General features: G+C 45.2%; 2 gene segments (V, D, J or C); both read left to right on the top strand.

Moving 5' to 3' along the window:
• Positions 1-46,314: 46,314 nt before the first annotated feature.
• LOC110544160 (Ig gamma-1 chain C region secreted form-like) lies at positions 46,315-131,954 on the top strand. The segment is given in 5 exon segments: positions 46,315-46,375; positions 130,309-130,602; positions 130,969-131,001; positions 131,112-131,432; positions 131,527-131,954. Coding segments are annotated over 5 exon segments (990 nt in total).
• On the top strand, positions 47,172-58,638 carry LOC110566775 (Ig mu chain C region-like). The segment is given in 7 exon segments: positions 47,172-47,321; positions 54,601-54,915; positions 55,023-55,361; positions 55,656-55,973; positions 56,059-56,388; positions 58,138-58,253; positions 58,365-58,638. Coding segments are annotated over 7 exon segments (1,470 nt in total).
• Positions 131,955-144,179: the final 12,225 nt, after the last annotated feature.

Raw genomic sequence — 144,179 nt, 5'->3', positions numbered from 1 at the left:
GTTCTGTTGGTCTTCTTATGGATCTCAGGTCCACTCCGGGTCCTGAGCAAGGTAACCCAGAACAAGAAAGACACATATGGTATACTATAAGGGTATATTAGCCATATAATACAGATCCCCAAAATACACTCCACAGACCTAAAGAAACTAAATAACAAGGAGGACCTAGGGAGGATGCTTGATTCTCTTTCAGAAAGGCAAATGAAATAAATATTGGAAGCATTTGAAGAAAAGAAACAGAATGGGAGCCTGCCATAAATGTCCTCTGAACAATTCCACCAATCAGGGGATAAAAACAGATGCTAAGACTCACAGCCAAACTTTGTGCAGAGCACAGAGAGCCATAGGAAAGACTGGGGGAATAGAAGGATCCAGAGTAGACAGGATCTCCATGAGAATACCAACAGAGACAACAAATCTGGGCTCATGGAGGCCTGCCATGACTGATGCACAAACCAAGCACCTTGCATTGAGCACTCATTTTATTTTGTGTATTAATTACAGTTTATTCACTTTGTATCCCAGCTGTAGCCCCTTTCGCCCTCCCCTCCCATTTTCCCTCCTTCATCTACTCTCATGCTCCTCTCCAAGTGCATGGATAAGGGAGGTCCTCCTCCACTTTCTCTGACCCTAGCTAATCCACACTGGCTGCATTGTCCTCCTCTGTGGCCTGGCAAGGCTGCTCCCCCATCCAGGGGAGGTGGCCATGGAGCTAGCCACTGAGTTCATGTCAGAGACAGTTCCCGTTCCCCTTACTAGGGTACCCACTTGGATACTAAACTGCCATGGGATACATCTGAGCAGGGGTTCTAGGTTATATATCCATAAATGGTCCTTGGTTGGAGTATCAGTCTCAGAAAAGATCCCTGTGCCCATATATTTTGGTTCTGCTGCTATCCTTGTGGAGCACCTGTCCTCTCCAGGTCTTATTATCCTTTCTTTCCTAAGATTCCCTGCACTCTGCCCAAAGTTTGTTTATGAGTCTCATTGTCTGCTCATTTTAAAACTCTAGTTTATTTGAGGTGTTCAGGCCCTCACCTCCCTTTGAACCGCACAACCCTACATAGGAGAGAGGGTGGGGAGAGAGGATCCTTTAATTCTCCTGGCTGTTTAGGATCCAGGGGTTCTTCTAGACCTCTGTAAAAATCTCAGTCAACAGCAGACACAGCCAGCAGTCTCATCCAAACAGCTCATGAAGCTTTTCTCTCTTTCTGTGTCTTAACTCTCCAAACTTCTACACGCAACACACCAACATGGAACACCACCTTCCATTTCTCAGCTCTCAATTTGTATTCAGAGTGGAGCCCTAGACTACAGCCCTCTTTGTGTTGAATATGAAAGGCCATTACCAGATGGCAAAAGCCCCCACATGAGACAAACAGGTATGGGCAAATAATGGCTGAACTAAAGTCACACACTTGGGATTAAAACAAAAACATATTTACATAACATAACTGAGTTTAGCAGGAACCAAAACTTCCATTACAGAGCTCCCTGCGACCTTCTCCCCAGTATCTTCAGCATCCTCTTCGGGAACCCTGGCCCTCACTCCTTACTCCACTATGCACTCTCACTATCTTCTCTGCCATAGAAACTCAGCTAAGGGAACTGTGGGCATGGCACATCTGGACCATGTGGGGTCAGCTGTGTCACTGTGAAGCTACAGTGTGCTTCTCACTAGAGCACAAATAACAGCAGGTCCTGTGTCTTGGCTGAACTCACCTGCACAGCCCATGAACCATCTCATCACTTCTTTAGGTCTGAGTCAGCACTGGCCACATGACAAGCACCTACCTCAGATTAAATCTCTACTAGATACAGGAGAGATAGAATCTGCCACTGGCAAATACAGACAGAAAGCAGATATGGAAAGAGCAGTGTGAAGAACATCCACCATCACAGCATGGCAGGAGGACCACTGGAACAGGATCCTGTGTGGGTCTCTCTCCCTATGGAGTACTTCCACAGTAGTACAATCAGTTCCAGTTTCCCTGAATGACCCTGATCCCTCAACTACAGTGGCTAGCCAGGCAGGATGTGTGGGAGCCTACCCTTGGCCTGAGGTCTCAGCTCTGAGTCTAGATGGCCCCAATGGAGTCAGGATTGAACCCCCAGGCTCTCCCCTACCAATACTGTTAGGGCCTCTATGACAGCGCCCATGGCAGGTTCAGGCAGCTGGCCTCTGTGGTGGCCCCACTCAACATGTATAACCATTCATGGACCGAGAGCCATCTGCACTGTTGTGAGAAACTTTCAGATCTCAGGAGAGGAAACCGCAGTGTTGAAGGAGACCCACTACAAGTCAAACAGTCCCCAGGGGACACTGAGCCCTGCAAAAGTTGAAGGGACCACAGGCAAAAACGTTTCTGCTGGAGTCTGTACCATGGTGAGTTTGGGGTACTGGGTCCCACAGTGACAATCAGTGGGACAGAAACATAGCCAGGCCAATTCAAGAAGACAGAGGAGGCTATCCGGATAAGCAGATACCTCCTGATGGGCTCAATGTCTCACTCTCCATTCTAAGAGGACAGAAGCAAGTCAAGTAGGGACACAAGCCAGCATTAGAAACACACAGAGACACACAAAAGCACATGCACACCATAAATGTCACACTCAGAAAGGGACCCTGCCAGCCTTGCCAACTCAAACCAACCCACCCAGAGTGGAAGGCTGAGGACTGCTAGTGTTAATGTTACCCCCAGGGGGCCTTGTTATGAAGGAGCCTGGAAGGAGTCACACAGTGGAGGGGAATTTGCACAAGCCTGAGGCACTGTGGTTATAATGACTATAGTTATACCCACAGTGTGATATATCATACACAAAACCTAGCTATGCATGATGGCACATGCAATTAATCCTAACATGAAGGGGGCATGCAGTTTTCAAAGTTCTACTCTGCAGAGAGAGTTCCTAGACAGTCAACACTACACAGATAAACTCTGTATTTGGGGAAAAAACAATTTGGCTGAGGCCACCGAGTGCCCAAAGGAGAAACCTGCCCATGCCCACCACTCAGCAAGAAGGCTCTGAGGTCCTGAGGGGATTTTCAATAAGTAAGTACCACTGTGGCTATGACTGAATCTACCACTATCAGAAAAGCTGTAACCAAAACCCATTCTGTAGACCTATTCCCTGCCTGGCTTTATGCTAAGCCACAGCCACCATGCTGCCACTTAATATACTCATTCCTTGATACCTTGGGTCAGGCAAACCTTACCCTCTCATCTCTACTCTGAACTCTCTACCAAAGCTGACCCTTCAGGGGAGAAGCTATACACAGGCAGGATCAGCTGACTTCTACCACCATAAGTTCAGGCAAGCGAATCCACATATGAGTCTGTAACATACAGGAAAGACTGCAAAAGCAACAGACAACCCACAGCTCCTGGCACACCACAACAACAGGGCCCCAACCTAGTATCTGCTCCACATTTCCAGCAACATAGGCTCCACGTGCTCTGTCCTCCTGTCAGGTCTTTAGGGAAAGCTTGCAGGAACAGACAGCTCTACAGACAGTGGCAGTCAGGGTGAGTGTACACACAGACAACAGACAGGTGCCTGACACAGAGTCTCAGGCTGAAGAAGTGATCCAAAAACACCTGTGTCCGTTCAGATACCTGTAACCAGTTGTGTCCTCCCCCTTAGGGTCAACAATGCAGAATACTCCATTCAGACCTGTCCTAGGGCCCATCACACTAGACAGTTAGAACCTAGGCTCTCTAGAACTCAGCTCAAGGTTAGTTCACCAGCCTGCAGCCCACCAAGCCTGTCAGCCTGACCCAAGCTTGGAAAGTCTGGAGCCTCCACTATGAGTAAAAACTCAGCATATCACTTCCCTACCCACAGTCCTGGGTTGCTTGGCCAGCATTGGTCCCAGGAGCTCTACTAGACTAAGGCATCCAGAGGTTGAGATGCTACACACACACACACACACACACACACACACGAAAGAGAGAGAGAGAGAGAGAAAGAGAGAGAGAGAGAGAGAGAGAGAGAGAGAGAGAGAGAGAGAGAGACAAAGAGAGAGAGAGGCAGAGTCACAGAGAGACAAGAGGGGAAAGGAAATCAAAACAGCAGAAGCTAATATCAAAAATTGGATACAGGTTTATAATCCCCCTCCAGAGTGGGGAAGGTCTGCTTTGAATGCCAGTGAGATGGCTACTGTGGCCTGCTTCCAGCCCATCCTTCTCCCTTCTCCTTTGTGAAGGATGGAGGTGTTCAAACAGTCTCAGCATAACCTTGTGGTTGCCACACAAGGCCACACTGAATATGCTCCTCCCAGAGTCTTCTGTTTGATGTTTCTCTACTCCTCTAAAACCACATCCTTCCTTCCTTCCTTTCCTCCTTCTTTCCTTCCTTCCTTCCTTCCTTCCTTCCATTCTTCCTTCCTTCCTTCCTTCTGAAAGGGTTAGATTAACTTTGTAACCTGTATGTCTTCTAAAGTCTATAGTTTTGAGTTTTAGGTCCAGGTTAAGCTAAAGCCTCTTAGTACCTTTCCAGAGAATGGAGAAATGTGACCCTATCTGTGAGGACAGATAGAAAAAAAAAGCAAGCAAGCAATGACCTTCACTCAGCAAAAAGAAGGACCAGACCCTTGTCTTCGAGATAGTGTTTCTTAGCAACCAACCCAGACGGCCTCAATCCTTCTTCTGAGTATCTCCTGACTGCCAGCCAAAAGTCCGCAGTCCCAATCTTCAAGGATGAACTAACCACCCCCACCTTCAATTGCAGCTGCATCCACACTTGGCAGGACTGGCCAAGCCTGATCACCTAAGACTAACCAATTATCTTACTTTATAGCTTCCTCATCCAATCCTAAATTGCCAAAACCACAACTTCAAATTTTCCACAATTTTTCTTTTAAAAACCTAAGGCTTTTGTCTCCTGGTGCCACTCTTTGCTGACCAGCAGGGGTGACCCTATTGAGCAATAGTTAAATTAAACCTCTTGCTTTTACATCGAGTCGTGGTCTGTGGGGGTTTCTGGGAAGGGCGCGATCTTGAACTCCTGAGCTGTGAGATCCCAGGTCTTACACTTCCTTCTTCCTTCCTTCCCTCCAGTAAAAGCCCAGGGCTCCCCATGCCTTGCCCACCTCCTGCTTGTACCAAGGTAAGCTTCAGAGTATGATGGCATTACCTTCAATTATACTACTCAAGCTGAACAGCAAGTGAGAAGGTGACAGATGTTCCAGAATTTTCCATGAGGAAACTAGAAGAAAATGTTCCTGAACAGTAAGTAATAAGCATGTTTTATTAAACTTATTAAACCTCAAAATGAACAAAGTAAGGCCCTAAGTGAGCAAGAACTTCTTTTTGTGTCAACTTGACAGAAGCAGGAATTATCTGAGAAGAGGGAGGACATTTGAGAAGACGCCTCCCTAAGATTGTCCCACAGACAAGTGTCTGGGGACACTGTCTTGGTTAATGTTTGATGTGGGAGGGCACAGAGCATTATGACTGGTACCACCGCTGACCAGGTGATCCTGGGTGCCGTTAAAAAGCAGGATGAGGAAGTCATGAGGAGCAATCTAGAAGTCTTACTCCTCCACACCCTCGCCCTCAGGTTCCTGCCCTGACTTCCTGAGGTGATGCAGAACGGCCTGAGAGTTGTAAGATGAAATTAACATTTTCTGCTCCATGATGCTTTTGGTCACAGTGTTTTCATCAAGCAATAGAAACCTAACTAAGACACCTAATATGTCAATGCCAACTCAACCTTACTGAACAGAAGATTTAATCTAATAATTTTAGGATAAGTAACCCTAGTATTCAAATATTTTTTTCACTTACACAAGCTTGGAAGTTTTTTCCTTCAATACAACTTCACTTGTTAAGTTTTATATGAATATGCAATTTTATTTATAAACTTACATCCATATTTTACATGTAAGACATATTCTAATGTTATGTATGATACAGAATATTGACAAATAAAGTTACCTATACAAATAAGAGTAATCTTTACCTCACCTAGATTAAAATGTGCTGGACACCCTGTGGACAAAGTACACAACTGTCCCCAGAAATGCTGGGAAAGATCAGAAGATTGAGACTTTGATCCCACCACCTTCAGGGTTAAGAGGGTCTCGAAGATGAGTTGGTCCCAATGGCCAATGAGCTCCATCTTACCTATATGCAGGACTGCCATAAAAGCCAACAATATGGGGTTCAGAGACCTCCCACAGCTGAACACAGAGGATCCTGTGGGGAGGTGACCCAGAGGCATAGAATCGCTAACCAGGACACTGGAGTCCACTGCTCACACAGAGTGCCTCTTCATCCTGCTTCCTCTGGTCCATTGTAATCCAGCAATCAAGGTGAGCATTTAGCTGCTCCAGGAAATTGATCTGAAGAGTATGGAGCAGGAGCCTTAAGCCAAAGCTGACAGGTCAGAGCACAAGCTACAATCTGGGCTGCACAACTGGCTTGTGAAGTGGAGAACCTTGCACGGCTGCACCTCAGCCCCTGGGGTCTGTGCTGTCTCTTAATGGTTATCATCAGGAACCTCTGCCAAGCAGGTGCTGCTGTCGCCAGTCAGCTGAATGAAGGTTCTTTTGCTCCACCTATGTAGAAATCATGGGTCAACATGAAACATTTTTCTTTCATTTTAAATTTTATAGTTTACTCACTTTACATCCCAATTGTAACCACCTCCCTCATCTCCTTCCCCACTCTCCTCCTTCTTGCCTCCTATCCTCCATTCTATTCCTCAGAAATAGGGAACCCTACTCCCATCCCCTCTGTCCCAACCATATCAAGTGTCATTAAGACTGCCTGCATTTTCTTTCTCTGTGGCCTGGCAAGACCCCACCACCATGATCTGCAGGTGAAACTCAGCAAAGGAAGAGCAACATATAGAGACAACAGTAACACCCTTAGTAGGGAATGCAAAAGAAGACTGAACTGCTCATCAGCTGCATCTGAGCAGGGCTTCTAGGTCCTCTCCATATATAGTCCTTCTTTGGTGCATCAGTCTTTGCAGGCACCCCTGGGTCCAGACTTATTAGTTCTGTCAGTTTTCTTACGGAATCCCTGTCCCATCCGTGTCCTCAGTAAGGTAACCCAGAACCACAAAGACAGTCATGGTATACACTGTAATCATTTATTAGCCATATAATACAGGATAACCAGACTACACTCCAAAGACCTAAAGAAGCTATGTAACAAGGAGGACCTTAGGGAGGACGGTTAATTCTCTTTCAGAAGGGCAAATAGAATACATATTAGAAGCAGTTGAAGAGAGGAAACGGGATGGGGGCCTTTTATACATGTCCTATGACAGATTTCACACAGCAGGGGATCAAAGCAGATGCTAAGAATCACTGCCGAGTCTTGGGCAGAGTGCAGAGTGCAGAGTGCAGAGATTCTTGGGTAGAATGGGGAAGAGAAGAGCCCAGAGAAGATAGGAGGTCCATGAGAAGACCAACATAGCCAACAATTCTGAGCTCATGAGGGCCTGTAAAAACTGATGTGCCAACCAAGAACCATTCATGTAGTGCTCATTTTTAAAACTTTATTTGGAAAGTTGAGATCTCACCTCCCTTACAAACACCCAACCCAACACAGGAGAGAGGTGAGTGGAGAGAGTGGGCCACTTTACTTCTCCTGGCTGATTAGGGTCCATGGGTCCTTTTACGCCTCTGTACCAATCTCAGTCAACTACAGACACAGCCAGCAGTCTCTTCCATGATGCCGCACCCCAGAAGCTTTTCTCCCTGTCTTTCTCTGATATCTCTACAATGCTACACTCCACACACCAACACAGAACACCACCTTCCATTTTGTGGCTCTCAATTTATATTTTGAGTCCAAGACCATGCCCCTCTTCATGCTGAGCATGAAAGACCATTACCAAATGGCAAGAGCCACACCATGCACACATAGGTAAACTGGTGTGGACTAACGATGGGTGAACTAAAGTCACACACTTGGGATTATTAAAAAAAAGTATTGATGTAATATAACTGAGTTTACCAAGGAACCAAAACTTACATTACAGAGCTCCCCGAGTCCTGGTGGAAGACCCAAATGTAGAAGTATGTCCCATCCTATCACAGACCGATGAGATTCTATGACCTATTCATGGGCCATCATGAATCTCTCAGGGTACATAATACCAGTGGCAAGCACCCTAAGGCCTTACATGCAGAGGAACTGCCTTGTTCTAATTTGGAGGACCAGAGAGAGGCCTGCTCAAAGGGTCCCCCCTGAGTCCCACTGGGGACAAGTTTGGCAATTTGGGTTTCTCAGGAGCCTACTCCTTTTTCCAGTATCCTCAGCATCATCTTTTAGAACCCTGACCCTCACTCCTTATTCTACTCTGCGTTTTCATTGTCTTCACTGCCATAGAAATTCAGGTAAGGTAACTGGACCATGTGGGGTCAGCTGTGTCACTGTGAAGATACAGTGTGCTTCTCAATAGAGCACAAATAACAGCAGGTCCTGTGTCTTGATGGAACTCAACCTGAGGGCCATGAAACATCCCACCATTTCTTTAAGTCTGAGTCTGGGCTGGCCACATGACAATCACATGCCTAGGATTCCATCTCTGCTACATAGAGCAAAGATAAGATCTAAAACTGGCAGATACAGACATGAAGCTGATACAGGAACAGCATCATACCCCTGAAGAAGGTTCTGCCCCATCTGCCATCACAGCATATCAGGAAGACCACAAGAGCAGGATTCTGTGTGGACCTCTCTCACTAAGGAATACTTCCACAGTAGTACATATCACTTCTAATATCCCAGTGTTGGAAACTGCTGCTCTGGCAGGATGTGGCTTTGTTATTGAGCATCAGAGAAAAGACATGTTCTCACAACAGCCTTCACCTGGAATCAGTGATAAGTGGGATGTTTTGTCAAGTCTAGCTCCTTTTGTTTGAGACAGCAGGTGGGATGTCTTTTCAAGTTCATACCTTTGTTTGTTTGAGGATCACACAGGCAGGTGGTTGAGGTAAAGAAGTTTGACTTCTCAGTGAATTCATTCACTGTACTGAGGTGCTTTTGCTCTGACTTGAAAAGGGATTATTGGAATGGACTGGGGAGACTAGTTTTCTACTGGAAGCCCTCTCAAACAGGTCCCATGTGTAGTGTGTTGGTTCTTAAATTTTCTTTCAATACTCACACCATACTCAAGAACTGTTTGACTCTGCCAGTAGGCTCTGGCAGTTTGGTGGCCAAACACTGATTTGAGATACAGGGAAGCAGTGAAGGACACCACGGGTATTGGCGAGCTCAGATCATAAAGAAAAATTCAAGAGTAAAAATGGGACAAGGCAGAAACCTCATGTTTTTTTGTATCAAATTTAATTAGAGATCATCTGTATATGTGGCATGAAACTGAAAAAGTGAAACTTTCAGGCTTACAGAGAAAGAGGATAGGAACATGGGAAGCTTCTAGACAAGATGAGATTAAACCACTGGCTCCTCCAGAAGAGTTATATGTCCCTCCTTATGACAATTTCTTGTTAGAAGAAGACTTTGAGGATGACTTAGATTCTGATGATGTTGCAAAGTTGGAGGAAGAAGCAACTAAGTATTATTCTGAGAGATACCCTCTGATTCAGGCTATGTGAGATAAAAATGTAAGCCTTGGCAAAAAGAAATAAAAAGTTGGAATGGGGCTTGGAGGAAACAAACATAAAAATTGGAGAATTAACTACTAGGGAAAATGAGACTCAGTTCCCCACTTTGACACCCTCATTGATTGCAGGCTTGGACCCTCCTCCAGGGATGGCTACACTTGCTGTAGCTCAAAAGACAAGGGGATCATTTCTTTTGTCCACTTTGCAGGCAACTGTATCCCCTTTACAAGTTTCTTTACAACAAGCTAGGCAGAACGAAGAAGATATAATTGAGTTTTATGATTTTCCATGTCTAGAGAAAGCTGGGTAATATGGTGAGACTATGCACCTATTCCTTTCAAACAATTAAAATAATTGAAAACTACACGTTCTCAATATGGTCCTCCACACATTTTACTGAAGCTCTGTTAAAGTCCTTGTCTATTGAGGCTCTCTGCCCAAGGGACTAGAAGCAATTAGCAAGAGAATGTTTAGCAGAGAATGTCTAACTTCCATTTGCTGTGAAAGTTAGAATTTGCTGAGCAGTGTCAAGCTACAGCTAAAATCACTCAAGCTATGGGAAAAAGGGCAGCTTCTTCATTTTTCCAGTAAGAAAACTAATGGGTAATTCTGCAACAAAGCTTCTATAGTCATAAAAAATTGGTTTCAACAAATAACAAGGTGTTTGTCTGTCTTGAATGCATGAGTTTACCACATTCAATATGTCTTGGTTATAGATTATTGGTCATTGGGTATGTTTAAAATTTGTAACATAAAGTTAACTTATGTAAAACCTAGGGTTGGAACTATTACAAACTACAAATGGACATTACTCACATCCCAAAATTTGGAAAACTAAAATATGTTCATGTAACAATTGATTTATCATGGCAATTCCCTTAGCAGGAGTAGCCACCTAACATGTTTAAGTCATTGTTTAAAATGTTTTGCTACAATTTGTATTCCTTCCATTATAAAAACTGATAATGGTACTGCATATGTTAATCCAATCTTTTGGCATTTTTATGCACAAATAAATATGTCATAAAACAGGTATTCCATATAATTCTCAAGGTCAAGGAATTGTGGAACATGCCCATGGATCTCTTAAGAACCAATTGCAAAACATAAAAAAAAGGAGAGCTATATTCCCAAATCTTAATCATGCTCTCTTTACTTTAAATTTTTTGAATGTGGATGTACAAGGCTGTTCTGCAGCTGATTGATTGTGGCACCATAATACCAAAGATAATTATTTCCAAGTGAAATGGAAATCTCCAAATACTGGATTATGGCTGGGCACTACACCCTGAATTAATATGGGGAACATGGCATATTTGTGTTTTTCCACAGGATGCAGAAGGAGCCAGGTGGATCCCAGAAAGGCTGGTGAGATTTGCAGGAGATGTTCCCTGGAAGGAGGATGTTCCTGCTGCTGACCATGGTGAATTCTGTCCTGATACTGAATGGAGAGCTGTATTGGGCTTATGCTCCTGACCCACCTGTGTTTCATTCTGCTCCTGGGAGAAGAGGTTATATAGAGAAACCTCTTAGATGCAATGTGACTGGACTTGATTGATCTGGTAATCAGGACAATTCTCAAAGAAATCAGGAAGAATGAAAAGGAAGACTAACTATGGAACTTTGGTCTGATTCTGATTCAGCAGATCTATATTTGGAAGCTTACCACAGAAATTTTGGGGAGGCCTTGTAACTGCCTATGTAAATTCTCCTTATGCTTTGTTGTCTGGAAATGATAACATTTTTTTTGTATTGTATCAGATTGCATTAGGCCATTTTCTTGCAAGTAAATAATGTATCTTGAGCATACTCCTCCCCTCACCCAGTAACCTCTCTTCTACTTCTCCTAGTTTGCTTCTACTTTCCTGTCATCTGAGCATATATTTTATGTGTCTGGATGAAGTCTGAGAGTAACAAATGAGAGAAGGCACTTGTCTTTCTGAAGCTGACTTTTTTTGCTTACTATGATTATTTTCAGTCACATCCATTTTCCTGAAAGAGTGGCACAACTTCAGTCTTCTTTCTTTGGAGACTCTCTTGTATACACAAACCACATTTTCTTTGCCTGCCCTGTGCTCTGTCAATTGGCCTTAGCTTCCAGCCTCACAATTATCTGAGTTACTGTAGCTTCCCAGCTGTTTTTTTTTCTTTATTAGTTACACTTTACTCACTTTGTATCCTCCCCATGGTTTCCCTCCCTCCTTCCATCACTATCCCTCTCTTCCTCCACCCTCTGCATGCATGCCCCTGCCCAAGTCTACTGATAGGGGAGGACTTCTTTTCCTTCTTTCTGATCCTAGTCAATTAGGTCTCATCAGGAGTGGCTGCCTTGTCTTCTTCTGTGGCCTGGTAATGCTGCTTCCCCCTCAGGGGGAGGAAATTAAAGAGCAGGCCAATCAGTTCATGTCAGAGACAGTCCCTGTTCCTATTACAATGGAAACCACTTGGATACTGAACTGCCATGGGCTACATCTGTGCAGGGGTCTTAGGTTATCTCCATGCATAGTCCTTGTTTGGAATAGCAGTCTCGGGAAAGACCCCTGTGCTCAGATTTTTTTTTTTTTTTTTTTTGGTTCTGTTGCTCTCCTTATGGAGTTCCTGTCCTCTCCATGCTGGAGAGGTTGTGGAGAAAGGGGAACCCTCCTCCACTGCTGGAGGGAATGTAAACTTGTACAACTACTCTAGAAAGCAATCTGGCATTTTCTCAGACAACTAGGAATAGCGCTTCCTCAAGATCCAGCTATACCACTCCTAGGCATATATCCAAAAGATTCTCAAGTACACAATAAGGACATTTGCTCAACCATGTTTGTAGCAGCCTTATTTGTAATAGCCAGAAGCTGGAAACAGCCCAGATGCCCCTCAGTGGAGGAATAGATGCACAAATTGTGGTATATCTACACAATGGAATATTACTCAGCAATAAAAAAAAAACAAGGAAATCATGAAATTTGCAGGTAAATGGTGGGATCTGGAAAAGATCATCCTGAGTGAGCTCTCCCAGAAGCAGAAAGATGCACATGGTATATACTCACTCATATAGACATATAAATAGGATAAACCTACTAAAATCTGTACACCTAACGAAACTAATCAAGAGGGAGGACTCTTGCTAAAATGCTCAATTCCTATCCAGAAAGGCAAAGAGGCTGGACATCAGAAGAAAGAGAAAAGAGGGAACAAGTCAGGAGCCTGACACAGAGGACCTCTGAAAAGCTCTTCCCTGCAGACTATCAAAGTCGATACTGAGACTTATGGGCAACCTTTGGGCAGAGTGCAGGGAATCTTAGGAAAGAAGTGGGAAACAGTAAATGATAACATTTTTATACAAGATTCAAACTTTAATGTTTCTTGCCATCAATGTAAACTAAAAACCTGCATTTCTAAACTTTCAAGTGGACAATCATTTCTGATTGCTCGACAGCCTTTTATTATGGTTCCTGTGAATATTTCTTAGGGTTGATATTTTGATAAGGGGTCATCTTTTATGTCACTTTTATGGAGTTTTATTGGACTTGGCTTATTACTCTTATTAGAAGCATGTCTCCCACCAGTAATAATTAAAACCTTCATCAAGCCCTTTTAGAATGTTAAAGCTGATCTGCAGAAGATTAAACCCCAGTGTCTACCCTAGCATAGGTTGGTAGTCAAAGATAGGTAAGACCTCTGTGAAGAATATTCAACATAAGACAGGGCATGAATGACAGAATTCATGTACCAATGGTGGGTAGGAATAAAACTTTCAAGAGAGACAACGTAAGACATGCACAAGCTTCTGTTTTATAGCTCTCAAGTTGTGGTCAATTTTTAAAATATAAAAAAGGAAGACCTAAAATATAAAAAAGGAGAGCCACTGGTCTCCCAGGCTGCTGCTTTGTTATTGAGACTCAAAGGAAAGACATGTTTGCACCCTGGCCTTCACCTAGAGTCAGTGATAAGCTGGATGTTTTGTCAAGTCTAGCTCCTTTTGTTTGAGACAGCAGGTGGGATGTCTTGTCAAGTTCACACCTGTTGTTTGTGTGAGGATCATACAGACAGGTGGTTGAGGTAAAGAAGTTTGACTTCTCAGTGAATTCACTCATTTTACTGAGGTGCTTTTGACCTGACTTGAAAAGGGATTATTAGAATAGACCAGGGAGACTAGTTTTCTACTGGAAGCTCTCTGGGACAGATTCCATGTTGGTTTTGTTATTTTCATTCAATAGTCACTCCTAACTCAAGAACTGTTCAACTCTGCCAGCAGACTCTGGCATCCCTGGATGACTCTGATCCCTCAACTATAGTGGCTAGCCAGGCAGGATATATGAGAGCCTACCCTTGGCCTGGGGTCTCAGCTCTGAGTCCAGATGGCCCCAGTGGAGTCAGGGTTGATACCTGCCAGCCTGTCCCCTAGCAATATCATTAGGGCTTCTATGAAAATACCCAATGTGAGTTCATGCAGCTGACCCCTGTGCTAGACCCGCCAAAAAGGGTACAACCACACACAGACTGAAAGCCACATGAACACACACACATGAGAGAGAGAGAGACAGAGGCAGAGAGAGACAGAGACACTCAGACAGGGGACAGAATCAAAACCAGCAGAAGCTAATGTCAACAATGCGATAGAGGTTTATAATGCCCTTTCCAGAGTGGTAAAGCTCTCCTTTTTATGCCAGTGAGTTGGCTACTGTGGCCTGCTTCCTGCCCATCCTTCTCCCTTCTGCTTTGTGAAGATTGGAGGTGTTCAAATACTTTCAGCATAACCTTGCGGTTTCCCTACAGGGCTACGCTGAATATGTTCTTTCCAGAGTTTACTCTTTTGTGTTTGTGCACTCCTCTGAAACCGAATCCATCCTTCCTTTCTAACCTCCTCCCTTCCTTCCTTCACTCCAGTCAAGGCCCAGGGCTCCCCATGACTTACCCATCTCCTGCTTGTGTGAAGGTCCCCTTCAGAGTATGAAGGCATTACCTTTCACTGTACTACCGACCCTGAACAGCAAGTGAGAGGGTGACAGATGTTCCAGAAATTTCCTCGTGGACCAAAATAAAATTATCCACAACATTCAGTAATGAACATGTGTTACTGAATTTCTTAAACCTCAAAATGAGTAAAGTAAGGCCCTAAGTGAGCAAGAACCTCATTTTGTTTCCACTTGACACAGATGGAATTATCTGAGAAGAGGGAGCCACAGCTGAGAAAATGCTCCATAAGAGTTCCAAAGACAAGTCTCTGGGGACATTGTCTTGGTTAAGATGTGATGACAGACGGCACAGCATATAATGAGTGTCCTTACACCCAGCCAGGTGATCCTGGGTGCCATTAAAAAAAAAAAAAAGCATGATGAGGAAAACAGGAGGAACAATCAAGAATCACATTCCTCCACAATCTCTGCCTCAGCTTCTAGCCCTGACTTAGCTAGGTGATGGAGAATGACCTGAGAGTTGAAAGATGAAATGAATCTTTTCCTCACCATGTTGTTTTTGGTCACAGTGTTTTATCTCAGCAATAGAGACCTAACTAAGACACTTAGTCAATGCCACCACAACCTTACTGGCCAGAAGATTTGATCTAATAATTTTATGATCAGTAACACAAGTATTCAGATATATTTTTGACATATGCAAGGTTGGGAAATTTTTTCCTTGGATGCAACTTCATATAAAAGTTTCACAAGAATATGCAATTATATGTATATATTTCAATGTATATTTTATATATTAGACATATTTTAATGTCATGTATGATAACATTGTATATATATGTTATATATATGTAACGTTATATATATATACATATACACAATATGGACAAATAACATTATCTACACGAATAAAAGTAATCTTTACCTGACATAGATAAAAATACAAAAGTGAGCAAGAAAGTCAAAACCAGCTCAAGTGAATGTCAGCAAAATGAGAGTGGTCTGGAGTGCTCAGAGTGCTAGGTAAGAACAGGTGTTTATGATTGAGAGGAATGTGCTGAACCCCTGTGGCCTCAGTACAAAAATGTACCCAGATACACTGAGCAGGATCAGAAGACTGACACTTTCAGCCCACCACCTTCAGGGAGAAGAGGACCCAGAAGCTGAGTTGGTCACAATGGCCCATGAACTCCATCTTCCTATATGCACGGCTGCCATAAAAGCCAAAAATATAGGGTTCAGAGAACTCCAATACTGCTGAACACAGAGGAGCCTGTGGGGAGGTGACCCAGAGGTTTACAAGCCCTAACCTGGACACCACTGTCCATTGCTCAACCTGTGTGCCTCTTCATCTGCTTCCTCCTGTCCTTTGTAAACCAGCAATAATGATGAGTGTTTATTTAGGACATTAATCTGAAGAGTGTGTGGCCACAGCCTTAACCCAGAGCTGACAAGTTAGAGCAGAAGCTACAATCCAGGCTGCACAACTGGCTTGTGAAGTGGAGAACCTTGCAGGCCTGAACCTCAGCCCCTGGGGTCTGTGCTGTCTCCTAATGGTTATCATCAGAAACCTTCTTGCCAAGCAAGAGCTGCTGTCACCAGTCAGCTTAATGAAGGTTCTTTTGCTCCACCTATATAGAATCATCGGACAAAAAGAACCTTCTTTTTCTTTAATTCAAATTTTTAGGCTATTCACTTTATGTCACAATTGTAGCATACTCCCTCATCTCCTTCTGCACCCTCCTTCCTCTTGCTTCCTATCCTCCTCTTCTATTTCTCAGAAATGTGGAGCACTCCACCCCTACCCTCTGACTCCAGCACATCAAATCTCATTAGGACTGTCTGCATTCTCTTCCTCTGTGACCTGGCAGCCCCATCACCAAAATCAGGTGGAACTGATCAAAGAGAGAGCAACACAGTCCATTTCATAGATAGTGCTGGAACTCTTCCTAGGAAACCCACATGGAGAACGAGCTTCCTATTGGCTATATCTGAGCAGGGGTTCTAGGTCTCTCCATGCATGGTCCTTGGTTGGTGCATCAGTATCTGCAGGCGCCCTTAGGCCCAGATTTGTTTGTTCTGTTGGTCTTCTTGTGGAACTCCTGTGCCCTCTGGGTCCTGAGTGAGGTAACCCAGAGCCATAAAGGCACTCATGGTAAATACTATAAGCATATATTAGCCATATAATACAGGATATTAGCCATATAATAGAGAATAAACTCCACAGACCTAAAGAAACAAAATAACAAGAAGGACCCTAGGGAGGATGCCCTTCTTTCAGAAGGGCAAATGGAATAGATATTGGAAGCATTTGAAGAAAGGAAACAGAATGGGAGCCTGCCATACATGTCCTCTGAACAATTCCACCAAGCAGGGGATCGAAGCAGATGCTAAGACTCACAGCCAATCTTTGTGCAGAGCACAGAGAGCCACAGGAAAGACTGGGGAAATACAGAGTAGACAGGAGCTCCATGAGCACACCAACAGAAACAACAGATCTGGGCTCCTGGAGGCCTGCAGAGACTGGTGCACGCACCAAGGACCATGCATTGAACGCTCATTTTAAAACTCTACTTTATTTGGGGTGTGGAGGCCCTCACCTCCCTTCCAAACACACAACCTACAGGGGTTCTTCTAGGCCTCTGTACAAATCTCAGTCAACAGTAGACACAGCCAGCAGTCTGCTCCAAGCAGCTGCACCCATGAAGCTTTTCTCTCTGTCTATTTCTTAACTCTCCAAACTTCTACACACAACACGCCAACATAGAATACCACCTTCCATTTCTCAGCTCTCAATTTGTATTCAGAGTGGAGCCCTAGACCACAGCCCTCTTTGTGCTGAATATGAAAGGCCATTACCAGATGGCAAAAGCCCCCACATGAGACAAACAGGTATGGGCAAATAATGGCTGAACTAAAGTCACACACTTGGGATTAAAACAAAAACATATTTACATAACATAACTGAGTTTACCAAGGAACCAAAACTTCCATTACAGAGCTTCCTGCGACCTGGTGGAAGAACCAAAGGCAGAATTATGTCCCAGCCCTTCACTGTCCTAAAGTTCTTTGACCCATTCATGGAGCATCAGGGAAGTGTCAGGGAACAGAATGCCAGTGGCAAGCACCGTAGGCATCACATGCTTATTCTAATTTGGAAGACCAGAGAGAGGCCTGCTCAAAGTTTCCCCCCTGATTCCCATTAGGAACAAGTTTGGCAATTGAGTTTCTCAGGAGCCTACTTCTCCCCAGTATCTTCAGCATCCTCTTCGGGAACCCTGGCCCTCACTCCTTACTCCACTATGCACTCTCATTATCTTCTCTGCCATAGAAACTCAGCTAAGGGAACTGTGAGCATGGCACATCTGGACCATGTGGGGTCAGCTGTGTCACTGTGAAGCTACAGTGTGCTTCTCACTAGAGCACAAATAACAGCAGGTCCTGTGTCTTGGCTGAACTCACCTGCACAGCCCATGAACCATCTCATCACTTCTTTAGGTCTGAGTCAGCACTGGCCACATGACAAGCACCTACCTCAGATTAAATCTCTACTAGATACAGGAGAGATAGAATCTGCCACTGGCAAATACAGACAGAAAGCAGATATGGAAAGAGCAGTGTGAAGAACATCCACCATCACAGCATGGCAGGAGGATCACTGGAACAGGCTTCTGTGTGGGTTTCTCTCCCTATGGAGTACTTCCACAGTAGTACAATCAGTTCCAGTTTCCCTGAATGACCCTGATCCCTCAACTACAGTGGCTAGCCAGGCAGGATGTGTGGGAGTCTGCCCTTGACCTGGGGTCTCAGCTCTGAGTCTAGATGGCCCCAATGGAGTCAGGATTGAACCCCCAGGCTCTCCCCTACCAATACTGTTAGGGCCTCTATGACAGTGCCCATGGCAGGTTCAGACAGCTGGCCTCTGGGGTATAACCACACACGGACCAAGAGCCATCTGCACTGTGGTCAAAAACTTACAGAACTCAGGAGAGGAGAACTCAGGGTTGAAAATTCCCCACCAATAGTCAAACAGTCCCCAGGGGACACTGAGCCCTGACAAAGTGAAGGAACCACAAGCCAAGATGTTTCTGCTGGAGTCTGTACCATGGTGAGTTGGAGTAGCTGGTCCCACAGTGACAATCAGTGGGACAGAAACATACCCAGGCCGATTCTGGAAGATAGAGGAGGTTATAAAGATATGCAGGTACCTCCTGGAAGGCTCAGCGCCTCACTCTCCATTCTAAGAGGACAGGAGCAACTCAAGTAGGGATACAAGCCAGGATCAAAGCACACACACAAACAAACACACAAAAGCACATGCACACCATAAATGTCACACTCAGAAAGGGACCCTGCCAGCCTTGCCAACTCAAACCAACCCACCCAGAGTGGAAGGCTGAAGACTGCTAGTGTTAATGTTACCCCCAGGGGGCCTTGTTATGAAGGAGCCTGGAAGGAGTCACACAGTGAAGGGGAATTTGCACCAGCCTGAGGCACTGTGGTGATTATGGATGGAACCACATTGTGATACCTCATACATAAAACGTAGGTGGGGATGATGGCACATGCACTTAATCCTAACATTCAGGAGGGAGAGGCATGCAGTTGTCTAAGTTCAAGGCCAGCCTGGTCTGCAGAGAGGGTTCCAGGACAGTCAGACTCCACAGAGAAACTCCACTTCTTTCATAAGATTCCCTGTACTCTGCTCAATGTAGTCTCAACATCTGCCTGAGGGGTAGGAGAGAGTAGATGTGTGTGATTGAGAGGAATGTGCTGGACCCCTGTGGCCTCAGTACACAACTGTCCCCAGATACCCTGGGCAGGATCAGGAGATTGAGACCCTAATCCCAACACCTTTAGAGAGAAGAGGGTCTAGAAGCTGAGTTGGTCACAGTGGTCACTGAACTCCATCCTACCTATGTGCAAGACTGCCATAAAAGCCAAAATTACATGGTTCAGAGAACTCCAATACAGCTGAACACAGAGGAGCCTGTGGGGAGGTGACCCAGAGGTTTACAAGACCTGACCCGGATACCGCTGTCCACTGCTCACCCTGTGTGCCTCCTCATCCTGCTTCCTCCTGTCCTTTGTAAACCAGCAATCATAGTGAGTGTTTAAGGGCTCCAGGAAATTAATCTGAACTGTGCGTGGTGGGAGCCTGAACCCAAAGCTGACGACTCAGAACAAAACCTACAATCTGGGCTGCATAACTGACTTGTGAAGTGGAGAACCTTGCAGGGATGAACCTCACCCCCTGGGGTCTGTGCTGTCTCCTAATGGTTACCATCAGGAACCCCCTTGCCAGCCAGGGGCTACTGTCACCAGTCAACTGAATAAAGGTTCTTTTGCTCCTGGTACACAGAAATCATGGGTCAACAAGAAATTTTTCTCTTTCTTTTAAATATATTTTCTAATTTAGTCACCTTACAACCTAATTGTAGCACCCTCCCTCATACCTCCCTCTTGCCTCCTATCCTCCTCTTCTTCCACACACCCCTCCCTCTTGCCTTCTATCCTCCTCTTCTTCCACACACCCCTCCCTCTTGCCTCCTATCCTCCTCTTTTATTCCTCTGAAATGTGGAGCCCTCCTCCCTTACCCTCTGACCCCAGCATATCAAGTCTTATTAGGACTGCCTGCATTCTCTTCCCTTGTGGCCTGGCAGGCTCCTATTATCACCACCACAACCAGGTGGAACTGATTAAAGAGAGAGCAACAGAGCCCATATCAGATATAACCCCTGATACCCTTACTAGGAAATCCACATGGAGACTGAGGTACCTATTGACTATATCTGAGCTGGGGTTCTAGGTCCTCTCCACATATGGTCCTTGGTTGGTGTATCAGTCTCTGCAGGTGCTCCTGGGTCTAGATGGTTCTGTTGGTCTTCTTATGGAGCTCCTGACCCTTCCGGGTCTGAGTGAAGTAACCAGAGAGACACTCATGGTATATACAATAAGTGCATACTATCTATGTAATACAGGATAATGAGACTACACTCTACAGACGTAAAGACGATAAATAACGAGGAGGACCCTAGAAAAGATGCTTGATTTTCTTTCAGAAGGGCAAATAGAATCAATGCTGTGTGTGGTTGAAGAGAGGAAACAGAATGGGAGCCTAACACAGATGTCCTCTGAAAGACTCCACCCAGCAGGGGATTGAAGCAGATGCTAAAACTCACAGCCCAAACTTTGGGCAGAGTGCAGGAAATCATAAAAAACAAGAAGCTTTTCAAATGTTAACCTCTGATAGATTTTTTTTTTCACTCTTCACCTGACAGTGAGCAACAGCAGGGAGACAGAAGCAGCAGCAAGCAGCACCCTGTAATGCTCCAGTCTCCATGCTGACCTCAAGTACAGAGACCCTTATCTCTGGCCAGTGCCGTAGCCCTCAGCCAAGATCAGAGATCCTTGACCTTGAAGACCTGGAACTCTTGTGGCAACTATGGTCTACAGCATTTTATCAGCTCTCCTCTTCTTCATGTAGTCTCTGTTTCAGCTTCCTTTCTCCCTGCCCTGCCACTCTCAATATGTTCAGCTTTTCAATTGTCAGTGGCTTTTTTCAGGATTCCGGATAGATGCATCTGTTAGAAAAGCTTGAAGGATCCAGGGCACACAGAAGGCTATCCAGGACCTGGGCATTAAGTGTAGCTGGAATCACTCAGATGCAGGCATTCTCTCCCCTCTTCCTCAATGGATATCTATGTAGGATCAAAGAGTAACCTGTGTGGTGCTGTGGATTCAGGTGGTTGAGTACTGACTGTAGGCAGGCCCAAGGCCTTCACAGACAACCACTTCTTCAGCTGTGAAGTACAGGTTACCAGGGCTTTGTGCTAAGAAACCAAGAACCAGGGCTTAGGAACAGAGATGAACCCAGCACCAGGTAATAGATAACAGACACCTCTTGCCTTGGAGGACAGGACTTAGGGTTAGTGATTGATACTTCAAACACCTGTCAGCAGTGGGGGGGGGGGGAGGGTATTGGGTAGGTAGGCTGTACTAAGCAGTGCCAAGTTCCATGGGTCCTTGGGCTGTCAAACTGTGCCCATTGCTGTCCTCACTGTTGCTTGCTGCTCTTTTTTATTTTTTCATCATGATTCCAGTTCAATATGAATTACTTACTGAAAGTAAGCAGAGGAGACCACTGGAGAGAAGTTTTGTTGGACCTGATGTCGCAACACCAGAGGAGGCAGCAGGAGTCTCCTGGAGAAGTAGGTGATCTGGAATAGCCTATTTACATAGCCCAAGGAGTGGTTGACCAATCACAGCATTCATTTTGAACCAATCATAATCATTAAAGTTTGTTTGGGCCAATTAATTCTAGTAGGCCAAAACAAAGTCAAAGCAGCCTTTCAACAGGGAGAGTGTTCTTTGGGCTGAGGTCTAAGTGGCTCGTGGAGGGTTGTAACTGGAAAAAGCTTGGTATAAGGTGTGACGTTTAGTGTTGTCAACTTGACAGAATGTAGAATTTCCTAGAAGATAGATGCCTCTTTTGAATTGTCTTGATTATGATGTGCCAGAATCGCGATACCCCAAGGTGGATGCACTGGTGGTCACAGCTGCCGAAGTTCAGGGGGAACGCCCCTAGCTTCATCAGTATTTTCAGTATTTTGGTGGGTAATCTGTATTGCCTTGTCCCAGTGAGTGCCACGCGGTGTCTCCTGGGGCAACAACCCACTCTCAGTGTCTCCTGGGGCATCAGGGCCCTTGCCTCGTGTACCCAATACAGGAGGAATCAGTAGGTTCGGCCTGCCCCAGAAGAGTCAGTTTTGGTCCTGGGAAATTTGGCCAGCTGGTGAGTGTTTTTTTTTTTTTATCTCAATGTCTCTGTACAGTATTTGTTTGAGTCTACCTTCTGTTTTCTGTTCTGAAAGGCCTCATGAATCTTGTTTAAAATGTATATGTGTGCCTATGTGTTTATAAGGTCTATGAACGCATATGTAATAAAAAGCAACAATATAGTTTACCACGTGGTATGTGAAGTGCCTCAGTGCCTCACCAACATCTTGACTTTACCATGTGGCTTATAATGTGACCACCATCTTGGTATGGGTAAAAAAAGGGGGGGGGGAACCTTGGTCAAATAATTCTCATTTCCTTCTAGGTTAAAAGGATGAGTTATTTTAAATTGGTATTGGTTTTAGAAATTAAATTGTTTGCACTGGTAAATTCTGGTTTTAAAATTTGGTTTTGACTTTTAAGATTATGGTTATGCCTTGTGACTTCTCTCCTACAAAAGGGGTACTTTATTTTGATATTGCAAGAATGGGTTTTTAAAAAAAAGTTTAAATGTTTAAGGCTATAATAAAACGTTTAAAGTTCATCAGGCATTTGGGTATGACAATGATCTTGGGTAGTCTAACAGAAAATTTGAAAATTTCTCGATCCTTTGGGGGAGAATAAAAATACTTTGGTATTTATTTTATTAATTTTACTAAGTAAAACTAAGCCATGTGGTTTGCATTAATTGAGAAAATTGCATTTTTTAAAATGTATCTTGTGGAGAGCTGTTTGTTAAGCTGCTTTGTTTACGGAAAAACATGTTTTCACCTAGTTCCTTAAAACTTGTTCCAAGTTCCTTAGAGTTTGTTTACGTTACCTTTATGTTATCTGCTACAGGGAAGTTATTTTAAAAAAGAATTTGGCAGTTTCAGAACTTTTTGTATTAATGTAACTTGTTTTTGCTTTGCCTATAAAAAGCAAATCGTGGATGCTGGGCTCCAGCAGGATCATGTCAGGATGGAAAGAATTTTGATGAGAGTTTTTATGTTTTATAAAAAGCAAGAGAGAGAGAGCAAGAAAGTAAGAATGTCTGGTTAAGCCAGAAAAAGGAAGCTAGGAACCTGAACGTATATAAAATGTTGCAGAAGGTTAGCGGATGTATTATAAAAAGCCAGAGAGTTAATATGATTTGAGAAAGAACTGTATTTAAATATGTTGTACTTCATTTAAAAGGATGGTAATTCTTCATTGCAAAATGTTTTTTATGCTCTTTTAAGGGGAAAGAATTCTGGCTGATAGGTTTGGTATGACTATGTTTGGTATTGTCAGTCACAGCCTGTGCTAACATGTGGCTAGCTGCCATGATGGTTCAGCAATAGAGAATATGGAGCTGTAGTTTTGCTGCCATATTTGTTTAGGGCTTCCAGCTGAGTTCAGTTACACGTGGCCAGCCGCCATGCTGGTCCAGAGACAAAGAGGGTGGAGCCATGAAATTTCGATCATTTTTGTTTAGGTCTCTCAGTTATGTTCAGTCCTCTGATTAGTGCTAAGTGAAAAGCTTTTTACTGTTCAATTTTAATGCAAAGTGGTAGGATCAGCAAGATTTGCTAGCCTCTCTATAAACTGTATCTGATTAAAAGGTTTGCTTTGATTTTAGTTCAGAAAGAGTAGATTTAAAGTCATACTAAATACTGCAGTTGAGCCTTACCTAGTCTCTCTGTTCAGTTTTTTTTTTAAGGTTAAGCCTAGGATGGGTAACTATGAAGCTTGCCTATTTGTCTTAAAAATATATAGTCCTAGAACATGCATCTCAGAAATATGCTAGAACTAGATTGTATAGCATTCTGTTTTATAGGACACAGTTTAGAGCAGATGATAAAGACAAAGAGTAACTCAGATGTGCTGACCCTCAAGCTTGTCAGACATTTGATGAATATGGCATTTTAACTGTGTAAGCTTATTGTGACAGAGAGTCCCAAAATCCTGGAAGTAGCTCCCCAAGGTCTCTGAGAAGATTTGGGCACAACAACAGATGACTGTGACTCTGGATTGTGGTATGCTAACCACTGGGCAAAACTGCCTCAACTGGCCCACTGCTAGGGCCCAGCCTAAACTGTGGACAAAACTATGGACACCTGGAGAGTCAATGTTTCACGTTGCTAAGGGCAAGGTGAGGTCATTTTCTCATTTCTTTCTCCACAGAAACAGTCTCTCATCTTATGTGCCTGGCAGAACCACCTCTGTTCAGGATGCCATGAGACCACAGGAACCAGGGACACTGCCTATGTGATGGACTAACTAGTCATCTCTGTCATTTTGATTGGCACATGGATTCGTATATTTATTTAGCTTATAATTTATCCTTCTCAGGTCTCTGAACACCTTGATGGCTATGCTAAGCTTATGGTAGCTTTGCAGCTAGAGAGAAGACAATTAGATCCACTGTTAGCTCATTGATCAGTTCATTAGCTAGAACTACTGGGTACTAGATCTCTTATTAGAAGAAAAACAGGTTTGCCTTGATCACAGGACTCATGTTAGCTTCCTGTGTCTTAAAATAAATAAATGGAGCCTATGTAGGGTCTGAGGATATAGGAATTTAGGTTGTAAAAATCCAGGGAGTGTTATTTGGTTTGAAAAATGTTTTAGGGTTGATAAATGCAAAAAAGATTGGAGAGTCTAAGTTGATGTTTTAAGGTATATAATTATGAGTATAAAGAGAAAAAATATTTTAAAGCAGATTAAAAATGGGAAATATTTTAAATTTCTCCCCCCTCTTTGCTACTGTTATGCTTATGTTATAAGATTTCAGAAGTTCGGAGTTTTGGCATTGATCAATAGAGTTGATGGAGCACTGACTGCTTATTATTCAGTCACCAGGTTGAGATTTTAGTTTCCTTTGGTTGTCTTCTGAAGATAGACTTAAAGATGCTTCTCGTCATGTCAAAAACATCTGTTTAATGTGTATATCTGACCCAAGAGTCATAGCTTTTAGTATGGTATTCTTAATAGCTGCAATATCTGGGGTAGACTTTGACACAGCAATATCTTAAACCTATTCCTTCTAGTTACTTTATAAAGAAAAATCCAAGCATCCAGGGTTTAGCACTAAAGCCAGTAATGTATTTCTGCCTAACTTTCCAGTGTGAACATGTAGATGGGGTCTAAAAGTAGATGCTGAGTTATGAAAAATGGCCAAGCTCCATTTGTGGCTAATTACCAACAGCTATGCCCACAGAAAAAGTGTTAAAGAGTTCCAGACCATGGACACACTTAAGTTGTTTATAAAGGTTATAAAACAAACAGCTAACTGATACTCATTCAGTGGGATGCAGTTTTACCTGTTACTCTCAAAATGTTTGATTTGCTGATATGCAACTTTTCTGAGTATTTAAAATTGTATATTTCCTTTTGTGTACCAAAAAAATTCATATGAGTTTCAGGATGTGACCTGAATCTGGCATAGCTCAAAAGGATGGCAGATGAGATTTTCCCTGATCTTTCCCATTTAATAGACAAATTTTAACTTCTGTCTCCAGTCTGAATTTTTCTCAGCAGATTTTCACCTGTTTAACTGTGTTCTGGGATCAGCTGCAGACTGCAAGCAGAAATCTGGACTTCCTGGAAACTGACATGATTGCTCCCTGCCTCTTCAGGTGGATCAACTAACCAGATGCTTGGGACTGCCCTATTGCCCAGCCTTTAACTGGCATTTCAGCCTCCCTAGCCCCTGATGCCTACAGTCCAATGGTCAGAATTGAAGAAGCTCCAGAAGATGGATCTTTGCCCAAATCCCCCCTAGCAGGCTGAAATGCTAAGTCAAAGGGGGCTCCCTGGCATTACCTATTATCTTGGGCATCTGCTTAGCTGAAATGAAAACTAATATTGCAGTAACTGGGCTAAAAGCCTAGAAAGACCCTAGATAGAAAGGATAATAGTTCTCCTTGGTTTACTACCCCTATATCCACCCTGAAGGGACCCCTACTCATTTTGATTTTTATCTTTGGGCCTTGTATTTTTAATTGCTTAATGGCTTTCATAAAGAAATGCGTGAGAGCAATACACTAATGGTACTCAGATCCCATTATAAAAATGTAAATCTATAAGATACAAGGGGTCATATCTGGAAGACCCAAGATTGGGTCTTCAAATGATCATGGGAAAGGGGGAAATGAGAGACCAACAGATAAATTAGCAGCTATTATTAAGGCCTGAAGTAGGTAGGTAAAAGAAGTCTAGCAATGCCCTGAGGGGAAGGGCCACCTCACTGCATTCTTTCCTCACCAACTAAAGATAAAGTTGCTAGGAAACTGGCCCATCCCCCTAGGGAGGGACACCACCAGGTCATTATGGTCTGGGAACCTTCCTATAGCCAATTGATTCAAAATGTAGCATTTTAACCAATAGATGCTTGACAGGCAGGAATCGTCCCTGCCTTGGGCATGCTGGGATGGACCAGAATCTTTAAATGACCCAACTAACCTGGGCACACGTGCTCAGCTCCCACCACTTTGGCAGTGGGGCTGTGTAGACCCAAGCTGCAGCTTGTAATTTACAATAAAAAGAACCTTATGTATTTACAGCGGAGTCTAGTTATTCCTGGTCTTTTGGTGTTCATGATCTGGGCAGAACAATAGTACTTGGAACAGCTAGCAGAAATAAGCCCATCCTTCCTTGAGTTGCTTTTTTAGGGCATTTTGTTGGAGCAACAGAAAACTGATGCAGACAACCATTGGTACCAAGCATTTGGGGTCATTGCAGGGATGAACCTGATTGTGTTGTTCCTAGGACACTGAAATTGGTTTTGTAGGAAGAATTTGGAGCTTTCAATTAGAAAAAGAGCTTGAATGCTGTAAGCAGAGCTTAATCATTTGTTCTTTTGGAAGTTTGGAAGACAAGAATAATAGGAGAAATGAGGAGAATGGTAGCTCAGCTCATGAAGTTACAGAGATGTATGAGAATTTCACTAGGACCTAGGATAGGGACCATACGTGTGGTATATTAAGCAAGAGTTGGGCTTCATTCTGCTTATGTCCTGAGAACATGTGTGACGCTAAATTTAAGATAATAGATTAATTTATTTGGCAGAGGAAAAAATTTCAGGTCAGGAGAGTGTTAAGACTGGTGCTGAAAAAGTAGCTGTAACTGTTAAAGAGGTTAATGTCACTGAAGAGAATCCTGCTCAAGAAGGATGTTCTGAGCCATGCATTGAGAGCCTACACTCCAAGATGACAGAGTAATTTGTTACTGTCATTCGCATGGTATTGGTTTTGGAATTATAAAAGATGCAAGACTGAGGAGTGTCCTGGAGTCTTTCCCCACCATTTCAGAGAGTAAGGGTGAACAATGTGTGGCAGAGTCAGAACACAGGGCTGAAATCAGTAAACTAGAATCAAATAAAACAATTCAAAGAATCAATGAAAGTAAGAGCGGGTTTTTTGAGAATCTCAACAAGATAGCAAACCCTTAGCCAAACTAACTAAAAGGCAAAGAGAAGCTATCCAAATCAGCAAAATCAGAAATAAAAAGGGGGCTATAACAATAGACACTAAGGAAATCCAAACAATCATTAGGTATTACTACAAAAGCCTATATGCCACAAAATTTGAAAATCTAAATGAAATGGACAATTTTCTTGATAGATTCCACTTACCAAAACTGAACCAAGATGAGATAGAAAGATTGAATAGTCCTATATCCCCCAAGAAAATAGAAACAGTAATCATCAGTCTCCCTTACAATAAAAACGCATAGCCAGATGGTTTCAGCACATATTTCTACCAGACCTTCAAAAAAGAACTAACTCCAATTCTCTTCAAACTATTCCACAAAATAGAAACAGAAGGAATATTACCAGACTCATTCTATGAAGCCATAGTCACCTTGATACCTAAACCTCACAAAGATGCAACAACAAAAAAAGAACTTCAGACCTATCTCTCTTATGAACATTGATGGAAAAATACTCAACAAAATACTTGTAAACCGAATCCAAGAACACATCAAAGATATCATCCACCATGACCGAGTAGGCTTCATCCCAGGAATGCAAGGGTGGTTCAACATATGGAAATCCATCAATGTAATCCACCACATAAACAAACTGAAGGAGAAAAACCACATGATCATCTCCTTAGATGCTGAAAAAGCATTTGACAAAGTCCAACACCCACTCATGTTTAAAGTCTTGGACAGAGCAGGGATACAAGGCACATACCTAAACATAGTAAAGGCAATATACAGCAAGCCTATAGCCAACATCAAAATCAATGGTGAGAAACTTACATCAATCCCACTGAAATCAGGGACAAGACAAGGCTGCCCACTCTCTCCACATCTCTTCAACATAGTACTTGAAATCCTACCTAGAGCAGTAAGGCAACTAAAGGAGATCAAGGGGATACAAATTGGAAAGGAAGAAGTCAAAGTATCACTTTTCACAGATGATATGATAGTATACATGAGCAACCCCCAAAATTCAACCAGAGAACTCCTTCAGCTGATAAACACCTTCAGCAAAGTGGCCAGATACAAAATCATCTCAAAGAAAATCAGTAGCCCTCCTGTATACCAAAGGCAGAGAAAGAAATAAGGGAAAAAACACCCTTCACAATAGCCACTAATAACATAGAGTACCTTGGGGTGACTCTAAACAAGCAAGTGAAAGACCTGTTCAAAAAAAAAAAAAAAAAAAACTTCAATCTCTGAAGAAAGAAATTGAAGAAGATAGCAGAAGATGGAAAGATCTCCTGTATTCATGGAACGGTAGGATTAACATAATGAAAATGGCCATCTTGCCAAAGGCAATCTACAGATTCAATGCAATTCCCATCAAAATACCAACACAATTCTTTACAGACCTTGAAAAAAAGATTCTCAACTTCATATGAAAAAACAAAAAGTCCAGAATTGCCAAAACGATACTGTAAAACAACCAATAATCTGGCAGTATCTCCATCCCAGATCACAAGCTGTACTACAGAGCAATAGTAATAAAAACTGCATGGTACTGGCATAGAAACAGAATGGTGGATCAAAGGAATCGAACAGAAGACCCAAGAATAAACCCACACCTACGGATATTTGATTTTTTTTATTTTATTTTTTTAATTTAATTTTATTTTTTATTATTAGTTACATTTTATTAACTCTGTATCCCAGGTGTATTCCCCTCCCTTATTTCCTCCCAATCCCACACTCCCTCCCTCATCTCCTCCCTGCCCCTTTCCAAGTCCACTGATTGGGGAGGACCTCCTCCCCTTTCATCTGACCCTGTTTTATCAGGTATCTCCAGAGTCCTCCTTTGTGGCCTAGCAGAACTGCTCCTTCCTTGGGGGTGGGGAGGTCAAAGAGCCTGCCATTGAGTTCCTGTCAGAAATAGTCCCTGTTCCCCTTACTATGGGAAAACAATTGGTTACTGAGCTACCACGAGCTTCATCCGAGCAAAGGTTCTAGGTTATATCCATACACAGTCCTTGGTGGAGTGTCAGTCTCAGAAAAGACCCCTGTGCCCAGATATATTTGGTCCTTGTGGAGCTCCTGTCCTTTCCACGTCATAGAACTCCCCTTCTGCCAAAGGTTTGGTTATGAGACTTAGTATCTGTTTTGAAACACTGCTAGGTAGAGTCTTTCAGATGCCTTCTACAGTAGACTCCTGTCATATGTCCAGCACACATCCCATTTGTCTTTCTAAGTGAGGATTGATCATCTTACCCTGTCTCTGCTTTCTTGTTTATCTTCTTTAGGTGTATAGACTTCATTATGTTTATCATATCTTGTAGGCTTATATAAGTGAGTATATACCATGTTTGTCTTTCTACTTCTGGGATACTTCACTCAGAATGATCTTTTCTGGATCCCACCATTTGCCTGAAAATTTCATTATTTCCACATTTTTGATTGCTGAGTAGTATTATTGCTGAGTAGTAGTGTTCCATTGTGTAAAAATATCACAATTTCTGTATCCATTCCTCTGTTGATGGACATCTGGGTTGTTTCCGGGTTCTGGCTATTACAAATAAAGCTGCTACAAACATAGTTGAGCAAATGTCCTTGTTGTGTACTTGAGCAAATTTTGGGTATATACCTAGTAGTGGTATAGCTGGGTCCTGAGGAAGCACTATTCCTAATTGTCTGAGAAAGCACCAGATTGACTTCCAAAGTGATTGTACAAGTTTACATTCCCAACATCAATGGAGGAGGGTTCCCCTTTCTCCACAACCTCTCCAGCATGTGTTGTTACTTGAGTTTTTCATCTTGGCCATTCTGATGGGTGTGAGGAGAAATCTCAGGGTCATTTTGATTTGCATTTCCCTAATGGCTAATGAGGTTGAGCATTTCTTTAAGTGTTTCTCTGCCATTCAGTATTCCTCTATCAAGAATTCTCTGTTTAGCTCTGTTCCCCATTTTTTAATTGGATTACTTGGTTTGTTGCTTTTCAGCTTCTTTAGTTCTTTATATATACTGGATATTAGCCCTCCTTTGCTTTACAGAAGCTTTTCAGTTTCATGAGGTCCCATTTATTGATTGTTGCTCTTAGAGCCTGTGCTGTTGGTGTTCTGTTCAGGAAGTTGTCTCCTGTGCCAATGAGTTCTAGGCTGTTCCCCATTTTTTCTTCTAACCGATTTAGAGTATCTGGTTTTATGTCGAGGTCTATGATCCACATGGACTGTAGTTTTGTGCAGGGTGATAAATATGGATCTATTTGCATTTTTCTGCATGTAGACATCCAGTTGGACCAGCACAATTTGTTGAAGATGCTGTCTTTTTTCCAATGAATGGTTTTGGCTTCTTTGTGAAAAATCAAGTATTCATGGGTGTGTGGGTTTATTTCAGGATCTTCTATTTGGTTCCATTGATCCTCCTTTCTGTTTCAATGCCAATATCATGCAGTTTTTATTACTATTGCTCTGTAGTACAGCTTGAGATTGGGGATGGAGATACCTCCAGATGATCTGTTGTTGTACAGGATCATTTTGGAGATTCTGGGTTTTTTGTTTCTCCATATGAAGCTGAGAATCTTTTTTTCAAGGTCTGTAAAGAATTGTGTTGGTATTTTGATGGGAACTGCGTTGAATCTGTAGATTGCCTTTGGCAAGATGGCCATTTTCACAATGTTAATCCTACCATTCCATGAGTACGGGAGATCTTTCCATCTTCTGCTATCTTCTTCAATTTCTTTCTTCAGAGATTGAAGTTTTGTTTTTTTTTTTGAACAGGTCTTTCACTTGCTTGTTTAGAGTCACCCCAAGGTACTCTATGTTATTAGTGAAGGCTATTGTGAAGGGTGTTTTTTCCCTTATTTCTTTCTCTGCCTTTGGTATACAGGAGGGCTACTGATTTTCTTTGAGATGATTTTGTATCTGGCCACTTTGCTGAAGGTGTTTATCAGCTGAAGGAGTTCTCTGGTTGAATTTTGGGGGTTGCTCATGTATACTATCATATCATCTGTGAAAAGTGATACTTTGACTTCTTCCTTTCCAATTTGTATCCCCTTGATCTCCTTTAGTTGCCTTACTGCTCTAGGTAGGATTTCAAGTACTATGTTGAAGAGATGTGGAGAGAGTGGGCAGCCTTGTCTTGTCCCTGATTTCAGTGGGATTGATGTAAGTTTCTCACCATTGATTTTGATGTTGGCTATAGGCTTGCTGTATATTGCCTTTACTATGTTTAGGTATGTGCCTTATATCCCTGCTCTGTCCAAGACTTTAAACATGAGTGGGTGTTGGACTTTGTCAAATGCTTTTTCAGCATCTAAGGAGATGATCATGTGGTTTTTCTCCTTCAGTTTGTTTATGTGGTGGATTACATTGATGGATTTCCATATGTTGAACCACCCTTGCATTCCTGGGATGAAGCCTACTCGGTCATGGTGGATGATATCTTTGATGTGTTCTTGGATTCGGTTTACAAGTATTTTGTTGAGTATTTTTCCATCAATGTTCATAAGAGAGATAGGTCTGAAGTTCTTTTTTTGTTGTTGCATCTTTGTGAGGTTTAGGTATCAAGGTGACTATGGCTTCATAGAACGAGTTTGGTAATGTTCCTTCTGTTTCTATTTTGTGGAATAGCTTGGAAAGAATTGGAGTTAGCACTTCTTTGAAGGTCTGGTAGAATTCTGCGCTGAATCCATCTGGCCCAGGGTTTTTTTTTTTGTTTTTTTTTTTTTTTTGTTTTGTTTTTTGAAAGGGAGACTGTTGATGACTGCTTCTATTTCCTTGGAGGATATAGGACTATTCAATCTTTCTACCTGATCTTGACTTAATTTTGGTAAATGGAATCTATCAAGAAAATTGCCCATTTCTTTTAGATTTTCGAATTTTGCGGCATATAGGCTTTTGTAGTAATACCTAATGATTGTTTGGATTTCTTCAGTGTCTGTAGTTATGTAACCCTTTTCATTTCTGTCTTTGCTGATTTGGATAGTTTCTCTCTGTTTTTTAGTTAGTTTGGCTAAAGGTTTGTCTATCTTGTTGAGTTTTTCAAAGAACCAGCTCTTGGTTTCCATTGATTCTTTTAATAGTTATATTTGTTTCTAATTGATTGATTTCAGCCCTGTGTTTGATTATTTCCAGCTGTCTGCTCCTCTTGGGTGTATTTGCTTCTGTTTCTCTAGGGCTTTCAGTTGGGCCATTAAGTTGTTTGTATGAGATGTCACAAATTTTTTCTTGAAGGCACTTAATGCTATGAATTTTCCTCTGAGCACTGCTTTCATTGTGTCCCATAAATTAGGGTATGTTGTACCTTCATTTTCATTGAATTCTAGGAAGTCTTTAACTTCTTTCTTTATTTCTTCCTTAACCCAGTTATCATTGAGCAGCAAGTTGTTCAGCTTGATACCTAAACCTCTAGGCTTTTTTCTATTTTCATTGTTGTTAAGGTCCAGCTTTAGTCCATGGTGGTCAGATAGGATACAGGGGATTATTTCAATCTTCTTGTATCTGTTGAGGCTTGCTTTATGACCAACTATATGGTCTATTTTGGAGAAGGTTCCATGAGGTGCTGAAAAGAAGGTATACTCTTTTGATTTTGGGTGGAAAGTTCTATAGACATCTATTGGGTTCATTTGATTTAGGACCTCTTTAAGTACCTTTATTTCCTTATTAGGCTCTGTCTAGATGATCTGTCCCTTGGTGAAAGTAGGGTGTTGAAGTCTCCCATGATCAAGGTGTTGGGATCGATGTGTGATTTAAATTTTAGTAATGTTTCGTTTATGAATGTAGGCGCTCTTGTATTTGGGGCATAGATGTTCAGAATTGTGATGTCCTCTTGGTCGATTTTTCCTTTGATTAGAAGGTAGGGCCCCTCCTAATCTTTTTTGATTAATTTTGGTTGAGATTCTATTTTATTAGATATTAGGATAGCTACCCCAGCTTGTTTTCTGGATCAGTTTGCTTGAAAGATATTTTTCCAGCCCTTTACTCTGAGGTAGTGTTTAACTTTGTTGCAGAGATGTGTTTCTTGGATGCAGCAGTATGTTGGATCCTGTTTCCGCACCCATTCTGTTAGTCCGTGTCTTTTTATTGGAGAGTTGAGTCCATTGATGTTGATAGATAATAGTGACCAATGAATGTTAGTTCCTTTATAATGGGGTCGGCGGTCTTACTGTGTTTCATTGCTTGTTTTCTTTTCATTTTTGTTGGGATATTATCTGTATGCTATGTTTTCTTGGGTGAAGTTGTTTTCATTGGATTGGAGTTTTCCTTCTAGTATCTTCTGTAGGGTTGGTTTGCTGTGTAGATATTGCATAAATTTAGTTTTGTCATGGAATATTTTGTTTTCTCCATCTATGTTGATTGAAAGCTTTGCAGGGTATAGTAGTCTGGGTTGGCATCTGTGGTTTCTTAGAGTCTGCATGACACCTTCCCAGGCCCTTCTGGCTTTCATAGTTTCTGATGAGAAGTCTGTGTGGTTCTGATAGATCTACCTTTATATGTTACTTGGCCTTTTTCCCTTGCTGCTTTTAATATCTTTTCTTTGTTCTGTAGATTTAGTGTTTTGACTATGATGTGATGTGATGTGTTTCTTTTCTGGTCTAGTCTATTTGGTGTTCTGCAGGCCTCTTGTATATTTATGGACATCTCTTTCTTTAAGTTGGGAAAATTTTCTTCTATGATTTTCTTGAAAAATATTTTCTGGACCTTGGAGCTTAGATTCTTCTTTTTCATCAATCCCTATTATTCTTAGATTTTGTCTTTTCATGGCGTCCTTGATTTCTTGGATATTTTGTGTTTCGGACTTTTCTGATTTTACTTTTTCTTTGAGAGAAGTATCAATTTCTTCGAGTGTATCTTCAGCTCCAGAGATTCTTTCTTCCATTCTTGTATTCTGTTGGTGATGCTTACCTTTGTGGTCCCTGATCTTTTCTCCAAGTTCTCCAGCTCCAGGGTTTTTTCAGTTTGTGTTTTCTTTATTGATTCTAATTCTGTTTTCATGCCTTGCACCATTTCCTTCATCTGTTTGAATGTGGATTCCTGTCTCTCTACGATGATCTCTATTTTTTTGTTCATTTCCTCTCTATATGTCACTAATTTTATCTCTACTTGTGCCTCTATTTGTTTGGCTATGTTTGCCTGTGTTTCTATAAGAATTTTGTCCATTTCCTCTTTCTTTACCTCCAATTGACTGGCCAAATCTTTAATAGATTTGTTCATTTCCTCTTTAACTATCTGAATTTGCATGATTACTGCTCTGAGAGAATTGTTTGTTTCCTCTTTATGAGCCTGAAATAATTTGATAAGCATAGCTTTAAAGTCATTTTCCTGTGCTTCTGATGAACTGGAGTATCCATCAATTTTGGGCGTTGCTGGTGAAGTCATGATGTCCTGATTTATGTTGGATGTGTTCTTTTCACCTACCCCTGGCCATTGGCTTATCTGAAACCTTCCTTGTTTGTTTTTGGATTCTGCCGTTCAGACTGGTATTGTCTCTCTCTGGCGTCTGGAGAGTTCTTCAGGAAGCTGAGAGAGGTCCCGTGGCCTCTGCATATGCATTGGTGGACTAGCTGTAACTGTAGGAGTAAAGTATGTAGGCGCAAAAGGGGCAAATGCAGGTGTGTGTGTGTGTGTGTGTGTGTGTGTGTGTGTGTGTGTGTGTAAGTGTGCATGGAGGTGTGTCTCAAGGGACAGAGTGATAGATAATATTGAACCCTTGAGTGTGTGGGAGGGGCTCTGCACTGTATATGTAGCAGGTGCTAGTGATGGTTGTGGCGCAATTTCTGGCATTAACTGCCTTAACTTTTCAATTGGACCCACAGAGCAAGGGCTTCAATGTCCCAAGTGACCCTCTGTTCCCCAAAGTGTGTATGTGGGTGGGAGGGGTCCGGTGCCTGGCTTCTGTTTTAGAAGGACCCTGGATTTGCGGCTCTGCAGATACTCAAGGGCGCACTCATTCTCAAGCAGATCACTTTGGCAGAGATCAGGGTATCTGGACTCTCTGCTCTCTGGTTTGGTCTTGCTTGTTCTCATGCAGGAGGACTGATGTGCCTTGCCAGCTCAGTGCTGCTGCTGCTGCTGCCAAGTTAGGAAGTCCTGCTGCAGCCAGAGACTGGGATGCCAGGCCAGATGTCTTCTGGGAAGTCCTGGGGGCCCTCCACTGTGCTCTCCAAGCCTGGGAGGCCCAGGGCCTGGTGTGCTTAGCTTGTGTGGCGGGTCTGCTTGGCTTTGGTGGGTGTATATTGTATTATCTGTCACTGAGGGTTTGGGTGGGTCGTACAGTCAGTGGCTGAGCAACCCTGCGGGGCCAGTATGGTGGCTAGCAGACCCAGGACCCTGGGATATTGGTGCTGCAGTGCAGGGGCCTCACTGTCCCAAGTGACCCTCTGTTTCCCAAAGTGAGTATGTGGGTGGGAGGGGTCCGATGCCTGGCTTCTATTTTAGAAGGGGCGTGGATCTGGGGCTCTGCAGACACTCACAGGTGTACTCACTTTCAAGCAGGTCACTTCGGCAGGGATCGGGGTATCAGGGCTCTCTGTTCTCTGGTTTGGCCCTAGTTGGTCTTATGTTGGAGGACTGATGTGCTCCGCCAGCTCAGTGTTGCTGCCGCTGCCAGGATAAAAAGTCCCGCTGTAACTGGAGACTGGATTGCCAGACCAGATGCTTTCTGGGAAGTCCTGGGGGCTCTCCACTGTGCTCTCCAAGCTTGGGAGGCCCAGCACCTGGTGTGCCTATCTTATATGGCATTTGTGCCTGGCTTTGATGAGTATATAGCATATTATCTGTCACTGAGGGATTGGGCAAGCCATACAGTCAGTGACTGAACAACCCTGAGGAGCCAGTATGGCAGCTAGCAGACCCAAGACCCTGGGAGGATGGTGCCATGCGGGTCTGGGACTCCAAGACCGGTACAGCTGGCAGTTGCCACTAAGGAGATAGAAGCTCTGACTCAGCCGCTGCAGACCCCAGGCAGTTAGGTCTGAGCTGAGAATCTCAGTGAGTCCTATGTGCCGAGGAGGAGGGAGGTCCGAGAAAAGGGAGTGCAGGGAGATCAAAGGATCGTTTCTTTCCTTCCCCAAACAAGTCCCCGGGTGACCCAAGACCAAAGTTCTCACCTCATGTGATGTTCTCAGTCATTTAGAAAGCCTCACCATTGTTTTCCTGGCTTTAGAGGTCCTTCTGCTCCCCAGCTCAGGCATTCAGCTCTTCCACAGCACAGAAACTGTGCGAGCTAGTTGCCATCTTGGCTCTGCCCCGTCTATTTTATTTATTTTTTATTATTAGTTACATTTTATTAACTCTGTACAGATACTTGATTTTTGACAAAGAAGCCAAAACCATACAATGCTACCAGGCCACAGAGGAGGAAAAAAAGACAGCATGTTCAACAAATGGTGCTCATCCAACTGGATGTCTACATGCAGAAAAATGCAAATTGATCCATATTCATCACCTTGCACAAAACTAAAGTCCAAGTGGATCGAAGACCTCAACATAAAACCAGACACACTAAATCGGTTGGAAGAAAAGGTGGGGAAGAGCCTTGAACTTATTAGCACAGGAGACAACTTCCTGAACAGAACAGCAACAGCACAGGCTCTAAGATCATCAATCAATAAGTGGGACCTCATGAAACCGAAAAGCTTCTGTAAAGCAAAGGACACTGTTGTCAGAACAAAATGACAGCCTACAACAACCCTATATCTGACAAAGGTCTGATATCCAGAATATATAAAGAACTCAAGAAGTTAAAAAGCAACAAATTAATTAACCTAATTAAAAAAATGAAATACAGAGCTAAACAGAGAATTCTCAATAGAGGAATATAGAATGGCAGAGAAACACTTAAAAAATGCTCAACGTCCTTTGTCATCAGGGAAATGCAAATCAAAAACACTCTGAGATTTCACCTTACACCCATCAGAATGGCTAACATCAAAAACTCAAGTGACAATGCATGCTGGAGAGGATGTAGAGAAAGGGGAACCGTCCTCCATTGCTTGTGAGAATGTAAGCTTGTACAACCACTCTGGAAATCAATTTGGTGCTTTCTCAGACAATTAGGAATAGTGATTCCTCAAGATCCAGCTATACCACTCCTAAGCATATATATCCAAAATATGCTCAAGTGCACAACAAGGACATTTGCTCAACCATGTTCATAGCAGTTTTATTTGTAATAGCCAGAACCTGGAAACAACCCAGATGCCCCTCAACTGAGGAATGGATACAGATATTGTGGTACATTTACACAATGGAAAACTGCTTAGCAACTAAAAACAAGGAAATTATGAAATTTGCAGGCAAATGGTGGGAACTAGAAAAAATCATCCTGAGTGAGGTATCCCAGAAGCAGAGAGACACACATGATATATACTCATTTATAAGTGGATATTAGATATACAAAATAGGATAAACATGCTAAAATCTGTACACCTAAAGAAGCTAAGCAATAAGGAGGACCCTTGATAAGATGTTCTATTCTCATTCAGAAAGGCAAACGCGATTGACACTGGAAGAAGGTGAAAGCAAGGAACAAGACAGGAGCCTACACAGAGGGCCTCTGAAAGTCTCTACTCAGCAGTGTATCAAAACAGATGCCGAGACTCATAACCAAACTTTGGGCAGAATGCAGAGAAACTTAGGAAAGAAGTAGGGCGTAGTAAGACCTGGAGAGGACAGGAACTCCACAAGAAGATAACAGAACCAAAAAATCTGGGCACAGGGGTCTTTTCTGAGACTGATACCCCAAATAATGACTATGCATGGAGAATACCTAGAAGCCCTGCACAGATGTAGCCCATGGCAGCTCAGTATCCAAAGTGGGTTCCCTAGTAAGGGGTCTGACTCTGACGTGAACTCAGTGGCTCGCTCTTTGATCACCTCCCCCTGAAGGGGGAGCAGCTTTGCCAGGCCACAGAGGAGGACAATGCTACCAGGCCACAGAGGAGGACAATGCTGCCAGTCCTGATGAGATCTGATAGGCTAGAGGCAGATGGAAGGGGAGGAGGACCTCCTTTATCAGTGGAATTGGAGAGAGGCATGGGAGGAGATGAGGGAGGGGGGTATGATTGGGAGGGAATGAGGGAGAGCGCTACAGCTGGGATAAAAAAATGAATAAACTGAATAAAATTAATACAAAAAATGAAAATTAAAAAAGAACGGCTGTGTAATACCCTCCAGGGCTAAGGAAAGCCACTGGGGACAGTGAGAAAGGTCTCTTCTCAGTTTATTCTTTTATTTTTGAAAGTTGCATGTCTGTGTTCAATGAACTATGAACACATTTACTCCTGTATGCCCTTCTAACTTCCTCATATCCCTGCCAACACACCCCTAACTGCATGTCTTTTTATCTTTTTTATTGAAAATAAATATTTTTCATACAACATATTCTGATCACATTTTCCTTCCTCATCTCCTCCCAGATGCTTCTCATTCCACCCAACACCACTCCTTCTCTCTCTCTTTAGAAAACGGGCAGTTTTTTCTTTTTCTTTTATTTTATTTTTATTAATTGCAGTTTATTCACTTCGTATCCCCCTTGTAGCTCCCTCCCTCCTCCCCTCCCAATCCCACCCGTCTTCCCCCTTCTCCACCCATGACCCTCCCCAAGTCCACTGATAGGGGAGGTCCTCCTTTACTTCCTTCTGATCCTAGTCTATTAGATCTCATCAGGAGTGGCTGCATTGTCTTTCTCCGTGGTCTGGTAAGGTTGCTCCCCACTCAGGGGGAGGTGATCAAAGAGCAGGTCAAACAGTTTATGTCACAGACAGTCCCTGTTCCCATTACTATGGAGCCCACTTGGACACTGAACTGCCATGGGCTGGCTACATCTGTGAGGGGTTCTAGGTTATCTCCATGAATGGTCCTTGGTTGAAGTATCAGTCTCAGAAAAGACCCATGTGCCCAGATTTTTTGGTTCTGTTGCTCTCTTTGTGGCGTTCCTGTCCTCTTCAGATCTTACTATCTCCCCCTTCTTTTACAAGATTCCCTGTACTCTGATACCCTGCAGGGTAGAGCCTTTCAGAGGCCCTCTGTGGTATGTCCTGTTCCCTGTTTTCTCCCTCTTCTTATGTCCATCTTCTTTGTCTTTCTGAATGGGGATTGAGCATCTTAACCAGAGTCCTCCTTCTTGATTAGTTTCTTTATATATATATTTTTTAACTTCTATTAATTACACTTTATTCATTTTGTATCCCCCCATGAGCCCCTCCCTCCTCCCCTCCCAGTTCCACCCTCCCCCCCTTTCTGCATGCATGCCCCTCCCCAAGTCCACTGATAGGGGAGGTCCTCCTCTCCTTCTTTCTGATCTTAGTCTATCAGTTCTCATCAGGAGTGACTGCATTGTCAGGGTTCTAGGTTATCTCCATGAATAGTCCTTGGTTGGAGTATGAGTCTCTGGGAAGTTTCCTGTGTTCAAATTTTCTTGTTCTGTTGCTCTCCTTGTGGAGTTCCTGTCCTCTCCAGCTCTTACTATTTCCCACTTCTTACATAAAATTCCATTCACTCTGCCTGTCAGTTGGCCATCAGGCTCAGTATCTGCTTTCACAGCCTGCATGGCAGAGGCTTTCAGAGGCCCTCTGTGGCAGGTTCCTAGGTTGTTTCCTGTTTTCTTCTTCTTTGGATGTCCATCCTCTTTGCCTTTCAGGATGGGTATTAAACATTTTAGTTAGGGTCCTCTCTTTTGCTTAGTATGTTTAGATGTACAGATTTTAGTGGGTTTATTCTATGCTGTATGTTTATATGAGTGAGTATATACCATGTGTGTCTTTTTGCTTCTGGGACAACTCACTCAGGATGATCCTTTCCAGGTCCCACCATTTACCTGCAAATTTCATGATTTCCTTATTTTTCATTGCTGAGTAATACTCCATTGTATAGATGTACCACAGTTTCTGCATCCATTCTTCAGTTGAGGGGCATCTGGGCTGTTTCCAGCTTCTGGCTATTACAAATAAAGCTGCTACAAACATGGTTGAGCAAATTTCCTTTTTGTGTACTTGAGCCTCTTTTGGGTATATGCCTAGGAGTGGTATGGCCAGATCTTGAGGAAGCACTATACCTAGTTGTCTGAGAAAGCGCCAGATTTCCAGAGTGGTTGTACAAGTTTACACTCCCACCAGCAGCGGAGAAGGGTTCCCCTTTCTCCACAACCTCTCCAGCATGTGTTGTCACTTGAGTTTTTCATCTTGGCCATTCTCATGGGTGTAAGGTGAAATCTCAGGGTTGTTTTGATTTGCATTTCCCTAATGGCTAATGAGGCTGAGCATTTCTTTAAGTGCTTCTCTGCCATTCGATATTCCCCTACAGAGAATTCTCTGTTTAACTCTGTTCCCCATTTTTTAAGTAGATTACTTGGTTTGCTGCTTTTCAGCTTCTTTAGTTCTTTATATATACTTGATTAGTTTCTTTAGGTGTACAGATTTTAGTATGTTTATCCTATATTGTATATCTAATATCCACTCATGAGTGAGTATATACCGTGTGTGTCTTTCCACTTCTGGGATACCTCACTTGGGACAATCTTTTCCAGTTCCCACCATTTGCCTGCAAATGTCCTTGTTTTTAATTGCTGAGTAGTTTTCCACTGTGTAGATGTACCGCAATTTCTGTATCCATTCCTCAACTGAGGGGCCTCTTAGTTTCAGCACTCTGACAAGTGGTGGCCTCTGCAAAAGAAGGCTTTTTTGCCTAAAGTTGAGAGCAGCCTAGGTCTACGGGTATAAATATAAGTACATAGAAAGCAATTTGACAGCACAACTACTCAACAAAAACATAATAGGGCATTCCATCCTGGGGTCTATCATCTCCTCAGCCAGGCACTTTTGACCAGGATTATCATACCAGGCACTAAATTTCCTTCTATGAAACAAGCCTCAAGTCCAATCTGATAGCAGTTGGTTATACTGAAATAGTCTTGCTATTCTTGCAGTCTTACCTGGCAGAACAGTATTTGAAATGGATGTTTCTATTTTCCTTGAAGACTTAGTTTTGACATGTGATGTTTTGCTGTAAGCTGGGCACTTGCTATTTTGCTGGAGGTTGGCTTGTGAGACGGCATGCGATGTTTCACTGTGAACTCTCTAATATGAAGAGTGTGATTTAGGCCAGCTGAGAGCATCTATAGGTAGACTCTGAGGAGAGGACATATATAGAGGCCTGAGCACAGTGAGACATCACAGCACTGATCTTCATGCCTTGACACTTGACTTTGTAGAAAGAAGCATTCCAGAGAACTTCCAACTGAGTCTTGTGGCTTTTGCTGACTTTCTGTTGCTTCTTGGTGTTGGCCTTTGGACTGGACTGCTGGTATCCTGATGACTGAGTTTGGTAATCCCCTAAAGACCCATGGACCCTAATTCTCAGGAAGTATATAAAAGAGAGCTGTAGCCCTTTTCCCTACTAATCTCCTACCTAAGGTAGGGGAGAGGGAGGTAGAGGTGTTTAAGAACCCTAAATAAAGTAGGTCAAGTATTGCAGCATGCAGAGTCCAGCACTGGATGGCTTTTCTCTCCAGCCATCTGCACAGCACCTGCTAAAACTATGAAAGCTAGCCAGCAGGGTGGAAGCTACCCAGTCAGTTTCAAATTGATGTCTCTGTGTCTTTGAACAAAGTGTGATATCTTTAGCAATAGGAACTTACCACACAGGTTTGGTAGGGCCTCCCTGACAAATAACTCATAAGGAGGTGCCCCATACTTTGTATTTACCTCTTCATTTACTTATTTCTCTCAGTAATTTCTGACAGCTGTTATATTTGCCATCACATGTGCCCTTGTAGCACTTCTGACCAAACCTAAAGAAATGTTTATGTAGGAGACCCCCTTCTGAAATGAAGTACCCAGACAGTGATGGCCTCAAGAAATTGGAGAACACCTCTCCAGAGCAGAGGCAGTCCCAAGTCAAACCTACAGATAATACACTATCCCATCAGGAGTATTCCTGCTCTACCATGTCTGGACATCAGTATTCTGGTTCCTGCCTAGTCCACTGCAATGCTAGGCCCTAGGAAAATGCTGCCAGACCCAGTCCAGCACACCAAGGCACAGAGACCCAAACTTTAGGGCCTGGACCCTCAGTTAAGCTTATCCATTACCCATGGTCTTCTGATCACATGCCAACAACCATCATGTCTGGTATCTCTTGTGATGAATATCTTGATCCAGAAGTTTAATGATGGAGCAGATGGAGTAAAAGCGCTCTCTCTCCCTCCCTCCCTCCCTCTCCCCCCTCTTTCCTCTCTCATCTCTCCACATCCCATGGGGACACCTACAGTTCACCAACTACTCTGATTAGCCCTACAATAAACCTGCTCTAATGAGATGAATGTCCAGGGTCTGTTTTCTACCTACCCAAGTGTCCCATCTTCAGCTGAGCTCCAAGTCCTGTTCAAAGTAGCCATCCCAAGACTGAGTACTTGGAACAGAGTCTGTTAAGGTGTGGAACTAAATAGGCAGGATGGGACATTATGAAGCATATCAGGTCAGAGTTTGACAGGACAAGGTCAGGCAAGATAGAGCACCAGGGATAGGGTCCCAGGAGACTTCAGCAGAGGCTGGAAGACCAACTCACCCCAAGCCAGTAGGCCCAGTTCTGGTCATCTCATTGTACAGATCCAGTTTCCTTACCTTGCCCTTTCTGAGACACATGTCTGCAACACTATAATGGCTAATATATATATATATAATTATCAACTTAGTTATCAACTTGGCACACTTGGAAAGATAAAACCTCAGTTAAGGAGTTGCCTGCATCAGATTGGCCAATGGGCATGTCTGTGGGCATTTTTTGACTGATAATTGATGTAGGAAAGCCAAGCCCACTGTGGGTGGTACCAGCCTTAGATAGCTAAGCCTGGGCCATATACAAAATGCAGCTGAGCAAGTCAAAGGAAGTAAAAAATAAGCAGCAATTCTCCAAGACTTTTGCTTTAGCTCCTGCCGATGTTTCTGCCCTGACTACCCTCAGAGATGAATTGTAAGTTATAAGATGAAATAAAGCCTTCCTTCCTCAAGTTGCTTTTGGTTGTGGTATTAAGCACAGCAACAGAAAATCAAACCAGAAAAACACATGTATGCTTCCTGGCAAAATCCCGTAGTAGGTAGAGCAGAGGTGATCCTCAGACTAAGTCCATGGATACTGCAGAAGAGCCACCTAGAAAGCAGAAGTGTAGATAGGTAGATTGATTGTGTGACTATGATCCACAGTAGTTCTGCATAGCTGGGAAGCTACAAGAAGGGCCAAAGCTTCCTCGGGGAGGTCAGATTCTGTCACACTGCATCTAACAAGGCATACTGCAACGCAGGAGAGGACTAAGACTCAGGCAGGCAATAAAGCCCAGGGCCCGTAGCTTAGCTAGACCTCTATAGTGAGTAAGGAGGAAGGTCTGTGAGAGCCCAGACTGTGGGCTGGGAAGGCACCTTCCATACCCCTGTCAGTAACGAGGTACTACAGCAGGAGCAGGTGTTCCCTGGGGAGGCTGAGACAACCCTACCCTTCCTTCTCTCAAGAGACCACCTAAGATAGACCTGAGAGAACAGATTCTGGGCAGAGGTGCACCTTGATGGTCCAAGATCTAGAGCTTCTCCACAGCGTAGGGCCCCCTACCAAGAGCATGAGGAAGGCTGGCCCTCTCTTGCTCCCTACCCCTAGAGGTCCAAAGCACAGTGTAGGGAGGGGAGCCCCTGGACTACAGCACATTCCCTCTCCTGCTTACCCCACCCATGTGCCCAGGTCTCCAAGCCACAGACATCACCTTTACCACTCACCCACCCTACTTGTGTCCCCAAGCTACAGTTACCTCCCTTCCTGTTCACCCCACCCCATCTATGCCCCTCAGGTCCTGACTTACCAGAGTCTTATACCAAGCCTGGGGCTACAAGTATCTATACGCCCTAAGCACCTACTGCTGACCTGTGGAGCCCATCTCTGAACAAACTCACATGGGTAAATACAGACTCTTTCCTATCTTGAGATGGTCCCCAGGTCAGGAGGAGAACGCTGGCAAAGAACATTCTCTTAGAGCACTGAAGTCCTCCCCAGGACTGAGCTGAGACCCCTTGCTGAGAACCTGCTCTGTTGGTGACCAGGAGGGACACATCTACCCTGGGCACAGATGACACAGCACTCGAGATTCTGTCCCATCAGGACATTGGTGTGACACCTTCAGCCTTAATGTAGGTCATTTTCCTGCTGTAGAGATGGAATCAGAAAGCAAAGAGCAGTCTGAGTGCCCGACAGGCAGGTGTGCTGCAGAAGTATTCATGGATGTCCGTGGAGGGGGACTGCCCCCCACCACCATGGCAGAACCTTCATAGCTCCACCTCGACCTGTCCTTACTTTTAAAAGTAGAAAAACATCACAGGCTCCAGAACTCTAGTGACTGTTTTGAGAAAAATCATTGGTCCCTGACTGGAGAGATACTGGCAGTTTGGGGGCCAGGATATCCGTACTCTACAGCTAGTGTGAGGTTTGAGAGTTAGAGTCCTTGTAGTCTGTGACTGTTGCAAGGTTTTAACTGAGCGGAGAACCACTGTGATAGCTGGAACCACAGTGACTTATGGCTCAACAAAAACCTCTGGAGATTTCCATGGGCAGCCTGGGAACTATGGAGAGGCAAAGAAGCTTGAGAAAGCTGGGTGAGAAAAGAATAGGTCTGAGAGGAAGGGTAACTCTCTATAGAGGACAGGAAATAGGGCAGAGAGAAAGTTACCATGGACAGGTCCTTGCCTCCTGGATGGGAAAAGGATGAGCAAACCCAGACATCAGAAGGGTGCAGTGCCCTGCCAAGGACTAAGGAGAGGATGCCAGGTCAGAGCAGACAGGTGGTGTTTGCTGAGAGTACAGATAGGCATGGATCCTCCCTTTCTCCTTCCCTTGCTCCTTCTCCTGTCTTTATAGGGGCTCATTATGCTAGCCCAGGCTAGCCTGAAAGATAACATCCTACACATCTGCCCATACAACTGTGCTAAGGTAGAGGTCTACCCAAACAGCTGAGTTTCTGGGGCTTGGAGCCCCTGGGGACTCCAAGGGACTTTGGGCTGGGTTTTGTGTGGCCCTGAATATAGGGCTACCTCACTGTGATTATAATTACTTCGACGTCTGGGGCCAAGGGACTCAGATCACCGTCTCCTCTGGTAAGTCCTGCATCTGGGAACTGCGGGTTTGAGATGGGCCAAGTCAGGCTGTGGTGAAGGTTTTAGAACGGGAATAGCGGCAGAATAGGGACTGTGTTACTGGTACTTTGATTACTGGGGCCAAGGGACCCTGGTCACCGTCTCCTCAGGTAAGATCTCTTCTGTTGGCTCCCACCTTTTCGTTTGGTAACCAGCCAAGTCTCTGGGGTCTCTATGTGCAGTCCAGATGGAGGTCAGATTTTCATTTGGGCAGCATCAGGGACCATGCCTGTATGCCATGCTCTTGATATCTGGGGCCAAGGAACCCAGATCAATGTCTCCTCAGGTTTTCTGTGTCTTCCATTCTGAAACTATTGTCTGCAAACTCTGAATCCTGAAGCTTTTTCTTTAAGGATGGGGTCTTTGCTCCCAGAATAAGAGGAAGGCAGAGGCTAGCCACCTGTGGGACAGTGACCACCTTAGGAAATTGGCTTTTGTGTTGTTAGGCTGGATGGGTAGACATAGGGATTTTTGTATGAACACTGAATGGGATCTGTGATAGTGTGACTACTTTGAATACTGGGGCCAAGGAACCATGGTCACCGTCTCCTCAGGTGAGTCCCTACAGCCTCTCTCTTCTACTCAGCTTAGACAGACTTTACTGCATTTGTGGGAAGAAGTGAGTCTTCTGAATTTCGGGTCATGAAGAACCAGGGACAACCTGGGAGTCAGAAAGGAGTCTTCAGGGGGCCCTGGCTGACACAGACAGGCACCCTCAGGTCCAAGACTTTACAGCCAGGGATCTATAGGGATCCTGGCCACCCTTGCCGCTGGGGTCCACTCATTCCCCCTGTCATTGTCTCTCACCGGGCTCTATCTGAGATGACCCAGGGCCTTAGCCAAGGGCCATTTATTGTCTGAGTTCTTATCATGGTTGTCACATGGTGGCTTTGCTTACTGGGGCCAGGGGACTCTGGTCACTGTCTCTTCAGGTGAGTCCTACCTTCTCCCATTCTAAATGCATTTGGGGGGAATTCTGAACATTCAGGACCAATATTCCCTGACAAAATCCAACCCCTTGGTCCCCAAGTTGAGACTCAGGGGTCTGGGTCAGGGATCTCTACCTGCTGGCCTGTGGTGATTGATGTCGGGACTGATGCGTGATGGAGGGTCTGACAGAACTGAGGCTTGAAGTCTAGGGCGGGTTCCCATCCAGGATTTACCAGGCTCTTGTGTGAATTAGGGGCTGACAGTTTTATGGTGACAATTCCAAGGCCAGTGGCTGTCTGGTTTCTCAGAGGTGAGGCTGGAATATTGTCACTTTAAAGACTGAAGAGGAGTCCAGGAGCCTCTCTGCCCAGGCAGAGAATGGAATGTGAGACAGGGGCTTGAATCGTTGCTTCTTGTATGATGCCTAGAGTCAGCATGGTGCCTGAGTGGCCTAGGGATGGTTCTGGTCAGGCTCTGGGGTTTTTGTTGGGTACGATTGAAAATTCCACCATTGTGATTACTATGCTATGGACTACTGGGGCCAAGGGACCCTAGTCACCGTCTCCTCAGGTAAGAATGGCCTCTCTAGGCCTTTATTTTTAACCTTTGCCTATGAAGTTTTCTGAGCATTGCAGACAGTCCTGAAGACTTATTCCTGAGGGAACATGGTGTTTGGCTGGGAGAGGCTGGGGTAAACTGCCTGGGGAGCCCAGAGCCTAATACCTTCGACAAAGTATTAAGGAAGGGTCTGTCTGATGGTGTTGGTGGTGCTCCTGGATGATGGGGCAGGGGACCTGAGAGCCTCCTTTGAGGGGGATGCTAAGAAGATCCCATGGCTGTGGTTGGAGATGTTCAGTTTTTGGAGTCACAGTGTTGACTGAGGAGTGTGCCTCAGGACCACCTCTGTGGCAGCATCTGTATGGTGCCAGGAATGCACAGGCACAGAGAGTGGAACGGAATGTTTTCTTTAGATCAGTGAGGAATGTTCTGCACTAGATTGTCTAAAACTTTATTTGCTGGGAAGAGAACTGTCTGAGTGAGTGAATCTGGTCTTAGAGCGAGTGGAATCATCTCAAAAGGGTAGCTGCTGTCCAGAGGAGTCTGGGGGAGCCTGCAAAAATCCAGCTTTTCAAAGGAACATAGAAGTGTGCATATGGAATATTAGAAGGTGTTATTTTTATCCTTAAACTGGTTCCTTAGAAAAACAAAATACTGTGGCTTTAAAATGTAAGAGATTTTTCAAGTGTTCACTCTTTAAATGTCCAAGTACCAAATTCTTGTCACTCTATTTGAAGTCATGTTTGTCTAGAATTAATATTCCTGAAAGTTTAACCAAGGAATGGGAATGAGGCTCTCTCACACCTTATTCAGAACTGAATTTTGACAATAATAATTTAAGTTTAAAATGTTTTAAAATTGAGTAGTCAAGGTGGAGTCAAGATGGCCGAACAGGACCAGGACACCTGCCGCAGCTGGCAGGAAGCAGGTCGTGTAGCAAGGCTATTTTGGGAAGGAAAATAAAACCGCGGGGTAAACTTGTAGCTGTGGTTTGAAGAAGTGGTTTTGAAACGCTCTGCCCAGCCCCACAGAACTGAAAGTCCAGGCCTAACAAAACAACACCTGGGTAATTTGCATTTCTAAAATAAGTTGAGGGTTCAGCCGAAACTGGAAAGGTCCTCTTTTAACTTAGTGAGTTCAATCTTTTAATTTTGGCTTGAGAAGTTCTAGTTTCCCCAAACTTTAGAAGTTTATCAACTTCTAAAATGTGCTCATTTTCAAAGTTAGATTATGTCAGAAATTGAAGGGCTTTAATGTATTTAATTTCTAATGTATTTAGAAAACTTTTTTTAATTACTTTATTTTTCTCCCCTCTGATCATTGATCTCATTTCAATTCTTTTTTCCAAACATTTACAGTGACTTTGTTCATGATTTTTTAAGCTAGTTGGTTATTGCCTTTATGATTAAGAAAGACTTCGACATTCTGGTAAAGAAGGCTTCAATAGTTTTTTTCAAGACCTCTTTCTAAGTCTTCATCTTAGGATAAAGTTTTTTTTTTTTTTTAATGAATGCAATTATCTAGAATTGCTCCAATTAAAAATGCTAGTTGGTGGTTGAGAGGACACTTGTCAGATAGTGCAGAAGAAGGGCTTCTAAGCCAATCGGCAGGGCATGCTCTGTGTGGCCTCCCTCTGGCGCTGCTCCTTGCTGGAGAGCTGGCCAAAGGTCTGAGACAGGGTTGCTGCTGGGCAGACCTGGACGTTAGGTCGCCCAGGACCACCCAGACAGTTGTGGCTTCTGCCATCCATCTACCTGGCTGCCCATGGACCAGCCAGTCTTGATGGCCTTGAAGGAACGATTCCACACAAAGACCCTGGACCTCCCTGAAGCCAGGCACCCTGAACGGTAAGCCAGAGGCAGCCACAGCTGTGGTTGCTGCTCTTAAAGTTTGTGCTACGTGATTATTTCTGCTTGAGAGAGACTTAGTCTGAGTCACTACTTTAGGAGGAGAAAGAGACATTTGTGCATCTTTTTGAGTGCTGTTAACTGGGTCGCTCACATTTAACTTTTCTTGAAAAACTTGTAAAAGAAGAAAGTTGCCTGCTAACCATTGATTATAAGGCTAATGATACTTTAAGGAAATCTTAGAGAAAGTGTATATGATTGTCTGGAATTATTTCAGTTAAGTGTATTATTTGGGATACTTGCTGTCTTGGCCTTGGTTATACATGTGGCTTTGAGTTTTGCATCAAGATTTCCTCTTCTTAAGCAGCAAAGATAGATAAAATGAATGCCCTGGTGCTGTTAATGGTGGTTTTAATCTAGAATGAGCTTACAGTGGTATCTAATTTAGACTCAGTAGGGAGGAATCCAGGCTAAGGAGCATTATTGGAATTCTGGAGGAAAAGATGTTTTTAATTTTTATAGAAAACACTACTACATCTTTGATCTACAACTCAAGATGGTCTAATAAATTTGAAGTTGTCAGGAAATATACTGCCTAGTTGTTAAAGAATGGTACAGAAGAACAGTGCTTGGAAGCCAAGGTCAATAAGAAAGTATAGGGACTACGGTGTGGCTACTCAGAAGGAAGACCATAGGTAGACAGAACTGGGAAAAGAATAGAAGCAGCTGAGGCCGACAGGTTGACCGGAGTAACTCTCCAGCCTCAATCAAGAACCAGACAGAGAAGGCTAGGCTAACACGGCTGGCTGTGCAAATTCAACCAACACGGCTGAGAACCCCGGTAAGCTAGACTCTAGCAAGCAGAGCAGGCTGAGATGGGTGACCTGAGCTGGACAATACTCAGCTTCTCTAAGCTCTTCTAAGATTTCCTAAACTGAGGTAATTACTCTGGGGTAAGCAAAGCTGGGCTTGATGAGCTGAAATGAGGTAGACTGTGCTGAAGAGCTAGGCTGGCTAAACTGCTGGCTTGCTGACATAAGCCAAGCTGGGGATGAACTGCCTTGGGCAGGACTGAACTGGGCTAAGCTGTGCTGCCTTAGCTGAGCTCTGGTAAGCTGAGCTGGGGTGAGCTGAGCTGAGCTGGGGTGAGCTGAGCTGAGCTGAGCTGAGCTGAGCTGGGGTGAGCTGAGCTGGAGTGAGCTGAGCTGGAGTGAGCTGGGGTGAGCTGAGCTGACCTGGGGTGAGCTGAGCTGAGCTGGGGTGAGCTGAGCTGAGCTGGGCTGAACTGAGCTGGGGTGAGCTGGGGTGAGCTGAGCTGAGCTGAGCTGGGGTGAGCTGAGCTGGGGTGAACTGAGCTGAGCTGTGGTGAGCTGAGCTGGGGTGAGCTGAGCTGGGGTGAGCTGAGCTGGGGTGAACTGAGCTGAGCTGGGGTGAGCTGAGCTGGGGTGAGCTGAGCTGGGGTGAGCAGAGCTGGGCTGGGGTGAGCTGGGCTGAGCTGATCTGAGCTGGGATGAGCTGAGCTGAGCTGGGGTGAGCTGAGCTGGGCTGGGGTGAGCTGAGCTGGGGTGAGCTGAGCTGAGCTGAGCTGGGGTGAGCTGAGCTGAGCTGGGGTGAGCTGAGCTGGGCTGAGCTGAGCTGAGCTGGGCTGAGCTGAGCTGAGCTGAGCTGGGGTGAGCTGAGCTGAGCTGGGGTGAGCTGAGCTGGGCTGAGCTGAGCTGAGCTGAGCTGAGCTGGGGTGAGCTGAGCTGAGCTGGGGTGAGCTGAGCTGGGCTGAGCTGAGCTGAGCTGGGGTGAGCTGAGCTGGGCTGAGCTGAGCTGGGCTGAGCTGGGGTGAGCTGAGCTGGGGTGAGCTGAGCTGAGCTGAGCTGAGCTGAGCTGAGCTAGGGTGAGCTGGGGTGAGCTGAGCTGAGCTGGGGTGAGCTGAGCTGAGCTGGGGTGAGCTGAGCTGAGCTGGGGTGAGCTGGGCTGAACTGAGCTGGGGTGAGCTGGGGTGAGCTGAGCTGAGCTGGGGTGAGCTGAGCTGAGCTGGGGTGAGCTGAGCTGAGCTGGGGTGAGCTGGGCTGAACTGAGCTGGGGTGAGCTGAGCTGAGCTGAGCTGGGGTGAGCTGAGCTGAGCAGGGGTGAACTGAGCTGAGCTGGGGTGAGCTGAGCTGAGCTGGAGTGAGCTGAGCTGGGCTAAGCTGGGCTGAGCTGGGCTGAGCTGAGCTGAGCTGAGCTGAGCTGAGCTGGGGTGAGCTGAGCTGAGCTGGGGTGAGCTGGGGTGAGCTGAGCTGGGCTGAGCTGGGGTGAGCTGAGCTGGGGTGAGCTGAGCTGAGCTGAGATGGGGTGAGCTGAGCTGAGCTGGGGTGAGCTGGGCTGAGCTGAGCTGGGGTGAGCTGAGCTGAGCTGGGGTGAGCTGGGCTGAGCTGAGCTGGGGTGAGCTGAGCTGAGCTGGGGTGAGCTGGGCTGAGCTGAGCTGGGGTGAGCTGAGCTGAGCTGGGGTGAGCTGAGCTGAGCTGAGCTGGGGTGAGCTGTGCTGAGCTGGGGTGAGCTGAGCTGAGCTGAGCTGGGGTGAGCTGTGCTGAGCTGGGGTGAGCTGTGCTGAGCTGGGGTGAGCTGAGCTGAGCTGAGCTGGAGTGAGCTGAGCTGAGCTGAGCTGGGGTGAGCTGGGCTGAGCTGAGCTGGGGTGAGCTGAGCTGAGCTGAGCTGGGGTGAGCTGAGCTGGGGTGAGCTGAGCTGGGGTAAGCTGGGGTGAGCTGAGCTGGGGTGAGCTGTGCTGAGCTGGGGTGAGCTGAGCTGAGCTGGGGTGAGCTGAGCTGAGCTGAGCTGGGGTGAGCTGAGCTGAGCTGAGCTGAGCTGGGGTGAGCTGAGCTGAGCTGAGCTGGGGTGAGCTGAGCTGAGCTGGGGTGAGCTGAGCTGAGCTGGGGTGAGCTGAGCTGAGCTGGGGTGAGCTGAGCTGAGCTGAGCTGAGCTGGGGTGAGCTGGGCTGAGCTGGGGTGAGCTGGGCTGAGCTGAGCTGGGGTGAGCTGAGCTGAGCTGGGGTGAGCTGAGCTGAGCTGAGCTGGGGTGAGCTGAGCTGAGCTGAGCTGAGCTGAGCTGGGGTGAGCTGAGCTGAGCTGAGCTGGGGTGAGCTGAGCTGGGGTGAGCTGAGCTGGGGTAAGCTGGGGTGAGCTGAGCTGGGGTGAGCTGTGCTGAGCTGGGGTGAGCTGAGCTGAGCTGGGGTGAGCTGAGCTGAGCTGAGCTGGGGTGAGCTGAGCTGAGCTGGGGTGAGCTGAGCTGAGCTGAGCTGGGGTGAGCTGAGCTGAGCTGGGGTGAGCTGGGCTGAGCTGAGCTGGGGTGAGCTGAGCTGAGCTGGGGTGAGCTGGGCTGAGCTGAGCTGGGGTGAGCTGAGCTGAGCTGGGGTGAGCTGAGCTGAGCTGAGCTGGGGTGAGCTGTGCTGAGCTGGGGTGAGCTGAGCTGAGCTGAGCTGGGGTGAGCTGTGCTGAGCTGGGGTGAGCTGTGCTGAGCTGGGGTGAGCTGTGCTGAGCTGGGGTGAGCTGAGCTGAGCTGAGCTGGGGTGAGCTGAGCTGAGCTGAGCTGGGGTGAGCTGGGCTGAGCTGAGCTGGGGTGAGCTGAGCTGAGCTGAGCTGGGGTGAGCTGAGCTGGGGTGAGCTGAGCTGGGGTAAGCTGGGGTGAGCTGAGCTGGGGTGAGCTGTGCTGAGCTGGGGTGAGCTGAGCTGAGCTGGGGTGAGCTGAGCTGAGCTGAGCTGGGGTGAGCTGAGCTGAGCTGAGCTGAGCTGGGGTGAGCTGAGCTGAGCTGAGCTGGGGTGAGCTGAGCTGAGCTGGGGTGAGCTGAGCTGAGCTGGGGTGAGCTGAGCTGAGCTGGGGTGAGCTGAGCTGAGCTGAGCTGAGCTGGGGTGAGCTGTGCTGAGCTGGGGTGAGCTGTGCTGAGCTGGGGTGAGCTGAGCTGAGCTGAGCTGGGGTGAGCTGAGCTGAGCTGAGCTGGGGTGAGCTGGGCTGAGCTGAGCTGGGGTGAGCTGAGCTGAGCTGGGGTGAACTGAGCTGGGCTGAGCTGGGGTGAGCTGGATTGAGCTGGGGTGAGCTGGGATGAACTATGCTGAGTGAGCAAGGCTGAGCTGAGGATGCATGGGCTATGATGAGATAGACTGAACTTGGTTGATCTGGGATGGATACACTGGTGCTGGTGAGCTGGACTGCCGTGAGCTGGTGTGTTGTAAGCTGGACTGAGCTAGGATGAGTGGGATGGCATAGGATGAGGTTGGCTGGGATGAGCATGGCTTAATTGGTCTAGTTGCATTGGGATATGCTAGGCTGAGCTGAACAGGACTAAACTGATATGAACTGGACTCAAATGAGCTGGGCTGAGCTGGGCTAGGATGAGCTACCGTGAAGTGGGCTGAGGTGTCCTGGGATAACATGAGTTGAGCTGCAGTGAATACAGCTGGGGTGAGCTGGGGTGAGTTGACTGAGCTTAGACTGACCTACCTGAGTTGGGATGAGTTAGGTTAAAGAGCTGGGATAAATAGGGATTAGTGGGGTTTAGATGAGATGGGCTGAACTATGCTGACCTAGAGCACTTGAACTTGGATGAGATGAGCTAGCCTGGGCTGAGCTAGGCTAGCTGAGCTGGTCTGGGCTGAGCTAATCTGGGCTGGAATGAACTAGATTTACTGAGGCCTAGATCAATTTAACTAGACTAGGCTAAACTGTGATGGTGTGAACTAGCCTGAGATGAGCTGGGCTCAGATTAGTTTAGCTAAGCTAGCATGGGGTGAGCTTGGCTAGAACTGGCATGAGCTGTATGTGAAACAATTTAACTAGCTTGAGATGGGCAGATCTGAGATGGACCAGGCCTGGACCAGCTAGGTTATGACCTTGTTCTGGGAAGACCATGTGCTAAGGTATAGTTTCAAGATGATTCCATAAGAGTTCCCCCATCACAACCCACCTTTCTCTTACCCTACATGCCCTGTCTGGTGTGTAGACTCAAGCTGTGTGTGCTGATATAAATGATTTGAAGCCTGGGCCCCCCTACCACCACCACCTCCCCGACACACTCCTTTTGCTTTGGAATGAGAATGTTTCCCTCAGCCAGTGTCTCAGAGGGAAGCAGAGCAGGTCAGGCCCAAGCCTACATGAGAAGCCAGGATCTAGGCATGTTTCTGAGAGCAGGCGTCAGTGCCCCTGGAGCTGGCTGGGTGATGGCTGAAGGGCCATATCCAACTACTCTAGCAGACATCTGTTCCTGTATGTGAAGCTTCCAAAGCCATGTTACTGTGGCTAGAAGGTGGCTCTGCAGCAGCTCTGTCCTGAAGGCCAGGTTCGCCGACCACCATATCTAGCCGCCTGTCTTAAGACCAACAGCCTCAGAGGCAGGAGAATATAAAGAAATGGCCTGACTGGCAGGAGGTCGGAAGACAGATTCTTACTCCTCCATTTCTCTTTTATCCCTCTCTGATCCTCAGAGAGTTCGTCCTCCCCATCTGTCTTCCCTCTCGTCTCCTGCGAGAGCCCCCTGTCTGATGAGAATTTGGTGGCCATGGGCTGCCTGGCCCGGGACTTCTTGCCCAACTCCATTTCCTTCTCCTGGAAGTACCAGAACAACTCTGATATCAGCCAGGGTGTCAGAACCTTCCCAACACTGAGGACAGGGAACAAGTACACAGCCACCTCGCAGGTGCTCCTGTCTCGGAAGAATGTCCTTGAGGGTTCAGATGAATACCTGGTATGCAAGGTCCGCCATGGCAACAATAACAAAGATCTGCATGTGCCCATTCCAGGTAAGAACCAACCCTCCCAGTGGGGGCAGAGGCCCGGGCATGGTCTAGAGGGAGCAATGGGCTGGGGCTTGGGCGGAGCTGAGCTCACTTTTGTCCTTCCACTCTAGCTGGCACAGAGATGAGCCCCAATGTGAGTGTGTTCGTTCCACCATGTGACGCCTTCTCAGGCCCTGCACCGCGCAGGTCCAGACTGTACTGCGAGGTCACCAACTTCAGTCCCAAAGAAATCACAGTGTCCTGGCTACAGGACGGGAAGCCTGTGAAGTCTGGCTTCACCACAGAGCCGGTGACTGCCGAGAACAAAGGATCCAAACTGCGGACCTACAAGGTTGTAAGCTCACTGACCATCACTGAAAGTGACTGGCTGAACCTAAGCGTGTACACCTGCCGTGTGGACCACAGGGGTCTCCCCTTCTGGAAGAATGTGTCCTCCTCGTGTGCTGCCAGTGAGTGGCCTGTGCCAAGCCCAATGCCTAGCCCTCCCAGATGAGGGAAGCCCTCCTACAAGTATGACCAATGCCACCCTGATGTGGCCATTTGCTCCTTGAGCCTTGGCTTCCCAGAGTGGCCAAGGGTGTGGATGAGGGGTAGCAGCAGGGAGTGAGAGCCGGCTGGAGGACCAGCATCTTCCCTTAAGCAGGACATCATAGGCTCCAAAAATTGGGGGGTTGGAGGCTAAATTTTTCTCTGACCTCGCGACTAGACCTGTCATAGCTGACACGGTGTTTTCTTGACCGCAGGTCCATCCACAGACATCCTAGCCTTCGCCATCCCCCCCTCCTTTGCTCACACCTTCATCACCAAGTCTGCCAAGCTGACCTGCCTGGTCACAAACCTGGCATCATACGACACCCTGAATATCTCCTGGTCTTCCCAAAGTGGTGAGGCACTAGAAACCAACATGAAGCTCATTGAAAGCCACACCAATGGGACCTTCAGTGCTGAGGGTGTGGCTCACGTTTGTGCGGAAGACTGGAATAGCAGAAAGGAGTTCGTGTGCACTGTGACCCACAGGGACCTGCCTTCACCACAGAAGAAAACCATCTCAAAACCCAATGGTAGGTATACCCCTTCCCTTCTTCTCCCTTGCCGAGGAGGACGGGTCCCCTTCACCCTTGTCCTCACCACTATCTCTGCTCACAGAAATGAATCGTCCACCTGCTGTCTATGTGCTGCCGCCGGCCTGTGAGCAGCTGATCCTGAGGGAGTCAGTCACAGTCACCTGCCTGGTGAAGGGCTTCTCTCCTGCAGACGTCCTTGTTCAGTGGCTTCAGAGGGGGCAACCCTTGCCCTCAGACAAGTATGTGACCAGTGCCCCGATGCCAGAGCCCCAGGCCCAAGGCCTCTACTTCGCCTACAGCACGCTGACTGTGGCAGAGGAGGAATGGAATTCCGGAGAGACCTACACCTGTGTTGTAGTCCACGAGGCCTTGCCACACACGGTTACCGAGAGGACCGTGGACAAATCCACTGGTAAACCCACACTGTACAATGTAACCCTGATCATGTCTGACACAGGCGGCACCTGCTACTGACCACGCTAATCCTCAACCAGGCAGGCTCTGGGGGTCCATTTGCTCTGTGAATGCAAACTAACAATGTCAGAGGGAGATGCTGCATTTTATGAAAATTAGAAATAAAAAAATCCATTCAAAAGTCGCTTGTTTTGATTCTGCAATGCTTTTGCCTGCTGGGGCAACAGCTGTGCTGTGCTTGCCCTGAGCACACCCTGCAGCCTTGCCTGCACCTCCGCCCTTCCTCTGCCAGTTGCCTCCTTCTGTGTAAACCCAAGAAAGCTTACTACAGACGGAGTGTAAAGCATGCCATTTCTCCAGCTATTTCTGGATATATGGCTGGAAGGTTGGCTACCCTGCTGCAGGCACCGTTCAGGCACATGCACAGACACACACAGACAGGCAGACAAAAATATAGGAGCATATGTACAGATGTGTAATTTTGGACACACAGACAAAGATACACACAGAACCACCCTCACACTCAGGAACACATGCATGCACATGAGCTCATTCATACATTCATATATGGACACCTTCAGAGAAAAACAAATGTAGACACACAGCCACAACCAGAAACAGATACCAACACACATGGCCGTGTGTACACATAAACAGAATATAGGCAAATATAGACAACATAGCCACATAGGCACAAAAACATTCATACACTCACATGTACAGAAACATCTTGACATGTACATGCTAACATGTGGACAGGCATGACACACAGATACACCTGGACTGTCACCAGGGCCATAATCTCCAGGGTTCAGGGCCCAGAGAGTCCACCTTAGGCTGGGTCTTCTCAGCATCTTAGACTCATGCTTCTCAGGGAGCCCAGCCTATACTTAGGAGAGAGAGCCCCAGGAACAAATTGTGCCTTTCTCTCCCAATACCCCAACTAACCACCCATTGACAGAAAGTTGCCCCTGGCTATGTCCCCATTAACAAAACACCTCAGGATATCAACATGAGATGCCAGAATGCAGATGACATAATGCAATTATTCAGAAAAAGCTGAGTCTCCCACCCCAGCAAGGAGCCCCTGTAAGGACTCACCTTTGCCTCCGTGGGCCCACATCCTGGACATTCTTCATAGTCTTATCAATTTGGGGCCTAGGCTTTAGATAACCCCAAGGGATCATCATCATCAATGCCCTGGTCTCACTGCCTTTCTTGAATGTCTGTCTATTTCTTGATACCCAGACTCAACATTTCTGGTAGGAATAAGACAAGCCACACACAGAAACTCTGCTCAAAGAGAGGCATGAGATGCCAACGTCCTTCAGGAAGTTAGTAGGTGCCTCAGGTACCTTCTGCTCTTTTGGGCTTACCAAAGCCCAAAAGACAGGGAACCCTACTCTAAATCACAGTCTAAATGGCCCTGATGATGCCACCTGCTCAGAGAAAGTCCAGAACACACCCACACCATCATGCCAGGGTTCCTGATTCTGCCTTCATCCTGCATCCGTGTGTTGCACCTGTCTTGCTTGCTCTGCATCCCCAGGGGTCCTAGGGCAAGACCTCAAGTTGGTGCCTCCTCCAGCCTGACCTGTGTTGTGCCTCTGTCTAGCTTGAGCTGTCAGGAGGACCAGTCAATACTGGCTGAGACTCTCTGAAAACAGCAGGACATTTCCAACCCTCAGGCAGATGCTCAGTCACTCCAAGGCTTGGCTTGACCCTCCCTCTGTATGTCCCTTCACAGAGGGGGAGGTGAATGCCGAGGAGGAAGGCTTTGAGAACCTATGGACCACGGCCTCCACCTTCATCGTGCTCTTCCTCCTGAGCCTCTTCTACAGCACCACTGTCACCCTGTTCAAGGTACTGTGGTTGTGGGGCTGAGGACATAGGGCAGGGAATACCATTTCTCACTGTCCCTACCTCTACTCCCTAAAAGTAGACAGCAATTCATACTGTCTCTGTCGCCTGCAGGTGAAGTGAATCACAGCAAGGAAGGACATCAGAGAACAAGAAACCCTCCCCCAGGAACACTGCCTCTGGGTGGGATGAGCTGCCTGCATGACTAGTAAACTTATTCCTCCATCTTCCCTGTGTTGCCCTCCAGCTTTGAGCTCTGGGATGGGCTTCTTTCTAGACTGGTCAAAGACTTTGTCAATTTGTGCAACCTGAAGCAGTGTCTGGCCTACAGATAACTGTGCTGTACACAAATGTCGCTTGTAAATAAATACTTTATTGTGTGAACCCACTTTATTGTGAAGGAATTTGATTTTATTTCAAACCTTTTCTGCACTGTTGACATGCCAAACTCTGAAGAGAATTTGGGAACTGGTAATGGAGCAGTCTGATGGGGCTTCAGAAAAAGGGAGAAAGGGGAAGAAGGCAAAAGGGAGAGAGAGAGAGAGAGAGAGAGAGCTCTGACAGCAAAGCACAACACAGCAGTCAATGGTAGAACCTTGGCTTATCCACCCTGATAGAAGAAAGGAAGCAGGGAAAAGAAAATTCCAGGCCTGATCTCCCAAAAGCCTTCAGAATCTGGAAACTAGTTTTCAGCCCTGGGTTTCTGCTCTGTACCACAGCCTGCCATCTTGAGCTGGTGTTGCTTCCAACCAGCATAGTACTTTGGGTCTTATCCTAAACCTTTGTGGTATGTGAAGTGTGCCTTGGGGAAGTTAGCTGAGATCTCTAAGACATTTTACCCCTCCTGCAACACGCCAGGCCCTAGGGGTTAGTCAATAACTTGGAGACTCAAACTCTCTGTTTATGGCAACTGCTGGAAAAATATAAAGAAATAGGATAAAGGCTCTGTAGTCACTAGAGAAAGACAGATACAGGTCTGCTCTCAGAGCAAGAATAGAAAGGAGAGGGACGTGGTTGTGGGCTTCAGCTCAGGCAGTGCAGGCTGCCCCCTTGCTCATGGTGTGGGTAGCTAGAGAAGCCCACAGACACAGGAAGTGCGGGCTAGCTGCCTATGGCAAGAGGAAGACCTGGCAGCAGGACGTGAGCAGGAACAGCAGGTTGTGGGATGGAACTGTGTAGATGCCAAGGTCCTAAAGAACATAGTTCAGGTTAAATATCAACTGTTTAATATCTAAGTATTAAGCATCTGAGGTACCAGCTCGGTGATGGACCCTTAGTTGGGATTCTAGTGGGTAGCTGCAGAGTACAGAGAGCAGCAAGAACCTATTGGAAAACCATTGTAGAGATACCAGGGCCCACCACCAAATTCCAGATTTATCTTAGCCATTGTCACCTGAGCACCCCACCTCCCACACCAGCGTCAGTGTTAGTTTCCTTTGGCTGCTGGTGCAAAGTGCAACATGTAGCAGCTTGAGCACCAGAACTCTGTTCTTTCCCAGGTCTAGTGGCCAGGAGTCTGGGCTACAGCAAGCTGGTGTCCTCTGCTGCAGAGAGAATCTGCCACGGACTTCCGGCTCTGAGTCCATGGCGGTTGACTACCCCTTGTCTCCTGGCAACAACACCCCAGTCACTGTTTCACTTTCACAGCTTTCCCCCATGTCTGTACCTACTGCCATGTTTCAAGAACCCAGTCCTGCTGCCCACCCCAATCCAAGCATGTGCTCATCTCAACTAGATTCCACTTGCCATGGCCTCAGAGCCAGAAGTCTGTGGCAGATTCTCTCTGCAGCAGAGGACACCAGCTTGCTGTAGCCCAGACTCCTGGCCACTAGACCTGGGAAAGAACAGAGTTCTGGTACTCAAGCTGCTACATGTTGCACTTTGCACCAGCAGCCAAAGGAAACTAACACTGACGCTGGTGTGGGAGGTGGGGTGCTCAGGTGACAATCACACAAGTGAGTCTGGAGTTGGGTGATGAGCCTTGTCATCCCCACAGTGGATGTCGGTATTCTGTGCTTACAACTTCAGCAAGCAAATCAGTGAGAGGTCATGTCTGCACCCATTATCCTTCACTCATCTCTGGAATACTGTAGAGTGGGATCCCGAAAATACCTGACATCCCAGAACCTGAGCATAGCTTGGGAAGGCTCTGCTCAGGTGTTCCAAGCTGCTTGACAGGCTATGAAGACGTAGAAGGCAGATTGTCCCTGTCAGAATCACAGAAGAATACCCATGAAGGACGGGAGTCACTGGTGTTTACAAGAGCAGGATGTGGGTCTCTTCCCCAAAAGCCTGAGGATTGTTTAGAAAAGATAATGGTGACAGAGAGATAGGAGCTCCTGAGACTGTCCATAGGGCTTCAAAATCCTTCTCCCCGGCCTGCCTGGGACTATGAGTCATTTTTACAAATTTGGTGAGAAGAGTGATACTGTCTAGGACTCACCTTTGTCCCAGTCCCATGTCCTCAGAACTTGATTATGTATCTTGCAGATCCTCCTGAGAAACCTAAACTATCCATCCACACACAGTGCAAAGACTCAGAGACTCAGAAGCCTGTGTACCTGATCTGTTTGGTAATTGCAACAGAGAAGTTGAAAACCAACTGGCATACAAAAGCACAACATAAGGATGAAATTATCTCTGTACAAAAAGCACTAGACAAATATGTGATGGTCCACCTGATCTCTGTGGGGACCCTAGAACTGGACAGCACCTATAATTGCACCGTAAATCTCAGCAATGAAATCAAAGCTGAAGTGTCTTTCAGTTTTTCTGGTGAGTGTCCCTGGACCATGCAGAATGGAATCGTGGGCTTCCCATTCCCACATCTAACAGCAAAGACTGACTGAACCAAACCCCTACCTATGCTCAGAGCTCCTCCCTTGGCCCTTCCCTTCCTCACTCTTCCTCATCTATCCCTTCCCTTTCCTTCTCTCAGCTGTCTCATCAATCCAACATTTATATCTGTGCCTTGAGAATTCTGTACTAAAAGTGCAAGGAGGCAGCTGGGTGAGCAAAGGAGATAGCTGAGCATGGCGCCCTCTATGCCAGTTCCCTTCCATCCTGTGGCCCTCTCCCTTCACTGTTTTCCATTACCCTGGGCACCTCAGTATGCTCTGATATCTCACCTTCACCTTTCATCCATTGCTTCTTTAGCTCCACGGACACAGAATCCTCACACCTCCCAGAATGCCACTACACCTCTCCAAGCAAAGGATCACATCACAGAAGCCACCAAAGCTACCAAAAGGGACATAGCAGGTAAGAAGTCCAGTGTGCCTCTCCCCAACTGACTGTCCAACCTTACACCTCCTCCTCTAGGAAGCCCTCCATGAGTCTGTCTCTGAGCTGTCTATGTACATCCTAGATAGAAAGGGTTACTAAAATGACTTCTGTACGTATTACAAGCCTGACCCCAATCACATGCCAACATGCCACCACCTAACCCTGTAAACCCACCCACCCCCTTTTTTGAGCTAACGATGAGCTAACACTAGGCAGAGAAAAGACAAGCCCAAGGGAGATACCTGGCCCAAAGGACCTGAGCTCTGTGTATCTGGACCACGCTGTAAATTCCTTATGGATTCTGCAGGCATATGACCAGACAGACAACAGAAGTTCTGTGAGATGCATGAGAATTTCATTAGAGGAGTGGGGGGCCACCACACCTAGATCCGTCCTTCCCCTCGTGCTGCCCTCACCGCCCCTAACTGTTGTCTCACTCTATCAGTTCCTGACAGGGCTAGCCCTAAGACTCACCCTTATTCAGCCACCTCAAAAAAAAAAGTACTAACTAAAAGTTCTGTTTGGAGAAGTTCAAAGTTTATGATCCTCTCAAGCCTGAGTTCCGGTGTAGCTAGTCAGCCGGTAGCGCACTGAGAACAGGCCCTGTTCCCTGTATAACAGAGTAGAGACAGCATGTGGATTTACAGAAATAATTGCAAATCATACATCCAATTTAAAATGAGGAAATGTCTAAAATGCTCAACACCACTAGGCATCAGGAAAATGCAGGTTAAAACCAGACTAGGCCTGGTGAGCTCCTTCAGTGTGGGAACATGTGCAGCGCCAAGCCACACAGCCACCACGCAGCAGAAGGAAGGGTCTCTGAGCTGTAAAACCAGACCTACCATTCAATCCAGAAATTCTGCTTCTGAGTCCGACCTGACGAGACAGGAAGTCGCAGACATTCTGTGCTCGCCTGTCCACTGAGTCCACTGTGTGGTGCCTCGTGGTAGCCAAGAACTGTAGCCAACCCAAGGGCCCATCAGTAGACGGATCAAAGGGTACCATGAGCCTCCATTCTACTGAAGAAATACAGACTCTGTTCTACAGTCATTTACTGCGTAAATAAACTCAAAAGACGCTAAATTAATGGAAATAAGCCATATATAGCAAAGTCCTATCTCCAAAAATAAATAAGTAAATAAATTGAAAGAGATAAGAAAGAAAAGATAGAAGGAAAGAAGGGTAGAGACTCTTATGTTATAGCTGACCCTGGGACTACTGTTGATTGATGGCTCAGTAGCTTATTAGCCGTGTAAGCCTGGAAATGCGGATGTGAGTTCCAGAAGAATGTCCTTAAACGCTGAGAAACCTGTGACCTCTAAGGATCTCCAAGAGGGCTAACTGGCCCTCTGCTAGAACAAGAACCAGAAAACGCCCTCGGAGAGACTAAGGAAGGCATCCTGACAGAAAGGAAGTCTCTCTTAGGGCCTCCAAAGCCGGTGCCGCTCCCAGAACAGGAAAGTGGATTCCCTCACCTTTTAGGCCAAGAACCTAAGGATTCCGTGGGACCGGCCAGAGCAGTCTCTCCTCTCAGGGCAGCCACAGATTGAGTACATGTGTCCTGTAAGTAAAAGAGAAGGAAGAATCTCGCACCAAGCCCTTGGGCCCCAAGCAGGGGCAGCCTTGCACTCCAGATGAAACCTGTCTCAGCCCACCCCAAGGCTGTCCAAGGCCCCACCTACTCATATGTCCTCCTTCACCCAACAGCGCTCAGGCCGTCACTTTAGTCAGACGAGAAAGGAGGTAACCTCGGTCTTCCGACAAGTCTCTAAGTACCCCCAGAACAAACACCACAAGATAACGAGCCTCTTAACACTTGTCCTTGCAGGGGTCATGCAACCTGGAAAGCTCTCTGTGGACTTCCTAGCCACACCCACCCATCCTGAGATGCTATCATGGCTCATATGTAAGGTAGCCGGATTCTACCCCTCAGACATCCGCCTAATGTGGCTGAGGGTCCAAAGCAAAATGAATTCTTCACACTTTGCCACTGCAGTCCCCACCCTCCAGCCTGAGGGCAACACATACCAGACCTGGAGTGTCCTGAGAGTACCTTCACTGGATACTTACACATGCGTGGTGGAACATGAGGCCTCACAGACTAAGCTGAATGCCAGCAAGAGCCTGGAGATTAGCGGTAAGTCACGACTGGGTGAGAATGTCGAGCAAGCACAGCACTAGGTGCCTATAGTAGAAAAATACTCCTGTTTGGGGAGGAGAGGCGTGCACTGTCTGGAGAAAAGGAACACTGTGCCTATCTGTTTCAATTCAGGAAAAAGAACTACACAAAACTTCACCCTGCCTACAGCTCTTACACTCTTTCAGTCCCTTCTGCCATGGTGTTTGCTGAACCCTGGACAGAAGGATATAGATGTTTATTTATTTTCTTGGGCCACGGTTCCACAGAAAGTCACTTATTGTCAGCAGGTTGGCCAAGTCTGCATCTCCCCAATGACCACGACTGCTCAGTGTGAAATGAAGCTTCCCTCCATATTGAGGTTGAAAGCAGTAGTATTTTATGGACATAAATGCAAATGGTTGCGATCCAGTTTTACAAATCCATGCATCCATTTGACAAATAGCAGTTGCTTCTCTACTGGAGACCATGACCTCCCAGCCACAAGGTTTCCCCCTACTGCAGAGCAGAGCTTATATCCGATAGGAAAGATGTTGGTTGCACCCATAATTGTCATGCGCTATCGCACCAACACGCACACCTCCCATAGCAAGTTGATTAGTATAGCACTCAGAGTCTATGTTCAAGACAGACTGTTGGCAACAGCCTATACGACATCTCCGGCACCGCAAAAACCAGTCGGCAGGAAGGCAGCTTCCACCTCTCTACATCTAACAGCCAAAGTTTGGGAAGTCTTCAGCAGTAGGAACTTACCATCTAATTCTGGCATGCAAGTAACGTCAATGATGATAGCTTTTGTGGTTTGTGGCTCCTCAGGGCCTCCCTGCCCATTTCTAGCACTGGGGCTTTTATTCAATGAACTAAGAATTTTGAAAGTGTCTTTTTCCATTTACACCTTCGATGCTTTCTATGTTTAAATTCTGTGGCTCCTCTTACTGATTCACTGTTTCTCCCTATTAACCCAGCCACTATAAAGTTGTAAGTCGGGAGGAAATATCATTAGCTCTGATAATATTTCATTATCAGAGCTCTGTTCTCAGTCATGTTTTTCCTCTCAGTGTTTGTGAAATGACTGCACCTTTTGCTATCAATTCTCTATGGGTGTGTAATACACTACTGGGTTGGGTGAAACCCTAAATGGCGGCATTTCCCAAGGCTTGCTTATATAGAAATGACTGGGAAAGGCCTGTGGAGGTATCCATGTAGGTGAGGACACATTTGCATCCTTCCCTGAGAGGCACAGGCCTTTATGAAGTCCACCCAACACTCCCATATGGGACAGATAGGCTCACACATTTGCCCATAGTGCATCCAAGTGCTGACATCATAATAAAGAACACACCTCACTTGTGTGTGCAGTGTGCAAAGGATCAGAAAATGTCACGAGAATGCCAGAAACTCGTTATTTTCCAGCCTGCGAAGATTCACAAGCACAGAATTTGGTTTTCTGTCAGTTTTTTCCTCTAGAAACTTTGGCTTAACACAAATCTTACCACATTTTTTGATTGACTTGTACTATTTCCACTGCCTACACACACACACACATTTTTAAATATTTTCCCAAATGTTTTAACACCTCACAAACCCTACCTACACATTTTTCTAAGTCACCGAGGTCTACCAGAGTCTCACCCATTTCTTAATGATCACATCCCATAATGGAACTCAACAAAGCCACTAAAGCTTCCTACCGGTCCCAGGTTTGCCCTGCTGAGGTAGCTCCTTCCTTAACTCTCCAGGAAACACATCTCTAACCACTGCAGTGAAGTGGCTACTGAATACCCCTTCTCATGTGTTCAGTTTCTCAGGTAATGACTTTAAATTGTCTATCAGTCATGTCTGATGTTTATGAAGACTGCAGCCAGTAATAACTGAACATCCCTGATGTGTGCAAGTTTTTATTTCTTTGTTACGTTTTATCTGTAAGCCAGGAAAGGCTGTTTAGCACAGGTCTAACTGGTATTTTACTTTCCTTGTTATGTGGCTGTTTCTTTTTAATTAAAATATTCCATTTTGGAGGGAGCTAGATATGGATGGAATGATTTCCTTTGAGTTAACTCAGATAAATGCAACCTTTTGTTTCAAGGAAGGAAAAATAGTTCTATTTCTCAGTTTCTCCACTTCCTGATGCTGATTCTGTTCCTCTTCAGTGTCCTATGTCTCCAGGCTATGAGAGAATCTGGCATGTTTTTCTCTCTTCACTTTCTGATTTTTTTTTTCATGAGTTGCAAGTTTTCAGATCTCAGGAAAGGCTCTTCAGCACAAATCTAATCTAAACTGTCTTTTCTGTATCTCCTGTCAGCTTTAAGAAACAGCAAGCCAAAATCTCCATCATATTCTTTCTTTTTTTTTTCTACTTTTCTTTCAAAATCAGAGACCAATGTGGAAGGCAGCATCTATGTGTCTTTTTCCCAGTGTATTCCTTCTTTACACAGTCAAAATTCTCAAGGTAGACCCCTGAGCCTTAATCACCCATCTTACCACACACTACAAAGCCATGCAATACAAAAATGCGCCACAGTTGGCTTGCCATGCCATGCCATCTCAAGTGTGCTATTTTCAGGGATGATAATATACTCTCTAATCAGGCATCCATTCAAGTAAACTGCATACTGAAGATCCAATTCAAGAAGGCATGCCACCTCATACCATGTAAGAGAAGATGGTCAGTCAAGAGATCCTCCAAAAAATGCTCCTCTCTCAGACAGCTGGGATATGGTAGCAGGAGTTCCTACCACCCCTAGCAGAGAGTAAATGGCTACTACTGCAGGAAGCACAGCATCCCATTCCACAGAAAGATGCTTCTCTGATGCCTTAGACCTGGAGGCAGGGAGTCCTCTGCCTTATTTCCTTCTGTCATCTGCTGAAGAGCCCACAGGACCATGACCAGGGGCTGCTGTAAGCCTGACATAAGCTGGAGTTAAAAAGTGCCAGACAGGCTCCATCTGAGAGCTCTTAAGTATGAGTGTGGTGGGGATGAACCAGGCTATGGGGGCTTCTGCAGGCATCCTCATATCCAGTCCAGATGTGTGCCCACAGAGTATCAACTTTAGGTAAGCCCTGTCCTCAGTGTGACCTTCAGATCCAGACCCAATTCAGCCACACTTCCCCACGTAGGTCCTGGCAGTGCCACCGTATGTCCAGGGACACAAAATCAAAAAACAGGGTGAGACTGCAATCACCTTGGCTCCAGGCTTTGAGGCCCTGGTCTACTTTATGCCTCAAGAACCTCGGGGCCCCAGCGGTAAGAAAGTCTCCCCAGGGGTCATGCTTGTTTCTGGCTGCACTGTGCTGACTGGGGAAAGAAGCTACCGTCCCACCGCTTCTCATCAGCCTGGCTCCTGCCAGGTGGGGAAGACTGGAACTATTTCCCTGGTGTGGTGACCTCATTAGTGCTGAAAGGAGCCTGTTCCATACTTCCTCCAGATCAGTCTTTTATTCACCTGTGGCATTGTTTCTCCAGAGGATGCTAAGGCTTTCTCTCAGTTGCTTCCCTTGGGAGCTCCCTGAAGGTTTTTACAGGTCACTCTTCAGCTCTAGAGTACCTAGCATCAGCACCCACTCCTCACATTCACACAGCATGCCCAGGAAGCCTGGAGATGCTCTGCAGTCATCCTCATTAGAAAAAAACATTGCACACCCGCCTCTCTATCTCCTCTCCTGTTTCCTCTTGTCCTGCACTTTGGGTCCGCTCCTAATCCATACTTCACATGTCATGAGGTAGGTACATCTGCTTGAGTGCCATGTAGCACTTCTCCCTCACCCCAATTCCAGAGGACCACAGTGTTCTCATTTGTGTCCACTGGCATCTCTTAGCTCTCCACAGAAGCCCCCCTGGCCTTTATGAAGCCTGACACCCATCCATCACTCTGCTGCCAAGGCAATCCCTTAAACATCCTGTTTCCACATAGATATGGAAGAACATTTGGTTAGACACTCAGGTCATGGGTTAAAAAAAAATACCAAGTAAACTTTAACATCACAATTTTATTTAAAACTGCTAAAGTCAAGGACTCAGCAAAGCTCAGGTAGACTAAATTCCCAGGTGATAGGAGATGGCTGCTCTTTTCTGCCCTCAGCACAGATAGGTAGAGTGGTGGGCCATCTGTAGATGGATCAAGAGGACATCAAGAAATCAGTCAAATTTTTAGTAAGTGCCTTAGCTGGCAAGAGCAATGAGAACACAGGAGAGCCCAAAATTCTGAGCTAATAGCCACCCACTGAATCTCCCACATAGTACACTGCCAAGCAAGCAACATCTGGGAACAGAGCTTGGGAGTAGCAGAATGCTGGTCTTACACCAGCTGTGAGGCCTGCATGTAAGGGACTGACCCTAACCCAAAGCACCTAGAGCCAAAAGTCAACTATACTGCTCCCAGCTCTGACTCAACTCAGTTCCCAGTTCCAAAGAACAGGCCTTCCACGCCTGGGAAGGGAGAAATATGCACCTGTGTTTCATCCCAGACTCTACAATTCATGTGTATACAATGCCTAGCATGTAATCAGCAGTTACAAGATACAAAATGATTGATAACCAAGTCAAAAACAGCACATGGAATTCAACCAGATGCATATGAAATGTTGGGGAAACGTTCAATTTCTCTTGCTGTAAGAAGTCCCAGACCTTTGAGGGTGTGAATGGAACTCAACCTTCCTTCCCTGCCGGCAAGTCTTCTCAAAGCTGCTTCTACTAGAGAGCCCTCTCACCTAACCACCTGCCACTATTTCTCACTTATCTGAGTTTTTCCTATGATCCTAGGACTCCAGCACCCCCTGCCTGAGTCCTACTGCCTTCCGAGGAGGCCTGATGACTCCACCACCGCCTGAGCCCTTTCTATGCTGAATGCCCTTCCTGTCCACTGTCTGGTTAACTCATCTGCCTCTGTATTTAGTTGCTTTTCCACATCCTCAGTACTTCTGTAGTTACAGTAAGAAATGATTGCCAAATAAATGAAATGAACAAGCACAGACCTCTCTTCTCTCAGTGGACCTGTCCCAAGGCCTCCTGCGGATGCCTGAAACCATGAGTGTTGCCAAGCCCTGGGTTACTTCAGCCGTCAACCTGCGGCCAAAGCCAATCCTGACTGACAAACAGACAGGAATATGGACGGCTGGGCAAAGGGAGGGCTGAGCCCATCACACTGCTTCAAACTGTGTGATCTAAAACCTGAGAATTTCTTGTTTAAAATATTCTCCAAATTATAAAGTATCAGTCAGGACTGGTCACAAAGCTTAAATTTGTTCAATAACTCCAACAGTGTGAGCGTGTGTGTGTGTGTGTGTGTGTGTCTATGTGTAATATATACGGGTATGAGAGTGTCGGAGCTAAAGTTACAAGCACTTGTGAGCTGCCAATTGGGTTTTTCAATGTCATGTTCTCCAACCATAAGTAATTGAAACTGGACACAATGGGTAAAGGAGGCTGCTGGGTGATTCTGATTATGCTAAGATTCAGTGGTCTATAAGGCTCACACGATTTCAATACCCACTGCTTTCATGTGGTGAAGTGGCTTTAGGCCAATCCATCCACAGACTTCACAGTGACTGGCTGAGCATGAGTATAAATTCAAATAGTGCTTTTGGGGTGGGCACCCCAGCAGCCCTGTGACCCATGGTGGTTCCCTTAACTCCTCCCACCTGCCTTGGACTTTCATGCCTTGAGTTGGGCTGTACTTTCTATGGAAGGGTATTTTCCTACATCTGCACATCAGCCACTGCCTTGTCTGGTCTCAGACCACACTTCAGTCTCCAGCTGGAGTTTTTCATACACATATTTAGTTATGACATAACCATCCCTAACATCTTCTGGTCCTCCTGTTACCCTTAGGATCAGGTTACCATGGCTAGGATGCTTTCTGGTCTCTCCCTCTACCTGCCAAGGCTCAGGAGCCCTTCTGACCCCCCCAAGTAATGCTCTTTCCCAAAGTGTGCACCATACACACTATTTTTTTTCTTAGAATGTTACTTCCCATTCTCTGCTTTTTCATGCCACATGTTCCCAGGAAGACCTCTGCTGGATAGCCTGCCTGGGCTAGTCACTGTTTCTAGGTCTTCTTAAGAAGGAACCCATCTTCTGCTCCTTCTAGGTAGATTCACACCAGATTTTGGTTCAGGTCTGCCGATCCCATGCAGACCACTCCAGGTGTGAGACCCTAGGACCCAGCAGGTGCAAGGGGGTGGGGTTCTGTGGGGCAACGCTGTTGGCAGGTGCTTGTGAGGGGAGCGCTAAGTACCAGTGAGGGAGGGTGTGTGACAAGAATGTTGCTGCTGGGGAGGAGGCTGTGCCTTCAGGATCGGCATCAGGAGAGCAGGGTGCGATGGAGAGCTTCTCATGAGCACCAGTTCCTCCCCAGGCATGGTCAACACCATCCCGAACTCCTGCATCGTGGATGAGCTAAGCGGCAGCTACACAGACCTGGATGAGGAGAGTGGCATGTGGCCCACACTGTGCACGTTTGTGGCTCTCTTCCTGCTCGCACTGCTCTACAGTGGCTTCATCAGCTTCATCAAGGTAGATCTTCAACCATCCCCTCCCTGGGCAGATGTAAGAGGCCCATCCAGGGGCATCCTGAAACCCAGCAACATTTCTAGAGTGGCTGGGATAGGGCTGGGGGATGCAGCAGTAATTGGGGGGGGGAGGGGGCATGGTCACTGTCCAGCTTCTGGGGCCTATTCTGGCTTTTGTTCCCTGCCCCCTTTCTCAGACTACAGCCCCTATATGACCCCAAGGTTCTCCGACAGGTAAAGTAGACCATGACAGCAACATCCTGCAACTACAGAGAAAAGTGCTTTCCCTCAACGTGAAGCCCACAAAGAGGATACCTTCTCTGCAGAAAGAAACTCCAGGCCCTCCGCCCAACACCCACTCCTGGTCTCCACCAGCCTCCCAGAGACAAAACGACTGGCATCCTTGGCTACAGGCGAGCACTCATGGTGCTGCCTTAGCCCTACTCATCACTATCTCCCTCTGAAACCCCGTCATCCCGGAAGCTAGCTGTGGCTCACCCCACCTACCTCCTGCTTTTTTGTTTCCTTGGTCTAGATAAACCTGAGGTCTGAAGCAAACAGTGAAGAGGACACTCGGGAGGGGTGTCAAGGTCACACTGATGAAAACTGTTCAGTGAACTAAGACACTTTCCTCCCACCCGAAACACACAGTTGACTTCTCACATGCAAGTAAGCCTACTTGCCTGTGTTCACACCACAATCCCTCAGACACAATGTGCCTACATACATGTAATACAGGCCAACATGTGACCATGCACATGCACACCTACTCACAAACACACAAACTCACACCAAGGCCTTAGTTGGCAGGAATGGGGACTGTGCTGGTTTGAATGAAAATGGCCCCCATAGGTTCATATAGTTGAATGCTTGGTCATCAGAGAGTGAAACCCTTTGATAAGATTAGAAGGATTAGGAGGTGTGGCTTTGTTGGAGGAAGTGCGTGTCACTGGCCCAGGAGTAAGCTTTGAGGTCTCAAAAGCCTATGTCAAGCCTAGTGTCTCTTTGTCTCTGCCTAGATCAAGATGCAGAACTCCCAGATATTTCTCCAGTACCACGTCCACCCACAGGCGACCATGCTCCCCACCATGATAGTGAGCCAGCCTCTGAAACTGTTAGCCAGTCCCAATTAAATGCTCTCTTTTATAAGAATCTCCGTGGTGGTCGTGGTGTCTCTTCCCAGCAATGGAACAGTGACTAACGCAGGGACTATTCCATTAGCAAATCCTTCCGTGCATTCTAGCCCCTCATCTTACTACCTATACACCTTGAATTGCTGTATTTCCACATCCTCCATCACAAACACTGAATATACACCTATGTAAACTGAGATGGGAGGGTCAATGAAATCAGGTGTGAAAGGGACTTAGAGAAGAGGTTGGTGCGAGGCAACATGTGCTAAATGTCACTCTCCTGTTACTGCTGTTGGGTGGGTGTGTCCCCCAAGTCCACAGACCATGAAATGCAGCACCAGAGGTGAAAATGGAGAAAGAAATGGAGGAGAATAAAGTTGTCCCAGTTAAAAGGCACTTACAGCTGCCATGGTAAAGGACCTGCCTCCCACTCTCCTTCCCCCTCCACTTTCCCTTCATCCTCTTCCTCCTTCCCCTCCTCCTTCCTCATTTCCCCCTCCCCTTCACTCCTCTCTCTCTGCTTCCCTCTCTCTCTCCTCCCCTCTCTCTCTCCTCATTTCATCCTTCTAGGTATCCAGGCTCCTACAAATACTCAGAGCACTCCTCCTTCCCTTTCTATTCTCTGTTCCTCTTCACCCTCTCAACAGATCCCACTTGCTTTCTGCAGTCTACCCAGAGAGCTGCCTTTCCCTGTTTCACAGAGCTGCCTCAGTAGCAACCTGTGCACTCACTGAACCTAGGCCCTGCAGACCACAACCTCAGTTTTCACAACACCCACCTTGCAATGCAAACCCTGCTACTAGGCTTCAGGGGGCCAACTATGGAACCAAATGAGACACGGGTTCTGCAAGGCCCACAAGGCTTCCTGTGAGTACTGTGAGGGTGGGTCTTCAAGGAGACCCGGAACGTTGACTCTGACCCTGTGCTAGATCTTTTTATGTAAGCTTGACACAAACTAAAATCACCTGGGCGGTAGGATCCTCGATTGAGAAGATGCTGCCTTAAGACCGGGCTGGAGGCAAGACTGTAGAGCAAGTTCTTAATTAGTCGTTGGTGGTGGAGAGCCCACTCTACCGTGGACAGTACTCCCCCTGGGCTGGTGGTCCTGGGTCCTAGAAGAGAACGGGCTGACTAGTCCTGCTGCAACTTGGTGTACCAGAGTGGGTTGGTACCTAAAAGAGCAGGGCTCCTCTTCTCTGAAGATAAGAGGATGGGAGAATGTGGGAGGGGTGTGAAGGTGGGACCAGGAGGAGAGCTGTGATCAGGCTGCAAAATGAAGATAGATAGACAGATAGATAGATAGATAGATAGATAGATACATACATACATACATACATACATACATACATAGAGAGATACATAGATGGTAAGTTTGTTTGTTACTGTTATGTATCATGGTAATTAAATTTTCAGTCGAGAGAAATAAAAATGACTAAATATTTAAAAAAAAAAACAGGCTGAGCAAGCCATGGGGAGCAAGCCAATAAATAACACCCCTCCAGGGCCTCTGCATCAGCTCCTGCCTGCAGATTCCTGCTCCTCCTGCGCTCTCATCCTGGCGTCCTCATGCCTGCTCCTCCTGCACTCTCGTCCTGGCTTCCTCATACCTGCTCTTCCTGCACTCTCGTCCTGGCGTCCTCAGTGACGACCACAGTCTGGGAAGTTGCTTTTGGTCAGGGTGCTTCATCACAGCAATGAGAGCCCTAACTACAACAGACCCCACCCCAACTTTCCCTACTACCTCTACCTGCTCCTGGGTGCACACAGCACATACGGCCCTTGTTCTTTCCAAGCATCCTCAACTCCAAGAAGAGTATCATCATGTCCTTCTTCTTTTTTTATTTCTAATTTATTTTATTTTTAATTATACTTTATTTACTTTGTACCCCCCTCTAGTTCCCTCCCTCCTCCCCTCCCAATCCCTCCCTTCCTCATCTTTCTCCACGCATGCCCCTCCCCAAGTCCACTGGTAGGGGAGGGTTTCTTTTTCTTCCTTCTGATCCTAGTCTGTTAGGTCTCATCGGGAATGGCTGCATTGTCTTCCTCTGTGGCCTGGTAAGGCTGTTCCCCCCTCAGGGGGAGGTGATCAAAGAGCCAGCCACTGAGTTCATGTCAGAGACAGTCCCTGCTGATGACCCTGAATGCAGCAGAGCTCTAGCCCCGCTTCCCCCCACCAGCTTCCTTGTGAGCACATTATATTGACCTGGATTTTAGCATGTATTCAACACGCACTCAGGACAGGGGCACCTGCCAGGCTCCTAAGAGTGTCCGTGAATTAAGACAGTAGGCACACCTTCCTTATAGCCTCCCATCCCCAACATAGACATGCCAGGTCTCTTCTCTGGGAAGATTCTTTTCCTCTCTGTGGTCCAGCAGCAATCATCACCTTCCAACCCACTCAGCAAGACTCCATTGACCACCATCCCGAGACCACACTCTCCATGGAGCGCTGTGAACCCCCCCACAGGCCACCCATGGAAGCCACCTTAAGCCACTGTCCCTTAAAATCCTGTTCTGTGCCCCACAAGTGAACACTGTCTTTTCAAAGCATCCTCCTATTATGACAACTCACCATAGAGACAAAAATTAAAATTGCATGGCCAGTGGCCTAGAGACCTGGGTAACTTTGAACTGCGGGTCTTGCTTGCTTCCTGAGGCACTACACTTTAACCAGCACTCACACCATCTCCCTTTGCAAGGTGCCAGGGGGCCTTCTATTCCTTGGCATCACTTCTGATACCAGCCATTTTCTCATCTGTCCAATTGCTTCTTACTCTGGTTCCAGGACCCAAAGGGGAAAGGGTACACATCCAAATTCATTAGAATCAGAGGGATGGATGAATGAATAGATGATGGAATGAGTGGGGGGAACTAATGATCTTAAGGGATTCTGTAGGCTTAAGGAAGCACTGGCATCACAGCTGCCCTGAGACTACTCAGCCCAGCCTTCTAGAGAAAGCCATGTAGAAGAATAGCAGTCACCACCCCCATTGTCACCAAGTAATGGCTCCCAGTTTCTTTTCCAGCTTTTTATTTGCAGTAGAGCCCATCTACATGCCACTGGGTGTAAGAGGAAATGTGGGATGCCAAAACCCAAGGCCCAAGCTCCGTAACTCCTCCTGAGAGTCTGTGTTTTTTGGTTCATTGCAGCTTTTCTAAAGCTAAGAGACCTTATGAAAACCACACAGTGATGTTCATAGCCATTGTCAAGCGTAAAGAGCCAGGATGCACAGAGCACAGACCCAGGCCTGCTGTGTGAGCTCAGGCAGCTGCACCCAGGACATGCCTCCCATGCCTTCCCATGCCTCCCCCCAACCTTGTTTCAAGAGTTTCAGTTTATCCTGGACCACTACACTGCAGAAATCTATCTGGTGGAGCCATGTGACAGGACTGCAGCCCTTGAGCCCTAGTGACCTGTGGGTTGACACCATTCCAACTTCGAAAACCACAAGCTGTAAATCAGTCTTACCACACAGGCAGGAGCTGTCGGTGCACCGCACAGCTCATTCCCACCAGAAGCCTTCTCACAGGCAGCTTCTCAGCAGAAACAACCGTTTCCAGCTGCGGTAACAAACAGGACACACTCCTACCCACACTGAAAGGAAAGCCTTCCCCTGCTACCTGCCTGGGACCCAGCAGACCCCTCCCTCAGCTTGAGGACTGAGCTCCAGTGCCTAGCAGAAGCTTCGGTGTCTGGTGGGAAGTATGCACAGATCTGCAAGTCTCCAACTGTGGCTCTGCAGTCCACAGCTGGGCCACCCTAGGAATGCCCTGACTGAATTTATTCTGGAATATATACAACAATTCAAAGAGAATAGATGATGAAAGAAAAAACTGAAATGGGTTTCTGTCCTTACCATAAGTATAAAAAGAAAATTAAGACTAGGAGGATCAACAAGGCTAGAAGAAATTCTAGGAAATGTATATTATTTTTAGATGAATAAGCACTTTCTGAGAACACCAAACACTGGAAGTTTAATAAAATAAAACAAATATATTTGCCCACATGGGAAAGGATGAGCCATCCTTAAAGAAATGAACAGAAAACCGAGCGTGGCAACCCTGTGCCAAAGGGCTATCCTGGGAAACAGATCACACCCACACCTCTCGGCGAAGCAGCTGCCGGGTGCAGGCATGACTATGTGTGCAGCTGCAGAGCCCATGGGTCACAGGCAGGCAGGTAGGTAATGTGGCCGTGAATACAGATGCAGACAGGTGCGGATCTCCACATGAAGAATGAAGCCATAAATAAGGGGGAGACAAAGAGAGAGTGTGCTCCTCAGCCAGCATCTGGAACTGAAAGGAACATTCCAGCCATAAAATGGCACTGCACTTCTGTTTCTTAGTTGAGTCAGGTTAGGGTGGAGAATGATTACACACATTTCTAGAACCAGCAGTGTCTCAGTGATGAAAGTAAACAGGTAGATAACTAATTCTGGCAACCCCATCCCACTTACAAAGCTTCCTGTCACATCATTTTTTGTTGCTGTTGTTTTTCATTTTGTTTCTTCTGTAATGTCCACATAAAAACTTCTCTTATCATGGGATACAATGTGACATTTGTGTTAGCAACCACCTTGTTCAAATCAGGGAGTCCACATTGGTGTCTCTTCCTCCTTCATTCACAGGCTCTTGAACTCAATGACAGGGATTTTAAGGAACTGACTCTTGCAAGTATAGACAGAATGGTCTACAGTGTGCAGAGCAGCAGCAAGAAAGAGCTGGTGCTGCAGCTCCACAGTAATGCTCCTTCTGCAGGTGCAGCTCCCTCTGTGGGATCCTCCCTCCATTTTCTCTTCAGGCCTTCAGCAGACTGGTTGAGGACCACCCTCACTGTGGAGGATTTACAATCTGGCTTTACAATCTCCTGGTCAAGTCAGTAAATATCCACTCCAGCCAAGGAATCAGCCCCTCCAAATACAATAACCCAGTCCCATACCCAGCCCTGTAGCACGCCACCTGCTGCAGTCTCCGCCCCCTGCCCACTTCTCTGGTGGATCACATGGGCATTCCCCTCCAAACTTTCTTTCCCCACTCATTGCTTTCTTCCAGCCCCCAACCCCAGCAGGCACTCCCTGGATGTATCCAGCAGAGTAGCTGGATACAAAATTAACTCACAGAAATTGGTAGCTATCCTATATACAAATAATAGATGAAACTGAGAAAGAAATCAAGGGCGGAAACTTCCACAGTATTATAAAACTTTCAAATATTATAAGATGTCTTGAGATAACTCTAACCAAGCAAGAGAAAAACTTGCATGATAAAAAAATTAAAAAAAAACTTTTAGACATTGATAAAAATAAAACTGAAGATGATATCAGAAGACGGAAAGATCCCTATAATTGATTGGTAAAATTAATATAGTCAAATGCCCATCTTACCAAAAACTATCTACAAATTCAATGAAATCTCAATCAAAATTCAGACACTTATTCACAGAAATTGAAATTGAAAGGTCAATATTCAGCTTCATATGGAAACACACTAAAAAAATCAAGATAGCTTAAACAATAATGAAAAAAAAACTGCTTAGGGTACAATCACTCCCAACCTCAAATTGTCTACAGAGCTATAGTAATGAAAACCACATGGCATTGGCATTATAAATAACATGGTGATGAATGGACTCAAACTGAAGACCCAGATACAAGTCCACATACTCATGGATACCTGATTTTTTATAAATAGACCAAAAATACACACTGGAAAAAAAGTCAGCCAGCGTCTTCAACAAATGGTGCTGGTCAAACTGGATGGCAAAATGTAAATAAAACAGTATTAATCTGCCCACACAAAACTCAACTCTAAAAGGATCAAGAATCTCAACATAAAACCAGATACATTGAACCTGATAGATGAGAAAGTGGGGGCTAGCCTTGAACTCATTGGCACAGAAAAAGACTTTTGAAGAAAACACCATTAGCACAGGCACTAATCAACAATAAATTAACAGTACAGCAAAGGACATTATCATTTGGACAAAGTGATAGCCTGCAGAATGGGAAAGGAGTTTTACCGACTACACGTCTGATAGAAGGATAATATCTAAATATATAAAAGTGCTGAAAACCAGATTCTGAGAAAAAAAATCCAATTTAAAAATCAGGTACTCTAAACAGAGTATTCTCGAAAGGGGAAACTCAAATGGCCATGAAACACTTAAAGAAATGTTCAACATCCTTAGCCATCAGAAAAACACAAATCAAAGTACTTTGTGATTTCATCTTACATAGATCAAATTGGCTAATATCACTACAGTAAATGAGAGCTCATGCTGGCAAGCATGTGGAGTAAGAGGAACCTCGTCTGTGGCTGGAGGGAGTGTGCTTGCACAGCCGCTATGAAAATAAGCGTGGCGGTTCCTCGGGGAGGCGGGAATAACTGTGCCTCAGAATCCAGCTACGCTGTTCTTGGGCACACACACACACACACACATACACACACACGACGCTTCATTCTACCACAGGGACATCTGGTCGACCATGCTCGTTGCTGTTCTATTCACAATAGTAAGAGATTGGGAACAACCTAGATGTTGTTCAACAGAAGAATCGATTAAGAAAATGTATGCCTCAGTTATTAAAAAGAATGAAAATGGCAGGTGAATATATGAAACTAGAAAAGATCATCCTGAATGGAAGTATCCCAGACTCAAAAAGACAAACGGTATATAATTACTTACATGCGGGCATTAGTCATTAAGTCAATGATGAGCGACCTACATCCGTACAAAGACAGAGGTTAGATTTGGAGTCAGGAACTAGGGGGAACAGACAGATCTTGTTAGGGAAGAGAAATAGAGCAGGTAGTTATGAATAGATGAATGAAGGAGGCAGGAATTGGAAGACCAACTGGGGAGAGGTAAAGGAAAGGGCAGTAGGAAGGGAATAAGGGTGGAGACAGCTAAAATTAAGAAAGGTGGTGTGGAAACCGAATATAGTAGATGCTTCCAGTACTGGGACTGAGTTACATCTAATTGGGTTGCTGGCTAAAGGAGCTCCATGGGGATCCCCAAACAACCCAGGCTGTTGCCAACACTGTAGGTTGCTCTCCACAAACTGACAGCAAGGCCCCATTGATAAGCACAACACCTACACAATTCATTGAACATGGAGAAGTCGAACTGGTGCCTACACAGAGCCTTCACCCCTATATTCTAGCATCTTCAGTACAGGAAGGTCCTCACACACTACTTTAAGAAAAATGTAAACACCAACCCAACTATAAACCTACAGTTGGGTCCTGCCTGCCAGATATGCCAAGGAAATGGTGGCACAAAACCTGTGAAGTAACCAATATCTGATTTGAGGTAAGGCCCACTCCACAAGATGGAACCCCTGCTTGGGTGACCAAGAATATGAGACTTCATAGCCCAGGGATCTAGGGTAAAACCAAATGCTGCCGTTTTTAAAAATAAAAAAGTAGAAATAAAACAACTTCCAATGACACTCTGCTATATTCATAGATCAGTGTCTTCTTCAGCCGTCAGCAGAGAAGCTTCCTCCTGCAGCAGATGAGAACAAATACCGAGACCCAGCTAGACATTATGCAGAGAGTGAGATATTGGAATACTCACCCCTAGATAGTATGCTTCCATCACACCCCTCCCCTTAGGGCTCATGAAATCATTCAGAAGAGGAAGCATACGAAGTGTTAGAGCCAGAGATGGAGGATGCCAAGAAAACAAGGCTAAATCAACATGATCAATGCACATATGAACTGAAAGAAACTAAGGGAGCATGCACAAGGCCTGCACCAGGTCCTCCACATATGTATTGTAGCTTTCAGTTTATTATTTTGATGTGATTTATGAGTATCTATACATTCCCCATTAAGTTATTTATCTATTCACTTTACAGCCTGATCACAGTCCCCTCCCTCTTAGCTTCCCAGTCCCACCCTCACATTTTCCCCTCCCCTTCTTCTCAAAGATGACTGTTGATGATGAGTAATATTTAATATTGATTTATCTTTTAGTTATACAGCAGTTATTCCTAAACCATCTGTATATCCAAATCATCACACAGACACTAGGATTTATTTAATTAACCTAGAGTACAATAATTACTCCATCCTAAATCTCCAAGCCCAAAAATCTTCCTCCCATTCAGTTTCCCACATTATATTTACTTTTTAGTCATATCTTATGTCCCATTCATCTCTCCTGGTGTTTTTTAAGTCCTCTCCTCTCAGATCTCTCTTCCCAGACTCTCTCTCATTCACTTCTTTCTCCTCCCTTCTGGACCAGGATGGTCTACCCTAGTCTCTCCATTGCTCAGCATTGGCTGGTTATTTTTATTGGCAATACAGAGAACAAATGGTGGCATGTTTACACAAACTTGAGACAGGTGATGCTTAGAATAATTATCACAATGCAATGTCTGGATTGAAACCAGATAGTGGGGTAGAGAAATCAGCATTTGAATGAACAAGGGTAAATTGCACACATTCCACAAGAGTATTATACCAATATCCCACCATGGGTACCAATTGACTAGTACATCAAGTTGCAGCAAGAGTAAGCACATCTCCAACTGAGGCCAGACAAGGCAGGCCAGCTATGGGAAAGACATCCAAAGGCAGGCAACAGAGTCAGAGACAGCCACCACTCCAATTGTTAGGGGACCCACATGAAAAACAAGCTGCACATCTGCCACATATATGTAGGTAGCCAGAGTCCAACCCATGAATGGTCTTTGGTTGGTGGTTCAGTCTCTGTGAGCCCCCATGAGCCCAGGTGAGTTTACTCTGTGAGTCTTCTTGTGGTGTCCTTGACCCTTCAGGTTCCCTCAATACTTTCCTCCCGTTCTTCCACAAAACTTCCTGAGCTCCACCTATTCGTTTGGCTATACATCTCTGCATCTGCTTCCATCAGCTGCTGGATGAAGCCTCTCAGAGACAGTTATGCTCTTCTTCTATGAGAAAGCATAGCAGAATGGCAGGGATTGGCTCTCTCCCATGGGGTGGGTCTCAGGTTGGGAAAGTCATTGGTTTGCCATTCCCTCAATCTCTGCTCCATCTTTAACCCTACACTGCTTATAGGCAGAACAAATTTTGGATAAAAGGCTTTGTGGGTGGGTTGGTGTCCCCTTCCCTCCACAGGATTCCTACAGGAGGTGGCAGCTTCAGGTTCCATATCCCCCACTGCTACGAGTCTCAGCTAGAGTCACCTCCATAGACTCCCAAGAGTCTGCCCTATCCCAGAGTTACCTGCCCAGTGATTTCTATTCTGTCTCCCAGTCCCTCAGCCCTCACCACTGCTTTCCCCATAATTGAACCCCACCCCCTCTCCCACACTGTTCCCTCCCTCCATCTACTTCAGATGTCTGTTTCCCTTTCTGAGTAGGATTTAAACATCCTCCCTTGGTCCCTCCTTGTAACTTAGCCTCTGTGGGTCTCTGCACTGTAGCATCATTATCCTGTAATTTATGGCTAATATCCACAAATAAGTAAATATATACCATGCATGACTTTCTGGGTCTGGGTTACCTCAGTAAGGATGATATTTTCTAGTTTCATCCATTTGCCTTCAAATTGCATGCTGTACTTATTTTTAATAGCTGAGTAGTATTCCCCTGTGTAAATGTACCACAATTTCTGTATCCATTCTTTAGCTGAGGGACATCTAGATTGATTCCAGATTCTGGCTATTACGAATAAAGCTGCTATGAACTTAGTTGAGGCAAGTGTCCTTGTTGTACGGTTGAGCATCTTTTGGGTATATGCTCAGTAGTTTAGCTGGTTCTTGAGGTAGAACTATTCCAAATTTTCTGAGAAATAACCAGATTTCCAAGGTGTTAGTACAAGTTTGCACTCCCACCAACAGTGGAGAAGTTCTCCCACTTCTCCATATCCTTGCCAGCATATGCTATCACTTGAGTTTTTGACCTTAGCCATTCTGACAGTTGGAAGATGGAATCTGAGTCATTTTGATTTGCATTCCCTGATGACTAAGAATGTTGAACATTTCTTTAAGTGAGTCTCAGCCATTAGAGATTCCTTGGTTGAAAATTTTCTGTTTAGCTCTGAATCCCATTTTTTAATTAACTTGTTTGCTTAATTAGTGTATAATTTCTTGGAATTCTTTATAGATTTTAGAATTAGCCCTCTGTCAGAAGTAGGGTAGGTGTCTGTAGGCTGCCACTTTGTCCTGTTGACAGTGTCCTTTGCTTTACAGAAGTTTTCAGTTTCATGAGGTCTCATTTATTGATTGTTGTTCGTAGAGCCTGAACTGTTGGTGTTCTGTTCAAGTTGTTTCCTGTGCCAATGAGGTCCAGGCTACTCCCCAGTTTCTCTTCTAATACATTTAGAGTTTCTGGGTTTATGTTGAGGTCTTTCATCCACTTGGAGTTAAGTTTAGTGCAAGGTGATAATTATGAATCTATTTGCATTCTTCTACATGTAGACATGCAGTTAGACCAGCACCATTTGTTGAAGATGCTGTCTTTTTTCCATTGTGTGGTTTTCGCTTCTTTGTCACAAATCACGTGTTCATATGTTTGTGGTTTTATTTCTGGATATTCAGTTTGATTCCATTGATCAACCTGTCTGCTTTTAATGCCAGTTTTATGCAGGTTTTATTACTATTGCTCTGCAGTATAGCTTGAAATCAGAGATGCTGACACCATCAGAATTTCTTTTATACTACAGGAGTGTTTTAGCTATTGCATTGAATCGGGAGATTGCTTTTGGTAAAGTGGCCACTTTTACTGTGCCAATCCTACTGATCCGTAATCATGAGAGCTCTTTCCTTCTTCTTATATCTTCTTCAATTTCTTTCTTCAGAGACTTGAAGTTCTTATTACACAGGTCTTTCACTTGCTTTGTTAGAGTTATATCAAGGTAGTTTATATTATTTGTGGCTATTGTGAAGGATGATGTTTGCCTGTTTTCTTTCTCAGCCTGTTTATTGCTGGTGTAAAGGAGGGCTACTAATTTTTTAAGTTAATTTTGTATCCAGCAACTTTACTGAAGGTGTTTATCAGCTGTAAGAGTTTGCTGGTGCCACTTTTGATGTGAACTGATGGACTAAGATCAGAAAGGAGAGGAGAACCTCCCCTATCAGTGGACTTGGGGAGTGGCATGCATGCAGAGGGAGGAAGGAGGGTGGGACTGGGAGGGGAGGGTAGAACTGGGAGGGGAGGGAGGGACTTATGTGGGGATGCAGAATGAATAAAGTGTAATTGATGAAAAACTTTAAAAAAAGGGAAAAGAAAAAAAATTTAAGAACCTTAAATGGCTGGAGAGGTTGAGGAGAAAGGGGAACCCTTCTGCACTGCTGGTGGGAATGTAAACTTGTACAACCACTCTGGAAATCAATCTGGCACTTCCTCAGACAACTAGGAATAGCGCTTCCTCAAGATCCAGCCATACCACTCCTGGGCATATATCCAAAAGAGGCTCAAGTACACAAAAAGGAAATTTGCTCAACCATGTTTGTAGCAGCTTTATTTGTAATAGCCAGAAGCTGGAAACAACCCAGATGCCCCTCAACTGAAGAATGGATGCAGAAATTGTGGTACATCTACACATTGGAATATTACTCAGCAATGAAAAATAAGGAAATCATGAAATTTGCAGGTAAATGGTAGGATCTGGAAAGGATCATCCTGAGTGAGTTGTCCCAGAAGCAAAAAGACACACATGGTATATACTCACTCATATAGATATACAACATAGGACAAACCCACTATAACCTGTGCATCTAAAGAAACTAAGCAAGAGAGAGGACCCTAACTAAAATGTCCAAACCCCATCCGGAAAGGCAAAGAGGATGGACATCAGAAGAAGAAGAAAACAGGAAAGAACCTAGGAACCTACCACAGAGGGCCTCTGAAAGCCTCTGCCCTACAGACTATCAAAGCAGATGCTGAGCCTGATGGGCAACTGTTGGGCAGAGTGAATGGAATTTTAGGTAAGAACTGGGAAATAGTAAGAGCTGGAGAGGACAGGGTCTCCACAAAGAGAGCAACAGAACAAGAAAATTTGAACACAGGGAACTTCCCAGAGACTCATACTCCAACCAAGGACAATTCATGGAGATAACCCAGAACCCCTGCACAGATGTAGCCCAGGGCAGTTCAGAGTCCAATTGGGTTACATAGTAATGTGAAGAGGGACTGCCTCTGACATAATCTGGTTGGCCTGCTCTTTGATCACCTCCCCCTGGGGGGGAGCAGCCTTACCAGATCATAGTAGAGGACAATGCAGCCACTTTTGATGTGAACTGATAGACTAAGATCAGAAAGGAGAGGAGAACCTCCCCTATCAGTGGACTTGGGGAGTGGCATGCAAGCAGAGGGAGGAGGGAGGGTGGGATTGGGAGGGGAGGAGGGAGGGGCTTATGGGGGGATGCAGAATGAATAAAGTGTAATTGATGAAAAATTTTAAAAAAAAGGGAAAAAATAATTTAAGAACCTTAAATGACTTTCAAAATTGGAGGAAAACATGGAGTTAGTCAATTGGTATGGAGCACGTCTCGCCCCTGGGGGCAATGGTCTCCTGAACCTACTCAGACCTCGGACACCATCACTGCTAGTTCTATAACTGATGCAGGATGTTCCAACGAGGGGTTAAGGCTTCTCATAATATTTCCTATAAGCCCACACCTGTTTGTTTATATCCCCCATTTTTATTCATTATTAACCAGATAGAGCCAAGTAATTGTGCCCAATGCTGAAATGCTAGTAAATTTACTAGCTGGTTACTCGCATGCCTCGCTGGGTGCCTGTGCCCATTGATGCCCCTCACGCTATGACTCTCTTCAGACAGAAAAGGGATCTTGGAATTACAGCTGCCATTATTACTGCCATCTCATTGGCGGCTGTTGGAGCTACCACCGTGGCATTAGCCAGGAGTCATACTGTGCAGACTGCTCAGACCCTGAATAACCTTTTAGCCAATGTAGCTCATGCCTTAGATGTACAAAAAGGAATTAATGCTCAACTAAAAGGAGGCTTGATGGTGTTCAATCAGAGGATTGACCTCGTGCAGGAGCAAATTGATACCCTATGGCAAATCGCTCAACCTGGCTGTCAATGAAAGTATGCTGGACTTTGAGTCACTAGCATACAACATGAGAATTTTCCCTGTGCTGCAAATCTGTCTAAACAATTGTCTAGCTATATTTTAGGTAATTGGACTGGAGAATTCGATACTGCGATGGAGCAGCTGAGAGTGGCCATTGTCACAGTAAATTCTACCAGAGTGGACACAGGACTAGCCACAGGATTATCATCATGGATTGCTGCAGCCATGAATCATCTGAAGGAATGGGCGGGCATGGGAGCATTAGCAGGCCTTCTGGTGTTGGTCTCCTTGGTTTGCCTGTGGTATATATGCAAGATTAGAGTCTCACAACAGCGTAATGCAGCCATGACCATTCAGGCCTTTACAGCCATTGAAGAAGGACAGTCTCCCCAAGCATGGTTGGCTACCATAAAAAGCTAAAGTGTAACGCTCAGGATGCGAGGCTAAGCAATGAACTCAGGGTCAGCCGCTTTGGACCCAGAGAAGAGCATGTCTGATTGCATGAGAGTTGATGTCCCTCTGAGAAAAAGGTATCAGACGGGTCTGATGCTCTTTGGGTGGATGACACCTAAATGAACATCAGTACAAAGTCCCAATTTATTTCTAATATCAGAGATCAGACCTCTACTCTTGCCTGATGCGTCTAAAACAAAAAGGGGGAACTGTAGAGAGCTGCGTAATGCCACGCCTTATAGATGGAGCTGGTTTCTGCCTTCCACCTTCCCGATGGTGAGTGCTCTCTGTCACAAACAACTCCACATTTGGCTAAGGCCGATGATCTGGCTTGCTTCCATGTATGTGGACCTATCTGCATTGCCCACGTGGCATGCTGGGGTTGGCTACCCAGAGGCTATTTAAGCTGTGGGCTGGCTTTCCCCAGGGTCAGATGATTGTTCAAGGTTCCTGAATAAAATGCATTGAAAAAAAAGAGTTTGCTGGTTGGATTTTGGAAATCATTTATGTATACTATCATATCATCTGTGAATTGTGATACTTTGACTTATTCCTTTCTGATTTATGTCCCTTTGACCCACTTTAGTTATCTTATTTTTCTAGCTAGACATTCAAATACTATATAGAAGAGATATGGAGAGAGCTGTCCCTGATTTTAGTGGAACTGTTTTAAATTCCTTTCCATTTAATTTGATGTTGGTTATTGGCTTGCTGTATATTGCCTTTATTGTGTTTAGGTATGTGCCTTGTATCCCTGATTTCTACAAGACTTTTAACATAAAGGGGTGTTGAATTTTGTCAAAGGCTTTTTCAGCATCTAATGAGATGAGTTTTTTTCTTTTAGTATGTTTATATGGTGAATTATATTGATGGACCATTGTTGCATGCCTGGGAGAAAGCCTTCATGATCATGATAGATGATGTTTTTGATATGTTCTTGGATTCGGTTTGTGAATATTTCATTGAGTTGTTCAGGTTTTTTTTGTTTTGTTTTTGTTTGGGGGGGTTTTTTGCATCAATATTCACAAGGGAAATTGGTGTGAATTTCTCTTTGTTGAGTCTTTGTGTGGTTTAGGTGTCAGCATTGGTGACTGTGGCCTCACAGAATGAGTTTGACAATATTCCTTCAGTTTCTAATTTTGTGGAATAATTTGAGGAGTATTTTTATTAGCTCTTCTCTGAAAGTGGCAGAATTCTGAGCTAAAACCATCTGGACCTGGGCTTTTTTTTGCTGGGGAGAATTTTAATGGATACTTGTATTTCCTTATGAGTATAGGTCTATTTAGATTGTTTGCCTGATCTTGACTTAACTTTAGTAAGTGGTACCTATCAAGAAAATCATCCATTTCATTTACATTTTCCAGTTTTGTGGAGTTCAGGTCTTTGAACTAAGACCTAATGATTCTTTGGATTTCCTCAGTGTCTGTTGTTTTGTCCCCCTTTTCATTTCTGAATTTGTTGATTTGGATAGTGTCTCTCTGCCTTTTGGTTAGTTTAGCTAATTGTTAGTCTATCTTGATTTTCTCAAAAAAAGAGCTCATGGTTCTCTTGACCATGGTTCTCTTTGTATTGTTCTCCTTATTTCTAATTTATTGATTTCAGACCTGAGTTTGATTATTTCCTGATGTCTACTCCTTTTCAGTGTGTTTGCTTCTTTTTGTTTTAGAGCTTTCAGGTGTGCTTTTAAATTGACAGTGTGAGATCATTCCAGTTTCTTTATGAAGGCACTTAGAGCTATGAACTTTCCTCTTAGCACTGCTTTCATTGTGTCCCATAGTTTGGGTATGTTGTGCCTTCATTTTTCATTGAATTCTAGAAATTCTTTGATTTATTTCTTTATTTGTTCCTTGACCCAGTGGTCATTGAGCAGAGAGCTGTTCAGTTTTTATGTGTTTGTGGGCTTTCTGTTGTTTCTGTTTTTGTGGAAGGCCAGCTTTAATCCATTGCAGTCTAATGAGGTACAAGGTGTTATTTCAATTTTCTTGTATCTGTTGAGGCTTGCTTTGTGTCTAACTATACGGTCAATTTTGGAGAAGGTTCTGAGAGGTGGAGAAGGTATATTTTTTGTGTTTGAGTGAAATGTTCTGTAGATTTCTGTTAGGTCCATTTGATTCAGGATGTCTGCTAATTTCATTATTTCTCTGTTTAGTTTCTGCTTCAGTGACTTGTCCATTGGTAAGAGTGAGGTGTTAAAGTCTCTCAGTATTGACCTTTGATTGAAGATTTAGTAATTTTTTTATGAATGTGGGTGCCCTTGTGTTTGGGAATAGATATTCAGAACTGAGACATCATCTCAGTGAAATTTTCCTTTGATGAATATTAGAGTCTTTGCCCATCTCTTCTGATTAATTTTGGTTGAAAGTCTGTTTTTTAAATATTAGAATGGCTACTCCAGCTTGTTTCTTAAGGCCATTTGCGTAGAACACCTTTTTCTAGCCCTTTTCTCAATGTCTATCTTTGTTGCTAAAGTGTGTTCCTTGTATGCAGGAAAATTATGGCTCCTGTTTACACATTCATCCTGTGTCTTTTTATTGGAGAATTAAGTTTATTGATATTGAGAGATAGTAATGATCAATGATTGTTACTTCATGTTATTTTGATATTTGTGGCAGTAGTGTGGGGGCTGTTTCTTCTTTTGGTTTTGTAGTAGTGGAGTTATTTATTTCTTGTATTCTTGGATGTAATTAACCACTCTGTGTTGGAGTTTTCTTTTATCCTCTGTAGGGCTGAGTTGGTTCACAGATATTGTTTAAATTTGGTTTTGTCTTGAACTATCTTGTTTTCACCATCTATGGTGATTGAAAGTTTTGCTGGGTATTACTATACCTAGGCTGGTATCTGTGGTCTCTTAGAGACAACACGATATCTGCCCAGGCCCTTATCAATTTTAAAGTTTCTGTTGAGAAAGCTGGTTCAATTCTAATAGGTCTGTTTTTTGTTATTTTTTATTTTTATTAATTACAGTTTATTCACTTTCTATCCCCCCTATAACTCCCTCTCTCATCCCCTCCCAATCCCACTCTCCCTCCCCCTTCTCCACCCATACTCCTCCCTAAGTCCACTGATAGTGGAGGTCTTCCTCTCCTTCCTTCTGATCCTAGTCTATCAGGTCTCATCGGGAGTGGCTGCATTGTCTTCCTCTGTGTCCTGGTAAGGCTGCTCCCCACCTCAGGGGGAGGTGATCAAAGAGCAGGTCAATCAGTTCATGTCAGAGACAGTCCCTGTTCCCAATACCAGGGAACCCACTTGGGCACTGAACTGCCATGGGCTACATCTGAGCAGGGGTTCTAGGTTATCTCCATGAATGGTCCTTGGTTGAAGTATCAGTCTCAAAAAAGACCCATGTGCCCAGATATTTTGGGTTTGTTGCTCTCCTTATGGAGCTCCTGTCCTCTCCAGATCTTACTATCTCCCCCTTTTTTCATAAGATACCCTGCACTCTGCCCAAGGTTTGGCTATGAGTCTCAACATCTGCCTCGCTACCCTGCAGGGTAGAGCCTTTCAGAGGCCCTCTGTGAGAATTCTCAAAAGAGGAATATCAAATGGCAGAGAAACACTTAAGGAAATGCTCACTGCCCTTAGTCATCAGGGAAATACAAATCAAAACGACCCTGAGATTTCACCTTACACCCATCATAATGGCTAACATCAAAAACTCAAGTGACAATGCATGCTGGAGAGGATGTGGAGAAAGGGGAACCCTCCTCCATTGCTAGTGGAAACATAAACTTGTACAACCACTTTGGAAATCAATCTGGCACTTTCTCAGACAATTAGGAATAGCACTCCCTCAAGATCCAGCTATAACACTCCTAGGCATATATCCAATAGGTCTGCTTTTGAATGACCCTTTTCTCTTGCTTTTAATGTTCTTTTTTTTCTGTACATACTGTTTTGACTATTATGTGGCAGGAGGTTTTTCTTTTTGGTTCAGTCTATTTGGTGTTCTATAAGCTTTCTGTACATTTATAGCCATCCCTTTCTTTAGGTTAGGGAAATTTTCTTCTATGATTTTGTAGAAAATATTTTCTTTGAGCTGGGAACCTTCTTCTTTTTCTATTCCAATTATTCTTAGGTTTTATCTTTTCATAATGTTTCAAGTTTTCTGGATGTGTTGTGTTAGAAACTTTTTAGATTTAATGTTTTCTTTGACCGATGTATCAGTTTCTTCTTTGGTATCTTCTATGCCTGAGGTTCTCCTTTTCATCTGTTATATTCTGTTGCTGATGCTTGCATCTGTGGTTTGTCTTCTTACCTAGAATTTCCATCTCCTGAATTGCTTCAGTTCGTGTTTTCTTTCTTGCTTCTATTTCCATTTTCAGGTCTTGGACAGTTTTATTCATTTCCTTCACCTGTTTGGTTGTATTTCTCTAAGCGATTTATTCATTTTCTCCTTAAAGGCCTTTAAAAGATTGGGTTTAAGGTCATTTTCTTGTGCTTCAGCTGTGTTAGGATATCCAGGGCTTGCTACAGTTTGATAGCTGGGCTCTGGTGGTGCCACATTGCCCTGGCTTTTGTTGATTGTGTTTTTATGCTGGCCTTTAGCTATCTGGTTGTTTCTGGTGTTGTCGGACCTCCAGTAATGCAGGCAGTTTTGAGCCAGAAAATGGGACACAGAGGAGCTTTAGGGAGACCAGATGGCAGGGTTTTGGGGGCAGGTGTGGTATTAGGAGACCATTATGACTCATGAGACCCATTAAATATTACACAAATACCTAGGCCATATAGCCAGGCTCTTCTCTGACTAGTTTATAACTTAAATTAACCTATTATACTCATTTACATTTTGCCATGTGGCTGTTTTATCTGAGCTCAGGCACCCCGTATGCATCTCCCTCACATCTCAGTAGCTGAATCTTCCCATGTCTCTGTCTATTTCAGAATCCCTTCTGCCTGCCAGAAGTTTCACCTATTTCCTGACTAAGCCATAGGCCATGGGTTTTTTAATTGATGGGTGTTGTATCCATACAATACATAAGAGATTCCTTCTATGGGAGGGGGCTCATCCAATAGTTCTTGATGGCAACAGACCTCTGGGAATGCAAGTAGAACTGTAGGCTGCAAAATAGAGCACACAGGAGTACAAGATGAAGCTTACTGCTCCTCATCTTGCCCAGAGGGCTCCAGAAAATGAGGAGTGGGAGTCTCACCTGGCCGTCAGAGGTGGCAGCAGGCCTCAGGGGATGTAGGCAAAGCTGTGGGCCAGGGAATAAGATTCATGAGTATGCAAATGAGTGGGACTCTGTTTCTTGTTACCTTCTCTTGGTCTCTTTTCCCTCAGTTTGTTTTGCCCAATTCCAATGTGTTAGTTTTTGTTTCATCTTATATTTCATTTTATTATTTTTTAAAATATTTAGCAGCCAAGAATGGTGACTCACACCTTTAGTCCCAGAACTCGGGGAGAGAAAGGCAGGCAGATCTCTGCGAGTTTGAGGCCAGCCTAGTTTCCAAAGGGAATCCAGAACAGCCACGGTTACACCAAGAAACCCTGCCTTGAAAAAAACAATAATAAAAGCATTTAGCACATGAAGAAGTACATTTGTCAACTAGACCAGTGTTCGAACAAAGGTCAGGCCCTCCAGCCTGGCCAATTGGCCAATTTCACAACCAAGACTAACTACCACTCAGTCCAAATGATGAGCACCAGAAAAACACAGTAGATGAAACAAACTTGACCTTGAAGAAAATGCTTTCCATAAAAGACCATTTCTAGACAAGTATAAACTCACAAAAATATAAATAAATAAAGTCTGCAGAGACTGTTGTGCACAAATTACTAACGGGGTTTCGGGTACCAAATATACTTCACCTGCCTGTCCAGCTATCAAATGGGCATTCACACACAACACCACAGGCCTGCCCGTGCACCTGGATACCATGGTTCAAGTAGAGATAGATGAGAACAATGAAATGCAATTGGTGCTCTACATGCATGGTGGAGTTGATTGGGGAATTGGCAGAGCTCAGGTGTCCATGACTTTTCCTCAAGAAACACCTTCATGGATCGGGAGAAGTTCAGTCTGACCAGATGGAGCAGAAAGTGAAAAGATCTGTGACAGAAAGATGCCTCAAATATGGGCAGAGCAACAGGAAGGCCAGCAGGAGCATGGATGGGCGCATAGAAATTGGGAAAGTGGAACTGCAACACGGACCAGACATATTCTGAGAAAAGATGCTCCGGGGTGTATTTGGGCAGATGTCTGTGTTTTTCAGCGTTGTACTGATGCTGTTGGAAAGGAAACCTAGAACAAGGTTAGGCAGTTTCCCAGAAGGGCCTGTGCAGCCTTCCTGATGGAAAAGCAAGTAAATCACAAAATAACATAGGAAAACATTCAAAGTAACAGTAAGGCTCAAATGTTTAAAAAAAAATAACAAAAACATATTTAAAATACAGTCATTGAAAAACAAGTCACTAAAAAAATAACACAACCAACTACACTCACAACAGAAATCAGGCTTCTTGTGATGAATCAACAATTCACAGAAACTATAGTTTTAAAAAGATGCCAGATGTCTGCTTCTGTTAAGGGTACACAGGAAACATAAACACTTCCTACTGGAGGACAGGAAATCTGGAAACATATTTTTAAATTCTGGTTGGTGATGAAATAGGAGGCAAAGCAAAGCAGTGGGTATCTACAGGACCAAGAACAAGGAAAATGGGCAGTGACCCCGTCTTTATATATATTTCCATATATTTCCACACCCAAAGGCTCTTGCTGGCTAAGAATGTGAGCTGTGGAAACTGGAATATTCTTCTGGACTAGCAGAAGGAAAAATGGAAGCCAGGACCACAAGGAGAATGTCCTGGAACCTGCAATTTGGGACAGGAAATGCAACAGTCCTCTATTGAAGAAAGGAGTGAGGGTGAAGTGACCTTCCTCTAGGACTGCTGCCCAGAGTAGGTGATGGGGGTTCCTGTGAAACCTTGATGTCTGCTTTAGAATCACATTCATGACACGATTGCCACTGGAATCCACCAAAAGAGAAGAAAAACTACAGCTGGGAATCAGTACATCACCATGGGCTCAAACACTCAGATCAATTCTTTTTATTATTTTTTTTCTTTATATGTAATTTTTTATTTATTACAATTTATTCACTTTGTATCCAGCTGTAGCCCCAGCCCTCATCCCCTCCCAACCCCGCCCTTCCACCCTCCCTCATCTCCTCCCATGCCCTTCCCCCAGTCCACCGATAGGGGAGGTCCTCTTCCCCTTCCCTCTGACCCTAGCCTGTCAGATCTCATCAGGACTGGCTGCATTGTCTTCCTTGGTGGCTTGATAAGGCTGCCTCCCCATCAGGGGGAGGTAATCAAAGAGTCAGCCACTGAGATCATGGCAGAGAGAGCCTCCGATCCCTAACTAGGGAAGCCACTTGGAGACTGAGCTGCCATGGGCTACATCTGAGCAGGGTTCTAGGTTATCACCATGTATGGTCCTTGGTTGGAGTCTCAGTCTCAGAAAAGACCCCTGAACCCAGTTTGTTTTGTTGTTGTTGTTGTTGTTGTTGTTGTTGTTGTTGTTGTTGTTGTTGTTCTGTTGCCCTCCTTGTGGAGCTCCTGTCCCCTCCAGGTCTTTCTATCTCCCCATTCTTTCATAAGATTCCCTGCACTCTGCTCAAGCTGAGTCACAGCATCTGCTTCAACATCCTGTTGGGTAGAGTCTTTCAGAAGCCTTCTAAGGTATGCTCCTGTCTTAGTACTTGTTTTTGCCCTCTTCTCATGTTTATCCCATTTTCCTTTCTAAATGAGGAATGAGCATCTTACCCAGGGTTGTCCTTCTTGATTAGCTTCTTTAGGTGTACAGATTTTAGTATGATAATCCAATATTATATGACTAATATCCATTCACAAGTAAGTATATACCATATGTGTCTTTCTGTTTCTGGGTTTCCTCATTCAAGGTGATCTTTCCTAGTTCCTACCATTTGCCTGAAATGTTCATGAGTTCCTTGTTTTTAATTGCCAAGTAGTACTCCATTGGGTAAATGTACCACAATTTCTGTATCCATTCTTTAGCTGAGGGACATCTGGGTTGTTTCCAGCTTCTGGCTATTACAAATAAAACTCCTAGGAACATGATTAAGCAAATGTCCTTGTTGTATACTTGAGCATCTTTTGAATATATGCATAGGAGTGGTATAGCTGGATCTTGAGGAAACACTATTCCTAATTGTCTGAGAAAGCGCCAGATTGATTTCCAAAGTGGTTGTACAAGTTTACATTCCCACCAGCAATGGAGGAGAGTTCCCCTCTCTCCACAACCTCTCCAGCATGTGTTGTCACTTGTGTTTTTTATCTTAGCCATTCTGATGGGTGTAAGGTGAAATCTCAGGGTCGTTTTGATTTGCATTTCCCTGATGACTAAGGACTTTGAGCATTTCTTTACGTGTTTTTCTGCCATTCAATATTCTTCTATTGAAAATTCTCTGTTTAGCTCTGTACCCCATTTTTTAATTGGATTACTTGAATTGTTGCTGTTTAATTTCTTCAGTTTTTTTTATATATACTGGATATTAGCCCTCTGCCAGATATAGGGTTGGTGAAGATCCTTCCCCAATCTGTAGGCTGTAATTTTGTTCTGATGACAGTGTCCTTTGTTGTACACAAACTTTTCGGTTTCATGAGGCCCCATTTATCGATTGTTGCTCTTAGAGCCTGTGCTGTTGGTGTTCTGTTCAGGAAGTTGTCTCCTGTGCCAATGATTTCAAGGCTCTTCACCAATTTTTCTTCCAACCTATTTAATATGTCTGGTTTTATGTTGAGGTCTTTGATCTACTTGGACTTTGGTTTTGTGCAAGGTGGTGAGTATGGATCTATTTGCATTTTTCTACATGCAGATATCCAGGTAGACTAGCACCATTTGTTGAAGATGCTATCTTTTTTCCATTGTGTGATTTTGACATCTCTGTCAAAAATTAGGTGTGAACTTTTCGGGGGGGGCGTTCATCTGAGTGCCCTGAGGTCATACCTGATATTTCCCTTACCATGGGATTTCCTCCTGAAAGAGAAACTCAGACTCTGGTGCCCAGGGGTCTACAGTTTGGTCTGGGATAGTGAGTCAGGCACGCAGGCAGATCTCTGGGCTGGCGACTGAGCTCCTGCCTGTCAGAGGCCAGGACCTTTTCCATGGATTGTCTGGGTGACCTGAGGTTGACCCCAATTGCTTCCTTCACCCTAGGGTTTCCTCTCGACTAGAAATCCCATTCTCTGGCGTTTGGAGGCCCACAGTTCAGTCTGTGGTGGTGATCAGAGCATCTGGGCATGTTGCTCTGGAGTGGTGACCAAGTACCTGCTGGAACCCAGGAACTCTTGTGGTGTTTGGCTGGATGACCTGAGAATGATCTTGATTGCTTCCCACACTGTAGGTTTTCCTCTCATTTGGGAAACACAGTCACTAGTGTTTTAGGACCCAGAGTTCAGTCTTTTGGTCACTGCACAGTCACTGCTGCCCTGCTGGTCAGAAACAGTGTCCTCTGGGCACTGCCATCTTGGATTCCTCCAATTCTTCTAAATATCTGTCCCACAATCCCAAGAATGAGACAGATAAGGAGGTAAAACAACATGAGGATGGGCCAGCAAAGCAGACAAGCAAGGCAGAACCTCCAGACTTGGTTTTCAAGAATGTTTGGGACTAGAAAGACAATCTGAAATGTCATAAGAAATTAAAGACTGTAACACCAGAGCAGGCCTCTCCATCCAGAGTTCTAGACCTGAAACTTATATATGAAGAACTCAATAGACAGAATGAGGATTAGAGTTCACATGGGGAAGAAAGAATTTGGGAAACAAACTGTATTAAAAAATGCCTAGAATGAAGAACAAGAAGACAATGCAGGAGACTGAGGAAGGTGGAAAGGAGAAAGGACAAATGGACAGTATCTGACATGAAGAAAACTGGAATCCCATAATGAGAAACAAGAGAAAGAAGCATTTTAAGGAGGAATTGTGGAAATCTTTCCAAAATTGAATAACATACTAGCCTCACCTATGGTTCAAAGTATAAAATAGAATAGCCTACCACAGAAGGCCTCTGAAAGACTCTACCCAGCAGAGTATTAAAGCAGATGCTGAGACTCATAGGCAAACTTGGGCAGAGTGCATGGAATCTTATGAAAGTAGTGGGAAATAGAAAGACCTGGAGAGGACAGGAGCTCCACAAAGAGAGCAACAGAACCAAAAAATTTGGGCACAGCGGTCTTTTCTGAGACTTATATTCCAACCAAGAACCATTCATGGAGATAACCTAGACCCCCTGCACAATGGGAGCCCATGGCAGCTCAGTCTCCAAATGGGCTCCCAAGTAAGGGGAACAGGGGCTGTCTCTGACATGAACTCAGTGGCTCAGAACTCTTTGATCACAGCCCCCTCAGGAGGGAGCAGCTTGACCAGGCCATAGAGGAAAACTATGAAAGACAGTCCTAATGAGAACTGATAGGCTAGGGTCAGATAGAAGGGGAGGAGGTCCTCCACTATCAGTGGACTGGGGAAGAGGCATGGGAGGAGGTGAGAGATGGAAGGTAGGAAGGTGGGATTAGGAGGGGATGAGGGTGGGACTACAACTGGGATACAAAGTGAATAAATGGTAATAAATAAAAAATTATATCAAAAAAGCAAAAAAAATAGAGCAGAGAGACAATGCCTTTATGAAACGATTGGAGAGAAAAAAAATGGGTTATCTTAAAATATGTTCTCTCCCTGGAAACCCACCAGCCATGCCAGACAGGGAAACAAGTGGAAACAAATCAATCTCCTTCTCATCCTCCAGTTCACCAGTTTCAACACCAGCTCTGCAGCAGACCACCTGCTGCAGTCTCTCCCTGATCCAATCCCCAATGGACTGAAAAGATCTTCTCCTACAGTCTTCCTGCTCCACCTCATCCTTAGTCTTAGTCGCCAACACTTAAGGCTCTTTCTCCCTGGAATCAGGGAGGCAATCTTCACTCTCACTCTTTCCCATTCTCTAATTCCAGTTCTCATTCTCATCCCCAATCCTGTAGCAGACTGCCTTCAAGGACCCATCTTCCATTTCTTCCTCCATTCCCTGTGGACTCCACAGGTCCCCCTGGTAGACCCAGCTTTCTTCTCTTCTTTAGGCCATGTCAGCACTTTTTCCCTTTATCCTATCCCTATTCCTTCTTGTTAGTTTCCAATATCTAGAAAAATAGTACTACCTGAGATTCCTGTTGGTATAATATGCTTGTGGAATGTATACAGTTTACCCTTGTTCATTCAAATGTTGATTTCTCTACCCCACTTGTTGTAAGTAACAATTAATATTTGCTATTGACATATCTTCTGGTAATGCTGCTGTTAGTCCTAAACAGATGTATAACCAAATCACCACACAGAAACTGGGTTTATTTAGCTAACCTAGAACACAATGCCGGGTAATAGTTACTCCATCCTAAACCTCCAACCCCTTATAGTTTCCTAACATTTAGATTTTACCCATTGTACTTGCTTTTAGTGATATCTTAGGTCCAGTCCATCTCTCCACATAGTTCCCAGATCTCTCCTCCAGCTCTCTCTCCAAGCTCCCTCTCATCCCTTCTCCTCCCACTCATTTCCTGCCCTCTGGCTCCTCCCATTGTACAACATTGTGGCTAGTTTTTTTATTTTGGCTTGTTTACACACAGTTGATACAGGATGCTCAGAGTATGTATCACAATGCAATATCCAGATTGAAACCAGGGGGGAGAAATCAGCATTTGAATGAACAAGGGTAAGGTGAATACATTTCAAAAGAACATTATACCAATACCCACTACCTGGTTTCAATCCAGATATTGCATTGTGATGATTATTCTAAGCATCACCTGTCTCAAGTTTGTGTAAACATGCTACCATTTGTTCTCTGTATTGCCTATAAAACAACCAGCCAGTGCTGAGCAATGGAGAGAATAGGGTGAGACATCCTGGTCCAGAATAGAGGAGGAAAAAAGTGAGCGGGAAGAAAGGCTGGTAGAGAGAGATCTGAGAGAAGAGGACCTGGAAAAACCAGGAGAGATGAACCAGACCTAAGATATGACTAAAAAACAAGTATAATGTGGGAAATCTGAATGAGAGAAAGCTCTGAGGGCTTGGGGGCTGAGGATAAAGTAATTATTGCCTAGCATTGTGCTCTAGGATAATTAAATAAATCCTAGTCTCTGTGTGGTGATTTAGGTATACAGCTGGTTTAGGAATAACCACTGTTTAAATAAAGATATCAATAATAAATATTAATAATCATCAACATTTTCTCAATGGCCACACCTGCCAAGGAATCAAAAATATTTTCTATCAAGTGACCCATAGCCACCACACACTCTAGAGTGAACAACAGAAACAAGACCAGATATCAATGCCTATAATTACAATCATCCCAAACCTAAATTCCAGCATAAAAACACAATCATTAACAACCAGGACAAGGGGGAGGGGCAAGATAGCTGTGCCAGGAGGACTCTCATTCTGAGCAACAGCAGCAGGATCAGCACAGTGACCAGTAATCAGAACTCGCGGCCATAAAACACAGTCATTGTGTTTCCCAGGTGAGAGGATACCCCACGGTGGGGGATTCAATCAGCTTTTAACTCACCTGGCTAAACCACAGAAGAGATCCCGGTTCCGCCAGATGCTTGGCTGCTGACCACCAGCCCCAGCCCCAGCCCAGAGCCACAAGCCAGTGTCTCTGGTCACGGTCCCAGACTGAACCGTGGGCACCACACTATCAGAGACTGGAATTTTCAGTCGAGAGATAACCCCAGGGTACAGGAAACGATGGGGACCAGCCTTAGGTCACCCAGACATCCCCTGGAAAAGACTCGGGTTCCACGGGCACCCCAGGACCCAGCCCAGAGCCAGAGCCCGAGACCCAGACTCCGGCACAGAGCCCTGCCTGCCTGCGCACCTGATTCACCGCCTGAGATAGAACTGTGGGCACCAGGGCACCAGCGAATGAGTTTCACTGTCCGGTGCAAAAACACAGGGAGGGAAATGGCTGGTCTGATCTCAGAGCACTCAGCCGACACCCCCAGCCTGAAAAGGTCCCCGGAAAATTACCCAGCTTAGGGAGGCACCCAGGCTCCCAAAGGCCGCAAAGGCAGACACAGGCAGTTTCTGCGCACCAGACAGCTGGCAGAGACTGAGCCACCATCACTCAGCTGTGCTCCAGGCACAGGCAGTTTCTGCGGCCAGCCAGCTGGCGGACACTGAGCAGTGTGCACCAGGGCAAAAAAGACACTGGGAGTCCGTGTCTCCAGAGAATCCACGGGGAAGGAAGGAAACTGTACTGACTTAAATCACCCAATCCTTCCCTAGAAAAAGTCTAGCAGTCTAGCAGACCAGTGGGGCCATCACTCAGCTGTGCTCCAGACACAGGCACAAACAGTTGCTGCTCGCCTGATGTCCAACTGGGTCACAGCAGCTGATAATTAAATTTACAACAAGAAACCCAGAAACAGGGCAGCTGCCCTCAGGACTTCCCTGGGTGAGAGGAGAACCCTCTCAACTAACAAAGACCACAGTTACCACTCAGGTCTATATCCCTGAGGTGAGCAACTCCTGAAAAAACACCAGCCATCAAGGGACTATACCCAAAAAGCTGAGCAGACATCCTTCACGAAAAACCAGCTTTCTGCAAAGGGGATTCTCTCCACCACAGGATCCCCAGGAACCACCAGAAAATAACCCCAAACACCTAAGATAACACAATGGGTAGAGGCCAGCGTAAAAGCTCAAGCAACAAAAGACAGAGCAATATGGCATCTTCAGAACCCAGTTACCCAGGGGCAAGTAGCCCTGGACACCCCAGCATAACTGAAATCCAAGAAGATGACCTAACAACTATGTTCATGAAGATGATAACAGAGGAAACAAATAAGATACGTAAAGACATAGAGGAAGATAAACTCAAACAGAATATTGCCATCTGTAAAGAAATAGAGGAAGCTGCAGCCAAACAGTTTATGGCCTTTAGAAAGGAAATGCTTAAAGCACTGAATGAAATAAAAGAAACAGAGTTGAAGGAAATAAAAGAAAAACAGGAAAGTGCAATCAGACAGGTGAAGGAAATAAACAAAACAACTCAAGACCTGAAGATAGAATTGGAAAAATTAAAGAAAACACAAATGGAGGAAATAATGGAAAGGAAGAATCTAGGGAAGAAAACAGGAACTACAGAGGTAAGCATAGCCAACAGACTACAAGAGATGGAAGAAAGAATCTCAGAAGATACATTGTAGAATCCATTGTAGAAGATACAATGGAAGAAATCGATGTATCTGTCAAAGAAAATGTTAAATCCAAAAAATTCCTGACACAGACCATTCAAGAAATCCAAGACAATATGAAAAGACAAAACCTAAGAATAATAGGTATAGAGGAAAAAGAAGACTCCCTTCTCCAAGGCCCAGAAAATATTTTCAACAAAATCATTGAAGAAAATTTCCCCAACTTAAAGGAGAGGCCAATTAGAATAAATGAGGCCTACAGAACAGACAACAAATTTGACCAGAAAAGAAAATCCTCCCGCCACATAATAATCAAAACAGTAAGTATACAGAACAAAGAAAAAATACTAAAAGCTGCAAGGGAAAAAGGCCAAGTACCATATAATGGCAAACGCATTAGAATCACACCTGACGTTTCAACAGAGACTATGAAAGCCAGAAGGGCCTGGACAGATATCATGCAGACCCTAAGAGAACACAGATGTCAGCCCAGGCTACTATACCCCGGAAAACTCTCAGTCCTCACAGAAGGAGAAAGCAAGATATTCAATGACAAAAACAAATTTCAACAATACCTACAAACAAATCCAGCATTACAGAAGACACTGGAAGGGAAAATACAACCCAGGAAAACTAGCTACTTTCAAGAAAACACAGGAAATAAATAACCTCACTTCAGTAAAACAAAAAGCAACCTTGCACACAACCTGATGACCACAGCCAACATCAAAATCAAGGGATCTAGCAGCCACTGGTCATTAATCTCTCTCAACATCAATGCACTCAACTCTCCAATAAAAAGACACAGACTAACAGAATGGATATGTAAACTAAACCCAGCAATCTGTTGCATACAAGAAACACACCTAAGACACAAAGATAGACATTACCTGAGGGTAAAGGGTTGGAAGACAACTTTCCAAGCAAATGGACCCAAGAAGCAAGCAGGAGTAGCCATTCTAATGACTGATAAAATAGACTTTCAACCAAAATTAATAAAAAGAGATGGCGAAGGACACTTCATATTCATCAAGGGAAAATTCCACCAGGAAGACATCACAATCCTGAACATCTATGCCCCAAATACAAGAGAACCCACATTTGTTAAAGAAACATTGATAAAATTTAAAGCACATATAGATCCCACACATTAATAGTGGGAGACTTCAACACCCCACTCTCAACAAAGGACAGGTCAACAAAACAGAAATTAAACAAAGAAACAATGTCTCTGACAGAGGTCATGAATCAAATGGACCTCACAGACATTTACAGAACTTTACACCCAAACACAAAAGAATTTACCTTCTTCTCAGCACCTCATGGAGCCTTCTCCAAAATAGACCATATAGTGGGTCACAAAGCAAGCCTCAACAGATACAAGAAGATTGAAATAATCCCTTGTATCTTGTCTGATCACCATGGAATAAAGCTGGACCTCAACAATAACAGAATTAGCAAAAAGCCTACACACACATGAAAACTAAACAACTGGTTACTAAATGACAGCTGGGTCAGGGAAGAAATAAAGAAAGAAATTAAAGTCTTTCTAGAAATCAATGAAAATGAAGACACAACATACCCAAACGTGTGGGACACAATGAAAGCAGTGCTAAGAGGAAAGTTCATAGCACTAAGTGCCTTCAAGAAGAAATTCGAGACAGCTCATTCAAGCACCCTAATGGCCCACTTAAAAACCCTAGAAAAAGAAGAAGCAGACACACCAAGAAGGAGTAGACGGCTGGAAATAATCAAACTCGGGGCTGAAATCAATCAATTGGAAACAAATAAAACAATTCAAAGAATCAATGAAACCAAGAGCTGGTTCTTTGAGAAAATCAACAAGATCGACAAACCCTTAGCCAAGCTAACTAAAAGGCAGAGAGACAACACCCAAATCAACAAAATCAGAAATGAAAAGGGGGATATAACTACAGACACTGAGGAAATCCAAACCATCATTAGGACTTACTTCAAAAGTCTATATGCCAAAAAATTTGAAAATCTAAATGAAATGGACAAGTTTCTTGATAGGTTTGATTTACCAAAGCTGTATCAGGACCAGGTAAATCAACTAAATAGTCCTGTATCCTCCAAAGAAATAGAAGCGGTCATCAAAAGTCTCCCATCCAAAAAAAGCCCAGGACCAGATGGCTTCAGCTCAGAATTCTACCAGACCTTCAAAGAAGAGCTAACACCAATTCTCTTCAAACTATTCCACAAAATAGAAACAGAAGGAACATTACCAAACTCATTCTATGAAGCCACAGTCACCTTGGTACCTAAACCTCACAAAGACTCAACAAAGAAAGAGAATTTCAGGCCAATCTCTCTTATGAACATTGATGCAAAAATACTTAATAAAATACTTGCAAACAGAATCCAAGAACACATTAAAGATATTATCCACTATGACCAAGTAGGCTTCATCCCAGGTATGCAGGGGTGGTTCAATATACGGAAATCCATCAATGTGATCCACCATATTAACAAACTGAAAGAAAAAAAAACACATGATAATCTCCCTAGATGCTGAAAAAGCATTTGACAAAATCCAACATCCATTCATGTTTAAAGTATTGGAGAGATCAGGGATACAAGGCACATATCTAAACATAGTAAAGGTGATATACAGCAAGCCCATAGCCAACATCAAACTGAACGGAGAGAAACTTAAAGCAATCCCACTAAAATCAGGGACAAGACAAGGCTGCCAACTCTCTCCATATCTCTTCAACATAGTGCTGGAAGTCCTTGCTAGAGCAATAAGACAGTTGAAGGAGATCAAGGGGATACAAATTGGAAAGGAAGAAGTCAAATTATCACTATTTGCAGATGATATGATAGTATACCTGAGTGACCCCAAAAACTCTACCAGGGAACTCCTACAGCTGATAAACACCTTCAGCAAAGTGGCCGGATACAAAATTAACTAAAAAAAATCAGTAGCCCTCCTGTATACAAAAGACAAAAGTCTGAGAAAGAAATTAGGGAAACAACACCCTTCGCAATAGCCACAAATGACATAAGGTACCTTGGAGTAACCCTAACCACGGAAGTCAAAGACTTGTATGAAAAAAATTTCATATCTCTGAAGAAAGAATTAGAAGAAGATATGAGAAGATGGAAAGATCTCCAATGCTCATGGCTTGGCAAGATTAACATAGTAAAAATGGCGATCTTACCAAAAGCAATCTACAGATTCAATGCAATGCCCATCAAATTACCAACACAATTCTTTACAGACCTGGAAAGAAAAATTCTCAACTTCATATGGAATAACAAGAAACCCAGAATTGCTAAAACAATCCTCTACAATAAAAAATCTTCTGGAGGTATCTCCATCCCTGATCTTAAGTTGTACTATAGAGCAACAGTTTTAAAAACTGCATGATACTGGCATAGAAACAGAATGGTGGATCAATGGAACCGAACAGAGGACACAGAAATAAACCCACACACTTATGGACACCTGATATTTGACAAAGATGCCAAAACCATACAATGGAAAAAAGATAGCATCTTCAACAAATGGTGCTGGTCCAACTGGATGTCTACATGTAGAAAAATGAAAATAGATCCATACTTATCACCTAGCACAAAACTGAAGTCCAAGTGGATCAAAGACCTCAACATAAAACCAGACACATTAAATCGGCTTGAAAAAAAAGTGCGAAATACCCTAGAACTCATTGGTACAGGAGAAAACTTCCTGAACATAACACCAACAGCACAGGCTCTAAGAGCAACAATCAATAAATGGGACCTCATGAAACTGAAAAGCTTCTGCAAAGCAAAGGACACCGTCATCGAAACAAAGCGACCACCTACAGATTGGGAAAGAATCTTCAACAACCCTTTATCTGACAGAGGACTCATATCTAGTATATATAAAGAACTAAAGAAGCTGAAAAGCAGCAAACCAAGTAATCCACTTAAAAAATGGGGAACAGAGCTAAACAGAGAATTCTCTGTAGAGGAATACCGAATGGCAGAGAAGCACTTTAAGAAATGCTCAACCTCACTAGCCATTAGGGAAATGCAAATCAAAATGACCCTGAGCTTTCACCTTACACCCATGAGAATGGCCAAGATCAAAAACTCAAGTGACAACACATGCTGGAGAGGTTGTGGAGAAAGGGAAACCCTTCTCCACTGCTGGTGGGAATGTAAACTTGTACAACCACTCTGGAAATCAATCTGGCACTTTCTCAGACAACTAGGAATAGCGCTTCCTCAAGATCCAGCCATACCACTCCTGGGCATATATCCAAAAGAGGCTCAAGTACACAAAAAGGACATTTGCTCAACCATGTTTGTAGCAGCTTTATTTGTAATAGCCAGAAGCTGGAAACAACCCAGATGCCCCTGAACTGAAGAATGGATGCAGAAATTGTGGTACATCTACACAATGAAATATTACTTAGCAATGAAAAATAAGGAAATCATGAAATTTGCAGGTAAATGGTAGGATCTGGAAAGGATCATCCTGAGTGAGTTGTCCCAGAAGCAAAAAGACACACATGGTATATACTCACTCATATAGATATACAACATAGGACAAACCCACTATAACCTGTGCATCTAAAGAAACTAAGCAAGAGAGAGGACCCTAACTAAAATGTCCAATCCCCATCCAGAAAGGCAAAGAGGATGGACATCAGAAGAAGAAGAAAAAAGGAAAGAACCTAGGAACCTACCACAGAGGGCCTCTGAAAGCCTCTGCCCTTCAGACTATCAAAGCAGATATTGAGCCTGATGGGCAACTGTTGGGCAGAGTGAATGGAATTTTAGGTAAGAACTGGGAAATAGTAAGAGCTGGAGAGGACAGGGTCTCCACAAGGAGAGCAACAGAACAAGAAAATTTGAACACAGGGAACTTCCCAGAGACTCATACTCCAACCAAGGACAATTCATGGAGATAACCCAGAACCCCTGCACAGATGTAGCCCAGGGCAGTTCAGAGTCCAATTGGGTTACATAGTAATGTGAAGAGGGACTGCCTCTGACATAATCTGATTGGCCTGCTCTTTGATCACCTCCCTCTGGGGGGGGGGGGAGCAGCCTTACCAGGCCACAGTAGAGGACAATACAGCCACTTTTGATGTGAACTGACAGACTAAGATCAGAAAGGAGAGGAGAACCTCCCCTATTAGTGGACTTGGGGAGTGGCATGCAAGCAGAGGGAGGAGGAAGGGTGGGATTGGGAGGAGAGGAGGGAGGGGCTTATGGGGGGATGCAGAATGAATAAAGTGTAATTGATGAAAAATTTAAGAAAAAAGGGAAAAAATAATTTAAGAACCTTAAATGACTTTCAAAATTGGAGGAAAACATGGAGTTAGTCAATTGGTATGGAGCACGTCTCGCCCCTGGGGGCAATGGTTTCCTGAACCTACTCAGACCTCAGACACCACCACTGCTAGTTCAAGAACTGACGCAGGATGTTCCAACGAGGGGTTAAGGCTTCTCATAATATTTCCTATAAGCCCACACCTGTTTGTCTATATCCCCCATTTTTATTCATTATTAGCCAGATAGACCCAAGTAATTGTGGTAATGATACTTGCTTTTTTGCCCAATGCTGGAATGCTAGTAAATTTAGGTATGCCCTGGTTACTCGCATGCCTCACTGGGTGCCTGTGCCCATTGATGCCCCTCACGCTATGACTCTCTTCAGACAGAAAAGGGACCTTGGAACTACAGCCACCATTGTTACTACCATCTCATTGACGGCTGTTGGAGCTACCACCAGGGCATTAGCCATGAGTCATACTGGGCAGACTGCTCAGACCCTGAATAATCATTTAGCCAATGTAGCTCATGCCTTAGTTGTACATAAAGGAATTAATGCTCAACTAAAAGGAAGCTTGATGGTGTTCAATCAGAGGATTGACCTCTTGCAGGAGCAAATTGATACCCTATGGCAAATCGCTCAACCTGGCTGTCAATGAAAGTATGCTGGACTTTGTGTCACTAGCATACAACATGAGAATTTTTCCTGTGCTGCAAATCTGTCTAAACAATTGTCAAGCTATATTTTAGGTAATTGGACTGGAGAATTCGATACTACGATGGAGCAGCTGAGAGGGGCCATTGTCACAGTAAATTCTACCAGAGTGGACGCAGGACTAGCCACAGGATTATCAACATGGATTACTGCAGCCATGAATCATCTGAAGGAATGGGCGGGCATGGGAGTGTTAGCAGGCCTTCTGGTGTTGGTCTCCTTGGTTTGCCTGTGGTATATATGCAAGATTAGAGTCTCACAACAGTGTGATGCAGCCATGATCATTCAGGCCTTTACAGCCATTGAAGCAGGACATTCTCCTCAAGCATGGTTGGATACCATAAAAAGCTAAAATGATACGCTCAGGAAGCGAGGCTAAGCACTGCACTCAGGGTCAGCCGCTTTCGACCCAGAGAAGAGCATGTCTGATTGCATGCGGGTTGATGCCCCAGGTCCCGCATTTGAGAAAAAGGTATCAGATGGGTCTGATGCTCTTTGGGTGGATGACACCTAAATGAACATCTGTACAAAGTCCCAATTTATTTCTAATATCAGAGATCAGACCTCTACTCTTGCCTGATGCGTCTAAAACAAAAAGGGGGAACTGTAGAGAGCTGCGGAATGCTATGCCTTAAAGATGGAGCTGGTTTCCGCCTTCCACCTTCCCGATGGTGAGTGCTCTCTGTTACGAACAATTCCACATTTGGCTAAGGCCGAGGATCTGGCTTGCTTCCTTGTATGTGGACCTATCTGCATTGCCCCCGTGGCACGCCTGGGTTGGCTACCCAGAGGCTATTTAAGCTGTGGGCTGGCTTTCCCCAGGGTCCGAGGATTGTTCAATGTTCCTGAATAAACTGCATTGAAAGAAAAAAAAAAACATACAATAACAACAACAAGGCATACAAAACTACAAATAGACCAGACCAGAAAATAAATTCTTCCCACAACATAATAATCATGACACTATTATGTACACAATATTCTGTCTGCATACACAGATGTAGCCCATGGCAGCTCAGCCTCCAAGTGGGTTCCCTAATAAGGGGTATAGGGGCTGTCTCTGGCATGAACTTAGTGGCTGACTCTTTGATCACCTTCCCCTGGGGGTAGTGCAGCCATACCAGGCCCCAGAGGAAGACAGTGCAGACAGTCCTGATGAAACCTGATAGTCTAGGGTCAGATGGAAAGGGAGGAGGACCTCCCCTATCAGTATACTTGGGAAGGAGCATGGGAAAAGAAGAGGAAGGGAAGGTGAGATTGGAGGAGGATGAGCGAGGGGGCTACAGCTGGAATACAAAATGAATAAATTGTAATAATTAAAAAATAATGCCTATTCAAACTGTACAAAATTTTACTGAATTATATAGATTGAAGACCTGGTTAAAAAAATAATCAAGACACTAAACAAAGAAAAATACAGAACAAAGAAAAATATTAAAAGCAGCAAGGGAAAAAAGACCAAGTAACATATAAATTCAACCTATCAGAACCACACCTGACTTTTCAACAGGGACTATGAAAACCATAAGGGCCTGGGCAGATGTCATGCAGACCCATAAGAGAACACAGATGTCAGCCCAGGCTACTATACCCAGCAAAACTTTCAATCACCATAGATGGAGAAAACAAGATATTCCATGACAAAAAAAAAATTTAAACAATATTTATGCACCAACCCAGAAGATACTAGAAGGAAAACTCCAACCCAATGAGGTCAATTACACCAAAAAAACACAGGATAGAGATAATTTCACAATAGCAAAACCAAAAGAAAACAAGCACACAAACACACTATCCCCATCAACTCCACAATACAAGAAACTAGCAATCATTGGTCACTAATATCTATCAACATCAATGGAATCAATTCTCCAATAAAAAGACACAGATTAACAGAATGGTTGCAGAATCAGGATTCAATATTCTGTGCATTCAAGAAACACACCTCAGCAACAAAGATAGACACTACCTCAGAGTAAAGGACTGGACAAAGGTTTTCTGAGCAAGAGGAGCCAAGACACAAGCTGGAGTAGCCATTCTAGTATCTAATTAAATAGACTTTCAACCAAAATTAATCAAGACATGGGGAAGGAGACTTCATACTCATCAAAGGAAAAATTTACCATGAGAATATCAAAATCCTAAACATCTATACCCCAAATATATGAGCAACTGCATTCATAAAAGAAACATTATTAAAGCTTAAATCACACATCGATCCCAACACATTAATAGTGGGAGACTTCAACACCCCATTCTGACCAATGGACAGACCACTGAGACAGAAGCTAAATAAAGAAATAATTAAGCTAACAGAAGTCATGAATCAAATGGACCCAATAGATGTATAAAGAACCCAGACACAAAAAAATATATACTTTTTTCTCAAAACCATACAGAACATTCTCCAAAATTTACCATATAGTCAGCCACAAAGCAAACCTCAACCAATACATGAAAATTGAATTAATCTATTGTTCTTTATCAGATCACCATGTATGAAAGCTAGAACAGAAACAACAAAAAGCCTACACATGAATGGAAACTGAACAACTCCCTGCTTAATGATCACTGGATCAAGGAAGAAATAAAGAAACAAATTAAAGAATTCAATGAAAATGGGGGAACAACTTACCCAAACTTATGCAACACCATGAAAGCAGTGCTAAGAGGAAAGTTCATAATACTAAGTGCTTTCATAAAGAAATTGGAGAGATCCCATGTGAGCAACCTAACAGATCATCTGAAAGCTTTAGATAAAAAAGAAGCATCCAAAAGGAGTAGACAAAAGAAAATAATCAAACTCAGTGCTGAAATCAATAAATTAAAATCAAAGTGAGCAATATGAAGAATCAATGAAACCACGAGTTGGATCTTTGAGAAAAGCAACAAGATAGACAAACCACTAACCAAACTAACTAGAAGACAGAGAGACAGTACCCAAATTAACAAAATCAGAAATGAAAAGGGAGATATTACAACAGACACTAAGGATATCCAAAGAATCATCAGGTCTTACTTCTCCAGGATTTCTTCAGTTTGTGTTTTCTTTATTATTTTTATTTCTATCTTCAGATCTTGAAACCATTTTATTGATTTCCTTCACCTGTTTGTATTTTCCTGTATTTCTTTCAGTGATTTCTTTATTTCCTCTCTAAAGGCCTCAAACTGTTTGACTGTACCTTCCTGTATTTCTTTAAGAATTTTATTCATTTCCTTCATCATTTTCATAAGCATAGATTTAATGTCTTGTGTGTGTGTGTTTCTGATGTGTTAGGATATCTAGGGTTGCTTGTCATGGGATAACTGGGTTCTGGGGATTGCTCTGGATTTTATTGATTGTGTTTTCACACTGGCCTTTAGCCATCTGGTTGTCTCTGTCATTGGCTGTTGGATCCTCTTGTCTGCTGGAGTTCTTGGAGGTGCAGGAAGAGCCCTGGGCTGGAAGCTAATTGTTCCTGCAGGAGGCTTCCTCAGATTGGTGGGAATGGTCTCAGACTCGCGGGTAGTTCTCAGGGACTTGCCAGTGGCTCTCCTCAGATGTATGATTCTGCAGACCAAGTGGACTCTTCAGGAGTTAGAGGATCCTTCCTAAGTTAAGGGATGCCCCCGAGTCAGCTAGTGGCTTTCTTGCTCCAAGGTTAGTGAGCTCAGACACTGTGCTCGTTGGTCATAGACATTTTGGAGAACCTGTGAGCTCAGAGTTATTGCCTGTGTCCTCAGGGAGACGGGTTGAGCTTTGGAGGGATGGCAAGGGGTACTTCTGTGGGTCCCAAGCATCAGGAAGCCTGAGGGTGGAGCTGTGCCCGCAGGATGGTAAGTGTGGGTGCTCGATTTTGGAGTGCACACCCCCAGTACTGGAAGGTACCCACTCCACGGAACAGTGGGTTTTTGGTTGGGACAGGCATTGGTTTGACATTCCCTCAATCTCTGCTCTATCTGTGCTATCTTTGTCTCTGCAGATTTTGTAGTCAGGATAAGTTCTGGATCAAAGTTTTTGTGTGAGGGCTGGTGTTCTCCATTCACTAGGAATCTTGTCTAGTTACAGGTGTCCTCTTCAGTCTCCATGGCCCCTATTACTAGGATTCCCATTTGGAGTTCCTCCTAGAGGCCTATTCTGACTTAGGTCTCCAGCCTGTCACAGAGATGCTCCCACCCACAGCTTCTTTTTTTCTCTGCCAGGCTTCTGTCCCCCTGCCCCCTCTCTCTCCAGGTCTGATCTTCACCCTTATTTATCTCTATATTCCCTCTCCTACCTGGTTCCCTCTCTTCAACTACTACATCTGTCTACTCTATTTCCCCTTCTGAGTAAGATTTAAGTATCTTGGGTCCTCCTTGCTACTTATCTTCTTGGGGTCTGTGCATAGTAGTATGTTTATCCTCTACTATATGGCTAAAATCCACTTAAAAGTGAATGCATAGCATGTGTGTCTTTCTGGGTCTGTGTTACCTCACTCAGGATGATTATTCTAGTTTTATTCATTTGCCTGCAAATTTCATGTTACCTTGTTTTAAATATCTGAGTAGTGTTCCATTGTGTAAATGTAGCACCGTTTCTTTATTTATGCTTTGGTTGAGGTACATCTAGGTTGTTTCCAGATTCTGGCTATTACAAATCAAGGTGCTATGAACATACATAATGTCCTTGTTGTATGGTGGAGCATCTTTTGAGTATGCACACAGGACTGGTGTAGATGGGTCTTGAGGTAGAGCTATTCCAGTTCTCTTAGAAAGTGCCAGATGGATTTCCAAAGTGGTTGTAAAATTTGCACTCCCACCAGCAATGGAGGATTGTTCCCCTTTCTTCACATCCTTGCCAGCATATGCTGTCAATTTTTTGATCTTAGCTTTTCTGATGTGTGTAAGATGAAATCTCAGAGTTGTTTTGATTTTCATTTCCCTGAAGACTAATAATGTTGAACATTCTTTAAGTGCTTTTCGACCATTCAGGATTCCTCTGTTGAGAATTCTCCTTTTAGTTCTGTACCCCATTTTTATATTGGATTATTTTGTCTGTTGGTGTTTAATTTTTTGAGTTTTTTCTTTCTGCTTTTCATTAAAAACTTTTTATTTTTATTAATTACAGTTTATTCACTTTGTACCTCCCCTATACCTCCCTTCTTCTTCCCCTCCCAATCTCACCCTCCCTCTTCCCCACCCGTGTCCCTCTCCCTGTCCACTGAAAAGGGAGGTCTTCCTCCCCTTCCCTCTGATCCTAGTCTATCAGGTCTCATCAGAAGTGGCTGCATTGTCTTCTTCTGTGGCCTGGTAAGGCTGCTCCCCCTCAGGGGGAGGTGATAAAAGAGCAGGCCAATCAGTTCATGTCAGAGATAGTCCCTGTTCCCATTACTATGGAGGCCACTTCTGATGAGAACTGCCATAGGCTACTTCTATGCAGGGGTTTCAGGCAATCTCCAGGAGTGGTCCTTGGTTGGAGTATCAGTTTCAGAAAAGACCCCTGTGCCCAGGCATTTAGAATCTGTCGATGTCCTTGTGGAGTTCCTGTCCTCTCCAGGTCTTTCTATCTCACCCTTCTTTCATAAGATTCCCTGTACTCTGCCCAAAGTTTGGCTATGAGTCTCAACATCTGCCTTGCTACCCTGCAGGGTAGAGCCTTTCAGAGACCCTCTGTGGTTGAGTTTTTTATATACTTTGGATATGAACTCTCTGTTGGATGTAGATTTGGTGAAGATCTTTTCCCAACTTGTAGACTGCCATTTTGTTCTATTGACAGTGTCCTTTGCCTTACAGAAGCTTTTATGTTTCAAGAGGTCTCATTTATTAATTGTTTATCTTAGAGCCTGAGCTGTTGGTCTTATGTTGAGGAATTTGTCTCCTGAACCCATGAATTCAAGACTGGTTCCCATTATCCCTTCTAGTAGATTAGTGTTTCTGGTTTTATGTTGAGGTCATTGGTCCACTTGGACTTGAGTTTTGTGCAGGGTGATAAATATGGATCTATTTACATCTTTGTATGTAGACATCCAGTTAGACCAGTACCATTTGTTCAAGTTGCTGTCTTTTTTTTTTTTTTTGTATAGTTTGGCTCATTTGTCAAAAATCAGATGTGCATAGGTATGTGGGTCAATTTCCAGGTCTTTGATTTGATTCCTTTGATCTATTAGTCTATTTCTGTGCCAGTATCATGCAGTTTTTATTACTATTGCTCTGTAGTATAGCTTGAGATCAGGTATGGAGAAACCTCCACATGTTCTCTTATTGTATAGCATTGTTTTAGCTATCATGTTTTTTGTTTTGTTTTGTTTTTCTATATGAAGTTTAAAATTGTTCTTTCAAGGTCTGTAAAGAACTGTGTTGGTATTTTAGTGGGGGTTTGCATTGAATCGCTAAATTGCTTTTTTGTAAGATGGCCATTTTTACTATGTTAATCCTAGCAATCCATGAAATACTTCCATCTTCTGATACTTTTGTCATTTTCTTTCTTTAGAGACTTGAAGTTCTTTTCATACATGTCTTTCACTTGCTTGGTTCAAGTTATTCCTAGATACTTTATATTATTTGTTGCTATTGTGAAGGTTGTGGTTTCCTTAATTTCTTTCTCAGCCTGTTTGTCATTTGTATGCAGGAGGGCTACTGTTTTCTTTTTTTTTTTAATTAATCTTGTATCCAGCCACTTTGCTGAAGGAGTTTATCAGCTGCAGGGGTTCTCTGGCAGAATTTTCTGGGTCACTTATGTACATTATCATATAATCTGTGAATAGCGATACTTTAACTTCTTCCTTCATGATCTGTATCCCTTTGATCTCCTTGTCTTATTGTTCTAGCTAGGACTACAAGTAGTATATTAAAGAGGTATGGAGGGAGTAGGCAGCCTTGATTTTAGTGAGAATGCTTTCAATTTCTCTTCATTTAATATGATGTTGGCTATTGCTTGCTGTATATAACCTTTGTTATGTTTAGGTATGTGCCTTATACCCCTGATATATCCAAGACTTTTATCACAGAGGAGTTTTAGATTTTTGTCAATGGCTTTTTATGCATCTAATGAGATGATCATGTGATTTTTTTTCAGTTTGTTTATGTGGTGGATTACATTGATGGATTTCTATATGTTGAAACATCCTTGCATCCCTGGGATGATACCTACTTGACATGTTAGATTGCCCCATCCAGCGGGAATTCAACGGGTTCCTAAAGAGGGGTGAAAAGAATGGGATAGGACAAGAGACACAAAGAATGACCGGTTTGGAGGAACAAAACGAAACAGAGAAAAGCAAGAATCTTGGTATCAAAACTGGTTTTCCACCTCTCTCTTGTTATCCACCCTTCTTCCTTCTATCCTTGGTCCTTTTGTGGGTCTTTTGCTTCTCCTCTCCTTTGAACCTTGGACATTTAGAAAGTTAACTAGTTTTGTTAAGGAACAGGTGGAAACATTTAACAGACGCCCTACATCAGTTCATTACCACCAGTTGGCTGTTGCAGATGACAATCCGGAGTCCTATGAGATGCCTGAGGGAAGTGCCTCAGCAGCGTTTGATTTCACCCAGCTGGCTCAAGAGTCACGCCCCCACCGGTTTTGGAAATGGCGGCGAAGCTATCAATGACGGAAATAATATGATGCCAAGTCCAGAGGCACACCATCTAGGCTGTGACCACAGCCAATGATGGGAATATTGTGGGTCCACATCTTGGAGGCATGCTCCTTTACCAGGAATACCAAGTTTGGAGTCAACCCTCATAGCCTAAGACAGGCAGGTCATCCTATTATAAATAATGGTGCTAGACTTGGGTGCCCATCATATAGCCTAAGACAGATGCTTCGCCCACTTGTTATTACAAGAAAGGGGGAGATGCCGAGGACCAAGAGCCCCAGGCATCTAGTTCTGGTAACTGGAAAATTACTGACGCCTGGGTATATAATCAACTTCAACCACCTGAAGGGGACTTCCCGAGAAGTTGCTAAACCACCCCCACCCTGACTGATTTTATCGATCCCAGGAAGAGCCATGGAATGTGCCACTTGTGCAAGAGATAATTTGCCCCCTTTTCCCACTTGGGAGGGTAGTCACTTCCTTATTTCAAAAATATAAAAGTATAGCTCCAGCGAGCAATAAACAGACCTCGACAAATCATTACCTCGTCTCATTCCTTGTCTCTCGCCCATTTTTCTTTCAGGCTTGGTTCTTCTCAGACCCCAAAAATTAGTAGATCCAGAGGGTTGGGGCAAGAGGCCTACAGAACACCTAATAAATTAGACTAGAAAAGAAAATCCTCCCGTCACATAATAATCAAAACAGTAAATATACAGAACAAAGAAAAAATACTAAAAGCTGCAAGGGAAAAAGGCCAAGTAATGTATAATGGCAAACCCATCAGAATCACACCTGACTTCTCAACAGAAACTATGAAAGCCAGAAGAGCCGGGATGGATATCATGCAGACCCTAGGAGAACACAGATGTAAGCCTAGGCTACTGTACCCAGCAAAACTATCAGTCCTCATAAATGGAGAAAACAAGATATTGAACAATGAAAACAAATTTCAACAACACATACACACAAATCCAGAGTTACAGAAGATACTAGAAGGAAAAATACAACCGAAGAAAACTAACTACTTTCAAGAAATCACAGGAAATAAATAACCTCACTACAGCAAAACAAAAAGTAACCAAACACACAAACACACTACCATGGCCAACATCAATATCAAAGGATCTAACAGCCACTGATCATTAATCTCCCTCAACATCAATGGACTCAATTCTCCAATAAAAAGACACAGACTAACAGAATGGATGTGTAAACAAGATCCAACAATCTGTTGCATACAAAAAACACACCTAAATCACGAAGATGGATATTACCTGAGAGTAAAGGGCTAGAAGATGGTTTTCCAAGCAAATAGACATAAGAAACAAGCAGGAGTAGCCATTCTAATATCTAATAAAGTAGATTTTCAACCAAAATCAATCAAAAGAAATAGAGGACACTTCATACTCATCAAAGGAAAATTCCACGAGGAAGATATCACAATCCTGAACATCAATGCCCCAAACGCAAGGGCACCCACATTTATAAAAGAAACTTTAATAAAACTTAAACCACACATAGACCCCCACACATTAATAGTGGGAGACTTCAACACCCCACTCTCCACAAAGGAAAGGTCAACAAAACAGAAATTAAACAAAGAAACAATAACTCTGACAGAGGTCATGAATCAAATGGACCTCACAGACATCTACAAAACCTTTCACCCAAACTCAAAAGAATTTTCCTTCTTCTCAGCACCTCATGGAACCTTCTCCAAAATAGACCATATAGTTGGTCACAAAGCAAGCCTCAACAGATACAAGAAGATTGAAATAATCCCTTGTATCCTATCTGATCACCATGGACTAAAACTGGACTTCAATGACAAAAATAGCAAAAGGCCTACATACACATGGAAATTGAACAACTTGCTTCTAAATGACAGCTGGGTCAGAGAAGAAATAAAGAAAGAAATTAAAGACTTCCTAGAATTCAATGAAAATGAAGGCACAACATACCCAAACTTGTTGGACACAATGAAAGCAGTGCTAAGAGGAAAGTTGATAGCACTAAGTACCTTCAAGAAGAAATTCGAGACAGCTCATTCAAGCAACTTAATGGCCCACTTAAAAACCCTAGAAAAAGAAGAAGCAGACACACCAAAACGGAGTAGACGGCTGAAAATAATCAAACTCAGGGCTGAAATCAATCAATTAGAAACAAATAAAACAATTCAAAGAATCGATGAAACCAAGAGCTGGTTCTTTGAGAAAATCAGCAAGATCGACAAACCATTAGCCAAACTAACTAAAAGGCAGAGAAAAACTATCCAAATCAACAAAATCAAAAACGAAAAGGGGGACATAACCACACACACTGAAGAAATCCAAACAATAATCAGGTCTTACGTCCAAAGTCTATATGCCACAAAATTTGAAAATCTAAATGAAATGGAAATTTTTCTTAACTGATTCTACATGCCAAAGCTGAATCAAGACCAGGTAAACCAATTAAATAGTCCTATATCCCCTAAGGAAATAGAAGCTGTCAGCAAAAGTCTACCATGCAAAAAAAGCCCAGGGCCACATGGTTTCAGTGCTGAATTCTACCAGACCTTCAAAGAAGAGCTAACACCAATACTCTTCAAACTATTCCACAAGATAAAAACAGAAGGAACACTACCAAACTCATTCTATGAAGCCACAGTCACCTTGGTACCTAAACCTCACAAAGACCCAACAAAGAAAGAGAATTTCAGGCCAATCTTCCTCATGAACATTGATGCAAAAATACTCAACAAAATACTTGCAAACTGAATCCAAGAACATATCAAAGACATCATCCACTATGACCAAGTAGGCTTCATCCCAGGCATGCAGGGGTGGTGGTTCAATATACGGAAATCCATCAATGTGATCCACCACATAAACAAACTGAAGGAGAAAAACCACATGGTCCTCTCCTTAGATGCTGAAAAGGCATTTGACAAAATCCAACATCCATTCATGTTTAAAGTATTGGAGAGATCAGGGATACAAGGCACATACTTGAACATAGTAAAGGCGATATACAGCAAGCCTATAGCCAACAGCAAACTCAATGGAGAGAAACTTAAATCATTCCCACTGAAATCAGGGACAAGGCAAGGCTGTCCACTCTCTCCATACCTCTTCAACATTGTTCTTGAAGCCCTTGCTAGAGCAATGAGATAATTAAAGGAGATCAAGAGGATTCAGTTCGAAACAGAAGTAGTCAAAGTATCACTATTTGCAAAAGATATGATAGTATACCTGAGTGACTCCAAAAATTCTACCAGGGAACTCCTACAGCTGATTAACACCTTCAGCAAAGTGGCCGGATACAAAATTAACTAAAAAAAAATCAGTAGCCTTCCTGTATACAAAAGACAAAAGGGCCGAGAAAGAAATTAGGGAAACAAAACTCTTCACAATAGCCACAAAGGACATAAAGTACCTTGGTGTGAACCTAACAAAGCAAGTCAAAGACTTGTATGAAAAAAATGTCCAGTCTCTGAAGAAAGAATTAGAAGAAGATATCAGAAGATGGAAAGATCTCCCATGCTCATGGCTTGGCAGGATTAACATAGTAAAAATGGACATCTTACCAAAAGCAATCTACAGATTCAATGCTATTCCCATCAAATTACCAACATAATTCTTTACAGACCTTGAAAGAAAAAGTCTCACTTTCATATGAACAAAAAGAAACCCTGAATTGCTAAAACAATTCTCTACAGTAAAAGATCTTCAGGAGGTATCTCCATCCCTGATCTCAAGCTGTACTATAGAGCAACAATATTAAAAACTGCAGGGTACTGGCATAGAAACAGACTGGTGGATCAATGGAATCGAATAGAAGACCCTGACATAAATCCACACACTTATGGACACTTGATTTTTTACAAAGATGCCAAATCCATTCAATGGAAAAAAGACAGCATCTTCAACAAATGGTGCTGGTCTAACTGGATGTCTACATGTAGAAAAATGTAAACATATCCATACTTATCACCCTGCACAAAACTAAAGTCCAAGTGGATCAAAGACCTTAACGTAAAACCAGACACACTAAACCACTTAGAAGAAAAAGTGGGGAATACCTTTGAACTCATTGGCACAGGAGACAACTTCCTGAACAGAACACCAACAGCAAAGGCTCTAAGAGCAACAATCAATAAATGGGACCTCATGAAACTGATAAGCTTCTATAAAGCAAAGGACACTGTCCTCAGAACAAAACGACAGCCTACAGATTGGGAAAGAATCTTCACCAACCCTGTATCTGACAGAGGGCTAATATCCAGTATATATAAAGAACTAAAGAAGTTAAACAGCAAAAAAAATCAAGTAATCCAATTTAAAAATGGGGTACAGAGCTAAACAGAGAATTCTCCACAGAGGAATATCGAATGGCAGAGAAACACTTAAAGAAATGCTCAACCTCATTAGCCATCAGGGAAATGCAAATCAAAATGACCCTAAGATTTCACCTTACACCCATCAGAATGGCTAAGATCAAAAACTCCAGAGACAACACATGCTGGAGAGGTTGTGGAGAAAGGGGAACCCTCCTCCACCGCTGGTGGGAATGTAAACTTGTACAACCACTCTGGAAATCAATTTGGGGCTTCCTCAGACAACTAGGAATAGCGCTTCCAGCCATACCACTCCTAGGCATATATCCAAAAGATTCTCAAGTATACAATAAGGACATTTGCTCAGCCATGTTTGTAGCAGCCTTATTTGTAATAGTCAAAAGCTGGAAACACCCCAGACGCCCCTCAGTGGAAGAACGGATGCACAAATTGTGGTATATCTACACAATGGAATATTACTCAGCAATAAAAAAAAAAAGGAAATCATTAAATTTGCAGGTAAATGGTGGGATCTGGAAAAGATCATCCTGAGTGAGCTCTCCCAGAAGCAGAAAGATGCACACGGTATATACTCACTCATATAGACATATAATATAGGATAAACCTACTAAAATCTGTACACCTAAAGAAACTAATCAAGAGGGAGGACTCTTGCTAAAATGCTCAATTCCTATCCAGAAAGGCAAAGAGGCTGGACATCAGAAGAAAGAGAAAAGAGGGAACAAGTCAGGAGCCTGACACAGAGGACCTCTGAAAAGCTCTTCCCTGCAGACTATCAATGTAGATGCTGAAACTTATGGGCAATCTTCGGGCAGAGTGCAGGGAATCTTATGAAAGAAGTGGGAAACAGTAAGATATGGAGAAGACAGGAACTCCACAAGAAGAGCAACAGAATCAAAAAATCTGAGCACAGGGGTCTTTCCTGAGACTGATATTCCAACCAAGGACTATGCATGAAGATAACCTAAGACCCCTGCACAGATGTAGCCCATGGCAATTCAGTATCCAAGTGGGTTCCATTGTAATAGAAACAGGAACTGTCTCTGACATGAACTGATTGGCCTGCTCTTTAATTACCTCCCCCTGAGGGGGAAGCAGCATTACCAGGCCTCAGAAGAAGACAACGCAGCCACTCCTGATGAGACCTAATTGACTAGGATCAGAAGGAAGGAAAAGAAGTCCTCCCCTATCAGTGGACTTGGGGAGGGGCATGCATGCAGAGGGTGGAGGAAGGGAGGGATTGGGACGGGAGGATGGAGAGAACCACAGGAGGGATACAAAGTGAATAAAGTGTAATTAATAAAGAAAAAATAAAACAACAAATAAAAGGACAAAAAAAAGAATGTCAGGTAAGATATCTCAAATGTCTAGCCTTACTAACAGATGTCTCATAAGTTCTGGAAACGTAAATCTCTCACCCATGACCTTATTGCAGCTGTCTGTAACTTTCCACTAGCTGGCCTTGGCTCCTGGCAGTGGATGATGTATTTGATGTGTTCTTGAATTTGGCTTGTGAGTATTTTATTTAGAATTTTTGCATGAATGTTCACAATGGAAATTGGTGTGAAATTCTCTTTTTTTCTGAGTGTTTGTATGGTTTAGGTATCAGGGTGACCATGGCCTCATAGAATAAATTTGGCAGTGTTCCTTCTGTTTCTATTTTGTGGAAGAGTTTGAGTACTGGTGTTAGCTCTACTTTGCAAGTCTGGTAGAATTCTACACTAAAACCATCTGGCCCTACACTTTTTTTTTGGGGGGGGGGAGACTGTTGATAACTGCTTCTATTAAGTTAGTGATTATAGGACTGCTTAAACTGTTTACCTGATCATGATTTAACTTTGGCAGGTGAAATCTATTAAGAAAATTGTCCATTTCCCTTGTATTTCCCCTAGTCTCCTCCTAGTCCCACCTTCCCTCCCGCTTCTCTCCCTATGCCTTTTACCTAGTTCCCTGATAGGGGAGGACCTCCTATCCTTCTATCAGTGCTGGCTGCATCATCTTCCTCTGAGGCCTGCCAAGGCCCCCAGGAGGAGGTGAACAAAGAGCCAGCCACTTAGTTCATGTCAGAGGCAGCCCCTGTACTCTTACTAGGGAACCTACGTGGAAACTGAAGCCCATGGGCTTCATCTGAGCAGGGGTCTAGGTCCTCTCCATGCATGGTCCTTGGTTGGAGTATCAGTCACTGCAGGACCCTCTGGGCCCAGGTTTTATGACTCTGTTGGTCTCCTTGTGGAGTTCCTGTCCCCTCCAAGTCTTTCTATCTCCCTCTTCTCCATAAGGTTTCCAACACTCTGCCCAAAGCTTGGCAATGAGTCTCAGTATCTTCTTCATTACCCTGATGGGTAGAATCTTTCAGAGGTCCCCTAGGGAAGGCTCCTGTCCTGTTCCTTGTCTTCTCCTACTTCTATCCTGTTTGTCCTTCTGTGTGAAGTTTCAGCCTCTTCCCTATGGTCCTCCTTGTTGTTTAGCTTCTTTAGGACTATAGATTTTAGTATGTTTATCCTGTCACTCCAAGACTTAAAATAAAGGGGTGTTGGATTTTGTCAAATGCTTTTTCAGCATTCACCATGTGGGTTTCTTTTTTCTTTCAGTTTGTGTATATGGTGGATTACACTGGTGAATTTCCATATATTGAACCACCCCTGCATGCCTGGGATGAAGTCTACTTGGTCATGGTGGATGATGTATTTGATGTGTTCTTAGATTCGGTTTGCAAGTATATTATTGAATATTTTTGTGTCAATGTTCATAAGGAATATTAGTCAAAAATTCTCTTTATTTGTTGGGTCTTTGTATGGTTTAGGTATCAAGGTGACTGTAGCCTCATAGAATAAGTTTGGTAGTGTTTTTTCTGTTTCTATTTTGTGGAATAATTTGAAAAGTATTGGTATTAGCTCTTCTTTGAAGGTCTGGCATAATTTTGCAAAAGCTGTAGTGTGTTACAGTGTTGCTGTTGTTCATTTGTTTGCTTGCTTGTTTTTTTATTTTTTATTTTCTTTTGAGAAGAAGATGGCAGATATGAAAGGAAAGGGAGATAAGTGGGATTGGGGCACATGATGTGTAATTCACAAAGAGTCAATTAAAAAATTTAAAGCACAGTGGTGGCACACTCCTTTAATTCCAGCACACAGGAAGTAAAGAAACAGGGGGATACGAGTACAAGGCCAGCATGGTCTACTGAGTGAGTGCCAGGACAGCCAGGGTCACACAGAGAAAGCCTGTCTTGGGAAAGAAAAAACAAAAGCCTATGCCAAGCCAAGTTTCTCTCTGCCTGTGGGTCAAAATTTAGTGCTCAGTTACTACTCTATGCCTGCCTATATGCCACCATGCTTCCCGCCATGATGACAATGCACTAAGCCTTTGAAACTGTAAGCAAGAGCCAATAAAATGCTTTCTTTCATAGGAGTTGCCTTGGTCATAGTGTCTCCTCACAAAAATAGTATATTAACTAAGACAGTTGGGTAGTATGGAGATAAAGTAGAGAATCTGGGTAAATTGTAGACAAGGCATGAAAAAGGCAAAAGAATATAGAAAAAAGCTTGGGAAGGTAGCAAAGAAATGGTTGGACATAGAAGGTATCCCAGGAAGTTATTAAAGGGCATGCTTTCAGATAGCCTAAGACAGTGTCAGGAGCCCATAGGAACAATGTGGGTGAAACATGGTACCATAGTGGAGACAGAGTAGTAACACTGTGGAAACAATGACATCAGCTTGGAGGCCCTGTGGGGACAGCGTGCTTGGGAACAGTATGAGCATTGTGGGGACAGTGGAGGATGTGATACTATTGCCTACCTCAAAGAGTGTGATGTTGGCACTTTAGCACACACTGAGCAGGAAGAGGGTGATGAAGATGGTGATGGTTGTCCAGAGCCTGTCCAGTTCCTCATCCTGTCTCCATCTTCCCCAAACCAAGCCCAAGTATGTGGTAATGCCATGGTGGGTGTGAGGCAGGGTGGCCCAGAGTCCATATTAGCTGATACATGGATGACATGGAAGTGTACATGGCAAAGATGCAGCCTTTGGAAGAGCAATACAACAGTCCAGATACCCGCGTGGATGTTCAGCCCAGATCTATGTGAGCGTCCATGAGCTGAGCATCACCAGTATACACAGCACCTGCATATACTCTCATTTGGATGCACACACTTAACACCTGGGGCTTCCCTGTGCACACATCAGGTCCACTCACAGAACCCTCCTCAACATTGACAGACACAACTGTCATCCTTTGAGGGTGTCCATACTGCTCCCTCAACACATAAAAATAGACCTAGAGGGGTCCTGTCTATGCCTAGACCCTCAGGCCTGCCTCCCACTCCCACAATAATTGATCCTTCACAGCTCAGTGCTCTGGCTCACCTCCCACTGTGGACATTCTTTGGAGTACAGGTCTCACCAGACACAAGCTCTGCCATCACTCTGACTCTCTGGTTACCAAGGGACAGACAGAAGGTCAGGCAGACTGCACAGCCATTGTCCTTAAGGGTCACAGGCTCTATTTCAGCCTGGTCAGCTTTAGCACTGAAAGAACAGACATACAAGGAGGGTTCTTTACAGACAAGACTGCTATCAGATTAGGTCCTGCAAGTCTGGCTCAGCCCAGTAACAGAGATGGAGCAATTTTGGGAAGTGAGGCTGCTGGCAAAGGGAAGGTGGAAATAAGACCTGGCCCCAAAGAGAGGTCTGCTACCCAACACAGCTGTTCTTCCCTCTCTTGCCTCCTCAAAGACCCACTCTGACTCACGAACATTCACCCTCTCTGTGCGGAGCTGGAAATGGACAATCTGCCTAGGATTTCATGGGCTGGAGAGGAGAGATGAGTTAGGAACTGGGACACACACACACACACACACACACACACACAGAGTAGGGATGCATGGAATACGTACCATTCTCCTAGGCTGAAGAGCAAGGCATGATAACTCAACTGAACACTTAGGACACTTGTGAGTCCTGGACCCAGAGCTTCTGGCTCTGCAGAGAGAAGGCTTGGTATTACTGGTGTATGGAGATAAGGCACCCAAGCTCAGGAAAGAAGACTCCAGCCCTGGCATGGGCTCAGATTAGACCCCTCCTTGATATCATCAAGACCTACAGTCCACCTCTTTGTGTCCAAGGTACAAAACATGAGCAAAGGACAGCTCCTTGAGCAGGAAGGACATGAACAGGGGCCTCCAGGGGAGATGGAAGGAGTCCTTGCTTCCCTAGTTGGAAGGATGATCTGAGCATCACTTCCAGGAAACCTCTGCTCCCCCCTGATTATTCTCTCTCTAACCTTCTTGTCCACCTTGATCTGCTGGCTTATTGGACAGCATTGCAGGTGATGGAGGCAAAAAGGACCTTGTGCTCACAGATGAGGGACACTAGGACTGTTAAACATGCAGGGTTGTCTCTACAAAGAGCAAGGTTGTATAACCTGTTTTCAAGGCTGGGAGTAGAAGTGGAAAATAGCCTGGGTGACCTTTGCACTATCTATATGACTGAGAGCACACCAGATCCCCACCCCCAAGCCCCTTAAGATGTCACATGTAGTCAATCTATAGAGCCCATCTTTGTGAAAGATGGCACTTGTGCTTTACAAAGGCTTTCACTGCTGTCATGCCTTAAGCTTTATTCAGTTAATTATCACCAGGAAACATTTTCCAAGTTGTGAGGCCCTTAAATACACCCACAATAAAATACTCAGTGTCAAACCTGTGATATTTAAACAAACACAAGCTACTGAGACACATTAAACAGAACTCCCTTCTTGCTTTGCACAGACACACTACTGTCTGTGGTGTTTGCAGAGATGCTCACACCTCAGGTGCTGATGAGCATGTTCACTGAGCTGCAAAGGGAGTAAGAGCTGACTTTAGGGCAGATGGTAAGGTCACTGGGCATGGCTCCAGAGTTCCAGGGCATGGCCACTGACCGGACAACCAAGGGTCACTATAGATCCAGATGTGACACCATAGCCTGGGCCAGATATAAGACAGATGGTACCTGCTGTAAGAGAGGGAGTGTGTGTATCATGCTGTCAGACACAGCTGTGAACACACATGTGTAAACATGGTCCTCAGCCCTGCCAGGACCCGAGCCTTCTACACATACCCAGCAGGGTCCAGAGCTGGGTTCATGGGCACTACGTACACACCTGACTAGCTCCGCCTGCCTCATCTTTATGCCCTTTAACCTATGGGTCACCAGGCTAGGCTAGACCTGTGGTACTCTGAATCCATCCACATCCCTAGTCAACATCCAAAAAGGTGCTGGACCAGCTGTCCAGAGAGGCTCTTTGCATACACTCTGATGCCTTTTCCTCCTGTGCTTCATAGTTACGGAGATGATCCCTGTCAGTGTTCAATGACCAACTACACCCAGGACAGTTCATTGGCCTCCAGCCCCTTCACCAGCTCTGCCTACTGTGCTCTTGCTCTTTCTTAGGTACCCTTTATCACTCTGGCCTCTGGGTTTCTTATATGAGTAGGGGTTCTTGTCTCAGATCCCCTGAGCTCTCAACAGTCCCAAAGAACAAGGCCGTGGCTTTACTGTGAAAGCTGTATCTTCTCAAGTTGGCTCTGAGGCAATCAGCCCCATCCACTCCTGTGAATGTACCCACATCCTGCCCTGATACATCCCTCGGAAGCCTCTTCCTCTGTCTACATTCCTCCATAGCCATCCTAAGCTCCAAAGTCTGCGTTCTGGGTCTCAGCCTTGGACCTAGAACTCTTGGCTCTTCTCCTGCTTCCTGGGGTTCACCCTAGCATGCTATGCTACCATTTCCCAGCACGGGCAGCCCTGATCTGACCTAACCTCCCTGGCTGACACCCTGTTTTTTGTTCGCGGCAGAGCAGTCTTCCTGATGAGGCTGCCCTAACCTCCTAGCTCCCCACCCCTTTCCCTTACAATTCACAACACATTCTGCCTGATATCAGTGTCACTACGCCCAAAGAGACACCTTGCTCTTCCCATCAGCCCCAGGTCCTCAGGATGGAGAGGACCGTCACTCTTACAGAAGCTGGCCAGTCACCTGACACTTAGACTCTGTTCCCTTCCCTTCAGTCCTAAGGCACTACTGGCCTCCATATCCCCCACCTGTACCAAGCTTCATCTACAAAAATGCTAAGTGAGCTCCTCCCTCTGCACTGAGGGCTCCACTGCCCTGGGCATCACACTCTGCTATAGAAGCTTTGATTCCCTTGTTCCATAGCCTAATGAGGCTCTGGGATCAGAACTGGAGTCCCTGATTCCACAACAGTAACCCATCAGGTTCCCTTGACAGCACCCACGTTAAGGACCTTCTGGCCCAGGTCCCCTCTTCATCTATCCAAGGGCTCCTTCTGAGTACCAGCACTGCTTCTCTCTGGAGCCAAGATTTTCCTGCTTGAAAGCTCAGCCAGAGCCCCAAGCCTCTTCCATTTCCCATTTAGTTTGCACCCCATACTCCGTCAGAGCCCTCAGTGTCTACCCTGTGCCTTGGGCTTATCTGAGTTTTCTTCAGATAGAACCTGCTAAAGACAGGGACAGAGAGATGGGGCCACCAAGACTGGACTTAGGTCAGACCTGAGTGAGGGGCCCAGGCGCTGTGAAAACTCTCTAATGAGGTGGTCAGGAAAGAGTGGGCATAATCACTCAGGCTCAACCAGCCCAGTGACCCTCAAAAGGCCAGGTGCACAGAGTAATAGGAATACAGCCAGGCTTCCTACCTTGTCTCCTCAGTCTCAAGGGTACCACGTCACCCACCCCCACACACCCATATAAAGTAATCTCAGTCATGTTTGGACTCCCCCTCACCCCTGACACAGAAACCCCCAGAATTAAGAGGAACTTCAGGAAATACCTTGTGCCACCCACTGTCAATCCTGTTCTTAGTCATGCATGAGGTGGAAGTAGGGTGGCATAAACATTTCTGGGACAGAGGCTGTGAATCTAGGAAAGACAAGAGAAAGCTAGCACCAAAACAGGAAGAGAGAAAGTTGCTTTCATAGCTTCCACATGGAGTGGGGTCAGCAGGGAAAGGAGCTACAAAGGGAGAGGACAGCAGAGATGCAGACGTGGCTTCCAGATCTTTGAGTCAACATATCACAGGAGATTGGGAAGAGGTTGTCAGACCAGCCCCGACAGAGGAAGCCTGTGTGTAGAAGAGTAAAGCTGCCTGCCTGCAGCCGGGCGTAAGCCAGGCAGATTCTGGAGATTCTGTGGATAAAAATGCAGGCAACTGGAGCTTGGCATAGCCACAGACAACCAGCATGAGCCTCAAGCAGGTGACAGCATATAGCAAGAAGCCTCAGGAAGAAGTTTGTCCTGGACTACGGGTTGACAGAGCCAAGACAGCTGAGACGGTGAGGAAAAAAGCCAACAGATAGTGCTGGTGGAGAGGCCTGTGGTAAGTGAAGAGGGGAGTAGGGAGGGTAGCAAGCCAGAAACTCGGGCTTAACAGCTGTCAAGAACTAAATGATGTTTAAGCATGGGTCACCAAGCTAAACTGCAGAGAGAAACTAATATAAGTGGAAAGACTGGGGGTCTAAGGCTGAACGGGCCTGGGCAGATGGGAGGGCTGGGAGGTCAGGCCATCCCCAGGAGCCCAGGAGACCAGCATGGTAGCTGTAGGTAAGCTGAGGCAGGTGGGGTTACAGATGGGGACACAAGGCTGACTAGCACATGGCAACTAAAGCTGATAGAGGTGCAGGGATCCAGGGCATTCCCAGAAGCTCGATGGACCCTACTGAGGTACACAGGGAAATTAGGGCAGATGGGAGGACTGGGAGTTCAGTTCAGCTCCAGGACCTTAGGGAATTGGGCTGAGTAGCAGAGATGGCAGAGCAACCGGCCACCAATTCTGGGGCGGCAAAGGGAAGTCCCAGGATTCTGGAGAACAATTATGCCAGCTACAGAGGAAATGGAACAGGTAAGAGTGTGGACGGCTGAGCATCACAGGGATGCTGGCGGTGTTGGGCATCCTGGGGCTAGGTGGAAAACCACAGGAATCCAGGGGACCAGGGCAAGACAATTAAGTTGACCTGGGGTAGGAAGGGATCCTGGGTGCCTAGAATAGCCTTAAGAGTTTAGAGAACCAGGCTGCACAGCTGCAGGGATGATGGTGCTGATGAAGCTATGACAGCCAGGTCAAGCAGGCAGTTACCAGGGAAATGGGGAGATGGAGTTAATGGGGGTCCAGCACAGCCTCAGGAGAAAAAAAAAAAGACTAAAGGAGTTGTGTGCCCTGCTCGAAGCTGACCCAATATAAACAACAGAGATGTGTAGTGTCAGAGCTCAGGTCAGACTCCCTTCTGAGCTAAGGATAGCACAGGGAAGGAGGAGAGGCAGGAGGAAACAAGCCATCCTGTAGAGGTCAGTGGAGTAGCCAGGCCTGCCAGTAGCCAAAAGGAATAGGACTGATGTGGCCAGCAAGGGCAGGTGACAAAGGTCTCAGACAGCATCCCAGGCCAAGCTGAGCATTACAGGAAGCTGAAACATGTAGGGAACAGCTGAGGATCTCAGGGGAGCCAGGATTTGTGGAGGTTCTGGCAAGTCAGGTGGGCTCAAGAGCTCAGAAAACCACACTGAGCACTTACAACAGAGCTAAGGCAGGTGAGAGTGCTGGGAGTGATTAAAGGGCTACAGGGGAGCCAAGACAGGTGGGAGCAGATTAGCTACCAAGAAACAGGTGCGGGTCAGAATGTGGGGATCCAGGCTGAGAACATACATGGAAACTCAGGCAGGTGGAAGTGCAGGGGTCCAGGCTGAGCAGCTGCAGGGAAACTGAGGCAGGTGGAAGTGTATGAGTAGCAGCTGAGCGGCTACAGGGGAACTGAGGCAAATGGAGGTGCGGGGTACCAGGAAGAGCAGCTGCAGGAAAACTGAAGTGGGTGGAGGTGCAGGGGTACCAGGCAAAGCAGCTGCAGGGAAACTGAGGCAGATGGCGGTGCAGGGGTCCAGGCTAAGCAGCTGCAGGGAGACTGAGGCAGGTGGAGGTGCAGGGGTACCAGAAAGAGCAGCTGCAGGGAAACTGAGGCAGGTGGAGGTGCAGGGGTACCAGGAAGAGCAGCTGCGGGGAAACTGAGGCAGGTGGAAGTGCAGGGGTCCAAGCAGAGCAGCTGCAGGGAAACTGAGGCAGGTGGAGGTGCGGGGGTACCAGGAAGAGCAGCTGCTGAGAAACTGAGGCAGGTGGGGGTGCAGGGATCCAGGCTAAGCAGCTGCAGAGAAACTGAGGCAGGTGAAGGTGCAGGGGTACCAGGAAGAGCAGCTGCAGGGAAGCTGAGGCAGGTGGAGGTGCAGGGATCCAGGCTAAGCAGCTGCAGAGAAACTGAGGCAGGTGAAGGTGCAGGGGTACCAGGAAGAGCAGCTACAGGGAAACTGAGGCAGGTGGAGGTGCGGGTAGCAGGAAGAGCAGCTGCAGGGAAACTGAGGCAAGTGGAGGTACGGGGTAGCAGGAAGAGCAGCTGCGGGGAAACTGAGGCAGGTGGAGGTGCAGGGATCCAGGCTAAGCAGCTGCAGGGAAACTGAGGCAGGTGGAGGTGCGGGTAGCAGGAAGAGCAGCTGCAGAGAAAATGAGGCAGGTGGAGATGCAGGGGTCCAAGCAGAGCAGCTGCAGGGAAACTGAGGCAGGTGGAGGTGCAGGGGTCCAAGCAGAGCAGCTGCAGGGAAACTGAGGCAGATGGAGGTACAGGGGTCCAAGCAAAGCAACTGCCGGAAAACTGAGGCAGGTGGAGGTGCAGGGGTCCAAGCAAAGCAGCTGCAGGGAAACTGAGGCAGATGAGGGTGCAGGGATCTAGGCTAAGCAGCTGCAGGGAAGCTGAGGCAGGTGGAGGTGCGGGGTACCAGGAAGAGCAGCTGCAGGGAAACTGAGGCAGGTGGAGGTGCAGGGGTCCAGGCTAAGCAGCTGCAGGGAAACTGAGGCAGGTGGAGGTACAGGGGTCCAAGCAGAGTAGCTGCAGGGGCTCGGGTAGATGGAGTGTGGGGGATTAGTTAAGCAAACAAAGGGAGCAAGATCCAGTGGGCATGTGAGGGTCCAGGCTGAGTAGTCACAGGGGAGCTGGGACAGGCAGGAGTGGAGGATTCTAGGCTTAACAGTCACAGGGAAACTGAGACCAATAGGCCTGTGGGGGACCACAGTGAGCAAATACCGGGGAGCTGGTAGTGATGGGTGTAGCCAGCTAAGCAGCTGCAGGGGAGCGGGGCTAGCGGGGGTGAGAGAGAGCAGGCCGAGCAGCTGTGGAGGACTTGGGGTGGGTGGGAGTGTGGGGACTCAGGATGAGCAGCTCCAAGGGAGCTGGAGTAGGGGTGCGAGAGACCAAGCTGAGAAGCTGCAGGGAAACCGAGGCAAGTAGGGTGCTGGGGTCCAGGATGAGCAACAACAGGTAAGTGTGTGGGTAACAGACCGGGCAGCTACAGCAGACCAGGGTGTGTGGGAGTTCTATGAAGTCAGGGAAGCCTCACCGGCACAGGATATGGAAAATCAGGCTGAGCACACAAAACAAAGCTAAGGCAGGTGAGGGTGCGGAATGGGGTGAGCAGCTCCTGGGGAGCTGGGGCGGATTGGCATAGGAGAGGTTCTGGCTGAGCGGTAGAAGGGGATCCAGGCAGGAGGGAATGTTGGGAAACAAGCTGAACAGCCTTGCAGCCCACCCACGAGAGCCAGCACACTGCCATGAGCTACATTATCTGCCTTAGAGATGACTGCTGGTACCAGGGGTAGGGTTTTGAGGAACTGGGCTGGGTTGAAATGGTAGGCAAGATAGGGTGCTAATGACAGAGGAGGAGGGTAAGTGATCCTTACTTCATGCTGGGAGTGAGGAAAGAAGGAAATAGGAAGGGTAAAAAGCCAGGGGTCAAGGCTGGAGCTGATCCAGCTTTCTTTCTGAGAGTGGTGACAGGACTGAGCATACTTTAGCTGGTGATACCAGGCAACTGACCCAACAGAACAAAGCGGGCCTGGCAGAGCAAGGAAGCTTCTGGAGCCAGGATCAGCAGAAGAAAGCAAGGCCCACATAGACCAACAGATCATATGGGAGGGAGTGGGAACTCTGCAGCAGAGTGTCTTTGGTAAACAGTAGGTGCCCAGGAGCTCAGGGAACAAGCCCAGCACCAGGAGAGCTCGGAGCTAGGGAAAGGCTGGATGGGTAGCAGGCAGCCCCAAGACCCTAGCAAAAGAGCGGGATTAAGAAGCAGATAAGAAAGCAGGTCAGGTCTAGCAGGGGCAACCTGAGATACTCAGGGCAGAGGGGCAGCTAAAGGAGCCTGAGAAACTGGTAAAAGCCCAGCTGATGCAAGCATCAAAACTAGCTGATGGCTACAAGGGAACCAGTCTCCGGGATGTGGGGGTCAGAAAGGGCCTCTGGCTGAGCAGACAGGGACGGGAAGGATCCTGGGTCTGACCTCGCCAGAGGAACTATACAAGCTGCTGCTTTAGCTGGGGGCCCTACCTATGATCCAGGGAGACTGAGAACGTAAGGCAGAGAGATGAAATCTGTCCCAACAATGCAGGGGACACGGAGTGAGCACACAGAAGGAAGGGAAGCTGAGGACTAAGGCCTGGGGCAGCGGCTGTCTGAGCTGAGGGGCAGTGGAGACCAGTGTGATCCTGGAAATAAATGAAGAGGGCAGAGAAGGGACAGAGAAGGGGAGGTGCTGAGACTAGCTCCATGTAGAATGGGTACTGAAAAAGAAAAGGGACTTCTCTAGGGTCTGGCAACACAAGTACTGTGCAAAAGAAAAGCCCGGGGCAGTGTGAAGAACAAGACAGCAAGAGATGGGAAGCTACGGCTGGGGTCACCAGGGCCTCCTTAATGTGGCTGCACTGTAATGAGGTAGAAAGGTGCTGAGCAGCCAGGGCAGGACCAACCAGAGTGCCCATACCCACACCCAAGGGTCTGGACCCACATCCTGCTGCAGCTACTCAGTTCAAAGCCCACCAGAAAAGACACAGCCTGCCAAGCAGAGCTAAGGCCAGAGTTTGGGGACTTTGGGGAGTTCAGGGAACCTAAAATCAAGGGCCACCAGTCAACCACCAACAGGCCAAGGCAGGAACCAGAAGCCTAGGAGTTTGCAAGAGCCAATGTGGCTGTGCAGGGGGAGCCAGGAAAGGGCTGCAGGCCACGGAGCTGTTCCGGCTTCAGTTTCTCTTCCAGTGATGGCCAGATTATGTGCAGCCATATGGCCCAGACATAAAAGGTACGACACAGATAGCCACATTGGACAGCTCCTGAAGCAGTTTTCTGAAAGTGTGCGACCAATGGGACTGGGCTCAAAGTGTCTCGGGCCTGGCCTAAGTGGGTGACCCTGACATTCACCAGCCCAGTGTTTACTCCATGCAGAGAGCCAGCGCCTGGAGAGGGCTGAAGGCAGCCTTCTAAAGCTTGGGTCCAGCCATGGCTGACAGCATGATCACACATATGCCTTTTCTTGCAGCCAAAACAACAGCCCCATCTGTCTATCCTCTGGCCCCTGCTGCCTATGATAGGACATCTGGATCCACGGTGACCCTGGGATGCCTGGTCAAGGGCTACTTCCCTGAGCCAGCCACCGTGACCTGGAACTCTGGAGCCCTGACCAGCGGCGTGCACACCTTCCCATCTGTCCTGCAGTCTGGGCTCTACACCCTCAGCAGCTCCGTGACTGTACCTTCCAGCACCTGGCCCAGCCAGACTGTCACCTGCAACGTAGCCCACCCGGCCAGCAGCACCAAGGTGGACAAGACAGTTGGTGAGAGCACTACCAGGGGAGGAGTGCTTCATGGGAGATGGGTCTTGAATGTTCACCTACATAGACCAACCAGGCAGGGCAGCCATCTGCAGGGAGGGGAGCTCGGCTCAGGAAAGCAGGAGATCCTGTCTGTCTCCCTTCTGGAGACTTCAGTCCACGTCCTTTACACTCATGGAATGGTACTCTGGGTTGGAAGCCCATGCCCTTCATCCTGGACACACAGAGGCAGACTCAAGTATCAACCTGCCAAAGGTCATATCCCCAAGTGGCCTAGCCTGAGCCCACACCAGAACCAAACTCTCCCTTCCTCCATCTTGCTGCCCTCTCACCTCCAGACCCCAGTAACACACAGCCTTCTCTCTGCAGGAGAATACCACTGCAAGCCTTGCAAATGTCCAGGTAGGTCAATAGGCCTTTCATCCCAGCCCCCACCTGCAACAAAAGTCCCAGGTAAGCCATGTTGGAAGGTGCCCAGATATTGACCTACATCCATCTTTCTTCATCTGCAGTCCCAGAAGTATCATCTGTCTTCATCTTCCCCCCAAAGCCCAAGGACGTGCTCACAATCTCTCTGACCCCCAAAATCACGTGTGTGGTGGTAGACATTAGCCAGGATGATCCCGAGGTGGAGATCAGCTGGTTTGTGGATGATGTGGAAGTGCACACAGCTCAGACTCAACCCCGGGAGGAGCAGTTCAACAGCACCTTTCGAGTAGTCAGTACCCTCCCCATCCTGCACCAGGACTGGCTCAACGGCAAAGAGTTCAAATGCAAGGTCAACAGTGAAGCGTTCCCCTCCCCCATTGAGAAAACCGTCTCCAAAATGAAAGGTGGGAGTTGCAGGGTGGGTGATGTAGTAGCTGCAATAGGCCATAGGCAGTCCCTGTCGATGACCTCTGTGCTGACCACTCTCTATGCCCACAGGGCAACCCCAGGCTCCACAGGTGTATATGATGCCACCACCCAAGGAGCAGATGACCAAGAACGAAGTCACTGTGAGCTGCTACGTAGGGGGTTTTTACCCACCAGACGTCAGCGTAGAGTGGCAGAGGAATGGGGAGCCAGAGCCGAACTTCAAGAGCACCCAGCCCACCTTGGACACAGACGAATCTTACTTCCTCTACAGCAAGCTCGATGTAAAGAGGGCCAATTGGGAGAAAGGAGATGTTTTCACCTGCTCTGTGTTACACGAGGCCCTGCACAACCACCACACAGAGAAGAGTCTCCGCTACTCTCCTGGTAAATGAGCCCAGGGTCCTGTGAGGCCTCTGTCCTAAGGGGCACTGATACCTACCTCCACTCCTTCCCTGTGTAAATAAAGCACCCAGTACTGCCCTGGGACCCTGCAAAAATGTCCTGGTTCTTTCTGAAGTAGAGAGTCTAGCTAGGCCATGGGCTGTGATGTCTCCAGGGTTTGAGGCCTGAGTTGTGACTAAGGAAAGATCATGGGCCCGTACTGCCAGACCCAGGACTCTCGAATTTGCCTGGCCTAAAAAGAATTTGTGTCTCGCTGGAAGGGGATGGCTTACCTCTAGGCAGTCCCTCTCCCTTACCTTCCCTCTAACTAGTAGTTCATCTTTTCTGGGTTTAAGGATGTGCCTAAGAAACCCCCAAAGAAAGGAACACACAAACCCCATCTCCCTCAGTTTTACCCTTCTTCCTGTCCAAGGATCTCCCTGAGTGCACTGAAAAGACACGTGTGCTCAGGGACTTGCAGAAAGATACTTGCCGTTCCTCCTTTCCATCCACCAAGTTTTCCAGGGGCTAAGTCTATGCCATGCGGTGAAGATGCAGGTAGCTCTCGCTGCCCATGAGAGGGACTATCAGGAGTCCATGTCCACGCTGAACTCAGACCCATTAAAACAGAGCTGCTGAGCCACACCCATCACACAAGGTCCATGTACACACCATGTACACACACACAGACACACACAGAGACACACAGATACACAGACACATAGACACACACTCAGAGAAACATAGACATGTACACACAGAGTCACACACACACACACACACACACATCCTGCACAGGTCAACTCACATGCCCCTTTCAGCATACACAAGTGGGACATGCGAGTCAGACCCTTTCCTCTGTGAGGATGCCCACACACATGAGTCCCTTCAGGCACCATCTGTCTCTGGACCCTCAGACCAGTGCTCCTACCTCACACAGTTGACACTACTCCAAAGGGGTAGAGCTGGGCTCACTTCCCAGCCTTGTCTGAAATCCAGGCATCATGGGGCACAGGCTCTACCATCACTGAAGCCCACTTGGTCACCAGAGGACAGACAGACAGGAGACAAGACAGGCTTTACAGCCACTACCCACAGGAGTCACAGGTGACTTACCCTGACTTAGTCTAGCCCATCCCAGAACTGAGGGGTGCAGCAAACAGAGTGAGCTTCCACACAGTCCAGGCTCCATCAGGTCCAGGGCATCTGTCTGTACCCATGGGCACAACTGGAGCATTTCTGGAAACTGGGGTGTCTGGTCCAAAGAGAGCAGAAAGAAGAGATGTCCCAGGGAGAGTGAGCTGGGCCAGCCAGCTGGAGCTTTCCCCTGACCTCCATGTAGCCCCACCTACCACACAGGGAACTGCCCCTGCCCTGCCTTGTTGGGACAAACTCTGACTGGCCCTCTCTGTCCAGAGGTGGACCTGGACGACACCTGTGCTGAGGCCCAGGATGGGGAGCTGGACGGGCTCTGGACGACCATCGCCATCTTCATCACCCTCTTCCTGCTCAGCGTGTGCTACAGCGCCACCGTCACACTCTTCAAGGTCGGCCACACTGTCCCCCACAATGTCCATATGGCATCACACTTCTCCCAACCTGTCACCACGCTGCCCCACACTGTCCCATGTCATCTGTATACATTCCCTACCCACCGTTATGCTGTCTCTACTCTGTCCCCACACTGTCCCATCCCACCACCCAAGGTTCTACTTCCTGTCCCATTTGTGTGCTGCCTTCCTCATAGTGTGCCCATACTGTCCCTGTGGGGGCCTCTTCCCCACAGTGTCCCGTGCAGTCTCCCCATTCACTCCCTGTACTGTCCTCCTGCTGCCCCGCTCTGTCCCTTGCTGCTCGTCATGCTCCCATGCTGCTGTCTGTGCCTTCATGCTATTCCCATGCTGCCCATGTCACCCCGAACTGTCGCCCTCTGTTCAGACGCTGTCCTACACAGTGAGCTACCTCATACTGTTTCCCACGCTGCCTATGTCACCCCCGAACTGTCGCCCTCTGTTCAGACGCTGTCCTACACAGTGAGCCCTGCTACCTCATACTGTTTCCCACGCTGCCCATGTCACCCCCGAACTGTCGCCCTCTGTTCAGACGCTGTCCTACACAGTGAGCTCTGCTACCTCATACTGTTTCCTTGCTGTCCCAAACTCTGTCCCACCACCGCTTCCACACCGTTCCCCTGAAGTTTCCTTGTGGTTCCCACGCCGTCCCCACGGTGTCCCTGGCTGCCTACCATTTTATATCTCGTGCAGTCCCTACACTTCACCATGACATCTAACGTGCGACCTCCCACGGAACAGCTGTTCCACGCTGCTCTCACCTCTCACTGTTCTGTCCTCACACTACACCCCACTCTCTCATCACACTATCCCTATCGGGGCATCCTCAGCCTGGCCCCATGCTGTCCAACAATCTGTCCCGCACTAGCTTACCCACCTGTCTAGAGGGCACATCAGCCGGGGTGGTCCTGGAATTGCCCATAAGCCTGATCCCTGTTTCACCCACCCTGCCTCACAGGTAAAGTGGATCTTCTCCTCAGTGGTGGGGCTGAAGCAGACGCTGGTTCCTGACTACAAGAACATGATTGTGCAAGGGCCTTAGACCACCTCCCATACAGGGTAGAGGTTTCCCAGGCCCTAAGGACGCTGTCCAATGCGCCAAGCAGCCTGACTCAGGTCCCAGTGTTCACTCCCTTCTCTGCCTTCTGACCCTGGGACCCAGCCACTCTCAATTCTTCCCTCATCGGAAGACCATGTGGACATTAGATTCTGCTTCAGGCCACAGGCACCAGGTGTAAAACACTGCCCCAGCAGCAGCCAAGACACTGCATAGGCCCAGAATGGCCATAGTTCCCACAACAGTGTATCCAAACAGTTGGGGCAGAAGAGCACTCACCAAAGAAGAGGCAGGTGCCCGCATTGCCTGTGTCCAGCTGGAAAAGGACCGACCTTGGAGCAAGCCCTGTCCATTCATCCTGTAAAACAAAGGAATTCCTAAGAGAAGAGGCCACTCTCAGACCTCCAAGAGTAGACATAGTTCAGCCAGGCCCAGAAAACCCAGAGCAAGTATGGCCAAGGCACTCTCTGAAGTTATTCCAGTGGCCTACATAACACCCATGTGTAGCCAGGGTCTGTCTTACTGCTTCCATGAGCCCTGGGATCAGGAAAAGGCCTGTTTCTCAGGGTCTCTGCACAGAACCTTCCAGAGATGTGCTCCTTATGCGTATCCTTGTGCGTATTATTCTGGCTGCTGGCTCAATATACTTCATTCTCAGGAGAACAGGTAAATTCACAGACAACTTTGACACCATAGCCTTACAACCTGGACACTACCACCTCCCAAGATGTCTCAACTACACTTTGGGAAGTCTGGGCTTCGTGACCTCTGTGTGACCCTAGAAGGTGCAGGTGTAGAGACAACTGAGCAGGCCTGGGTGACCAGCAAGGACCTCTCCCTCCCAGGAGAGGAACCTGAAGAGCAGGTTCCAATCAGGCCAGAAAGAAGAGCAATGGAAGTGGAAGGACATGGGGAAGAGCCACGGAACAACAGGCTCATCCTCCATCCCTGACATCTGGCCAGCACACTTATGGTTGCTAATCACAGTTGGAGCAGAAGGCCAAAGAATTAGCCATGCCCTGGAGCACCATGCTACTCCTGTGTGAAGAAGGTCTACTACAGAGGTCCAATACCTGTCTCTCCATCCTTTCTCAGCCAATGAGAAGTCAGAATCTGCAGACAGGAAGAAAAAGGAAATCAGTAAGGAAAAGTGGGCACCTGCCCTTCAGAGAGAGGCAGGAAGTTCTCTTTGGCATCTTCTAATTGCCTGAAGAACATTGATACCCTCCCTCTCTCTGGTTTATTGTTTTGTTTGTTTGTTTTTGTTTTTGACAATAAAACATTTTTCAAATATTCTCCAGCCACTGGGTTCCTTGTCTGTAAACCGGCCCTGGCATTCAGGAACACAGCACAGTTAAGTGTAGCAGTGAGCCATGCAGGCCACTCTACCTCTCTCTTGGTCATGTGTTCTTCCAGACACCCCCCCCCCGAGTGGGCCTTTCACTACTGGGCTCCAGCTCTGTCAACCTGTACCACATAGTCCCTCAGGATTTCCACTCGAGAGGCAGTTTCTTCCCAGCTAGAGGCTGCCCTGAGGCCCGAGATGGACCCCAGCTTGGCCAGGCAAAGCCTGCCACACAAACTGACATGCATGTGCCCGCCAGGAATCTCAGGCTTCTTTGATAAAGGACATGGGTTCATCTTGTTGGTTGCACATGCCTCCTCCTTCTTCTCCTCCTCCTCGAGGAGGGACCTCAAGGGCTCTCCCTCTGCATGTGTCTCTTTCTGATCTCTCCTCATAAGCACATAATCAGGCATAGGAGGTACAGGCTAGACCACATTATAACTTACCTGCTTATGATCCTGTCTTCAAACACAGGCACAGTATGAGGTCCTGGGGGCTTAAAGGTCAATTGGAGAGTCTGGTGGGGACACAATTTGGCTCACAGTAGCTTTCCTCATGGTCCCTAAAAGTTCATCTCCTTCCTGCAATCAAAGCCCCCTCCCATGCCAACATCCCAGAGTCTCACCCATCCAGCATTCATCTCTGTCCCAAGTCTCCTCCAAAGGACTGATACTTAGGGAAGGATGGATGAAGATGAGACTAATTCAGGCTACACAGGACATAGTTGTCAGTGAAAAGGTTCAGGACAGACATTGATACCACGAGGACCTGAGCAGATGCTGAGGTTCAAAGTCAGAGTATGGGCCAAGTACTTGCCACAGAGAACAGGGCCCACTGCGATCCTCCATCACTAGCTCAGGGTAACAGCATTTCTATGGAGAAGTGAAGGAATAGGAGACAGAGGAAAGACTCCAGACTCGGGAAACGATTGCACAGGAACTTCCCACTGTCTCCTGTGCCGCTGGCTGTGTCTGTGTCCTGCCAGGCCTGGATTCTCTCTTCCCATGGAGATCAGGAGACACTGGCTCCAGGGCCTGAGACAGCATTTTAGAGGAGTATCTGGGGTCCCACAAAAATGTTTCTAGAATATAAGAGTGTTAGAGAGAGAAGATACACAGTCAAAGGCCACCAGAGCAGACACTCCAAGAACAGGAGCCAGGTGTTGGCTGGACAGTGAGTTCTCAGATGGAATGTAGATGTCTTGAGGCAGATCCTTGACTGTCAGAGACTGTTCAGGCTACATAACCACAGTGGTGGCTTTATGAGGGAGCTCAGCAGGGCTGGAATGGCCAGGAGGGGATCCTGTCAGCACAGACACAGTGGGTGCAGAATCCAAACTGGCCAGTGCCATTGGTGCTCCTGGTGTTGGGAAAGACATGAATCAGCAGGGACTGAGGGACAGCAGATTCCTGGGAGTGGCATTGCTGCCATGGAAGCCATAGCAAGATGGACAGAGGACGCACTGACACTTTATAGCTCATGCACAGAGAGCCTCATGGAACCTCAACTCTGGCTAAGCCTTCTGGGCACCTGGCACAAAGCTAGCCACTCAGGACACAGAACTGGGAGTTATGGCAATGGAGCCTAAGTAAAAAGGGGACACTGTCCTAACACTGAGAAAGCTATTTAATCCAATACACACACACGCACACACACAATTTTTAATTTTTTATTAATTAAAATTTATTCATTTTTATCCAACCTGTAGCTCCCTCCATTGTCCACTCCCAATCCCACCCTACATTTCTCTTCTCCTCCTAAACCCCTCCCCCAGTCCACTGATAGAGGAGGTCCTCCTCCCCTTCCCTCTGACCCCAGCCTATCAGGTCTCATCAGGACTGGCTGCATTGTCTTCCTCTGTGGCCTGGTAAGGCTGCTCCCCTCACGGGGAGGTGATCAAACAGCTACTGAGTTCACTCCAGAGACAGCCCCTGTTTTCATTACTAGAGAACCCATTTGGAGACTGAGCTACCATGGGCTACATCTGGGCAGGGGTTCTAGGTTATCTCCATGAATGGTCCTTGGTTGGACTATCAGTCCCAGAAAACACCCCTGGGCCCAGAATTTTTGGCTTTGTTGGTCTCCTTGTGGAGCTCCTGTCCTCTCCAGGTCTTTCGATCTCTCCCTTCTTTCATAAGATACCCTGCACTCTGCCCAAAGTTTGCCTATGAGTCTCAGCATCTACTTTAATACCCTGCTGGATACTTATCACCCTGCACAAAACTAAAGTCCAAGTGGATCAAACCTCAGACACACTAAACCTGTTAGAAGAAAAAGTGGGGAAGAGCCTTGAACTAATCATTAGCACAGGAAACAACTTCCTGAACAGAACACCAACAACACAGGCTCTAAGATCAACTATCAATATATGGGACCTCATGAAACTGAAAAGCTTCTGTAAAGCAAAGGACACTATCATCAAAACAAAACAACAGCCTACAGACTGGGAAAGGATCTTCACCAACCCTGTATCTGACAAAGGGCTAATATCCACAATATATAAAGAACTCAAGAAGTTAAATAGCAACAAAGCAAGTAATCCAATTTAAAAATGAGGTACAGACTTAAACAGAATTCTCAACAGAGAATGTTGAATGGCAGAGAAACACTTAAAGAAATGCTCAACCTCTTTAGTCATCTGGGAAATACAAATCAAAATGACCCTGAAATTTCACCTTACACACATCAGAATGGCTAAGACCAAAAACACAAGTGACAACACATGCTGGAGAGGTTATGGAGAAAGGGGAACCCTCCTCCACTGCTGGTAGGAATGTAAACTTGTACAACCACTTCAGAAATCACTCTGGTGCTTTCTCAGACAATCAGGAATAGCGCTTCCTCGAGATCCAGCTATACCACTCCTAGGTATATATCCAAAAGTTGCTCAAGTACACAACAAGGACATTTGCTCAACCATGTTTGTAGCAGCTTTATTCCTTATAGCCAGAACCTGGAAACAACCCAGATGTCCACCAACCGAGGAATGGATACAGAAATTGTGGTAATTTTACACAATGGAATACTACTCAGCAATTGAAAACAAGGAAATCATGAAATTGGCAGGCAAATGGTGGGAACTCAAAAAGATCAACCTGAGTGAGGTTTCCCAGAAGCAGGAAGACAAAAAAAGTATATACTCACTTGTAAGTAGATATTAGTCGTACAACAAAGGATAAACATACTAAAATCTTACTCCTAAAGAAGCTAATCAAGAAGGAGGACCCTGGGTAAAATGATCAATCCTCGTGCAGAAAGGCAAAGAGGACAGACATCAGAAGAGAGAGAAAATGGGGAACAGGACAGGAACCTACCACAGAGGGCCAACTGAAAGACACACACAATGTTTTAAGGGCTGCATCCCTTATCTTCCTGCTGGCACTTGTTTGAAACACCCGATGTGTTCATGCTCCCACCCTTGACACAGCATTTTTTCCACATCTTTCCACTACACTGTCCACTTGGGTGTCATTCTGGCTTTAAGAAGGGAGTCAGAACCGTGCCACAGCCTTGGTGACGCTGACTTGAAATTTCTTCCACCAGATGAATTATTCTGTTACTTCTGAACATAGCCAGATGTTTTCTCAGATTGTTACACAGGTCTCCAGGTCAGATTTGGTGGAATCTTGTCCACCTCCAGACCTCATGGGCTGCACCCTTGCTGCCTGCCGCCCCTTTTTTATGTTGCCGGCTCTGGGCTTTCTCTTGCTGTGGCATCCATATAAGTTGTCCTCAAAGATGCCCCGTCCTTCCCTCTGTTTGCAGATCTGTCCACCCTACCTTTTGCATGCCTGAATTAGGAGTGTTCTCAGAAAGTCCTTAATTACAACCAGTTACATTTCCCACGGTTCCTTCTGTTCTGGTTATTGATGCCACTGGTCCTCAGGTTGTGTTTACAATGAAAAAAAAAACTTTCTTTTTCTTTCACCTCATTTCTATCTGTCTATCTACCTATCTATCTATATACCTATCTACCTCTATCTCTATTTCTCTATTTCTTTATCTCTCTATGTATGTGTGCTTGTGATTTTCTCTGTTTTTGTGTGTCTGTGATACACCTCTCAGCAGTGTATCTGTGTTTGTGTCTCCATGTATGTGTATCTGTGTGTTTGTATGTGTGTCTGTGTGTTTCTCTGTGTGTCACTGTGTCTGTATGTGTGTCTCTGTGTCTGTGTGTCTCTGTGTGTCTGTGTGTGTGTGTGTGTGTGTCCTGTGTGTGTTCATGTGCAAGTATGTGTGTGTGTCAGTGTGTGTGTCTGAGTATCAGTCTGAGTATCTGTCTGTGTGCATATGTGTGTGTGTGAGTGTATGTGTGTGGCATATGTGTGCAGGTGCCTATGAAGGTACATCTGATGCCCTGAATCTGGAGTTAGAGTCTGAACCACCTGGCCAGGTACAGAAAACCAAACTCACATCCTCGGCAAGAGCAGCATGTGCTCTTTTTTTTTTTTTTTTTATGCATATACATTGGAAAACGTTTTATTTTCTTTTTAAATTTAAATTTATTTTATGTATGTGCGTGTTTTGTTTTGCTTGTGTGTATGACTCTGTGCCACATCCAAATAATGCCCACAAAGGCCAAAAGAGGGTGTCAGATCCCCTGGAACTGGAGCTACAGACAGTTGTGAGCTGCCATATGGGTGCAGGGAATCAAACTCTGGTACTCTGGAAGCATAGTCTGTGTTCTTTATTCTTTTTTTTTTTCAATGTTTCAAGCTTAAAATGAAAAGGATGTGGGAGAATTAATAACAACACAAAAGATAAACCCAACCCAACCCACATCTATATCTCACCTCACATAATAAAAGGGAACGCTGAAGGGGTGGTTTAAGGAGAGTCTTAAGGCCTGTTGACAGGGACACGTGTCCTCCAAAGAGGCCACACTCCCTTCCTAGCAGTCCACCACTGCAAGCCAAACATTCAGATAGATGAGCCTGTGGGGGCCGTGTTCATTCAAGCTATCACAGGCAGCCAGTGCTCTTAGCCACGGAGCCATCTTTCCAACTCTGCATAAGACTCCATTTCAGGAAGCCTCTGTAGTATTAGGTTTCCACACGACGTTTTCAAATGTCTTTCATGTTAGTTACTCCTCCCCACACTCCTTCCTCTCCCCTGCCCTCATACTTCTCCCCCACTTAATCCTCCTTGCTTCGTTATCCCGTACCCACCCCCACACCTGCCTCCAGATTTCTCTATTTCCTTGAGAGGTCGGCCACGGCACCTTCCTAGTTTCCCACACTCTATGAGTGTTCCAATTTAAACATGCATATCTAAAGCCTGACAACTAGCATCAATGCATGAGAGAGAACACGTGGCAGGGTTACTTCGCTCAGAATGACTGTTTCCAGTTCTCTGCATTTACCTGCAAGTTTCATAATTTTTTTCTAACAGTTGAATAATATCCCGTCGTATAAACATGCCGCATTTTCATTATCCATTCATCAGCTGACATCTATGCTGTCTTTATTTCATGGCTACTGTAAATAGAGCAGCAATGAGCTTGGATAAATAAGTATCTCTCTGTTAGGATGCAGATTGCTTTGGGTATAAACCCAAGAGTAGTATAACCGGACCCTGTGGTGGAACATCTAGTTCTAGCTTTTTTTAATTATTATTATTATTAATTTACACTTTATTCACTTTGTATCCCCCCAGAAGCCCCTCCCTCCCTCTACTTCATGGCATGCCCCTCCCCAAGTCCACTGATAGGGGAGGTCCTCCTCTCCTTCCTTCTGATCTTAGTCTATCAGATCACATCAGGAGTGGCTGCACTGTCCTCTACTATGGCCTGGTAAGGCTGCTCCCCTCAGGGTGAGGTGATCAAAGAGCAGACCAATCAGATTGTGTCAGAGTCAGTCCCTCTTCCCATCACTATGTAAGCCACTTGGACACTGAACTGCCATGGGCTACATCTGTGCAGGGGTTCTAGGTTATCTCCATGCCTGGTACTTGGTTGGAGTATGGGTCTCTGGGAAGATCCCTGTGTTCAAATCTTCTAGTTCTGTTGCTCTCCTTGTGGGGTTCCAGTCCTCTCCATAACCTACTATTTCCCACTTCTTACATAAGATTCCATGCACTCTGCCCAACAGTTGGCCATAAAGTCTCAGCATCTGCTTTGATAGTCTGCAGGGCAGGGCCTTTCAGATGCCCTCTGTGGCAGGTTCCTAGGTTGTTTCCTGCTTTCTTCTTCTTCTGATGTCCATCCTCTTTGACTTTCCGGATGCGGATGGAGCATTTTAGCCAGAGTCCTCTCTCTTAATTAGTTTCTTTAGATGGACAGATTTTAGGTTTATCCTATAAGTCTATATGAGTGAGTATAGACCATGTGTGTCTTTCTGCTTCTGGGACAGCTCACTCAGGATGATCCTGTCCAGGTCCCACCATTTACCTGAAAATTGCATGATTTCCTTATTTTTCATTGCAGAGTAATACTCCATTGTGTAGATGTACCACAATTTCTGCATCCACTCTTCAGTTGAGAGGCATCTGGGCTGTTTCCAGCTTATTACAAATAAGGCTGATACAAACATGGTTGAGCAAATGTCCTTATTGTGTACTTGAGCCTCTTTTGGATATATGCCTAGGAGTGGTATGGCTGAATCTTGAGGAAGCGCTATTCCTAATTGTCTGAGAAAGCACCAAATTGATTTCCAGAGTGGTTGTACGAGTTTACATTCCCATCAGCAGTGGAGGAGGGTTCCCCTCTCTCCACAACCTCTCCAACATGTATTGTCACTTGAGTTTTTCATCTTGGCCATTCTGATGGGTGTAAGGTGAAATCTCAGGATCGTTTTGATTTGCATTTCCCTAATGGCTAATGAGGTTGAGCATTTCTTCAAGTGTTTCTCTACCATTCGATGTTCCTCTACAGAGAATTCTCTGTTTAGCTCTGTTCCCCATTTTTTAATTGGATTACTTGGTTTGCTGTTTTCAGCTTCTTTAGTTCTTTATATATGCTAGATATTAGCCCTCTGTCAGATAAAGGGTTAGTGAAGATTCTTTCCCAATCTATAGGCAGTTGTTTTGTTTTGATGACAGTGTCCTTTGATTTACAGAAGCTTTTCAGTTTCATGAGGTCCCATTTATTGATTGTTGATCTTAGAGCCTGAGCTCTTGGTGTTCTGTTCAGAAAGTTGTCCCCTGTGCCAATGAATTCTAGGGTATTCCCCACTTTTTTTCTAGCCCATTTAATGTGTCTGGTTTTATGTTGAGGTCTTTGATCCACTTGGACTTCAGTTTTGTGCAGGATGATAAGAATAGATCTATTTTCATTTTTCTACATGTAGACATCCAGTTGGACCAGCACCATTTGTTGAAGATGCTATCTTTTTTCCACTGTATGGTTTTGGCATCTTTGTCAAAATTCAGGTGTCCATAAGTGTGTGGGTTTATTTCTGGGTCTTCTGTTCGGTTCCATTGATCCACCATTCTGTTTCTATGCCAGTACCATGCAGTTTTTATAACTGTTGCTCTATAGTACAGCTTAAGATCAGGGATGGAGATACCTCCAGAAGATCTTTTATTGTAGAGGATTGTTTTAGCAATTCTGAGTTTCTGGTTATTCCATATGAAGTTGAGAATTTTTCTTTCCAGGTCTGTAAAGAATTGTGTTGGCAATTTGATGGGAATTGCATTAAATCTGTAGATTGCTTTTGGTAAGATGGCCATTTTTACTATGTTAATCCTGCCAAGCCATGAGCATGGGAGATCTTTCCATCTTCTCACATCTTCTTCTAATTCTTTCTTCAGAGACTTGAAATTTTTTTCATACAAGTCTTTGACTTGCTTGGTTAGGGTTACACCAAGGTACTTTATGTCATTTGTGGCTATTGTGAAGGGTGTTGTTTCCCTAATTTCTTTCTCAGCCTTTTGTCTTTTGTATACAGGAGTGCTACTGATTTTTTTTTTTTTTTAGTTAATTTTGTATCCGGCCACTTTGCTGAAGGTGTTTATCAGCTGTAGGAGTTCCCTGGTAGTGTTTTTGGGGTCACTCACGTATACTATCATATCATCTGCAAAAAGTGATAATTTGACTTCTTCGTTTCCAATCTGTATCCCCTTGATCTCCTTCAACTGTCTTATTGCTCTAGCAAGGACTTCCAGCACTATGTTAAAGAGATATGAAGAGAGTGGGCAGCCTTGTCTTCTCCCTGATTTTAGTGGGATTGCTTTAAGTTTCTCTCCATTCAGTTTGATGTTGGCTATAGGCTTGCTGTATATCGCCTTTACTATGTTTAGATATGTGCCTTGTATCCCTGATCTCTCCAATACTTTAAACATGAATGGATGTTGGATTTTGTCAAATGCTTTTTCAGCATCTAGGAAGATTATCATGTGGTTTTTTTCTTTCAGTTTGTTAATATGGTGG

This window comes from Meriones unguiculatus, chromosome 7 (genome assembly GCF_030254825.1).
Source record: "Meriones unguiculatus strain TT.TT164.6M chromosome 7, Bangor_MerUng_6.1, whole genome shotgun sequence".
Lineage (NCBI taxonomy): Eukaryota > Metazoa > Chordata > Mammalia > Rodentia > Muridae > Meriones > Meriones unguiculatus.
The sequence above is the reverse complement of the archived record's forward strand: the minus strand, read 5'-3'. Positions and strand labels throughout refer to the sequence as shown.